Genomic DNA, 144,179 nt, shown 5'->3' with positions numbered 1-144,179 from the left:
TTTTTAGCACAGAGGTTTTTGCTGTGCTGGGAGGGACAGGGCAGCTTTTCCTGAGCCTGGGGAGAGCTTTGGGGTGGGATTGGGCACCTCTGTGCAGCCCTGCTGTGCTCCTGGGCATTGGGGGGATCATCCCAGCTCCTGGGATCGTGCAGGGAGCAGGGGCAAGTCTGGATCACAAATTAATCACAGGCTTGGGGTGGCTTTTGCTGCCCTGCAAGGGGCTCCATTGGAGTAAATCACACAGACTCCATTTTCTTCATGGTGGGAAAAGCCCATTCTTTACTCACATTACTCCTTTTTATCCAGTTTTACAGCCCTGTGTGTGACTCCCATTGGTCAGCAGCTTTGTTGCCAATCACTTTATGGTTAATAACGAGTTGTTACCCTGTATTAATTGGTCACTCAAACCCCTGTGTTTGAGTGTTTTATGTGCCTGGTTGTGTTTCCAGGGCTGCTTTTCTTCTGTGTTTCCCTATTTTGACAGGCCTGGGCAAAAACTCCTGTGTTGACCCAGGTTTAGTGAATTTACAATCGATACAAACTCACCTTTTTTAAGAGAGTTTCCTTTTTCCTTGCTGTAACTCTATTAAACTCTGCACATTTACCTGCACTGAACCTCAGTGCCTGCTTCCCTTGCCGAAGGGACTTTGCATTCCTTGACAGGGCTCAAATATTTGTTCTTTAGGAATTAGGTGGACTTCATTTGGACTTGCCATTTAGTTTGTAATACCAAGAGAACTCGATTTTCAGGACTAATCAGGCAGTTGTGTATTTAGTTCTACCTTGCTGCTGCAGCTGTTAGGGGTTGATGGTGCCCTGAGGCACAGATGGGATCTTTCCTCTAAGGGAAATAGGAAAAAAAAAATCAACCCAGTTCTTCTTTCTGGGGTCTTGAATCTGTAAAAAACCCCATTTTTGGGTCTAAAAGCACAGATTTCTTTTAGGAACTGGGAATAAAGGAAAAGCTACCACAGAACAGAGAGGAATTGGAAAAGCTTGTCAAGAGGGTTGAAGGGAGGAAGACTTTCCAAGTTTTGCAAGCAGGATTTAGGGTGGCATCTGAAAGAGTGCTGCTCTCACAATGTGATTAAAAAGCAGTTTGCACCTGGTATTAAAAAAAAAAACACAAAAAAACCCCCCAAAAACGGAGCTTGGGATTAAAAAGAAGTGAGGTAAAGGAGCAAAAAATGTGTTTGAGGAGCAAGAAGCCAGGAATAACCTTGTGTTTGGGAACGAGAAACCAGGAATAACCTTGTGTTTGGGGGTGCTTTTGCAGCAAATCCCAGGATGGGTCAGGTTGGAAGGGCCCACGGTGATGCCCTGGTGGCACCTCCCTGCTCAGGCAGGGCTATGGCCCAGGATTGTGTCCAGAGGGCTGTGGGACATCCCCAGGGAGGGAGATTCCATGAGTTAGAGCCTTAAATGAGCTGCCAAAACCCCAAAGCAGAGCAACCCCAGCAGTGCTGGAGCTCTGGAATATAAAACCCCAAAGCAGAGCAAACCCAGCTGTGCTGGAGCTGTGGGATGTGAAACCCAAAGCAGAGCAAACCCAGCTGTGTTGGTGGGATGTGAAACCCCAAAGCAGAGCAAACCCAGCTGTGCTGGAGCTGTGGAATATCAAACCCCAAACAGAGCAAACCCAGCTGTGCTGGAGCTGTGGAATATCAAACCCCAAAGGAGAGCAAACCCAGCTGTGCTGGAGGGATGTGAACCCCAAAGCAGAGCAAACCCAGCTGTGCTGGAGCTGTGGAATATCAAACCCCAAACAGAGCAAACCCAGCTGTGCTGGAGCTGTGGAATATCTCAAACCCCAAACAGAGCAAACCCAGCTGTGCTGGAGCTGTGGGCCGTGTCTTTAGGGTTCCCTGCAGATCTGGGAGCTCAGGCTGTCCCACCTGTCTGCTCAGACCATGAATTTGATTTCCCCAGGAGCCACGAAGCTCCTTCAGAGAAGGGTGATGAGGACCTTCAGCCTCCTTGTGATTTCAGCTGCGTGCTCAGAGCCCTTTGTCAGGAGGGAGCAGCTTCTGGATGTCTGCTCAGGGGGAGAGGGGTGAAGTAGTTGGGTATTTTTAGCTCTTTTCCATGCCTGTGGTTTTTATATGCTAATCTGTTTGTTTCTTTCCAGCCTTTGGAATATTCATTCCACAACATCTAAAATTTGACACCTGCTGTAGCTTGTATTATCACTTTCACCCTCAGAAACCCAGAAATTATTAAGGTGGAGTAATTGCTATCCTATTATATAATAACTACTTTAATCCAGCAATCATAACGTGATTTGAAATGAACCCTTTTGTGCCATTGATTTTGGAATAATTACTGTTATATTGTACTTCTGCAAGAGTTATTCTCAGTTAACCACTTGAAAATAATACGCTCTACTTATTGAAAAAAATAAATCTGATTATCCCCCAAAGCTCGATGTTCTTTCTACATCTGTGCCTCAATTGTCTGCTGGTGACCTGAGATGCTCAAACAGGCTCCTTTCTGTAACTACTCCAGGAAATATCCATGGGCCAAAAACCTCCTTCCAAGCCTTTTTTAGTGGGGGTTTTTCCCTCTGAACCGGGGATGTGGTCACTGTTCAACCCTGCTGGGCCTGACAGTTGTTTAATCAGGAAAGAGTGACAAAGACTCAAGGAAAATGCGGGATTTTTTTCCTCTTCCTGCCTCCAAAGTCTGGTTTTCATTTGTCTCTCTATAGACATGAAAAATTCAAACAAAACCATTACATTTCGTGAAATGAGGTTTTGTCCCTTTGAAGCAAGGCTGGTCTGGAAGGAGGTGCTGTCCATATTTAAAGGTATGAAGAAAAATATCCTGTGGTTGTTGGTTATCCATGGGAGCTTTGCCATTTTCAGTGTTTTATCCCTCTGGACTTCTAAATTCTGGCTGGGAGGGGTTTCTTTTCAGTAAGGAAATAGTGGAAAAATTGTACATTTTCAGCTTTTTCTGATTTCATGGAAGCTCTGGTGTGGCCTCTTCCCTCCTGTGTTGCAGAATGGAGAGGAGGGAAGATGTTTGATTTATTTCCTTTGTTTCTTTCCTTGCTGGGAGAGCGGGGATGAGTTTGGCTCCTGTAGTTATTCACCAACCTTTGTGGAAGAGATGAGAGGTGTGTGACATTCTCTGTCTGAAAGTTAATGAAACATTGATAAATTAAAAAAAATAGAGTGGAAACAATGTCAAAACTCGAATATTTTCCTGAAACGTGCATTTATCTGGGGCTAATACCCAGAATGAGTGAACAGCTTTGTGTCTTGGAAGACCCAAAATGAAATCCCAGCTGTTCTTTGAGTCACCTTTGTGGTGGCTGCAGAAGAGATTGGTTAAAAAGAGATCTCAGCTTTCCAGATTTGATTCCACACGGACAAAATTGTCACATCTTTTCAAGGCTGCTCTTTTCAGGGAGCCCCAGAATATGGGTCAGCAGACTTGAGAGCACATGAGCAGGCTGATAAAGCAGAAGTGAAAGACTCGCTAATGTGTCAAGTATTGATGTTGCTGCAAGCTTTCCCTTGTCTCCTGCTCCCCGAGTAAATAATTCACCAAACTCCTGTTAGTCCTTGTGGTGATACTGAGATATTTTTTTCATTAATTTATAAATTTCTGGGAGGAGTTTTTGATGATTTCAGAGCTGTGGTGGTCAGGTGTGTGTTCCTTGGCTCTCAGGTCTGTATTCCTTGGCTCTGCCCAGTTTTGCATAAGTGGTTTCCCTCACTTTTCCAAGGTGTGCAGATCTGCTTTTGGCCCTTCCTGAAAGGTCAGGAAATTCCAGTGGTTGAGCAAAATGCAGCATATTTTAAAGTACAGCTCCAATTGCTAATGAAATGGGAGGTGAATCACGATTGAAAGTGCAAGGGAAATGCTGACGGGCTCCCACTTGTACTTTTCCTCCTGTGTGCAACAAAAAAAAAAAGGGCATTTTAATCTCATCCAAACCCAGAATTCTTTTCTAGACCAACACCTTCCCCGTTACTGCTGCAGCACTGGGGTGATGTGTTTAGGGCAGTTCAATTCCCCATGAATTTGGGATCCGTGGAGCATGGACGTTGCCACCCCGCCCATGGGAAGGCCGCGGTGGCCGCTCCTCCTGTGTGTGGTGGCTCTGTGTCTCTGCAGTGTGGTCAGTGGCACGGAGGGAGGCCCAGAAGCCTTCCCATGTTTGTCCTGTTTATCCCCGCGTGGCCCAGGTCGCTGCCAGAGGCAGGCAGGGTATTTATAGCTGGAATATTTGATGTCCCTGTCGCCTTCCCCAGGCCATGTCTGATTCCTTCGGCTTCAGCGGGCTCCGTGAGGCTTCTCCTGGTTTTTGTGCTCCAGGCACAGCTCCCTGAGTCAGTGCCAGCCTTCCCTTGGTGCTTGCAGTGGATTCTCCTTTAAAATATGCATTGCCCTTTGGATTTTGTGTGGGATCAGCACCTCCTGCGTCTGGCGCGCCGAGAGCCCTGAGGAAGTTCGAGGAACGGCTCCTCTTGGGTCATCATTGCCTTGCCTCTGTCCCAAAGCCCTTCCATTGAATTAACCATGGAATTATTTATAGCAGCCCTTTTTGGGCCAGGCCAGCCTCCAGCACTCAGGAATCACTGCAGAGCTGCTGGGAATCTGTGTGGTGGGAATTCTGGAACTGGGATGTCTGTCCTTCAGTGCTCCCCTGGAGCCAAACCCTGGGATGGAGATAACCCCTCACTGAGCCTTCCTGCTGGATTTTCTGCTTTTCCAAAGGAAAGAGCTGCAAGTTGCCTCATGGGAATTTCTTGGGTTTCAAGGGGTTTTTTTCCCCCTTAAAAAAAATACATCCATTAAGTGAAAGCGTCTGGGCCAAAGGGGTTCATTGGTGTTTAGAATTTCATTTAAAATCATGTTTGTTCAATCTTCCCATGAAGACAATGAATTCAAGTTTCGATGCACTCTGGAAGCCAAGGATTACATCCTGTTTCCCTTTTGTCCCTGTCATATTCCCCACTAATTTCCTTGACTTTAATCACCATTTCAGTCCTTTCCTTGGGTTTTATTTCACTTGTTAGGAAAAGGAGAAAACCAGCTTCCCGTTTTTCTGTTGATTCTTGAAAACTGTGGGAAATGGGTAGTAAATAGGCTTTAGGACAAGGAATTTCTTCTTTTTCCATGGATAAATAGGAAGAGGTTGATGTGTTTGGGTTTTTACTCTTCCTTTTTTTGCTTTACTTTTTTTGACTTTATCCTGATGCTTCCTTTCTCTGTACCTGCCAGAACTTTGGGGTTTCTTGTGTTAGTGCCTACATATTTAGGCTCAAGTTTAACAAGAGTTAAGTGTTAATTTGGTAATGGAGACAAAGACTCACTGAGGCCCAGCCTTGATGAAAGAAGCTGTTGGTGACCAGGGAGGATCAGGGCCCTCTGGGCAGTGGGAATTGATGATTTTTGGCCAAGACAGGTTCTACCAGGCCATCTCCACCTTTGAAATGCACTGGTTTCCTCATCCCAAATCCTGGAATTACATTCATCAGCCTCCTGTACCAGGCCCCTTTTTTTTTTTTTCTCCAGCAGTGCCCAGAAACATGTGTGGAATAATCACATTCAAAATTCATTGCTTTGTGTTTTTAACTTCAACCCCAAAATGCTGAGGCAGCTCAATGTGTCTGGAGCCACTCTCTGAATCCAAATCATTCCAACATCTGCCCCATGACTTGGTCAGCATTTATCCCTCCAATGTTTTTGCAAGGAAAAGTTGTCTCTAACACTATTCTAGGCGAGGTTTACAAGGTTTCGTTATTAAAAATGCATTTTTATGCTGTTTCCAAAACGCCACTTTCATTTTATTGCTAAAGTGGTATAAATTCCACGGTGAGCACTCTATGAAATGCTATTTATAGAAGAAATAAATGGAGCTGCAGCCCTGTGCTGGGGTTTGCTGGCTCAAGATGAGCTGGGTTTTATACCTGGCAATTATGCACAGAAAAGCAAGAGGGAGAAAAATGCTGTTTGAAATGATTGTGGGGTTTGTGTGGCCCTGTGGAACATCCAACAGCGGCTGGTGAGACCTGCCAGGATGATCTGAACTAAAAAATCAGGGTGGCAGTAACAAATTGTCCTTTTCTGCTGCCTCTGTAATTCAATGATCCATTATTGCTGGAATGGGGATTCCAGAGGAGGCAGCAGCTGCAGCCTTTGCTGGGAATGGGGGCTTGGAGATGTTCCTGCAATGATTTACGGGCTGGACTCGTGGTCGAGTGGAGGAGCCACAGTTTGCACCTTGATCCTGACTCCTGAGCACATGGAAGCACCTGAGGAGAGGAAGCAGCCTCAGGTTGCACCAGATGAAGTTGGATAGAAGGAAAAATTCCTCTTGTCTGTTGGAATAAATCACATGGAGTCCATTTTCTTCATACTGGAGATAAGTCCCATTCTTTATTCACGTTTTTATCCGGTTTTACAGACCTGTGTGTGACTCCCATTGGCCAGGAGCTCTCTTGCCAATCCCTTTATTGGTCAGTAACAAGTTGTTATCCTGTTTTTATTGGTCACTCAAACCCCGGTGTGTACCTGCTGAAAAGTTGTTTGTGAGAGACAGTTTTCATTTTTCTAAGGGTGCACAAACAGTTTATCCAGGTGCTGGTTGTTTTTCCCCAGGAATGGATTGTTGTGTCAATGAACTCCTCACACCAGGATTGCTTCCACATGGGAATTGCACAGGGGCCACCTTGACAAGGCCAGCCAGTGATTCCAGGAGAGCAGCCCTGATTTTCTGATTTTTTAAAATAATTTTTTTATTATAATTTTTTATCATTTTAAAATAATTTTTCTACCTTCCTGCAACACTTGTCCAGCCCTGGCACAGCTGCAGTGGTAGAATCCCCATCCCTGGAGGGATGGAAAAGCCACCAGGATGTGGCACCTGGGGACAGGGGTTGGTGTTTGGGCTTGGTGATTGTGGAGGGCTTTTCCCACCCAAAAGAATCTGTGATTACCTCAGCAAACCAGAATTTTGCTCCAAGGAATGCTTAATTCCAGCTGGATTATGCTCAGTTTTGGGCTGCAGGAGATGTGCAGAGCAGGGCATAAAGCATTTCTGTCACAGGCGGATACTTTATTTCCTTCCACCTTAGTTTCAGAATTTGGTGAGGTGGAGATGACCTGTCTTGGCCAAAAATCATCAATTCCCACTGCCCTGAGGGCTCTCATCCTCCCTGGTCACCAACAGCTTCTTTCATCAAGGTTGGGCCTCAGTGAGTCTTTGTCTCCATTACCAAATTAACACTTAACTCTTGTTAAACTTGAGCTTAAATATATTGTCACTAACACAAGAAACCCCAAAGTTCTGGCAGGTACAGAGAAAGGAAGCATCAGGATAAAGTCAAGAAGAAAGTAAAGCAAGAAAAGGAAGAGTAAAGCATTTCCAAAGCATTTGGCCCTTAGTGACAATTCCCCTTTATAATTTAAAGGATTTTCTTTATATATGGAAACAAATCATCTTTGTCATGTCTTCAGTGAAACCGCAAAACATCCAGAGCACTGGAGAGCAATTTAAATTTAAAGTCACTTTTTAAAGTGAAATCATGCAACATGCAGAGCTTTGGAGAGCAATTTGAAGTCAGTAGGTTTGGAAGTTACTGGGCAATGACTTGTATGGTTTGATACAGGTTAGGAAAGAAAAGAACTTAATTTTGGGTGATTTCTTGCAAATCTTGAAATCATAATTTGAATAAGCTCAGGAAAGCAATGTCTGAATCTTCATCTTCAGTATGTTAATATATATAGAAGTATATCTGTGTTTATATATAATATATATATAAGTATATTTAAAAACTAAGATTCAGGAATAAAATTAATAGAACAACTACAAATAAACTGCTGTAAACCACTTAATATGAGGCTATTTAGGAATAAATCCAAAATTTTGGAAGACTATCTCACTCTAGCCTCGGAAATGAATTTGTCTCAGTGAAGCTGCTGTGGATGGATGGTAAACAATCAAGTTATTTCTGATGTCATGGTAATGACACAGCTTTGAGGTGTTGAATGACAACTTTTTGGACTTCCTTGACATTTCTGAGTTGGGAGAGCTCCTCTTTGGGACCTCCATGGCCATGCTGGGGTCTGTTTTGATGCTGCTCTCCCTGTGCAGAGCTGTTGGGGAAAAGCTGATTTTCCTGGCAAGGGAAGGACTCCACATCTGCTGGGCAAAATCCAGTGGGAATGAGGCCTTTTCCTGCTGGGGAGAGTCAGTGCTGTCCCAGGGCTGTTGGTGCTGAGTGGGGACTCAGGGTCACTTTGCTGACCCAGGTGGCCTGATTTGGTCATTTAATTAAGGCTTAATTTAATGGTATTTGTTGGGTTTGTGCTGGCTTTTGAGAAATTAATGTTTATAGTGTAGATGTGTAAATAAATTACCAGCAGCTCTTTGCACCTCATTCTCAATTTAAAATAAAAATTGGAAAAACCTACTAAAAAATCAAAATCCCTCAATACACCCAAGGAAAAAGATCCCAGCTGAACACTATTTTTAATTTAAAATTCTTTTCCTATTATTCTGGCTCCATTATGTGGTTTTTATGATGAGATTGTAGGGCCTCTGCTGCACTTTGGAAATCAAAGAAAACAAGGGTTTGGGAATGTGGGGAGCCAGCCCTGTCCCAGGAACACAACCCTGGTGTCTGAGAAGTTTCACCTATTAAAACAACCAGGTTTTATTTTAACATGCTAAATGTGACATCACGTGTGGAGAAAGGTTCTAAAAGCAAATGAAATGATGGCAGCTGCTTTTATAGTCACTTAATGCTCAAGGTAACTATTTTTACGTGTCTTGTTGAAGGAAATGAATCCATTAAAATACAATTTTCTCTTTTTTTCCTAAAAATATCTTTAATCCAGTGGCAGATTTGTTGCCAAAAAAAAAAAAAAAAAGAGAACCTCTGTTCCTGGGGACTGGAGGTCAGGTGTGGAAAAATCCCTCTGGAGAGGATGGGTGAGAAATGTCCATGGAAGTCAGGTGGCAACAACTTCAGGCCAATAAATCCCCTGCTAAACTCCCCAAACTCGCCTGTCAAACCCTTGAACTTAATTTTTTGAATGCATGTTTAATGCAAAAATAAATCTCTCTTCAGAGAGTAGCAAACTTGCCAGACTGAGTTAGACACATGCAGCTGGGCCAGACTGGTTGAATATTTAATAAGCTGGTGCCAGATTTTTGGTCTTGTTTGATATTTTTTATTTTTAATTTTATTTTTTCCTGCTATAAAAAGGCCCCCAAACCCACATCCTGTTGTGTGAGGAAGGAGAAGAATTGAGGATTGAGTACTTTGCAAATCTTTATCCTTACCTCAGTGTCTCAAACATGTTTTTGGATTGCCTGTGCTGACAAGGAATTTGATGTCAGAAATTATTTGTTAAAACTTCTCTCAGCTGCTCCAAACAGGAGTGATCTTTGATAAAATTTTGAAGAACATCTGTTCTTTGTCACTGGCAAAACTGATTTTATTTTTTTTAAATTTAAACTGATGTTCTTTGGGATTCTGATGAAGCACAAATTATCCTGCCTTAGAATTGAGCCATTTTAGTGCAAAAATAGTGCAAAAAATAAAGCCCATTAGAAGGGAATGCAGCCACTGGGGCTGAGGAGTGGAAAATGGAGATAATGGACAGGCAGCCTGGGACTTTTGGGAGTGGGATAAACGCAGTTGCAGCATCTGAGGGAAGAAGCCGATGGTTATTTACTGCTGGCCTGGATTTATCTGGGGTGTTTCCCTGTGAATTGGGCTCGATAAATGTGTTATTTTTAAAGAGCCCCCAGGGCCTTTGGGATGTGGAGAAAATCAGGAGGATGATCAAATTAAAAGTGAAGCTGTGACATAAAGTGGATAAATGTTAGGATTGGGTGACATAGCCATAAATAAGCGCTGGTAATTCCTCCTGATGTGCTCCATACAGATATTTTAGCCAGCTCTCCTGAGAAGCAGTTACAAGTTCCCTGGAGTGTGGTTCAGTGCAGACTCTGAACAGGTTTCCTTTTTTTATTTGGCCATTTATATTTGCTGCATTTCTGGGGTTTTCTGCTTTTACACAGAAAAGGAAAACACACAAAACGCTTGGTTTGGAAAGACGGCTGAGGTGCCAAGCATGGCCTCAATGTGTGGCAGAGAGATGAACTTTTTTATGGGCTTTCCTCACCAAAAGTGGTGTCGAACATTGGCCCAGCTGCCCAGGGCAGAGGTGTTCTGGTGGAACCCTGGTTGCTGGGAATTTCAGATTTCTGTGCTGCCAGGCACTGACCCCCAGGAGAACACTGCACTGGCCTGAGGCCGTGGAGAAGGATCCTAAAATGGAATGATGGAACTGGGATTGTGGGGGTGGAGTTTGGATAGAAGTGTGTGATACCACAGGGTGGAGAACTCAGAGTTTAAGGGTTTGGAATGTGGTAATATGTATAAAGCCAGATGGAGGTTTTAGGGTGGATGCTGGTCTTTCTCCTCCACCTTCTCCTCCACCGGTTTGGGTGGTTTTGTGTAATTGGATACAAAGTCCCCATTGTGGGCCATGGGTGGTTGGTTATTGGGTTAAAAGTAAAAATAATTGAGGTGTCATTTCTTAATTGGACAGTTTATCCTTAAAAGGCCTTGTAGAGAGAGAGATGGGGCTCCATTTTTAGTTTGTTGGAGTGAAGTGCTGTAGAACTCACAACCTGTAAGACTGTAATAAAGATAAGAAATAATAAACACCTGACTCTGAACATGAAATACCATCTTGAGCACTTTTCATCCCTACCCTGACTTAGGCAGGAAAAGAAGATAAAGAACTGACAGTGTTCCCATTCCTGGAGGGATCTAAAAGCCACCAGGATGGGGCACTTGGGACATGGGGCTGTGGTGGCCTTGGCAGCCCTGGGAATGGTTGGATTTTATGGTCTTGGAGATTTTATCCAAGTTTTCTAAATGATGCTGTGGTTTTGCTCTGTGTCCCTTCCTCAGGGACAGCTGGCTGCACCTCAGGGGAAAAAAAAAATTATTATTTTTGTGCGGTTATGGTGGTGATGAACATTTAATTTATGAATTCCAGCCTGTGGCCAAGTTCCATGCAAGGAACAGGGTTAAAAAAAAAAGGAGTAATTATGTTCTCTAATGGCTGAAATCCTTCTCTAGGATAATTTTGAAAATGGGATTTTCTTCCTAAATTCTTGGAGGAGAAATGGGAATTGGTGAGGAATCTTGGATTGGGAGCTAAGCCTGTCCTTTGGAAATGCATTAGGTCAAGTCTCCAGTTATTCAGGAAGAGAAGGAAACACCAGAACCTCCTGAGTATTTCTGAGTTTTTTGTGGCATGAATTAATCATCATGTAAAAATTCTCCCTTTATTTATTGTTTTGGTGGAATGAAACTTGGATGTGTATTTTTGTGGGTGACAGATGTTGGAATAAATTTTTGAAGAGGTGAAAATAACAAATATCTTGGCTTAATTTCCAAAATTGGTCAGCTTGGTGTGAATTTTTCTGCTTTTTTTGGCCCTCTGTGGTAAATGTCTATTTTTGGGCTCTAATGTATTGTGGAGAGAAGGGAATAATGCACTGAGAAATTCAAACTGTATTGCAAATCTTATCTGGATGGAATTGAATTATTCACCCTGACACAGCAGAAAATGCAGGGATATCACCTCAGGATGTGTGATTAAGCTGAGGTATTTTTCATCACAATATCTTGTTTTTTGATGGAATACAAGCAATCAGAAATTGCTCTGTATTTTGTAAACAGCTGCATTTCCTATTCCACGCTTTTGTTCTGCAATATTTTTAACATCACAGACTTTTTAAGATATAGAAAACTAAGAATAGTTGGTTGTTTTTGGTTTTTTTTTTTTTGGCTGTGTTTATGAGAATTCTCCCCTCTCAAAATCACAAAGCTCAATTTTCTGTGAGAACCACTGAAGTCACAAATGAAGACTGATCCTCTCTCTGAACTCCCCTTCTGCTGAGCCACGGCGTGGGGTTGGCACAATCTGTTCCTCAAACAGGGAGAAGCTGGAGAACAAAGCTTGGTTTGATGGGAAATCCAGCAGGATGCGGCTGTGGATTGTTGGAATAATTTTAATTTAGTAATGCTAATGAATCTTCTCCCTCATCCTGGGCTTTGTTTGGTGGGAGAGTTGGAAATTAAGGGGAGCAGACATTGGAATTACCAGTGCAAGCAGGCTTCATAATCACCACCCAGCAGAGCCTTTTATTTCAGCACTGAACGGGAAATGTTCTGGACTGTGGCATTAATATTTTTGCTTTGAGACACGTTCAAATTAACCAATTCTAGGCATAGGAGAAAGTGAAAATCACAGATACCCAGAGCATTGAGCATTTGCTGCACCCCAGATGATGAATTCTAAGCTCATGGTAGGATTCGTACAGATATTTCACAGAATCACTGGGTTGGAAGAGACCTTCAAGATCATTGAGTCCAACCCAGCCCCAACACCTCAACCAAACCCTGGCACCTAGTGCCACATCCAGTCCTTTTTATTTAGGCTTCTTCCATCTGAAAACTTTTGGAATTGGGAACTTAATACAGATTGTTGTTGTTTTTGTGCTTTCTGGCTTGCAAGAAATTTTTTTAAGTACTTGAGTGAAAGAAAACTTTGTGAGTCCACATGCTCTCAGTAAAACCAAGACTTCTAGGGACAGAAAAATGGCAGTTTAAATGAGACCCCACATCTGTTGATGGAAGTGTTTTGTCACTTGTGTGGGGTTTTTTTGGGTTTTCCCTGTTTTATTTCCCCGCTCAGCTGGGAGCGGGTGCAGATGGGGAGAGGTGTGGTTTATTCCTGATAATGGCTCTGTGGGTCCTGCCCCCAACAACAGCGAGCAGAGGCTGAGGGATGAGACAGAAAGGGTTGAGGGGCAGCCTCGTGGCAGGGTTTGTTCTCCCTGGCTTTTAGGAGTCAGTTGCAATGTGTGATTATATTTTCTCTCGTAGAACTTTGAAACTACTCTGGGCGCTGCATTTTTATTTTTATTTCTCCTTTTACTCCAGTCGTGTTCTTGGAGTGCTTGACTACTTTTTTTTTTCCCCTTCATTTATTTTTCTGGAAATGGTTCAAAAGACATTTGGAGGAGTTAATGAGACAATTTGCAATTTATCTTGGTGTGTTTTTTTTTCCTTTTGGGGGCGATCCAAAGCCATTTGGAGGCAATAGAATGGTCTCACTGACTCTGAGGAGCTATGGGTGAGGCCCTTGATGAGAATTGTTGTGAGTCTATTGACAATTAGGTGATGTCTCCATATGTGAAATGATAAAATACAAGTGTAAATGTTATAGCTCAGAATGTTTTAGTGCTGCTTTGCAGCTCTGTTTTTGCAGCACGCTGCAGTGACTCTGCTGGGGCCAAAACAGTGTTTGGGTGCAGGAACCACTTTAAAACAACCAGAGACTGCTGGAATGATCAAAACAGTCCCAAAAAAAAAAGAAAAATAAGAAAGGAAGATCAAACCCAGGTTTATTATTCCAATGGGGGTGTTGGAAATAGGGGGAGCAAGGCTCCTTTTGGGTCAGTGTGGGTTGTAAGGCACCTGCAGAGCAGTGCTTAATGCACATTAATTATACATTAACACATTTCTGTCATGCCAGAGCAGAGGGTAAATATGGATATGAGGGAAGAAACGGAGATAAAAGGCGAGTGGAGAGGAGGATTGAAATTGGTCTCCCTGGTAAACAAGGCTCAAAGTCACCCCTGTATTTGCTGCCTGCTGAAGGTGAGCAGGGAGATGGGCCTTTGTAGCTGTGTCAATATTGGCACTTTAAAAATGGAAGATGATAAACCAGAGCTGAGCTGGGGGCGTTTCCCTCTGGGTCTAAAGTGCTGCTGAGCAGTTTTGGGAAGGGCTCACCTGTGGGTGTTTCCCTGGCTCACAGCAGTGATCCCAGTGCAGATCCACGAGTGTGCTCCCAACATCTCCTGGAGCAGCCTCATCATGGGCACAGGGGCAGAGGTGCAACCTGGCTGTTGGAACCCTGGGTGCTGAGAACTTCAGACTTTCTGTGCTGACCTCAAGAATTGGAAATCTTTGTCTCAGTGAAAATGATTTTTTTAATATTTGATTTTCCTGGGTCAAAAATTTCTAATTTTTGAGGTTCATAGTGTGCTTCAGGGAGAAATTTGGTCCAGACACCCATCCCTCACCTGGGATCTGTTCCAGATCCAGGTTTGAAGCAGTCAAATCCCTGTTTTCCCAGGCAGCAGCCCCAGGGAAGCTCTGCTTGGAGCTGTGCTGCTGCTTGGACAAAGCAGGTCAGCAAGGTGCTGCAGACCTGGCCATCAGCAGCATCCTCCATGAGCGGTGCCTGGATGGTGCCTGGAAACTCCTTCAGACAGGAATTTTCTCAAAGTGCAGCTGGTTTATTTTCTAGGGTGGCTTTGCTCCAATCTGAAGTGGCTGTAATTGCAATTTTTCTTTTGTCTTGTTATCAATTTCCCATTATTTTTTTAACTGACAAAGCAATCGAGGTTTGGGGATCTTGTGTCTATACCTGGCCTTCTTTAATCACAGAGTCATGGAATGGTTTGGGTTGGAAGGATCTTAAAGCCCATCCAGTGCCACCCCTGCCATGGGCAGGGACACCTTCCACCATCCCAGGTTGCTCCAAGCCCTGTCCAGCCTGGCCTTGACTCTAAATTCACTTTTGGGGTCAATCCATAGAAGTTTGGTTATCTTTCACTTAATAAGATTTCAGTGTGGGGTGGAGGCAGATGTGAGACCCCTACCCTTGTGCACATATTAAATATTTAGTCTTCCCTCTTTGTGCTAAGAAAAGTTGTGTATTTCTGTATTTCTCAAGCAGAGCTGAGTGCAGCCAGCTCATCCTCCCATCACAAACCTTAAGTTTCTCAGAAATAAAAGGAAATGACTCTCCTGATATAATTTCCCCCCCCCCCACAAAGTAGCATCCTGTTGCTGACTAATATCTGGCCGTGCTTTGGTGGGGAGTATGAATTCTTCATGGCACCTCAGGGGGCTGCTTAACAGCTTTATCAGATAATTACAGTGCTGGAAACAACGTGTGATGTGTGCTGTGGTGAGGGGCTTTGGGATGCACCCTGTCTCCCAGGGCTCTTGGCATTAATATCTCCTCTCCCCTCATCCATTTCCAGCAGCACAGCACGAGCTGGAGCAGATGGAGGAGCCTTGTCCCTTCTGTCCCAGCCCTGCTGCTGGTCCCCTGTCACTCTGTGCCACCAGCTCAGCTTGGCTCTGCTCCAGCACTCGGGAAAGGTCATCCCTGCCTCTTCCAAGGACATCTGACAGCATCAGGGGCTCTCTGCTCCTCTGAGGGAGGAACTCTGTGGTGGATGGCACACCCAGGGGAGGCTTTGCTGGAGTTCTGCACCCTCAGTGCTGGAATAAAAGCTCAGGGGTCCTTTTTGAATAGAATCCACATATTTTCTGTGAAGATTTTTGAGTTTAGGACACAAACCACGTGGCTCCTGAGCAGCCTCAGGGATGCTGCTTCATTCTGGGAAGGCTGAGTCACAGTTCCTAAATATGACAAGATAATATTAACAATAAGGGGAGTAAGGAGGGAAGGAGCTGAAAGTCTGAGAAGTTCTCTCTTAACCTTTTCAGGCTGGTAACACAACTCCTTGTCAGATGAACCAGTCTGTATTAGAGGGCCTGAAATCCAACCTTCAATTAAATGCTTGGCCAAAGTTAAACTTCTGCTGTAGAACTCCCCAGGTGCTGGAAAACTTATTTTCCAAGGAGCTGGAAGAAGTGAACAAGGACCTTTGACCACCCTCTCCAGCCACTCCTTGCTCCTGCGAGCCCTCTGTGTGACTGAGCCAGGCATGAAGGTTTTGTCAGGCAGGATCCCGGGTGCTGAACTTTGTACAAAATTCCTTATTTTTGACACATCAAAGGCCTCTGAGAACAGAAAAGTGATGCTAATCGTGTGTTTGTGCACTTAGAAATATCAACTCATCGACTTGCAGAGGCAGAAGATGGAAGAAAACCTGGAGGAGCAAAATATAAAATTCTCTTCCATCATCAAAGTAGCAGCATCAAGCCATGACCTCTCTGTGTTCAGACACGCTGCAAGCCAGAAGTAGAATTTAAATGGGCCTGGCCTCCTTGCTGCTTAAAAAGGGAGAGAAAAACAAGTAAAAAATTACTTTTACCAACTTTCCAAATCCAGCTCAAAGCTGCTCTGTGGAAAAATGTAGGCAGAGGTTGCTTTTCACTGATTTTTGCCTTTCTCCTCCACATATTCATATCAGTGTCCAGGTGTCCAATGCCTGAAAAACACCTTGGAAGCTTCCTCAGTGCCACCCTCAGCCTCCTGAAACTACCCAAATGCGCCTTCTGCAAAGGAATATTTCATTTTTTTTCCTGGAGATAATCACAACTTCTCCAGGAATTTTGTAGGAGCCATGGGGATTTTTGATGTTTAAACTAGAAACTCCTTCTAGAAGCAGCAAACTGGCGACACCTCGGCTTCCTTGTCTGACTCCTCAAGGACACGGTGTGGCCTCTCTGCTGGGAGCTCCAAGTGTCACTTGTCTCCACACCTGCACTTGGACATGTCCCCTGACATGGGAATGATGAGCCACAAACTGTCCCATCAGTCTGTCTGAACATTTAACATCACAGGCTGCTCAGCCCAGGCTCTTCAGAGAGAGCAAAATCCTTCATGGTATGGACAGTCATTTCCTGCTAGATGTATAATTTATTTTAGTCAGGGCAGGCTGTAGTCCTTATATAACAGCTCAGCCTAGAAAAAGGAAATTTATTTAATATTTTTTGCACCTTCTATAAAGTTAATGAATGAATTCTAGTAGGTGTTGTGCTACAGCACAAGATATTCAGCTGTGATTTACACATCATGACTAGGATGTTAAATAAATATGCTTAAGCTGTTTGGACATCAGGAAATTTGGAAATTCAGTGTTCCTATATATCCTTCCCATAGGCTTGGATTATTTCTGTAAGTCACATTCAAATGTATATATCTATCCATCTATATATATATATATATCTATATATAGATATAATATATATAAAATAATGGGACTCTGTTCTTTTAGTCAATCCTTGCAGCTGTATAAAGATTGAAACTTTAATAAATATATCTATCCAACTAATTTTAGGAGTTAATTTCTACTCTGAAAGTCTCCTGAAGCACTGACTGCACAATTTACAAAGCTCATCAGGAGAGAACATGGCACTGACCATTCTTCCTGTGGGAAGCATCTGAAACTGAGGGATTTTCTGTTTCTGAGGAATCTCTCTGTTCTAATCTGTGTCCCACCCCAAAATGTTTAGTAAGTTAAGGGTTTTTATAAAATCAAGGAGATAAATCAAATTTAGGATAGCAGTGTCTGCTATGACCTTTCATTTGGGGAAAATGGTTGAGCTTCCAGTCCTCATTCTTTAAAAAGCCTGGAGTTATTTTCCTTGGGGAAGGACAAATTTTCAGTTGCACATCATCAAATATTGAATGTATTTGCTGCTTATGTAAAAGAGCATTTTAGCCTGGTGAGAGAGAGGAGATTAAAACAAGCAGGCTGCATCCCTAAATTCAATTGTTTTCCTGGGAGATGCCACTCAGCCTGGCAAGAGATTGACACCGTGTCAACTCTGCTTCTCTCAAATTGCCCTCAAACGAGGTGCCCTCCAAATCCGTCCCTGAAAACCGCGGCGGCCCAGGCGCCACCTGATGAAATTAGGGAATTAAATTTCTGGGAAAGTCTTATCTGAGCACAGGGAGCCCTTTCCAATGGGATCACTTGTTTGAACATTAAATTAAGCAATCTCCCCTCCCCAGAGCTCTGAGGAGCGTTGGAAGGGGCCGGCAGCGAATCTTCTGCTCCCTCTGGAGGGAAGCGCCTTTGCCTTTGCTGTTGGTTCCCCACTCCATCATTGGCCACTTGGCCACGGGCGCATCCACAGTAAAGTGACAGATTTAGGAGGATGTTGTTCCTGCAGGTGAAGTTAGCTCTGTGTCACAGGTCTTGGGATAAACGGTGGCACTTGGTGAGGAGGTGGCGGCTCCCGCCTCGGGCGGTCACGGTTTGACGGCGCTAACGGGGAATTTGATGGGATTTGATGAAGGCTGGGGGCAAACGCAGTCAACAGCCAGGAGATCCTGCTGAAACCTCATTCTCCTATCAGTCCTTATCAGCCTGGACACTGCCAGGAGAGGGGTGGGGATCAGATCCAGATTAAACCCCAGGGTTCTCTTATCGCCTCCAACGCTGCCGCAGCAAAACGCTCCAGCTCGCCTGGCAGGGCAAGCCCAGCATTAGAATTTAATATGAAATGTGGGATCATAAAAATGATAAAATGCTTGTGCTCCTTGTAAATATCCTTTTCTTTCCCGCCCTGCCTCCCTGCATGCAGATCTAATGAAAATCTTGGGTTTAGCAAAAAAATAAAAATATGTGGACAGCAGAAGGGGGGCACAGCCTGGGAGCTGGGGATCCTTAAGGGTTTAGGAGTAGAAAGGAATTATTTGCCTTAATTATTAAAATGTGAACACCACTGTTTGCTGGTTGGTTGATTAAACTTTCCAAATGTTAGTAACATGGATGTACATTTTAAGAAGAGGTTTTTGCACATTGGGATGTGCAGGATCCAAAACAGATTATTTTCATAATAAATTTTACATAACAATGCAATGGGGCTGAGAGGGTCCTGATTTTGGGCATTGGTGTTTGTGTGTGGATGAATTTTAAGAGAAATAACAAGGAGGTCAAATATCTTGGAGGAGGAATTTGGCCATATTTCCTTAGCTCGAGGAATATTTTTATCCTTTTCCCCTCTCCCCTGAAAGTTTTAACCAGATTTTGGGTTTTCAAGGCTGGAAAACACAGGAAGAGCATGATATGATTTGATTTTTGCATGTGAGCACTGTGTGGCCTAAGCAGCCTTTTAGGGTTGCAATTTCATTTAATTTATACCCAAATCTCTGGTACTTGATGAGTATAAAGCTGGTGATAAGCTCTGAAGAACAAATATCTGAGGGGTGTTTCTGAGGAGCAGTTCTCTTCCAAAAAGTGCTGCCAATTAGCTTCAGGAGCAGGGAACGAATGGCAGCCTGGAGAATGCAGTGTCTGAGGCAGATCTGGCTGGGCTTTAAAGAAATGCAAACAGGCAGAAATTAAAATTAGCAGCAAAAAGTCAAACTCGCCTGGCGTGGTGTTGTGGGTGAAACCAAACCCCCAGGAGTTAATGATGGCTTTTGGTGCTGTTTTCATCAAGTGTAACATTTGTGGAGATTAGATTTTGTTTTTTAGTGGTCAGCAATTCAGAGAAATGAGACCTTGTGGTGTAAAATACGCAAAATTTCAGGTATTTTTGTTGCTGAAACCCAATTTTTTCTATTTTTACACCCCGAGGGGAGCTGTGATTTTTTGCCAGTGTAAATTCCCAAAGTTGACGATGCCATGCTGGAGAGCTGCATTTCCCTTCTAGGGCACACATGGGGATGAATTTGACCCGAATGCTAAAAGTCAAATTAAGTTTTCAGCCCCTTGGGGTGTTACAGGGACACTTTAGGCTCAGCTTGCAGCCTGTGGAGGTGTTGGTGGTGGCCTTGGTGCCAAAAGTCCCCTACAGGTGGCAAAGCTCCCAGGGGGCTCCTGACCTGGTGAGATGCTCCCTCCTGAATAATCCCTTTGCTCTGGTCTTTGCTGAAAACAGCAAAAATCATGGGAAAAGTGGATTTCAGGCAGCAGGAGTGAGAAGTTTGAGTGTCCTTCCCAAAAGCAGGATTCTTGAGCACTGGGAAAATCTGGTGTCCCCTCTTGGATGTGATGACTTCTCTAGATATGTTGTGGAAATTTTGCTAGTTTTGATTTATTTAAAGGGATTTTAGTTCATCCATTAAAATGAAAACTCCCCCGTAGCAGCAGCATCTACAAATTTGTTTCCATGTTGTTTTGATCATTCCTTTATATCAGCAAACCCTCAGCTTCTGAAGGGAAATATTCCCAACAGAGCAAGAAAAATCCATTTGGTTTAAAATAGGTGATAATAATTATTAATTTTATTATTATGATTTAGACTTGACAAGTTCTGTTACACAAACCTGCCCCCACTTGGATTTTAACCACTTAAATAATTGGGAAAAATAACGGTCCAAGTGGCTAAAAAAAGAGAATTTACCCTGAAGACCCAGTGATGCTTCATTCCATATTAACTGATGTTTCTTACTGTGAAAAGTGAGTTCTCTCTTAGCAAAATGTCTTTTCTGTTTTGCCAGGCAATTTAAAATTAAAGCTTGACAGGCCATGCTAATGAAATAAAGCAATAAACATTTTCTGACAGGTGCAAAATACAGCCCTTGTTCGATAAGATGATATTTGGGGGAAAAATTTGCTTGGTAAATCTAATTTGTGTCAGCTCAATATTGGCTTGAGCATCAAATTCTAATTTATTGAAAGCACCAGCAAATACTAGAACCATTTGTTTAGCACAAAGCATTCAATCTATAAGGACCAACTCCATGAAATTTAATTTTCTGAGCCAAAAAAGACAATCAAAGTAGGAAAAGCAGGGAAAAAACCCCTCATGCTGGAATAAAGGGAACTGCAACTTTAGAGAGTGAAAATATTTAATTTACCATGAAAAAAAAGGGAAAAACCTCTATGAAATGAAATAATCTGACAATTTTTTTAGCTGTTGCTAATTTTTAATTCTATTTTCCCTCTTTTCAGTGGAAACCCTGATATTCCAACCTTTTCCTGGCTACTCTTGCAGAAATTTTTGTGGATTGACAAGGAGACGTTCAGGAGTTGGGATGAGAAGAGCTTTAAGGTCCCTTCCAACCCAATCCATCCTGGAATTCCATGATCCTCCAGTGTTTGAATCTCCACCAGTTTCCCCAGTTTGCCATTCTCAAAGCTGGTTGGGATGGGGATAAATCTGGGAGGGAATTTCCCCCTTATTTATTTAACATGGGAGTTTAATATTGGACCTGCTGAAGTGGTAACTGCTGCATTCAAATGATGGAATTCCAAATTATCCCAGCTTTATTATTATAATAATTTTTCTTATAGCCCCATTTTGGTTTATTTTTGAGAGGATTATTTAATGAGCCTCAGTGAAAACCAGGAGCAATCATCTCTCCCAAGGTCTTGGACCTTGGATTGGATTCCTGTAAAATTGTTAATTGAAAATCAGATATTTTTAGCATCTTTTTAGGGGACTGGAAATCCTGCAAGAATTTTTGCCTTTACTCTTTGACTTGCAGGAATTTAACACTTTTTTTCCTAATAATTTCTAGTAATTGCAGAAATGTAACTTTTTTTTTCCTCTTTACAATGATCTAATTGGATGAAACAATTACAGATTAATCTGGCTGCTAATTGAACATGATGCTGGGTTTATGATGTGTTTCCTTATTGGATATTGCACGAGGCTGGAAGATTTTGGGAATTTCTTTATGCTGCCACTCCCAACCTCTTCAGCACCTGGCATCTCCTCTGTGGTGCTGACAGAGGATTTGGGACATTTCTCTGTGTGGAAATTCTTCACTTTCCCAGAGGGTTGATTGATGAGGATTTCCTAGGTTTAAACCTAGAATCACTCAAATCAGCAGGGTTAGATTGAATTAAAAATGATATTTCCTTGAAATTAGGATTTTTAACTGTTTAAATTAATTCAAAACAATGCAGTTATGTTTTTTCCTGGGCTGGGACATGTGTCTGTAATTTGGATTCCACAGAGCTGATGGCTCAAATTAGCAACGACTTTATTTGATAGAAATAACCTTCAATATTTTACTTTTTAAAGTATCCACGTGATTTGCCACCAAGTTTCACCACTGAGGTTGTTTTAATTTATTGAAATTCCCCTTGGGGTGCAGCAGGTGAGGAGCTGGGGCAATGCTGGCTCATGAGGAGCAGGGATTTCCTCCAGCTGTGCCTCCCCTGCACAGGCAAACTGGGCACCCAAACCTCTCCTGCCCCCAAAATTTCCTCTAAACCCCTGGCTCCACTGAGGAGATGCATCCTGAAATCTCAGCAAGGCTGGGAATTGTGCTGCCTGGCAAAGTGATGTGGAAAGATCTAAAATCCATGGAGGTTATTAAGCAATCCTTCTGCTGTTATGGCTTTTGGGGATTGCTTCTATTTACTCCTTGAACAATTTTTTGGGCTGATTTTTTTTTTTTTCCCCTCAAGTAAGTGTGAGGGGAATATTTCTCAATTTTATCTGTCGAGAGCTCATCCGAGCCCATAAAAATCCTCAAGAAAAGAGGAAAAAATCCATATGGCATATTTATAGCCAATTATTTTCCTGATTCTTCCTTTCTTCAACTCACAAGTTTTATGGGAGCTTCATCTTTATCCATTTTACACTCCAGCAAGCTTTGCAAATAAATACTGAAGGTTAAGAAGAGTTGCTGATTTATTCTTAAACCCAGCCTGAGAGGAGCTGTGGTTCTGGGGCTGTCTGGATCCCATGGACCCATTATTAAATTAGCAGCTCATTTGTGCCTTTTAACCATGGAGTTCTGAGGTGGCCTAAACTTGCACAGGTATAAAAATAAAATTTGCCTGTATTAGTATTTTTTTTTTTTTAATTTTTCTTGTCAAAATTGAGCCTCATGGTGCTGTAGCTGCACTCAGCAATCCAGACCAGGCACAAATCACAAGAGGATATTTTTGGGAATGTTTTGCTTGTTAATTTTTTTTTTCCAGGTGGGGGGAAGAGGATTCTCATCCTCTGCCAGAAACCTCTCTCGTTGTTATGTGGCTTTTGCACTGCAGAGTTTTTCCAGGCACGTGCTCCACTCTTATCAGCAAGAGCAAACTGCCACCTCTGGGTTTTTAGGGAACTTCGTTTCCAGTTGGATCTTTGGGACAATTGTTGTCTTCATTCTCAGTATTTTTTGACCATAAACTGTTTAGCTCTGAATAGCACATGGAAGTGTTTTTGATGGCTGTTGTTCTTACCAGCCACACCTGAATATCTGCATTAAAACCTGGTTTAGTCCAGGGATTAAGGAAAATTATTGTGGATGCGTGGGATGAGGAAAGGATTAATATTTTTCCATCTGTACCCTGGTTAATTATATCATGTTTGGTACTTAAATGTCCTTTTTGGGTTTCAGGATGTCTTTGTTGAATGAAAACAATATTTTTTCCAACCAAGGCCAGGCTGGATGGAGCTTGGAGCACTCTGGGATGGTGTCCCTGCCCATGGAATGGGTTGGAATTAAGTGGTCCTTTAAGATCTCTTCCAATCCCAAGCCACTCTATGATCTTGCTGTTTTCAAATATCAAAATATATCTTTATTATTGTTCTGAATCCCTGAACAAAAATGTCCACATATGGGATTCTATATTCTATTCCAAAGTATCCACGTGTCCATTCCTGAGTTGGAATTGTGCTGTGCAATGGATTTTTTAAAAATATTTTCATAAAAGCAGCTTAAACTGTTGACATAATTTAGAGAATGGTGCTGATAATGGAGCCCAAATTGATATATTTATAAATTTTATTAAAATTTATTAAAATTATTTTAAAATTGCATTATATATATTAATATATATAATTCTAATAATATATTAGAATTATATGGAATATATATTATATAATACATAGACTATATTATAATATAATATATAATATTATTATATAATATTATATATACTACATTATATAATAATATATTATTTTATTATATTATAGATAATATATTATGCATATTATATATAATATATATAATTCTAATATAATATTTATAAATATAGGATATTTATAAATATATAAATATAGAATAATTTTTTTTTTGGAACTCTAACATTTCCTTGGCTACAGAAGGCTGTGTGACTGTTTTCAATATATTTCTACTGATGTTTTCTCTCTACAGTTCTCCAAAGGAGGCTGTAGCCAGCTGGGGGCTGACCCCTTCTCCCAGGTAAAAGTGACTGGATGAGAGGAAATTGTGCCAGGGGAGATTTAGATTGGACATCAGGGAAAATTTCTTCACTTTCGGTGTAGGTTTTGTCATGCAATTCCTGCTTCTAAAATTCCTGCTTCTTCTGCTTCTAAAAGCCCTCAAAACCAGGTAAAATTCCTTTGGGGTTTGTTCATTTTGGATTTTTTTAATCTTTTAAAAATGAAGGTGCCAACGAGACCTACCCAGCCACACGTGAAATTTCATAAATATTTCCAGGGAGTAATTTTGAGAAAGTCAAGTGCAGAAGTTTCTCTCTGATGCACATCTGAGGTGAAGGTGTCTATTTAAGAAAGGATAAATCTGGATGCCATGGTGATGGGAAGCTTTATATAGTCTAAAAGGATAATTGCATTACTTTGAATTTTCCTGGGCTGGGACAGGTCTGTAATTTGGATTCCACAGAGCTGATGGATCAAATTAGCAATGACTTTATTTGATAGAAATAACCTTCAATATTTTACTTTTTAAAGCACCCACGTGATTTACCACCAAGTTTCACCACTGAGGTCGTGGTGCTCCTTGTTCTTTGGTTCTTCCTTTGGGAAAAGTTGATTTTGGATCCACTTCTGAGCCTGTTTGGATCTTTTTTCCCCAGCAGCAAGGGACAGGATGAGAGGAAAGAGCCTCAAGTTGCACCAGGGGAGGTTTAGGGTGGATATTAGGGAAAATTTCTTCATTGAAAGGTTGGTCAAGGTTTCATGACCTTAAATTAAGACTTTTCACCAAAAATATCTCTTTTTACTGAGATAAATCAAACCAAATCCTGTATTCACCAACCAGAAGGTTCAGGTGGGTTGAATGAGCAAATTTATTAAAATAATGTAACTTTTAGTAAATTTAACTTGTATTTTTAACCCATTTTTTTACTTCTCCTTTGTTGTATGGCGGCCTCTTGGTGCATTTATTATTTCATACTAACTGTTCTCCTATCACCCTAAATTTACTTTTTTATTATCTTATTATAAAAATCTTAACAGGTGAATATTTCTTGGATGGGTAAGGAAAAAATGCATTAAAAATAGGAACATAACTTTCAATAATTTTTTTTCATCACATTTTTTTACTATTTATATTAATCCTCTAGCCACATTATTATTATTTTTGTATAGATTGATCACATCCAGAGTGCAATATTTGAATGTATTTGAAATCGGGCAACAGGAATGGTTGACTTGACGTGTCTACAACAAATGGGAAATTGAGATGTGCTGAGCATATTCTCATGAAAATCTTTAGTAAAAAAAAAAAATTAATGAGAAACTCTTCAGGATCTCACAATTTAATGCATTTTGGGGATTTCATGACCTGCATGTGAAAAGGAAATAAACGAAGAAAACTTTCCAATATACGAAGAGAACTTTCCTAAATTTTTGGTAAGATCTCTCATAATCTGTGCAAGGAATATAATATTTAATTTTACATTTGACCCCATCAACATCCTCTTAATGCTCCCATTTAGAAGTGCAATATTCCTTCCCACTTGATGTTTGTGGATAATCACAGAAATTCTTTAAGGAAAGTAATTTTCTGGAAGATGTAAATTTTTTATATCTGATAATTAACAGCTATTTGATGAATGATTGGACAGTGAAGTAGGAAATTTAATTCTCATTTAGAAGTTGGATTAAATGCAGAAATCCTGAGGGCCAGAAACATTTATGGGATTTTTGTTTGATTTTTGAGCTTGTGCCACCCACTTGCGAAAATCCGTGGATTTTCAACTGATTTCCTTCAAATATTTTTTTCCCAGAGGTTGAAGATGTTTTGGGAGGGAGAGATAATTCAAATATTGTGTCCCCAGCCCCCTCCTGGACTGCAGTGTTCAATCACAAGGTGGCACTTCTGCCTCACAGATGAGTTTTTCTCCTCCCTCACTTTCGGTCCAGCTCCCAAAAATCCCACTCGGTGCCTCCTGCCTCAATCCCCCTTTCCTTTTCCCGGGGAATAAACATTCCTGACATCCCTGGAAAAGGGCTTCTAAATATGACCACAGCTTTTAACTCCACCCCAACCCCGGAATGACAAGCAGAGATAGGAGTGAGGTTGTAAATCTTCATTTTCCTTTCACATCCTGAACGTTCCCTAAAATGATTTAGGTCAGCGAGGTGCTAAAATTGCTCTTATTGCTATTTTTAAATGGACAAAATTATCCCTTATTTTATCTGAATTTTATTATTTCTTACATAATTTTGATTTAAAGCGCTTCTGGGACTGGGACTGTTCCCATGTCCCAGTAAGGTGCTGGGACACCTTTGGAATAACCCAACTTGGAATTCTTGGAATATCCCAATTTGCTGGGGTCAAGTTGGGATATTCCAATAACTTTGTCATTTTCTTTGTGAGTTCAGGTATGAAATAACTTCTGGGATGGTCTTCCAGATTATTGAAGACCCAGGTTTTGTTCCTCTCTTTGCCTTGGGGATATTTTATGGCTTGCAGAGGGTTTGTCCCAGGAAACACCTGAAGGAGAAGGAAAACTCTTGCTTTTCCCTCCTGTGGACAACGCTGGATATTCTGAGCCCTTTAGAAGATCTATTCCTGCCAATCCCTGGCTCTGTCCAGGTGTTTGCTCTGCGTGGAGCCAGATGGGGCTGGCCAGGTCCCTTGGGCTCTTCATGGGATTGGGAATTCCTTGGGCAGGTGGAAGTTGAGCTGCAGGTGCTGGAAAAGCTGTAATAAATCCCAGTTTCTTAATTGAAATAAAGAATTTCAATTCCCTTACTTAATCTTTATATTTTCCCTTACTTAATATTTATATTGCTCCAACAGGCTGTTCCTGTTGGCTGCCCAGCCCATCAGGATTAATATTTCTGTAAACTCAAGGCCTTCATTCTATCTTTTTTATTTTTCCATTATCATTTACCATTATCCTCATTGGTAGACAAAGGAAAAATTCATTCAGACCTTCCTGAAGACTTTTTAAAACCTCCTTAATTAATGATAATAATGCTTAGCTAAAAAAAGTATCATTTTTAATGGATATGGGCTTGTAGCTTTCTTTTCTGATGGAAAATTTCGAGGCCAGGTTGGCTGGAGCTTTGGATGATCTGAGATAATGGAAAATGTCCCTGCCCTTACTTATTATTTATATTATTTCCCTTACTTAATATTTCTATTGCTCCTTTTCCTCATGTCCCTCCTCTCCCTGTTCCTCACCTAAATTCCAATCCCTCATGTGGGTAAATCTCCCCTGGATCACTTGGGGCAGATACAGACCACAGAAAATTGATTGAAAAATAATTAACAATGCTTAACTGCACCATTTAGATTTCTTAGAGACATCCAACTCCATGAAGAGTTTGATGGGAAAACAGGGAACTGTAGCTCAAAAACTCTTGGATTGGATTTGTTTCCCATGTTTTTCAGGCACTTTTCCTTCATTTTCAGAATAAATCAGGTGATTTTAGAAGCAGTGTTAATCTAAATAAAGATTTATTATAATTTATATTTATACACAAAATATAATTCAGCCTCACCATGGCACAGGATGCATATTAACATTTTTTCCCATACTCATTTCCTGATCTATCTTAGGCTTTTCCTTATTTTACCTGTGAATTCATTTTCATTTTATTGTATTTGAATGCCTTTCCTGAGCCCTGGCAACCAGAAATCCCTTTGCTACAGACCTGATGCTTCAGGTAGGTCAGCAAATAATCCAAATATCCAGATGGGATCCCCAGGAAGGGCTGGACCTCCTTTGGATAGCAAGAAAGAGCTTTGTCTCAGCTCTTAACCAAAAATTAAGAACTTAATTTTCTTTTTTTTTAAATTTAATATTTTTCTTAATTTTTTTCTATTTTTTTTTCCTTAGTTTTTATTTTTTTTTCTCAACTCTCGACACAAAAATACAATTGTATTTTTAGCTTTAAACCTGGCTCTGAGGTGGAGGGGATTTGGTAATTCTGCTTTCTCATGCATCTGCTCCCTCTGCTAAATCAAAGGAATTGACATTTAAATTGGTTTAAACCTTGCTTAAGTTCAATTTTTACCAGGTGATGTCAGGATAAACATTTGATTAGATCATGAAGAATGAAGGATCCAGACAGCAAAAGGAGCACTGGAATTCTTTGTTTTTTCCTGGAGAATTTCTAGGGATTATTTTCCTTCTCTGGCTACAATCCTGGCTAAGTGCGGATCTGGGCCTGAAAAGCTCCAAATTGCTCCAGCAGATTGAGAAATTTTGTCCCAAATTAAAGGAGATTTAATTGAAGAATTTCTTTCATCTACTTTTTAATTTTGAATAATGACTTAGAGAATTTCAGTGCTTTGATAAGTTGGGTTGTTGATTTTTTTTTTTTTTTTGGGTTTTTTAAACCTGTCATTTTGGGCCCTTTTAATCCCTATCCCAGGGTTTGAGTAACTGCTGTGTGTGTTTGGTAATCCCTGTCCCAGGATTTAAATAATTCCTGTGTGTGTGCATGGTTCAGTTCTGAAGTTGATACCACAGAGAGGTGCAAATTGTGAAAATCAAAGCAGAATTCTTGGTATTTTTCTCGGGTGCCCCTGAAAACATCCCCAAGTCTGGAATGTGATTCCCCTTTCTCTGTTTTCAGCCCTTCATGTGTTTGTGAAATGCTGGGAAATATTAACTGACCTTTTTTATATTTTAAAAAAAATCAGATTTTTCAACCAGGCACCGAATTTCCATTGATTTTTGCATTATTTGGTTCTATTAGGTTTTGCTGTTTGTTTTTCCTTAATGTAGCATTTGATAAAGATTTATTCATTTCCTCAAAATCTTATTTTTGCTATGAAAAGGTTGCATCCAAACCTTTATAGTTATGTCTTTTTTTAAAAGTCCTGAATCTCCACCAATCAGAACAAATAAACAGAATAACCAAGAACATTTTGCTGACATCCTGTGGAGTTATGGAGGGGACTTTATTTTCCTAATTTGTCTTGTGTGGCAAAATTCTTGGTCTGTTTTCTTCATGGTTTTCTTGAAATGTCTATAATGTGGGATTATTATTTATTATTATTTATTCCCTATTTCTTTGTCTAACATATGCTCTGCTCCATGTTTTCCAGAGATAATTGTCAGGCATGTGGAGCAAGGAGCTGACAAGAAATCTGATTGTGCCATATGGTTCCCAACATTGTGCTGGAGACATTTGGGATTTTGGACATCCTTGATGATCCTTGCTCTCAGCAAATGGTGGTGGGGAGCACCAGAGAGAACTTCTGCCATCCAGAAAATGCAGGTTAATGCCAAATTTATTTTCCATCTGTGAGTTCCACCACACGAGGATGAGTTGGGAGGGTCACAGACATGGACAGAAATAGCAACAACTGAATTTTTCCTGTGGAAAAAATGCTCATTAAAACCTTGAGGAGGATTCATTACTTGCATGGAGTGGTTTGGGTTGGAAGGGACATTAAAAACCATCCCATTCCAGCCCCTGCCATGGGCAGGGACACCTCTCACTATCCCAGGGTGCTCCAAGCCTGGAAAAGAGAAATTTCTGTCCTTGCAGTGCCTGAGGGAGCTGAGGAGATAGAGAGAGACAATTGACAGGGGATGGAGGGACAGACACAGGGAATGGCTTCAGATGAACAGAAATTAGGGATGGATGGGATTCTGGGAGGAATTCCTGGCTGGAATGGGATTCCCAGAGCAGCTGTGGCTGCCCCTGGATCCCTGAAGCGTCCAAGGCCAGGTTGGACATTGGGGTTGGAGCTCCCGGGATGGTGGAAGTGTCCCTGCTGTAGCAAGGGTGGCCCTGGGTGGTTTTTCATGTCCCTTCCCATTCTGGGATCAGAAACACCTTTAGATGTCTGATGTAATCGCTCAGCTTTGATCACTTTGGCAAAATTTCCTGCAATTTCTGCCCCACAGTTCAGGAGCTCGTCAGAAGGGCCTGGTCTGCCGGAGCAGAGCTGGGCCCTCCTCAGGGCTGCTGTGGGAGCTCTCCCCCTTTCCAAAGCAGGGTTTGGAACATCAATCCCTGCAGCCCTGCACTTCTCCCTTGTGTACTGAGGAAATCAGGTCTTTGGCATCTGGAATTTCATAATGTGGTTTCTATTTGTGTTCAGATAAACCTTGGATGGGGCTGAGATTCTGCTTCTCCTTCGCTTTACCGAGCAAATCAGGGCGGCAGAGCCACAACTTGCTTTTGTTTTCCAGTCCCTTTGAACAAGTGATTTTATTGCTACTTGAACAGGAATTTTGGAGGATGAGTGGGTTGCTTGGCAACTAAACTGCAGTGTTTGCACTGGTAGCTGCTGGGAGAGCAGAGTTTTCTCTGGTTTTTCGTTTGTTGCTCACACAGGACGTGGTGCTGCTCCTCCAGCCTGTTCTGTCATTCCCTAGACCCTGAGGGAGACTCCTGGAAATTCCTGCCCCTTCTCAGGGCTTTGCAAACTGCTTTTGGTGGAATTCTCAACCTTTGAAGGTGCTAAAGCAAAACTGTGTCTGAGTCATGGAATCACAGGTTTGGGTTGGGAGGGATCTTAAATTCACCTCATTCCACCCCGTGCCATGGACAGGGACAATTTCCACTACCCCAGATCATCCAAAGCTCCAGCTAACCTGGCCTTAACATTTCCAATTAGAAGTGAAAGCACCAAGCCCATACCCTTTAAAAATGATCCTTTTTAAGCTAAGCATTATCATCATTATTTAAGGAATTTTTAAAAAGTCTTCAGGAAGGTCTGGATGACTTTTTTCTTTGCCTACCAATGAGGATAATGATAAATGATAATGGAAAAAAAAAAAGAAAAAAAGTCAGGTAGAATGAAGGCCTCAGGTTTACAGAAATATTAATCCTGACAGGCTGGGCAGCCAACAGGAACAGCCTTCAGCAGCCCCAGTGTTTTATTTCATTTTTAACTGAGTCTTAAGGTGACAATCTAGCTTTTATTAATGGCAACTCCGGCTAATCTGCTGATTTTTTTTCTTTTTTGGAATTGAGAGAAGGCAGAATGTATCCCCGGATTAGTCATGCTCCATGATATTATGTGCACACAAAGGGCTATGTTTTATTCATTGCTGATATGCAAAGTGCATTTCCAAATAGAAACTTTCTTCCAGGCCTCCTACAGTACTGTGTCTAACACCAGTTTGTACAAATGCTCTCTTAAGAACACCTGGGTTAAAAAAGAGAGAGAAAAAAAACCCCAACCCCCTTTCTTTTTGCTAAATGGATGTCCTTGGGATGCTTAGGAATTATTTATCTTGTCCAGATGCTGAAAAAGAGTGAAAATTGAAAGAAAAAAAAATTACTGGAAAGCACAATGGTTTTTCTAAGCTCTGTTTGCTCCTGAGATATTTTGTGCAAAGAACTTGGCAAAATTTTCTTATTATCAATGATATTAAGAACTTTTAAGGGACACAAAATACAGGAGAGCTGGAAATGTGGCATGATGGGAATTCTTTTTAGGATTGCCCAAGATAAATAGGTGAATCCTTGTCCCTTATGTTATATTTTATATAAGAGGAAAAGGAAATACATTTCCTTTCATTTTCAGGTAATGGTTTGTGATAAAATTTCTTCAAGAACTTTTCTTGGAGTTCTTGGAGAACTTTTGTCTCAGGGGGCATGGGCAGCACAACCTGGGGATGATCTCCAAGAGGAGAGAGATTTGCAACATCTGGAAACCCTTCAGAAAATGCAGGAAAATGTTCATGAATGGAAGTGTGATGCAGGCAAGGAGAGCTCAGAGCCCTTGCAGGGCCTGAAGGGGCTCCAGGAGAGGGACTGGGGACAAGGGATGGAGGGACAGGACACAGGGAATGGCTTTGAACTGGGAAAGGGGAGATTGGGGTGGGATCTTGGGAAGGAATTCCTGGCTGGGATGGGATTCCCAGGCTTGCTGTGGCTGCCCCTGGATCCCTGGCAGTGCCCAAGGGGCTCCTTTCCCTCTGTTTTCCACATGAGCCATTGTAGCCACAGGCTGCAAACTGAAAGCAGCACTTGGAGGGAACTTTTGGAATCTTAACGACTTTGATCCTTCACCTCACCAGCTTTCTCAGCTGTGAGTGAGAACATAAGCAGGGAGGAAATTTTTCCCTCTGAAAAAATCATCAAGATCTTTAATATTGAATTTGTACTCCAAATACTGCCATGGGTAGGGAAAAAAAGCAATGAAATCAAGGGAAGATGAGGAATTTTATGGCACACCCAGGCAGGCTGCAGTTTATGGGGAAGGTCTCATCCTGTGGCACCTCAGCTTTGCCCTTGAGCCTGGAAAAATCATATTTTCCTTTTCCAAGGGAAGGAAAAGCATGGAAGGGCTGAGGAATAAGGGAGGGGAGCTGATTCCCACCTCCCACTTGATCCTCAATTCCAATCTGGGGAATCCTTGATTTTCTAGTTTTGAGGGGAATTGGGCTCACCCCACTCCAAGGCTGGGGTTGTGGAAGGAATATTGGGATTGCTTTGACCTTCACCAGTGAGATTGGAAAAAAGACAAAAGGATCAGCTGGAGCTGAGCTCCCAGGATGCAAAAACCAGCAGGAAGCACAGCTCCTATAAATGAAACATGAGGAGCCTTGTATGAAAATGTGATAATCTCGTGTCACCAGGCATGAGCTGGGGGTGTAGGTGTTGTCTTAGGTGAGTAGGAACAGAGATTTTAAAAATAACATCTCCAAAGAATGGTCCTAGAGGGAGGAAAGTTGCTTTTTTTATTTTTTTCCACACCAACCAAGCCCCTAAACTGCATAAAATATTTGCCAGAGCATGTAGTTGATATGAGTACAAGATTTCAGGAAGCTGGAGTGGTTTTCCACCTGTTTGTTGGTTGTTTTTTATCTTGTAACAACAGCAAATGTGGAGAATTCTGATTTTCAGGGAGGAAATGCTCAGTGCTCTCCACTTGACACATTCCCTGTGTCCTGCCCCTCCATCCCCTTGTCCCCAATCCCTCTCCAGCTCTCCTGGGGTCCAGTTGGGCACTGGAAAGGGCTCTGAGGTCTTTTTGCCTCAATTAATGAAGATTTCCCTGCAATTTCTGCCTGGATCCAGAAGAGTTTCCAGATGTTCCAAATGCTCTCTCATCCTGGGGAGTTAATGGGAAAATAAATAGGATTTTAAGTGTCTGCACCAACTTAGGAAATATCTTAACCGTAACCAATTTTATCTCTGTGCTTTTAATTGGCCACACCCAGACAAGCCACGCCCATCACATTAAAATTGTGCCAAAATGTACAAAACACATTGAAACGCTCTTAAAATTAAAAGATCAGCCAGCTCCAGGTTTTTCAGGAAAATTCTGACTTTTTGGCCCTGCAGCTGAAGGTGATGCTTGGTCACCCTCACCTGGGGCTCCCTGCAGCCCTCCTGGGGAGCAAGGAAATAATTTCAGTAATTCACTTGATGGATGCTTCCCATCAAACCACTCCAGGCCTGGGAGCTGCTACTGGGATGCCCCATGGGAAAACAGGGAAAAATTCCATTAAATGTCATCCACATCCTGCCTTTTCCCCCTTCTTTTCTCCAGGCTTGCTCTGCAGAGGTGCAGGTTTTGGGATGAGGTTTTAGGGTTTTTGTCATGGTTTAAAATGTGCTTTGGTTTTGTCAGGATTGCTGATCCTTGATTTAAATGTTGTTTATTGAGTGGCAAGAATTATCAGAACAGAAAGTTTTCAGGTGGACGATGGGGATTTTTAGGTTCTTTCCACAAATGTGATTTATTAGCAAAGCACAGGAGTTTCTGTGGAATTTACTGTTGCTTGTGATAGAAAAATCATGTTAGAACTTTGTCTATATTGAGCTGTTTGCTTTGTCTCAGGGTGTAAAATACGATGGTCCATACAGTATCTTTCCAATTCCCAGCTTTTATTTTGTTTTTTCATTATTTTATTTTGATTTATTTTTTCATTATTTTGTTTTTTCATTATTTTGTTTTTTCATTATTTTATTTTTTAAATTTTACTTTATTTTATTTCTATGTTATTTAAATTTTTAATTTAATTTTTTAATTTTTTAATTTTAAAAGTTTTTAATTTTTAAAATTTTTATTTGTATTTTTAAATTTATTTTATTCTATTTTTTATTTTATGTATTTTACATTTAAATTTATTTTTTATTTTATTTTTTAACATTTAAAAATTTATTTTCATTTTTAGTTTTAATTGATTTTTAAAAATTTTATTTTATTCCCCTGACCCACACGGTTAATACTTTGGCAACCTACAAAACTTTTGCTGTCACTGCTGGAATTTTGTTCCTGGCAGCAAAAACCTGGGCAGATCTTCCTAATCTTGAGTTCCTTGATTTGATTTGCTCTCAGTCCTGACACAGAGGTGCTGACTGGCCCTGTAGAATATTCCCAGGGATCCAGTCAGGGCAGGGAAGACTTTGATTATCCTGGAAAAATAGAAATTCCCCCAGGATGGGCAGGAGATGCTGAGCTCACCTGTTTCCCCTGTGCTCTGTAAGAACAAAGCCTTGAAATTCAAGTCATTCTATCAAAATAAGGGCCAAAAAAAAAATCAAAAATTCTTCTGGAAAAAGCTGGACCTGGCTGGTGTTTTAATTTTAAGGGAATTTCAGTGTGTGTTGTCCATTTTACCATAATTTTTACTGGGGTGATGGGAGTGACTTGTCTGGGTGTGGTTAAAACCACAATAATAAAAATAAAAGTTATTTTGGTTAAATATTTTCTGAGTCAATGCAGGCACCTAAAATCCGATTTTTTTTTCCCCATTAAACCCAGTCTGGACTCTACTACTGTTCTGTACTGCAAGAAAAATCCCTGAAAATTCACATTAAATTTAACTGTGGCGTTTCCATAGCGATGATGTTTAGCATAAAAATAGCTGAAACATTTTGACACTGATTCCCAGCCCGTGGTTCATAACATCTCTCTTTTAAGCTGAAGTATGGAAATAAATCCCTCATTCCAACCAAAAAAACCATGGGATAAAATATGGGAAGGTAAAACAATTTGTCTCTAATTTAAGATAATTAAAGGCAACTTCTCCACAAATTGGAAACGGAACTTATCTTGTTAAATCAAAGATGAGTTGAAAGGAATGTTGTAATATGAATTTATCTCTAATTTGAAATAATTAACCCTGAATTCTCTGCAAATTGGAAGGTGAAACTTTGCTTGTTGCATCAAGGATGAGCTAAAAGGAAAATCCTAATTTAAACTTCCACCAAAGGGCTGGGTGTTTATAGGTCTGAAGGTGAATTACAGTCCATGGAGATGTTTGAATTCTGTGCTAGAAGCCAAAAATGTTGATTTTTGGATCATTTCCTTCATTGGCAAGGACTGCAGGAAGAGTTTCAGAATAATTTCAATGTTTCTGGAGGTGAAGCAAAATGATCTCCCTGTTCAGGCTGCTGAGCTGGGATTTTTTGGGTTTCATCCTGGAAGAGGAGCCAGATCTGACAAATATGGTGGGGCTGAAGGTTCGGAGATCCCAACATCGTTGCACAGGAAATTCAGTTTGGGTTGTTGGCTCTGCCTGGTGGATTTTAGCAAGGTGGAGCTGGAATAAAGAGGTGAAGGAAATCCAGAGGTTGAATATTACAGGGTAATTAATTTTTTTTGTTGTTGTTTTAGAGGGGGAAGCAGTGAAGCTGCAGGATGGGGATGTTGCTGGAAGCAGAGCTGGGCAGTGCTCAGAGCAAAGCATCCCATGCCTGGAATTGGGAGGTGTCCAGGGCATGGAAAACCCTCCCAGCTGTGGAGCAGGGCCTGCAGTGCTTGGACTCCCAGGAAATTCCAGCAGGACTGACTGGGAACTCAGGGAAAACCTTGACTTTGATGGGATCCAAGCCATGATGGAAGAGGATCTTTGAGTCCTGGAATGGTTTAGGTTGGAAGGGACCTTAAGTTCCCCAACCCTTTCCTAAACTTCTCATTGTAAATTCTGCTCTGTAGGTACTTCCTGGTACATTTGAAAGAGGATGATTCAAATTAACAATAATTAGTATGATTTAATATTATTTATTTATTTGTTATTTATTTGGGAACCCTATTTGGAGAACTTTTCTATCGGGGGCACGGGCAGCACAAGGTGGGAATGCTCTCCAGGATAAAAGAGCTTTGGAACATCTGGAAACCCTTCTGGATTCAGGCAGAAATTGCCTGGATGTTTATATATGAATATTTAATATTTATTAACTAATAAATAGTATTATAACTAATAATTCAAACCTGTAGAACTGAGATTAAAAAAATAATAGAAACCCCAGTGATGATGGGAAAGGGGACGAGTGACCACATGTGGAAGATGGACGCACTGAGGTTGGGAACAGAAACTCTGAATTAGTGAAATATTCCATGCAGATTTTACCTGGAATCCATCATTCCAATGCCCCTGGCTGAAATGTAGCATGAAATTTAAGCCACTTCTTCCAGGGGCAAATCCAGAGGGAATTCTTGGGGTGGCTGCAGTAGGGTGTCTCCAAGAAGAGCTGTTTGATTTGCTTGCGTTCAATGCCACACGCTCTGTCTTTGTGCCAAGCACTGTTCCAAACCTTGGCCCGCTGCTTCCAGGAATATTCCCTTCAGGAATAGTGCCACGTCCCTCAAAACCCCACTGCTGCTTCAAAAATTAGGGATTACTGGCAATTTTGGCCCAGGAGCAACAGGAATGTTCTTCCTTTTGGGTGCAAGAGCACTTCCATAATTCGGGACATGGGGTTTTTACATTGTTGTATTCCAAACAAAAAGTTTTTCCAGGAAAATCTGTGTTCCTCCTCTGGAACTCTATGTTCTAATTCAAGCTGATGTCCTGCTGGACACAAATAACCCCAAAACTTGAAATGAAATGATTTTGGCTTCAGGAAATGCAGATAATCAGGTGATTAGTGGGTTGTGGGGCTCATTAAGATGTTTGATTTTCATTCCAGTGAATCTCAGCACCTCTGCATCCATGAAATGAGTGGAGAGATATCCAAGGAAAGAAAAAAATGGGGTCTTTATAAGGGATCTTTGGCATCCCTCCTCAAAAACACTTCAAGGGAGCAAAGCAATGGGATTTGGGGCTGGAAATCCTGGTTTTTGAGGAATCCAACTGCTGGGAATGGCTGTGCCTCTTGGCTGGAGACTTGGGGCACCCACAGGAGGTAGGAAAAGGATTTCCAGGAGTATTTCCTGAATTTTCAGCGTGATCTCCAGAAAATCTGGCAGTGCTGGTGTTTCCTTGGAGCCACTCATCGTTCCAGACTCTGCTTTTTTGGGTGTCCCAGCTCTGCCTCAGCGAGGAACCTCACTGTGCTTTAGACCCCAACAGCTGATACGCAAAAAAAAATAGTTAAAAGGTCAAAAAAGAAGGTATTGAACAGGTAAATCCTTGGAATAACTACTGGGGAATGAAAATTGAGCCTTAACCAGCACCCTTAAATGGATATTTGCAGAGAGAACTGAATTATTTGCTAGACTGTATTTTGTCACCCTGTAAAAAGCTGTTATTTCCCACCAAAAAAGATAAAATATATTTAAAACAGCTGGTTTAGACTGTGGTGAATTCTAGTGTTTGGGTTGTTTGGTTTTTCTTGCTGCCTGTCCTGAGTTTCCTCATTTCAGTGACTCAGAAATGAGTTCTTCACTCTTTTTGTGAAGAACTCACCAGAGGTGACACCACTGCCTCCTTCTTGCTGCTTTTGAGGCTCCAGATAATCACAGGGAACTTATTTGGGGACTGATGGGGAAGTTGTTAAATGGCTGTGCCTGACTTCCACTGAAAATCAGCCTTAATTAAAAGATAATTATTCCAAATTGTCCCAATCCTTCGGCAACAATATTAGAAACACGGAAGGGGGAAGCGCAGGGATTGATTTCAAATGAGATCCAGGCAATTAAAGGAGGGTTTGAAATGGAATTCTCCTGGAACAGGGGGTGGAAAGGCAGGGTCAGGTAAATTTCCTGAGAAAATTTCGGGCATCCAGACAAATTCCTGTGATTTGGAATGATTAGAGCAGGGATATTGGTCTTTTCACCTCTGCCATAAGGAACCAATCAATAAATAATCAATTAATGCAGTCAATAATGACTGCAAACCATCTTTGCAGCCACTGAAAAATTGGGAAGTTATTCCTGTCCTTCCTGTGCTCAAGTCACAACGAAGTGATTTCTGGAACCTTGTTAAAACTTTTAAAGGTAATTTATTATTGTTAACTCTGTCACAAATAGAAATATATTTAATATATTAATATTAAAGCCATGATATTGCTTTAGTTAAAAATAATAATTTTAAAGCAATGTTAATTATAGTTAATATTAATATTAAAGCAATGATATTGCTTAGCAAAAAGAAACAATTATTAGAGGTTGATGGAAGGGTATAAAAGTGAAAATTATTGTTATGCTATTAGATAGGATAGTGCACTATCCTAAATAATATTAAAGCAATGATATTGCTGTAGTTAAAAATAATAACTTTAAAGCAATGCTAATGAATTATCCTTAATATTATTGAAGCAATAATATTGCTTTAGTTAAAAATAATATAAAAACAATGTAAATTAATTATAGTTAATAATAATATTAATGCAATGATATTGCTTAGCAAAAAGAAACAATTTTTGAGGTTGATGGAAGGGTATAAAAGCTAAAATCATTATTATAGTATAAGATAGGATAGTTCATGATATTAAACCAAAGAAACAATTATTAGGAATTGAAGGAATTCACCCAGATTAAGGGCTGGGCCTCGAGGGATACCCTTGGTGAGCATCCCCAAAACCAAAGGGAGGAATCTCCACACATTCCAAGGGGGAATATGGGAAAAGAGCCCACCCCATGGAAAGTTTTATGGTTTTATGGGGTTGGCAGCCAGGCAAACGCCTCCAGACCAGTTGAGCTAAATTCTGACCTCAGTGTCAGGATGAGGATTTGAGGCTGGGGCCCCAGACTGGTTTTAGGCTCCAAACCCCAGCCCCTCTCAATCTGCCCCTAAAACCCAATGCCAAACAGGGCATTGCTGGAGCTGCTCTGTCACAATCCAGCAGCCTGAAAAATCCAGGCTTTTATCTGTTCTCAAAGCTCTTTCAGCTCTGCCAGAGCACAGGACTTTTACAGAAGGCAAACAGGGAGAATCAGCTGTGGGGACAATAACGAGTTTCAGATTCTGCCACCATCAAAGGTGGAGAGAGAATTTAAAAAAAAATCAGATCTCTGAACATTCCAGGTATTTCCAGATGATGCAGTGCTGTGTGTTTCAGCCACAGCCCCGTCTGGTTGTGAGCAGAGCATCAATTCCTGTTTGAAAGCCCTTGTCTGCCCCAGAAATGTGTTTGCCATGCAGGGAATTTGCCAGATTTGCTGGGTTTTTGTGCTGCTCTGCACTCAGAGGCTCCTGTTCCAGCTCGGGCAAGCTCCCCTCTGCATTTCCTTCTGCCCACTGCCTCCACAAATTGCTTTCCCTGGAAATCAAAGGGGGACTGAAGCAATGAATTTTCTTTGTCTGTTTACCTCCTCGAGGTTTCTGGCCCTCTCTGTGACTTTTGCACTTGCAAAGGTTTTCCTGTGAGGAATGCAGAGCTACTGACACATGTGCGTGTATTTATATGTGCACAAAACCACCTAAACTGAACTTTTTTCCCCTGGGATCCAGTGACAGACTGGTGGGAATGGTTCAGAACTCTTCTGAAGGTTTACAATGGGCAGTAGGAAGCATTTCTTTACTGAGAAACCCTAAACTGAGACCTTTACTGAGAAATGTTAACCCAGATCAGGCTGCCCAGAAGGACAGTGGATACCCCCAGTCTGTTGGTGTTCCAAAAGGGTTTGGAAAATGCCCTTATTAGGCTTTAACTTTTGGTCAGGCAGCTGGGTTAGCTAATAAATGATTTTATATCCAGAGAATCCCTTTCCCATCCCTAAGAGTGAAGATGAGGTGAATTGCAATGACTGTAAGCTCTAAACCTTGCTATCCCTAATTTCTGTGGTTCCTTTATCATTATTTCTGTATACTCTGATCAAGGATTGGCAGTTATCAGTTAAATCTTTATATTACTTGTGCAAGATTTGAATCCTTTCAGTACCTTTAGGATGCTTGTAAAAAGGACTTCTGATACAGACAGGATTTGAAAATGAAGAGAGGCAGATTAAATGTGAGGAAGGAATCCTTTACTGAGGGTGCTCAAAGAGTGGAACAGGTTGCCCAGAGAAGCTGGGCATGTCAATTAAATGATATTTAATTAGCAGATGGAAGTGCAGGACTGAGAGAAAAACCTCCTGGAATGAAAGCTTTTCCCTTGTCCTTCCCTGGGGTGATTTCTGGGTCCCTGATTCCTTCAGTGCCTTCCCTGCAGTGCTGCATGCGAGCTCTGCTTGCTGCTCCTGCTAAACAGGAGATTTCTAGTGATTAAAAAGGGCCAGTAAAATTTTATTTTAGCTCAGTCTACAAAGCAGAGCTTTATTTTTGCAGATATTTAACCGAGGGAAAGCTCAGAGCTCTGCATTTGAGAGGGAGAGGCAAAAAATGTTTCACACAAGTTCAACAAGTACCCTGATGTTGTTTGGAGAAAAGTTCCCAGTGCAACAGGTAATTTTTTTCCTCCAAAAATAAAAATACCTTTTTAATTGCACCAATCTAACATGATTGCTTTTATTTTGGAGCATCATGATGATGAATCACGCTGAGATAATTGGCTTGAAAAAACTGAATAATCCCTACCTGTGCAAATAAAAGATGGAAAAATTGGATCTATTCTGAACATGTGGTGCTCAGGCAGGAGGGAAAGACTTCCACGGATGCTGAGGACCAAGATTAGTGCTCATCATCTGCACTTATTAGTGCTTTTAAAATTTTAATTCATTTGCAAAATGGATTGTTTTAAAAAGAATCCACAGAGTCAAGTTTGGAATAACTTCTGAATATTGTGCAGTTGTCCTGGTTTGTTTCAGCTGTTGGGAATATGCATGGGAAAGTTATTGGAGACAGCACTGCTTGGAGTTGTATCTGTGGTGATTTTCTCCTGAAAGTTTTAATTTTGTGTGTGTTTAAGACAATTTCAGGGAATTTAAGCACAATGTATTAATACAAGTTTAAAAATTTCTTTTGCCTTTTTTTTTTTTTTTTTTTTTTCAGGAGAACAAGTTGGCAGAGATTTTGGAGCCGTTTTTTCTTGTTGCTATGAAGATGGCCATAAAGATTTTGCAAAGAAGTCAAAGCAGCTTTTCCTGACTGAGGTAAAGATGATCATGTCCAGGTGCTTCTCACACCCTTCCCATGTGAGCAAACAGCTCCAGACTCATCTTTTCAAGGAAGGCTCCCACAGTTTCAGTAAAGAAGGAAAAGCTGCACAAGTTCCTGACCAGTTTTCAGTTCCAGTCCTAGTTTTAGCTGTGTTGGAATCACACCACGAGCAGGCCTTGTTTCTTATTTTTTATAATCAGAATGGTTTGGCTTGGAAGGGATTTTAAAGCCCAGCCCATTTCACTATCCCAGGTTGCTCCAAGCCTGGCCTTGGACACTCCCAGGGATGGATTATAACGTAGAATTCTATAGGTATTACCCTATGGATAAAAAACCTTAAAGCCCTGAAGTTTTGGACTGTGGAGAAGGTTTGTATTGTGCTCAACCTTCCCAAGAGGAGCAGAGCTCTCCTGGGCCTTTCCCAGCTGCACACTCCAAGGAGCTGGGAAGGGGGTGATGCCTGGAGGGCATACCTGGAACAGAGGCTGGGCAGTGTCAAGGGAATAAAGTAGAGATTTATTAAAATACCTCAAAGGATACACCTTTGGCAGCACAAGAGCCTGGCCATGGCTCTGCCCAAGATGAACCCAAGATGGACTCCTGGTCATGAGTTTTCACACTTTTGCGCGAGTTTTGGTCCATTTCCATGTTGGGTTGATTGTCCAATTCCAGCTTGTACAAATAAAAGGAGATTTTTTCCTCCTGGCACCCCCTGTGGAGGCAGAGCATTGTCACCTATTCCCACATCACATCCCTGCTGCTCTGGCCTCCTGCTCCCAGTGATGCTTTAGGATTTTATCTTTTCTATTTCCATCTCTCTGTAGCCCTGCAGTTCTTTAGTGTGTAACTCTGAGCTGCACACCCAGTGCCAGCTGCTGCTTTCCCATTTTGGGCAGACACAACAATTCCTCTCCAGGCCTGGCAATCAAGGACACCTCAGTGCCTCAGGGCCCAGAGATGGAAACCAAAGTGACTTGGGGCAGCAAACTGGGGCTCAATGACTTCATGACCTGCAGCTGGATTTGGAGGATGAACCCCCAAAATGCAAATGGCCCAAAGTTATAAAAGTGTGAAACCTGTGAGCCGTGGGGCATTTTGGGTTGGTCTGCCCTGGATGTACCTGAAGGGCCTTCCATAAACAGAACTGCTTTCTATTCCCTTAATCTTGTCTGCCCTTTGTTCTTAGGTAGCCCCAAAAGGCATCACACAGGCACATGATTCTTTCCTCCTCCCTCCCAGTCAGTTGTGGTTTAATGTCAAACTGGATTATGGAATTGAAGAAGTCTTGCAGGGTGATCATCAGAAATATGAAAGCATAATTGGAAGTGAAAGATTGGAGTTCAATCTTGGAGGTAATTAATTATAGTTGCATAAGCTCACCATATGTACAACTACTTAAATCACTTTATCTAAGCTGTATCATTAATATTAGAAATATTTGGGTAGGAGACAGCAAAATTGCTGTACTTAGCATAAAGTTAATGAGTTAAACTACTATTATACCTAGAAAAAAATTCTCAGTAGATGACAAATTATTGGTATTAAAGAGAGTGGGTATTTTTATAATTATTTTTCTTTGCACAATGCAGTGGAGTCAAGAGGTTTGTAATAGATTTTTAAAACAATAAAGAGAAAATTTAAATAGTTCCCAGAAATCAGGTAAAGCTGCCATGGGGTTATGTGATAAATGAGGGCTGAAAGCAGAGCCATCCTGAGCCAGCAGGAAAGATTAGATTAAATCAGCTGAGACAGAAAACACTGGAAAAGGCATGGATGGATGAAAAGGGATGAGTGAGAGTCATGTGGGAAATGAAAGGGCAGGAACAGGATTCAGGATGAATGGGAAAGATCCTCCTGGACTGGGCATGAGGCTCACACAGCAGCAGGGGCACTGCCCAGGAGGAGGGGAGGATGAAGAGCTTCAGCCTGGGACAGCTGAACAAGTTGTTCCAGCTCTCTGGAGAAATGTGGATGTGGCTGGGGTGTTTGGGGCTGTGAAGAGATGGGTTTGTGCACCAGAGCAGCACAAACTGTGCTCCCTGTCCCAGAGAAGGCGGACGTGGTTCAGCATTTTGGAGATGTTGGAATACCTTGACCCCAGAGCCATGGACTTGTGGGAGCGAGTCCAGAGGAGGCACCGGGATGATCAGAGGGATGGAACAGCTCTGCTGTGGGGAAACTCTCTCTGCTGGAGAACTGGGATTGTCCAGCCTGGAGAGGAGAAGGTTTCATGGTGAACTAATAGTTGTGGCCTGAAGGGAGCTACAAGAAAGATGGAGAGAGACTTTGGACAAGCAGGTAATGACAGGGAAAGAGGGAATGGCTTCAAATTGGCAGAGAGTAGGTTTGGATAAAATATGAGGAAGGAATTGTTCCCTGTGAGGGTGGGGAGGCCCTGGCACAGGTGCCCAGAGCAGCTGGGGCTGCCCCTGGATCCCTGGCAGTGCCCAAGGCCAGGTTGGACATTGGGGCTGGAGCAGCCTGGGATGGTGGAAGGTGTCCCTGCCCATAGCAGGGTGATGGATAAAAAGGATCTTTAAGGACACTTCCACCCCAAACCATTTATGATTCTAGGACAAAAACCATGAACTTTACAGCTTCAATCCCTCTCCAGAGTTTGTGGATCCCTCTGGCTCTGCCAGAGTCTCTCACTTCCAGTTTTTCCCTCACAGGCACGGAATATCCATGTGCCAGCTGAAGGCTCCACAATTCTGTGCCGTTGCGACGGAGCAGGCACTGAAAGAAATGATTTTTTAATTTGATGTGCTCATTGTTTGAAAGCTGAGAATCGTTTTCCTCTTTATTCAGCGGTGAGCTTTTTTTTTTTTTCCTTGCTTTTCAGACCAAATGAATAAAGAGCTGTAACAAATATTGAAGGCTTAGAATTCATAAAGCAGTGCATAAAAGTATCTCTCCCACTTTATAAATCATATTGTCCATTTGAAAGATTTTGCTTTAATGACTGGAAATAAATTGGAGGCTGAGGTGTTTTTCAAGGAGCTGTGAAGAGCAAAATAGCTGTGGAAAACTCTGCAGCAGTTAAATGTACCGAGAGGAGAAGAATTGATTGAGAACCCCAAATGCACGACGCCCTCCTTCAAATCAATTAAGAAATTGCTGGAAATTTCATAATTAACGACAAGTGGGAATAGTGCAGTTGCAGGAAAGGTGTTTTCTGCAGACTGAATTATTCCAGGGGTGCTCTTTCCTTCTGATTCCTTTCTCCAGGTGTTGTGTGCATGGACATCAGTCAGTGGGACCGATGGCAGTGCCCAGCAGCTCCAGCTGGGGATGGCTGTGGATGCAGGGATCAAACCCATCAAAGCTCTCAAGAACACCATGGTGGGATGGACCACAAGCATTTGAAGGTTTGTTGAACACACTTCTGATCTCAGGGATGGTTCTTCTGCCTGTGAAGCTCAAGCCAAGGATAAAAACCTGTTGGGATCAGGCTGCTCACTGCTCCATTCTTCACCACGCTGTTTTGTTTCAGCAAAGGACCTCACACTTTGATTTCTGCAAACAATGGTGTGGCCTGAGCATCTGTGGGTGCTTCAGACAAGAGCTACTCAGGAGGGTGGCATCTTCTGCCTGCTGCATGGCACTAATTCAAAACAAGCCACTTTTCTCACCTTCAGTTTCCCAACCAGGCTGCTGCTCTTGAAACCTCTCCACTGAAACAATTCCTTCTGTAATGTGTCCCCTCACCTGTTTCCATGGCAAAGAGTGAGCACCTGCTCTTGCACTGATTCACTGACGTGTAATTTCCCCTGAGAGTGCTGTCCCTGGAATGTGGCAGCCTCCTCTTTGTCCTGAAGAATTGTGTTTGGGTAGAGCATCCTCAGGGTTTAATTGCAGCTTGTTCTTAGGCCTGGCTCAACAGCTCTTCTGCTTTGGATTGAAGGAAAGGGGATACCAGGGAAAGGAGACAAATCAAGGCTGTGCCTGCAGAGACAAGAGTACCCAAAACCACTCTGAAAGTGAAAGCTCTGCTGAAGGAACTGGTTTTTGATTGTTTTTTTTTTTAAGGTTGTCTCAGTGCCGTCAATAACAACTAAATTCAGGTAGCCCTCAACTTAGCCCTCATGGTCATCAAAATGAAGACACATCAAAGTAAATCTTCAATATAGTTTGCTTAACAGTCTTTTAGGATTTATTCTACTGTTTGTATTTCCGGTTTCTGGCTGGCTGTTTAATTGCTTCATTAATTTAATGAGGAATTGGTGCTGTGGGAAGTAAGAAATGTGTTGACCGAGCAGTTCTGTGCTCGTTTTTTGTGGAAGGAAATCCCAAGGTGAGAAGCAGACCCCCAGAAACAAGAAGAGGTTATAGAGGAGGTTAAATTGATGATCATGGTTTTGCCAAGTGGTTTTGGGGCTGTCTGTGGGTTTTGCTTGGTTGTAACACAGTTAAAGGGAGGCTCACCTCAAAATATTCTAATTGAGCCTATTAATTAACAGGAAATGATGCCCTGTAGCTTAATGGGTCATGGGAGGTGGAGCAGAGGCACAACCTGGCAGTACCCAATTAGGTCAACCAGCAGGTTTTTAATTTCCTTGTTTTGGGCAGCCTTTAAAAGGGTTTGGGAATGAAGACACTTGGAATTGCTGTCGTTGGGAGCTGCGATTTGGGGCAATGCAAGGAACTGGGCGCCATCAACAAAATTGTTACTGCCAAAGAGGGGTTTGGCTGTTAGGATGGATTCTGGGGAACTGCAGAGTAGGTGAGGAGAGAATTGAGGTTATGGCAGCGATAACCATTAAACCAGGGCTGTTTGCCAAGACAGATATTCTCTCCCCCTGTAAGAGAGCAGGGAGAGAATTGTCTGGACTGGGAGATGTTCCCATGGATCTGCTGGAGGCTTAAACCCTGAAACACCCAGTCACAGCAAACCTGTCCTCACCACACCTGAGAAAGATCCTGAACAACTAAATTGGAAAAAAAGAGAAGAAAAAGGCAAGAAAAGGCTAATTTTAGCTCAGCCTCTGAGACCAGCATGGGACAGAATAAACCCAGCATATTTAGAAGTGCCTGAGGCTTTTCCAGTGCATGGAGAATGCCTGATGCAGTTTGGAAATTCAGCAGATACTGCTCTCCCATTGCTGTTATCACTCCAAAGATAACCCAGCTCCTCCCTATCTCTTTCCTGATGTTAGTTCTGATAAGTGCACGTTTCTTTTTATGGCCTAAACCACTTTCAGAAGCATTGGTCTTTGAAAAATTGATATATTTTTAACCATGTAACAGAAAAGAGACAATCCCAGTGGACTGCACACGTGGGATCTGCATCTACTCCACACAGAACCCACTCAATCAATAACCAGAAAGAATGGGGAGTTTTCAGTGTGTTTTTATGTCTTTTGCAAAGGGGGAAGAGAGAACTGTGAGTGAGGAGTAAATAACTCCTGAATTTTAAAGAGATGGACTTGTTGGATGTCAGCAAAACCTGTGCCCTGTAAGTATCTTTAAATAATACACACTTTGGATATAAAAAACATCAAAACATGCCAAACACACCAAAAAACCTGGCCTGGTAGCCATAAGTGTGTACTGCAAACAAGGATTAAGAGTTAAAACAAAGCATGAGGCAGTTGGGGCGTCCCTCAGAGCCCCATTCCCAGGAGGAATATTCGACCATCTCCTTCCCCATCCAAGGGTCAGAAGGGGAATGAAGGGTTCAACATATCTCTTCCCCAAACTATGTCCTTTTTCCTCTCCCAAGTAACAGTCAAAATTCAAAACTATCTAGAGAGTCAAGAGAGGTTTTCACCCGCTCTCAGAGTTCTTTTTTTTGGGTTTGGTATTTTTATTGATTAATTTATTACACCTCAATTCAACTCCTGCAAATGTTTAAAGTTTTGGAGACTTCTACTTTTAGCCTTTGTAGCCAGCAGGAGGAAAATCCAGAAAACCCCAATATTTGCACAGAGAGTGGAAGGAGCAGAAGTGGCTGCAGAGAGGAACAAAGGGCTCATCCTCTGCCAGCAGCCACTTCCATGGATGGCTCCATGTGGGCAAAATCTTGGAAATCCAGGAAAAATCTCTTTGTGGAAAGGGCTGTAAAACATTGGCTCAGGCTGCCCAGGGAATGGTGGAGTCACCATCCCTGGATATATTCCAAAAACACAGGGATGTGGCACTTGAGGGCATGGTTTAGTGGTGGCCACTGTGGTGGTGGGCTGGTGGTTGGGCTTAAAGATCTTAAAGATCTTGTCCAAAATTACCAATTCTGTGATTTTACAATTCTATGAAAATATTTCAGATCTAGCATTGAAAAAAAAAAAAAAATCAGTTTTTACTCAAGAAATAAGGATTGGCACCAAGCATGATTTGGTTTTGGTCACCTCCACTAATTCATGAGCCATGTTTTTGGTTAGGGCAAGGGAGAAACATTTTTTCAAGCTTATGTTGGAACTCAGCTTCTTGTTTGGCTCTTTACAACTATTAACACCGCACAGAAACCTCATTTATGTTGGGTTTTCTGTGTTGGAAAGGGATTCCCAGGTCTGAAATCAACACAAAAATGCTACTTGCCATTTTTTTCCTGTTGATTTCAGTAGATAGTGGATTTAACTCAGCCTTTCCTATCAGAAACCAACTCTCCCAGTTGTTTCAGACAAAAAAACAATGACCTGTTCTTAAATACAAAGCCAGTCTTGTCGTGATGTCATTTCAAGGGGTAGAACAGAACGTCTGCACTCATCTCCCTGCTCTGCTTTGGGTCTGGAATGTTCCTTCTGAACGACTCCTGTCAATTATCCCTGGCCTGCCTTGGCTGACTCACAAAATGCTGGGGAAAACACAAAAGCCTTGTGAGTAATGGTATTGATGGGAACCCAGAGCAAATGATGATGTCTGGGAAGTAAAACCATGCATTCAAATCTCCTTAGAAAGTTTGGGAAAGGACAACAGGAACTGGGTAACTTTTCTATTGTCAGAGAGGGGCATGCTCTGTTCTTGTATTTATTCCTGCAAAATCACATCTTCTCTTGGAGTGATATTGACTGGGTGGTTATTTAAATCTGTAGTGTTTCAACATTTTGAGTCCCTTTTCGTAATTATATTTTTCTTGCATCCATTGTCATTTGTTTGTACTTGGTCAGGCTCTTCCCTTTGTTTGGATTTTATATTATTTTATATTCTTTTCCCCAAGAGAGTTGTTATATCTGGTTTTATTTTCTTGCCTATTGTTTTCCTGAGCTAATCTCCTTGTTTTCCTTCATTTTGTTGTTCTCTTTGCCATTTAGACTCATTGTGTGTGTCTTTACTTCCAAGCCCGCATTGATCTCATTTTGCTGGGGAAGAATTGCTCCTTTTGGCTGCAGTTTGAGGCTGCATCTATTTTTTGCTGATACTTTTTATTACCATGACAAATCCTTTTATTTAAGGGCATCTTGTTAAGACAGCATCTTGTTTTTGTTGCTTCTTGTCTTCAGTGGGTTTCAAGCTTCTCTGCCAATTTTGCTCATGAATTTTGTATCGTCCGCTTCCAATATTAGAGAGTGTGCAGGCCCTTTTTCATAGCATTTCTCTCTAATTTTTCCTCTGATACATCTTTTTTTGGCCCTGAATTCCCTGCTGCTGGAATTTTGACCCTGCAGGAATTGAAGGCGTGTAAATTCAGTTGTGCAGAGTCAGTTTTCCTCTTTATATTTGATACCCATGGCTCAAGCAGCCCTCCTGCATTTTTGAGGGGGCTGTTATTTGTGAAGAGGGTCCTGTACAGGTTCTCTGCTCCTGCAGTTCAGCTGGACTTGGAATCAGTTGGACAGCTGGGATCAGACCCTTTTAGGTGGAATCAGCACATCCTTGTAATTGCAATGTTCTAAGTCCTTGGAACTCTTACACATCCCATTGGACTGGTCATGGGAATTCTGTTTCCCTGCCAGTATCTCTCACAGAGAGACAATGAATTGCTTTTTTTTAAAAAAAAAAAAAAAAAAAAAGTAATTTCTCTTAGAAGATGGAGCTTGAGGACTCCAGGAACCCAAGAAGGAGCTGAAGTCTCTGAGTGCCCTGTCGGGAGTGAAAAGGGTTTTCTTTCACAGCTGACAGGAAAAGGGTTCATTCATGACAGTCCCTTCAGAAAAAAAAAAAAAAATAATTAACACTTGTCATCTGTGCCAGTCACAGGGAATTCCCACAGTGACAGGTCTTTGCACAGATTCCCATTTTGTCCTTTGACAACTGGACCGTGAATTCTAATTTTACCAGGACAGAAAACGGTATCAGTGTCTATGCCAGGTTTTGAAAGGCATCGAAATGAGCAGGGAAGTGTCTGCAGAGCACGGGGAGCACCCAGGTGCTCCTCTCAGGACAAGGCACATTGCTCTGACAAGCAGCAACCAGTCATTAATTACAAACAGCTAATTGGCCTCTTAGGGCAGGCCTGAGGATCATAATCCAAAAAAGAAAAAGAAAACCCAAACAATTTGTTGGTGGTTGGCTGCAGTGAGGGAATTGATAACTGAATGCCTGAAAGACAATAGAAAACAATAGCTGATTTTCATTCTGTAAAATGTTTCTGATTAATGAGTTGATAATGGCTGTGAGTATCCACTGAGTAATCCTGCACATACGAGTAGCTGCTCCCTCAGCAAGAATCACAAACCACAGAATATGCTGAGTGGGAAGGGAGGATCATCCAAACCGAGTTCTAGCCTTGCACAGGACACCCCAAAAATCCCACCCTGTGCCTGAGAGTTGTGAAATGGGAATAGTCTGGGAAGTTTTACACAGCTCTGGCATTAACAGTGACATAATTTGGAACCCGATAAAAACACTTCTCGTTTCTGAGCAGATCAGAATGATTTAACCTCAAATCTATGGGATGTGCTTTCCTCTGACACCAGTGAAAATCCCAGCAATCCCTGAGACCCTTTTCCCCATGGAAATGGAGTAGATCCCATTTCTCTCCTTGGTTTCAGGGAGGTTCCAGTGTCCTCTCACAGCAGATCCTGGCTGAGCTTCAGCTCTGGGGGAAGGAGCTCCTCCAGTTGACACTCGGCTTAATTATCTGTGTAGCTTCAATGCAGTGCCTTTTTCCCCCAGACAACTTGGTCAGGCCTGGAGTTTGGAATGCCTCCAGCCCTCGTGTCAATCCACAATGTGCAGCTGAGCATAGGCTTTAGGATCTCTTAAAGAACAAGCATAGCATGAAGGCTGAAATGAGGCGTGGACAGGTCTGCTAATTAGAGCAGCAGAGCAGGGAGCTGGAAACGAGCTGGGAATCAGCTCCTCTGCACCAGTGATCTCCCCCACCTGCAGAAATTCATAGTTTGGGACTCATGATGTTGGGAATTGCACTAAAAACTATGGGAATTACACTAAAAACCATTGTGATTGATGTGATCTGCAGACAGGGGTTGTGACTGTAAGGGGAGAGGGAGCCTCAACAGAGCAACAGAGCTCTCCTGAGGGATTTTCCTGAGTGCAGGGGAAATCCTGTCCAGAGGCAATGAAGGTGGATGAGAAAGTTTTCCTTGAGTATAACTGTCACATGAATTTCTGCTGCATGGCTTCCCAGTAATTCCCAGTACCCTCCTGGTTACTCAGGGCCTGTATCCATGCTGGATCTTTCCCACTGGTGCTGATTCCACATGGTGCCTTCCACGCTCCTGATAAAACACTGAATTCCTTTACGAGGCCTCTGATGCTGAGTTTGATATCCAGATATTTTCTGCTTTATCAGCAAAGCCAGCTCAGATACCAGCACTTCCTCCAGCTCGTGGCTTCACTATTTCTTTCTGATTATTGCACAATTTCCAAGTCTCACCAGCTTTGTCATATTCCACCAGATAGCAACTTCCTGCTCGATATTTTAGCACGTTCTGGTGTTGAGATTGTGGTACCCTGCACACCTTGTGTTTGTCAGTCACCAGCTCAGCTCTGCCTGCCTCAATTGATGGACTTTTATCTTGTGGAATTTGCTTTATCTCAACAGCTCTTCCTCTCCTCCTTTTCCAAGAGCAGGAAACCCTGGCTGCTGCTCTACCATTGAAAAAATTTATACATCAGTCCAGGTGAGATGGGAATTTACCTCTAACATCTGTGCAAGTGCTGCGTGTGCTGATGTACAGGGAATGGATAAAAGTTTGGGCCTGTGGAGTCTTTGCTCCTTTTTTGCCAGGGTCGGGATGAAAAGCAATTAAATGTTCAGGCTCAGATGTAGATTAGTTTTTATTTATGTTACAGACTATGTTACAGTTGTGAGTTCTGTAGTATTTGACTTTAACAGGCTAAAAATGGAGCCCCATCTCTCTCTCTACAAGGCCTTTTAAGGATAAACTGTCCAATTAAGAAATGACACCTCAATTATTTTTACTTTTAACCCAATACCCAACCACCCATGGCCCACCATGGGGACTTTGTAGCCAATTACACAAAACCACCCAAACCCAAGGAGGAGAGCAAGAACCAGCCACCATCCTAAAACCTCCATCTTGCTTTATTTCTATTACTACATTCTAAACCCTTAAACTCTAAATTTCCCACCCTGTGATATCACACGCTTCTATTCAAACCCCACACCCACAATCCCAGCTCCATCATTCCATTTTGGAAGTTTCTCCTCAGGTCAATGCAGTGTTCTCATGGGGGTCAGTGCCTGGCAGCACAGAAATCCAAAATTCTCAGTAACCAGGGTTTCAACATGGGCCTACTCAAATAAATACTCATTCAATTAAAGCAAGATTTACAGGGCTGGATCTGTGCATGGAAGTGCTGAACTTAGCCCATAATATTCTGTGCTGAACTCACCCCATAAAATTCCTGGAAAGTTTTGCCTTGTCTGTCCAGCTTGGATTTGTGAGCATATGTGCCTGTGTTAAACTTCTTTTTGCAGCTGCTATTGCTAGTTTAGCTTTTTTTAATCTGATTTTATTGTGCTGTAAACTCCTTTCTCTTTTCTGGAAAGTAATTTCACTTCCCTCTCTGTGAGGAATGTGGTAAAAAACTTACAACTATTAAGTTAAAAAATATAGAGAGTTTTGTTTGCCTCCAGCCTGGTTTTTTATTTTACCTCTGAAGCTTTTGGCAATATCCGTGGCCTGGGAAGTGATGCTTGTTTTGCAAGCTTTCCAATTAAGCAGCTTTTCTTCATCAAATTCTGCTCTTGAGGACTTTCAGCATCTGCTGGCTCAGAGGAAAAGGTTCTCAGTGAAAATCTTAATTTCAGAAGTACTTTCTAATCACAGCATGTAAGTTTTTATAGGATATTTCAGATTTTCACCCCAAACTCTGACCTGTGCTTCGAGAGATAATTAAGCTCACTCTTAGCCTTAAAGCAACTGGGGAAGAAGGAGCAAACAGAAGGGATTTATCCAAACTTCTGGCTACCCTGAGATGGAAAAATGCCTCTTTTAAACCACTGAAAGTTGAAAAAGCCACGAGAATCCGTGGAGGAATAGCGGGAAAATTGTCTTCTCCTCCATTTCATGTTTATTTTATGGGTACTTTCCATGGCTGAATAAATGATAGGGACTCTTACGTCCTAAATGACAGTTTTTGGCTGGTTTTAAAGTGGTCCAGTTTTTCCTACAGGTTTTGAGGCTCCAACCTTGGGAAGTACCACAAGAGACCAGGAAAAATGGGATTAATTTGGTGAGTGGCACAAATCAAGCTCTGTGAAAAAAATGCTGCTGGATTTTATTTGGACCCAATGCTGTTGTCTTTTAAATTATTTTTTTTATTGTTACCACTACTAAATTTAATTTTATTAATAATTTTTCCTATTTTTCATTATTATTCTATTATTATTCTACTGTCATAGTTCTAATTATTCTCATTATTATTAATTCTGAGCAGACAATCTGCTCTATTCACCAGATCAGGATTACATTCTTTGTACAATAATTTTCCCTGCATTTTTTCATTTTCAGCTCCAAGTTTTCAAGCCAGGTCCAGGTAAAACAGGGAATGAGGAATGTGGTGTCAGCCACAGACAACTGAGGTAAAGCCACATTTAAGTCAATTAAACCTTGACCTGGACAGGTAATTGATGTCTTTTTCATTGACAATAATGAAGGAAAGGTTAAAAAAGATAAATGTTGGAATACATAAAAAACGCCAAACCCCAAAACAGAAAAAGGAATTAAAGATGAAAATCACCACCACAACCAAGCAAATGTAAGCAATATTTCATATTTTTCATATTAAAAGCTATTTATTTCAAATTACTCACAGAAAATATTATTATGTGATTCAACTCTCCTTAAATATCCATTTGGGTTGATTATAAAAAACAAAATCCATGTTTTTCCAATGGTTTTTCTTTTCTCCAAGCAAAAGCATGCTTGGAGCACTCGAAAATCTGTTTTTCTTTTTGTTCTGCCTCATTTATTTGTTGTTTTCAGCCAAGGTTTCAGTTGAGCACTGCAAAGTGTCAGAGGTGGTTAAGGAACATTATTGATTCCAAAACTGCTGAAAGACAGAACAAGTTTGGGATAAAGAGATCATTTTTCTGCATGGTGAAGGTTTCTCAGCCACCAGTTTTGTTCCAGGGTGGCTGGGTTGAAATGGATTTTTAATGAGTCAAGGGAAGGGCTAAACAATAGCACGAAAAAGAGCAGATTTTATGAGATTTAAGAGCAAAAAGAGGGAGATTTTGTAAAATTTTGGGGTAAAAAGAGGCAGATTTTATAAAATTATTCAGGGGCAAAAATAATAAGAGGCAGATTTTATAAATTAATTCTGGTTTCTTGGCTGAACAGGAAAATTTGTTGGCTTGATCTACAGGAATTACATGAAATGGTAGGATAAGAAGTTAAAACAGGCAGGATTATTGAGGTTAGCAAAGAGTTAATGGATTTGGAAAGGAAAAAATTATTTTATAGTGCTGGGTACAAAACCAAACAAGGATTTTTTTGCCTATTTTAGTGCTGCTTGGAAAAAACAAACAAAGGATTAAGTGGCTTTAAATTAGAGGATGGAAGTAATACCTCAATTATTATTTGGGAATTTGGGAATCCATGAGAGGAGCTGTTGAAATCCAGAATAACTGAAAAATTGATTTTAGTGGTGTCTGTGGTACAAAGAAGGGAAGTTTCTTGTATTTGTTGTGTTCCATATTTTAGGAATCAGCAAAAGTAGAATTGATTCAAGGATATCCTTGTGGCAGATTTCCCAGATTTAGGTTGGAAACAGATTTGGAATTCCAGTGTCTAAAACCCACCCTTGAATCTCGAAGCCGCAAATATTCTTGGGATCACAAAGAGTCAGGAAAGAAATTTCTCTTCATTTTCTGGTCTCATCCATCTCCTCCAGGAGCTTCCTCAGCATCCTGACCCGTGATTTCCACCTGCACCAGGTGTTTTTGGAGTACAGTTCATGAAAGGTTGGAGAAGGGCCCCGAAACCAAGCCCAGCCACTGGCTGAGCTCACCACCAAACCCTGTCCCCAGGAGCCACATCCTGAACAGCTCCAGGCATGGGCATTCCACCTGCTCCAACACTTGAGCAGCCTTCCAGTGGAGAAATTTTTCCTGATATTTAATTTAAACTCCTCAGCTCAGTCTAGAGCTGATTTGGGAGAGATCCCCATTGGATCAAGCCCCTCCATGAAGTCACGTGGTTATGTCTGCTGCAGGTGTGGGTATTTTTGTACCCAATTTATCCTATCTTTCTTAAAAAAATGTTTATTTTGATGAGAAAGCAGAGAGATCACATTTCTTGAGCTGCTCCATCTATTCCTGCTCTTTGATCCAGGGATGGGGATGGCTGCTGTGGTGGGATTGCTCCTCTGGTGAGCTGGCAATACTGGAAAAGGAGACTCCATGATTTCTGAGGTCTCCCTAACAGCTCTTGTGCACAACGCTGTGTGGTTTTGCTTACCTGGCTTCCAGACTTACCAATCAATAAGTCCTGGCTCGTGTCTGGGTATTTTCTGCTCTTTCAAAGCTGTCATTTCTCAGGCTGCATTTAAAAATTGGCTTTTTCCAAAGCCACTTCTTGGAGTGGTTGGGGTTGAACGTCGCTATTTAAGATCAGCCCTTGAAAGAAATAAGGTTTGAACTCCAAGTGGAAAATGCTTTTTCTGAGATGCAGCAGGCTGAGACGTGACAGTGCCTTCAGCTGCTATTTTCAGTCTCTTCTCAAAGTTTTTATGCTTCATCCTGAACCCTCCCTAGAGACTTGGTAAAGCAAATGTGGAAAATGCCACTGTGCTCTTTATAAGTGTAGACTAGAAGTGTTTCAAACCCCAAAGTTTATCTGTCAGCATCAGGAAAAGCTACATTTCATACACTGGGTAAGATTTGTTTCTCAGTGACAGCTCTTGTTCAGATCATTTTGTTGTAATTTTGACTGGGTTGAGTGAATAGTCTTTAATTTGGGTGAAATTTTAGGTTGTTTTACACATCCCTGGTATTTTTCCTAAGGGAGCAGCTGTTATAAAAACTTGATTGTTATGTGGAGTTTTCTCTTGGTGGCTTTAATTCTTTTTTGCAGAATCATCTGATTTTAGAATAAGAGAAAGGAAATGGATAAACACTAAAACTTCTGCCACTGATTATGTTCTTCTTGGCCTCTTGTCTCCTATTTTTGGCCAACCAAATTCCAAGGATTTTCAATCAATGCATTAAAAATTTGGGTGGTATTTGGGTCCTGTATCCCAGCAGATCCCTTGGGAATATGACTCCACCTGCAGGGTTCTGACTGTGGGGGTGGATTCAGAGGGTTTATATTGTGTAGTGGAGCAAATCTAAGTCTTTTATCCCCTTGGAGGATTTAAAAACATAATATAAACAATGAAATAATGACAGGTTGAATTTCACTTGCCCATCCAACCTCTAAGATATCCACGACATAAAAAACTGAGAGTCTTTGCTCTTGAGCTGCCTTTCCGAAGGGATTAATCCGATTTATTCCACTGAATCTCTGAGTTTCCATTCAAAGACATCCCGTGTTTCGGGAGGGATGTAAAATTGTGGAGGAAATTTCATTGTGGTGTCTCCTCCCAGCTAAATCAACTCACTGAGTTATATTTAGCAGAGTGTGATGCTCCTCAACTCGGGATCGGATCTGTCTGGGCTTTCAGGGGGGCTTGGCAATGATGAAAACTGATGCCCTGAATGCAGTTTGTTGGGTTTTGTGCTCTCTGGCTCCATAAACTCTTGAAAATTGCTATAAATACAGTCAGGCACGACGCAGCAAGAAGCAGGGGAAAGCATAAACCTCTCCTCTGGATTTTCCAGCTGCGTGCACATTGTCTCTGAAAGGCTCCTTTAAAATGTGCATTACTCATTGTATTCCTGTAACCCTGAGAACATGACAGGAAACCGGGGACTCTGAGGGCTTGTCACCCACATGGGGACATCAGCAGGCTGAGGGAGAGGAGCCCAGAGGGTGAAGGCAAATATTTAGCTGTGTAAAAAGAAGCGTTTTGACCCTTTCATGTGTCAGTCATTTATCCTGTCCATGGTGAAGGAACACACCTGACAAAAAGCTGAATTTAATTGTCCCATGTTGTCATTGTCAGATGCTCCTAAATAACCTTTGTTGTTGGAGGTGCCAGGACTCAGCCGATAAAAGATGCTTGTAAAAAAGTTCCTCATCCCTTTTCTGGAGCCACAGAAGGGAGGAAACACTTCATCTTCTCTGAAGTGTGGAAAACAGAGTTTAAAGCCTCCAAGTTTAGTGCGGTTTAGTGCGGTTTAATTATTGGGAAGCTGTTCCTTGCCCCATTTGGGTAAAATCAGAAATCAGAGAATAGGGGACAAAACTTTTGGAATATTTGCTAAACTGTGCGGGGCTGGATCTCTTCCATTCTTTAAAATGTCCTGAAAAAATAGAACTAAATTCTCTAAGTGGCCTAAACAAGAGACAGAATTGTGCTGGGAAAAAAAAAAAAAAAAGAAATGAAAGGAAAATAAAAAAAAAATTATTTTGGCCAAGCACAAATCTGAGCCCCCAGGACTTGTGTACTGTCCCTGACAGTGATGCTTCCCTACTTTGCTCTGTGGGAAAGGGAGGACTTGAGGGGATTTTAATATTTTCCCTTCTAATCCCAGGGCATATTGGAAGAGATTACCCCAATCCTGTAACAGACAGTGTTTTTCCTGCCACTGAAATTTTACTTCCCTATAAAAATCCCCAATATTTTAGCAGGGCTCAGGAACACCAGAGCTCATTCCTTTGGTGGAGTGAAGTCAACTTCTTTAAACAGCTGATGCTTTGATCTGACTTGCAGATAAGAGAGGGATAAACAAGCATTTCCCAGCATTTTCCCTCCATTCTTACAGCAAGAATCAGGCATTGTCTGGGAACAGCAGATCTATTGCTCAGCCCCATGTATTTGAATAAATAACACATTAAAAATCCCTCTTTATCTGTTTGCCTTCTCCCCTCCTCGACTCCTAAAACCAAACTGAATTTTAAAGCATGCCTGAATTAAAAAAAAAAAATGGAGCAGTTAGAGGTGTTATTTTAAGTAGATGGAGAAACACTTGTGAATCTTGCATAGATATTAATAAATAATAATAATATTAAATGGGCAGTACCCTGTTTTCTTGTCTAATGTTCTGTTTTTTGTTCTGTGCCTGCTGCTATAAATCATGCAGGATGTTCCTCCAGCTCCTGAGACACCCAGAAAAGGCTTTTTCTGGGTCATGAGTTTGGGAATTTGCTTTTTTTGCCCGAAACATCTGGTTTACATGCTCACCTTCACCCCAGTGGGAAATGGCAGGAGGAAAACATCGTTATCTTTGAGGCTGTGCTTGGTTATTTGTACAGGAGCCATGCCCTGTATGAGTTATTGTATCCCTTATTGAAAAAGGTGGATATTGCAGGGAGCTGGGAGGGCTGGAGTGACACGCTCAGCAAAGGAAAAAGTGTTTGTGGCAATAAAAACGTAAAGGTTGGATTCCAACTGCTCCCCTCTGTGCAGAAGGGAGGCGAGGGATGGAGTGGGAAGGGTGAGGCTGTTGCAGTGGAATAATCTGAGGGGTTTATTTCAAGAGAGGCCATGAAGTGGAATTTGAACGGGCTCATGGAAATAAATTGGGATTTCTGCTGCAGAAACTTGTGGGAAATGGGGGTGGTTTCAGCCCAGGTGCTTGCAGAAATACCAAATGCAGCCCTTGGCTGGTAAAGGACACGGCGGACGCGGCCTTCTGGGGGTGACACTGGCAGGGAGGGGAGTGAGCTCAAGGTTATAGGAATGAATCACACAGACTCCATTTTCTTCAGGGTGGAAGAAGCCCATTCTTTATTCACAATTTTATCCAGTTTTACAGCCCTGTGTGTGACTCCCATTGGCCAGGAGCTCTCTTGCCAATCCCTTTATTGGTCAGTAACAAGTTGTTTTTCTGTATTTATTGGTCACTCCAACCCCAGTGTGTACATGCAGAAAAAGTTGTTTGTGAGAGATAGTTTTCATTTTTCTAAGGGTGCACAAACAGTTTATCCAGGTGCTGGTTGTTCTTTTCCCCAGGAATGGATTGTTGTGTCAATGAACTGCTCACACCAGGATTGCTTCCACATGGGAATTGCAGAGGGGCTACCTTGACTTAGCAGAAATGACAGACCAGCCAGAGCAGGCCTGATTTTATAATTTTATAATTTTTTTTCCTTTATAATTTTTCTACCTTGCTGCAACACAAGGTGCCATGGCCAAGGCAAGGGAGTCACTTGCAGGTCATGATTGTGATCTGACTGAGGCCAATGGTTCAGAACTCTGAGAAACTTGTGTTAAAACAAATAAATTTTTATTTTCAGGACAGTTATTTCATGTATTTTTTCTCTCTTTGGAGTCATTTTTCAGAAAGAGGCGAGAAATTGTTGTGCTGTGACAAATCAAGAGCTGCCATATATCAAACAAGGTCCTTTGGTTTCCTTTTCTGTTTGTTGGTTTATGTTTTGAGGTTGCTGTGACCTCCACATACACCTAAAAACATTCCTTGGAAGCTTTCTCTTCCCTGCGTGTGTCGTCCCAGCCACAATCCCAACCTTCCCTAAATTTTGTGTTCCTTTGTTCCCTATTCCTTTTCCTGGCACCACGAGGCCTTTGTCCCACAGGACCTGGCTCTGGGAATAACTGGATATCCATGAAGATCTCCTTCATCATTAATTGGGAAGAAAAAGCCTGGAGGGGAGAGGATCGGGGAAAGAAGAAGCTTGGATTGAAAGCAAAGGTAAGGGTTTCATTCCTACTGGCTGAAATAAGTAGTTGTGTTCATCTTTACAATCAGCTCTTCAATTTCATCTTGGATCAAGCAAAAGAAGCCAGGCTTTCTGTAGATATTATCTTTTCAATTGTAGTTCTTGATATCCTTGTATTTATTCATTTCATGTAATTTCAGGATACAATATAATAACAGAAAAAGTGCTCTTGTCGGCAGCTTCTGTTGAACTTAATGTCTCTGTACAAATTCAATTTAGGATTTGCTCCACTTTGAGCATTTTACACCCAGCACCTCATATTGTGGAAAACTCCTCATTTTGGTGGTACAGGTGTTTCCCCTGTTAGCTGCAGCCTGTGGTTTTTATGTTTTGATGGAATGAATCAGTCTAGAGGCCAAAAATTCTGCTTTCAGGTTCAATTCCAGTTCCTGCCTAAGGAGTAAATTTACAGCTGCACAAAAACTAAACCAACAACACCAGAGGAAAGGTTTTAATTCCCAGGAGCTGGAGGAAATGTGGCAGGGCAGCCTCGTGCCTGATTCTCACAGGTCTCAGCTGAAGGGCACGAGGTGATCTGGAGCAAACTCAAAGCAGGGATAACCCAGGAATGAGCACTTGGATCCTTTCTATTCCAAAATGCCCAGGGTGTAAAATTCCAACTATTTTTTTTAATGCCAAATTGTTTGTGGCAGTCCCTAATCTGATGCGGACAAGGAATGGGAGGAGAGGTGTTCACCCTGCTTGGTTCAAAGAGGAGGCTTTTGTGAAATTCCCATTTATTAAATGGGCACAAAGGATATCTTGAAATTTGCAGTGGATCCCTTGCTGGTGCCACAGAATATTTCCTTCAGTTCTGCACCTGTGCTTTTAATCCCCACTGCACCCTTCAGGAGTTTAAGAAGACAATTCATCTCCAAAATTTAGGAAAAAAATTAGAATAAAAATTAGAATAGCAAAGGTGAAAACATCAGGTGTAAAAAAACTAAATCCACATTATCCCTCCCTGCCCCCTCAAAACATCCCTTAAACTCTCCAACAGACAAAAACTAGACTTGGAAAACTTTGTTTTCCTCAGGAGTAATTTCAGTATGAATGAGAGTGTCATTGTACCTTGCAAATAATTTGTATTCCATGGTCGGAAAAGCCTTTTGGGTGTGAATTTCCTCCCAGTTGCAGCCTTTCCATCAGTGGGATCTTTTATAGGATTTCTCTCCGCCCTGGGCTGGATGAGTCAATGTGTTTGCAGTTGGATGGGAGTGGGCAGGGAGAGCTGCAGGAAATGGGATGTGAAACATCCACACGGAGAAACAGGGCTGGGAAATGACTGCAAAACCCAACAGTTGCTCCTCTCAGACCAAAACACAGACTCCACACCAAACTCCACAAATATCGCAGCTGCCACAAGCTGTGGAAACAAAGATTCCCACGTGGAGAGGTTTTTTAGATTGAAATTTCAGGAGAAAATCCTGCAGGAATTTGTTCAGGAAAAATTATCAAGCCCAGGGTGGGGATGGAGTCCCCATCCCTGGAGGGATTTAAAAGTTGTGGAAATGTGGGTTAGGGGTGGCCTTGGCAGTTCTGGTTCACTTGAGGATCCTAGAGGGCTTTTCTGACCTTAATGATTCCCATTCTGTGAGGTGAAACAGCCCTGGACAGATTCCAGGCGTGAGTAAAATCTCTTTTTGACAGTTGTGAGGATATAAAACAGCAACAGAAATTTAAACCCTTTAATAAAATGATTTCCAAAGGACTTTTTGGGAATTTCGTCCCCAGTATGGGCCCAGTGAGGCTTTGGGAGGTGGGAGCAGAAAGAGAATTATTTTGAATAATTGACTCACATGGAAATGATGAACAGCTCTGGAAATAATTTCTTCCTGAAACAAATCATTGCAGAGTGTGAATTCAGAACACAGCAATGATTGGTGGCTTTCCTTGGTTATTTGTTTAGTTTGGTTTATTTTGCCAGAAATTTCTATCCATACATTTGAGAATACAACTGTACCTCAGGGAACTTCAGGTACAATGCACAAAAAAATGAATTTTTAAATGGGAAATAATAAGAGTAATGCATCATTACTGACTACCCCGGTGCAAATTTATAGCAGCTTCATTTTTAGCCATTAATAAACAGGCTAAATATTAACATTAATTTCCCAGGAATATTGGTTATTATATTATTGAGTTATTAATGAATTATATTATTGAATTGTATTCTGAACACCCAGCATGCTAAATGTGGTATTTAATTGTAAATTACTGCCTCATTGCTCCATTTTTTTAAAACACAATCAATATTTCAGAGTTTTCGTGGTTTATGTCTTCTACTTTGGATTTTTCACTGCCTATTTTTGAAAACTTCCTTTTGTTAGAACCCTGTTGTTTCACTGCTTCGCTCTAAATCAGGATTTTGATGAAACATGTAAGAACTAAAAATGGGAGGGTAAGAGTTTAATGCTTCTTGAAATGCCATGTAATGCTTGGAAGAATCCCATCACTTGTACCAGGAGCCCTCATGCATGATCCTAGAATGTTTTTTTTATATGGGAAAGGAGAAGAATGGAATAGCTCCTTCATTCCAGGCACATTGGCTTTTTGTGGAATGACAAACTGATTACCTCTGACTGCTAAAAGCAGGATTTCAATGTGCTGAACAAATTGGCTTTTAATATTTCCCTATTTATATAAATGCATATCACCTTAAAATATAGGATTTCCATTTGGGATTATGTTAGTGGAAAAGTTCAGCTTCACAGGCAACAGGATGAGAAAAGCCATCGGGTTTCAGCCTTTGGTTCAATTTGGGCCTGTGTAAAACTCCTCAAACTGGGTCACAGAATGAGCTCCTGGAGTATGAGCTGCACATCTGATCCTTGTGGGCCTGGGAAACAGGAAATTGAGGGAGGTATTGAATTCTGGGCTTTAAATCGGTTCTGGATCTGCATAAGGGGCTCTAAAACCAAATAAATCACCTGAAGGCCACGGCTCTCTGCAGCTCTGCTGTCCTTGTGAGGTGACCCTGCCCAGGTGGGGCTGTGGGACGGGTTTGTGGCCCTGGAGCAGTTCCCAGCTCTTGGCAGGAGTCCCCAGACCACACATCAGCTCTGTGCCTTTTATCCTGTCCTTCATTCCAGCAGGGATGTGTGGGGAAAGGGAATCGAAATGGGAAAGGGTGAGTGGGATCTGATTGATCCCAGCCCCACAGACAGGGTCTTGGCATGGTTTGGGCTGGAGGGACATTGAAACCATCCAGTGCCACCCCTGCCCTGGCAGGGACACTTCCACTGCCCCAGGTGCTCCCAGCCCTGTCCAGCCTGGCCTTGGGCACTGCCAGGGTCCAGGGGCAGCCACAGCTGCTCTGGGAATCCCATCCCAGCCCTCCCCACCCTCACAGCCAGGAATTCCTTCCCAATTCCCCATCTAACCCCGCCCTCTTTTGGTTGGAAGTCTGGAAATTTGACACAATTGACCCTTAGATTCCATCCAAAGAATATTCTGAGGAGTGGAGATCCCAGTGTCAGGAATATTGGGGGAGTGGGAGAAGGAAGAGCAGTTTGTGCAGCTCAGACCTCAATAATCTTCATTTTTTTTTTTCCTTCTTCCTTAAGTAATTACAGAGCTGAGGTGGCTGGAGGAGCAGGAAGGAATAAAGAAGAAGGGGGAAAGGAGATGGTTGTAGTCATGAAAGTTGCAGGAGAGGCATGACTTGTTTTATTGATGTGAAACTCCCTGGATGCCCAAGCGACTTCACTTCTTAGGAGAAACCTCGGCGATGTTTCAGGAGGGGATATTCTAAATGAAATGATCCATCTGCAAAGTGCTAAAAATACATTTCCTCTCTGGTGGGTTCTTTCACTTTGAGGTTTCTGGCTTTGGGAAATTACCTTTGAAGCTCCTGTTGTCTGCACCACCTCTCTGGGAGCTCTGTTCCTTAAAACTGGGGGATTATGAGGGAAAGCAGTATTTTTCTTGGTTTTCCATTTTGCAGGAAAGGTTGTTCCTGCTGTTCTGCCACTTCAGGATCTGTTTCCCCAGGAACACAGACATGGAAAATTGTGCTGACACAGTGAGGAGACCTGGCTGTTGTTGCAGAGGCGTTGGTGTTGTGAGACTTTATTGGAAATCTGGGAAAATTCATGTCATCCCTGACTAAGACCTGTCCCCAGGGAGTACAAACTAATTCTGAGAAAGAGAAGGAAAGCAGAACACCCCAAAGATGTTCAGAACATCTCCTCAGCAATTTCCTGCATTTCCCCAAACACCAGCATATTTTAGGATGCACTTTAACACTGCTTTTCCCCTCCAGAAAAACTGAGCTCCTTTTTTTTTCCCCCAGTTAAGCTCTTAGAAGCCTCATTTTGATTTTCTGTATAAAATAAATATCCCTATATCCTAATGACAACCCTTCAACAGAAGTGGATAAATACAGTGGCATTTGGGGAGGATCATTCTCTTTTAAGAAGCCTCAAATCCCTTTCTGAAGGCACTGGGACATCATGAGGGTAAAGTTACCTTCAAAAAATCTCTTTTTTTTTCAGGCTCCCCACTGTTGGGAGCCTGTGCTGCTGAAAGGTGCCAATTAATCCTTAAACAAAGATTTCTTGCTTGTCCCAGGCTCCTGCTGGCCCTGACACAGCAGAGCCATTTCCAGCTGGGACAATCTGACTTTCCTCTGTCTTTGTCTCCTCCTCTCTCACAAACATTATCTCCCAAACAGGAATTTCTCTTTCATTTTGCCATCATGGCAGCTCGAGGAGATGTTTTTCATTTCATAACCACATCCCTGAGGACAGAGAGCCAATAGTGAGCCTGAATTCCCAAAAGCTATTTCCTTTGGTGTCCATACCCTCTTCTCCTTCTATTGGTGCAATCTAAAGTTGGAGATGGATAAAAGCTACTCTTGTCCAGGAGATGAACTCGCTAAAAAGCTCATATCTTACCAGGGCAGGAGCTGTTCTCTGTAGTTTATTTCTGGTGGTTTGACCAATTTGTTATTTTGAAGTTTATTGTATCTGTCTGTTAGGAAATAGAAATTTCTCCTGTTATCCATCCTAAATTTTTGTTCTCCTTAGCTCATTTTTTTCCTCCCTCCTCCTATTTCCAGTTTCTTGCAGCTCAAAAGTAGAGAATGACACACCTTTAACACTCACAGAGAAGAATCGTTCTGTGAAAATAACAAACTGAGGAAACTTTGTGTAAATTTTTACTTCTAGATCTTTAGACAGGATAAATCTGGGTAGGAAACAAGATTGCTGGAGAAAAGAGCAGGCTGATGCTCCTGGTGGCCCTTGAATTGCTCTGAGGCAGTCTCTGGCTGAGGAATGGGAGGGAAATCCATCTGACAACTGTTGGCTTCTCTGTGGGTTTTGTAGGGTTGGGATTTTTTTTTTTTGGTTGTGTGTGACAAACATTTGCTGTCGCTGCAGTTTCAGCAAGTTCCATGATGTGATAAGGCAGAAGTGCAGAAGTGTTTTGGGCAGTTCTGCTCGATCCTCTCAGTGTCACTCCTGGGGCTGGCAGCTGTCAAACCCACAGAGACAAACCAAACCTGTCAAACCAAAGGTCCTGACCGGGCTGGGAGGGACCAGCACTGATCCTCTGCCAAAGGGAGCTGCAGGAAAGGCCCTCAGCTTCCAGCTGAGCCCCTCTGGGAAGGAGCAGAGATGATGGGGATGGGAAGCCACCAGAGCCATGGAGATGTGGCTGCTCTGGGGCAGGAACAGGTTAACGAGCACTGGGAGAGGGAGGGGGAAGAAATCAAAGCACAAAAGGAATTTCTCAGTCTCTCTTGCAGTCCTTTGGCTCCAGCCTTAGCTCTGCTTGGCCTCGCCTCTCCCCAGCCTATTCATAGCTCTGTATTTAACACTTGTGCTTGCTTTAAAAACCCAAAGTACATCAAGGCTAAACAGAAGCGTCTCTGCGGCTCTTTGTTGTCTCTGACAAAGGCTGCAGCTGAGAGTCCTCACTCCCTGGCACCTGCAGACACTAATTACAGATGTCAAACGAGGTGTGGGCTGCCACCACCACCATCATTGGAGAGTTTGCTTTGATGTCTCACACCTTCCCTGCCTGACTGAAGTGGCTGCCAGAGGTGCAAGACGTCCTAATCCCTCCCTCTCTTCCTGCCTGTTTATCTCTGGGAAGCTTTCCAGGTAAAACATGGGAGTGAAGCAGTGCTGGGGGTACTGATGCCAGGTTTGAGCTTTTATATTTTCCAAATTCTGTGCTGCTTCAGTGTGCAGTGCTGAGCTTCACGTGAGAGGATGGTGAGCTCTGTGCACAGAGCAGGGAGACAAAACAATTCCTGCTCCAGCTGGGCACCAAGGACAAATGACCCAAATCTCAGCCCAGGAGCACAAACCCCGTGGGCTGGAGAGAGAAAAACAAGCAGGGTGGGACTGCAGGGGCTAAAGCTGGGATGGGACAATGAACTGCAAGATGCAAATGGAGCAGAACTGATCCAAGGCAGAGACCCCGGGAGCGCTGGTGCATTTTGGGGCCATTTTGGTTCATCTTGGGTGCAGCCCTGGCTGGGCTCTGGTGCTGCCCAAGGTGGATCCATGGAGGAGATGCTTGGAATGAATCCCTGCTTTATTCTGGAGCTCTGCTCCAGGGCAGCCTACACAAGGCATCAATACCCTCCTTGCTTTGAGGTGCTGCTTTTATAAGGTTTGTACATTTTGTCCTGTTCCAAGTCACCTCTGACCTGAGGTCAGATGCACGCACAGCTTTTCCTTAAAGGCGTTTTGCAATTTTAGTTCAATAACAGCTCTGATCGATCTTTTTATTCTCATGGAAGAGAAAACCTTGATGCTTAAGGTAAACGTCATAATTTTTTCACTAATTAAAAAAGAAAATATTATGTTCTATAAAAATTCTGCAGTGATCACCCTGAAAGGAGGTGGTGGTGAGGAGGGGCTCAGCCTCTTCTCCCAGTAAACCAGTGACTGGATAATGGCCTCACGTTGTGTCAGGGGAAGTTCAGGCTGGATATTAGGAAGATTTTTTTTGCACTGGAAGAGTGGTTAAGCTTTGGAAGATCCCATCCCTGGAAAAGTTCAAGAGGTTGCAATGTTTCAGTCTGGTTTAGGGCAGGGTGGTGATCAGTCCAAGGTTGGACTTGATCTTGGAGGTCTTTTCCAACTTTAATTTCATTTAATGTTATGATTCCATGATCTGTTTCTTTTGAGAACTCACAATCCTGGTGTTGCTGGCACAGTGGTCACTGAAATTCCCTCTCCCTCTGCTCCATTCGCACCTTGCAGTTCATTGTCCCATCCCAGCTTTAGCCCCTGCAGTCCCACCCTGCTTGTTTTTCTCTCTCCAGCCCACGGGGTTTGTGCTCCTGGGCTGAGATTTGGATCATTTGTCCTTGGTGCCCAGCTGGATTAAAGGTCCAGGAACCTTGGGATTCCAGCTCATCCATTCCTCCAGGAGGGGCCTTTCATTGAACCACTCTGGTCTTCTGTGAAATCACAAATAATAACTCATCTACAAAATATTTCTGGCTTGGAATTGAACCAGAAGCAGGGATGTAAAACATGCCCCTGTATCTGGGGAAAACTCTGTGTCCTGAGGAAGCCTTGGGGCCATCCATGTGGAATTTGTTTATGGGAGACTGAGTTTTCCTGAAACCTTCAGAAAATGTGCCTGGTAGTAAACAGGTTTCAAAGAGACAGAGCTGCCACAATTTCAGCTTTGAGCAGTGAACACTGTAAATATAGATTGCCATTATAAAATGCAGTAATTGTGATTTCCAGGAGTTTAACTTTCCTATTTTATCCTGCTGTTTATACCCAACCAAGAGCTGGAGTGATATAAAAATACATAGATTCACTCAAATGCTCACTAATACACTGTTTAATTCAAATTGTCCTTAAATAGCTTCCTAAATTCTATTTCATTTTGTTATTTTTCGATTTATTGCCGCTTTAGTTCATAAAGCTGCTGGATTCCAAAATCTGAATTACAGTCCCTCTCTTTTTTTTTTACTACAATAAGTTGTATACAAGTATTCTTGATTACTTTCCTTTAGTTCCTCGTGAAATAATAAAGTAACAGCTTTTTATGCTCTATTTAAATTTTGAGTGCCAGCCAAGCTCCGTCTCTCCCTGTTTTATCATCCATTTAAAGTGAGTTTTGTAATCAGCTCTGCCCTGCACATCATAAAGCCTCCCCTCGCTATCCGTGCTGATAACTCCAGAGATTTCCAGGCTGGGATGTTGTTGGCCATGCTTCCCTGGCTCTGCTTCCCTCAAGACTCCAACCCTTAGGAAATTCAGATTCCCTGATCCTGAGGTGATCCAGATTCCAGGAGCAGATGGTTCTGTGGAAGTTCCAAGGTCAGCGTTCGAGGAGCTTGGAAAACTTTCACTGAACATTCCTCTCCCTCTGATGAGTTTATTTGGTTGGTCTTGGGCTCTTTTTCTCCCTGAACGGTCTCGTACTTTTCAATAAAAGCTCTAAAAGGAGAAGATGTAGTTTTAAGTCCTAATATTAGCTCAAAACAAGGCTCCTGTTGGTTTAAAAAGACCTTTCACCCTTCTCAGGGCTCCTCACGATGCCAATGTTTGTTCTTCTGGCACCATCCAACCCAAACCTGGTGCTACCGCCAATTCAAGTCATAGGAGATAAAAAATAAACCAGAGTGACTCTGGACATCAAATTATGGCTGTGAGGATTCAAAGGATGGGGTGAAAATTGCAGAACTCAAAGTAACTCCATTCAAAACTCTTACACGACAGGAAAAACCTGTTCCCCCTCAGCAATCTTCTCTCCTGACAAATGTCTGAGAAATTAAAAGCAAACAAATTGATGTGAAACTAAAATTCCCCCTCACAAATGCTATTTTTTGGTTATATTCCCCCATCAGCAATAGGCTGATGTTGCAAATGAAAAATGTGGATTATTGCTGTGAAAAGAATCTCTGCAGAGGAGGCACTGAGCTCCATTCAGCTCCAAGAGATGGTGCTTAACTGGGGCTGTAAAATGAAAAGGCAGCAGCAGGGAGAACACAGCACTGGGAGCTGGTTATTATGCTCAGATTTGAACATTAGCAAGGCGTAAGACACAAAATGTGATTTCTGAACATCTCCAGAAGCCTGTGCTCTTAAAATGGATTCATTTTAGGAGACACTGCAATGTCTGTATCCCCACAACGACTAACTAACCCTCTTATTATGCTTAAATATTATTACTAAGAGTTTTATTCACAGCACTTTTATTTTTCCTGTATTTTCTGAGATGCTTCCATGTCAAAAATTACCTCACCTTTAATATAACAGTTGATACTTAAATTTTGCCCTTTTTCCCAAGCTTTGTCTTTTAAAGAGCAGCTCAGAAATGTGTCATCTGGCTGCTGCAATAATGCTGAATAGATATGAAAATTCTCCTCCTGATTTTTTTTTCCCAGCAGCACTTGTTGCAAATCTGTCTCTTCAAGGTGGTTTCCCTCCTTATTTAGACACCCAAACCTTGTTAGCAGACCCTGATGTGGGGTTTTGTTTGCTTTTCTCTCTGCCCCAGCATGGTTTGGCCTGGGTTTTACCCACCTGAGGATCCAAAATCCATTCTAAGGCACAGCAAGGACTCAGTGCACTGGAGGCTGAACGGCCCCAAGGCTTCCTCAGGACACAGAGTTTCCCCCAGATACAGGGGGATATTTTACATCCCTGCTTTCTGGTTCAATTCCAAGCAGAAATATTTTGTAGATGGAGTTAAATAATAAAAATTTTTATTTTATATATATATGTGCAAGCAAGGACTGAACCTCCTCTGCAGAGCCAGGCTTAAAACGCTTCAAACCAGGGAGTTCTGCTGGAGCTCCGACACGTTCCCTGCCCGCTCCCAGAGTTTCTCTTGCTCCAGTTGGTTTCATCCTTTCCCTTTTGTGTGTTTTTGTTTGAAGGGAAGGTCAGGGAGCCGCCGGTGTCCCAGCAGAGCGGGAGGGAGCTGCCGCGAGGGCGCCTGCAAGGGAACTTCAGAGGGGAACAAAGGCAGCTGGGAGGACCCCGAGGTCCAAGGCACAGCCCTTTGGAAACAAGAGGTCAGGTGAAGCTTTCAAATTGTGTATGGCTTTCTCCTGGCTTTGATGGAAAGTTCTTTTGGAGCTCAGCTGGAAGAAAGGGCTGGGAGTGAGGGCAGGGTTTGCAGCGGCGCTGATTTTTCCGCTTTCTCATCAGGATTGCACACTCTGCAATAGCCCCAGCCTTTTATTTGGCTGCTCAGAAGCCTGTGGAGAGGAGAGTAAATTATCCCCTTCAATGACAAATTGACTGTGTGGGTAAAGTGCACACACAGAAAATTAATTATGAAAAATCAAAATTAAAGCTTCGCCTCTGAAGATTTCCGCCACTTCCTTCCTTCCTTCCTTCCTTCCTTCCTTCCTTCCTTCCTTCCTTCCTTCCGCCACTTCCGCCACTTCCGCCACTTCCGCCACTTCCGCCACTTCCGCCACTTCCGCCACTTCCTTCCGCCACTTCCTTCCGCCCCTTCCTTCCGCCCCTTCCTTCCGCCCCTTCCTTCCTTCCTTCCTTCCTTCCACCCAGGGAAGGCTGAGGTGGAGCTGCCTGGAACACCTCAGAGCCCTCATTTTGGTTGGTTTTCACTTTGTGGAGCTCCACACGGTGCTCTGAGCACAGAAAATGTGGAGAGGTGAGGTTTTCCTTGAGCTGGGCACCTGAGGGGACTCCACGGCACACAGGGAAGCAGCAGCACTTGGAATCTTTATAAATAACATGATGGATCTGGAGAAACACACCAAACAGTCCCTCTTTTGATTTAAAAATTGAAATCATGGAATGGTTTGGGTTGGAAGGGATGTTAAAGGTCTCGTTCCAACCCCCTGCCAGGATTTGTTTCACCTGGTTTCCTGTTTCTGGTGAACTCGTTCATATTCTGGTGAACAGAGGTTCTGAAATGCATTCAGGTTTTCAGCCCTCATTTAGGTTTGCTCAAATTTTAAATACTTTTATAGATTTTGTTCCCCTTTCATGCTCTGTTTTCTCCTAGGCTTGTGTGCTCAGTTGAAGTTCATGAGGCTGTTGTGAGGATACAAGTGTAGAAGCTGTAGAAATTTTAAAAATCATTAATTATACATTTTAAGCAGAAAAGCCCCCCATAATCTGAATAAATAACCACCCCCTGCTAAGGGCAGGGACAGCTCCCACCCTCCAGGCTGCTCCAAGCCCCATCCAAGCTGGCCTTGGGCACTTCCAGGGATGGGCACCTTGTGCCAGTCCCTCCCCACCCTCACAGGGAACAATTTCATCCTAATATCCCATCCAGCCCTGCTCTCTTCTGGCTTGAAACCATTCTTACTTATCCTGTCATGTAAAAAAAAAAAAATATCTGTGGACCATTGGCAATTTCCATTTCTTTACCTTTTCTGCCTTATTTTTCTTGGCAGCACGGTTGCAGAAGGGTGATACTCTGACATTCTGCAAAGGACAGCAATTGGATTTTTTGCTGCTTCCAAATTGATTTGGGTTTCAAACATGACTCAACAGACATACAAATCTTACTTAAACCTGTCAGATCCAGAATAAAATGTATCAGTTGATACAGAGTGACATTTTTAACTGAGATGTTTGATTTGCAAAATGTTCTCAGTTCCAGCTTTTTTTCCCTCATGAACTGTAAAAGGAGTAGTTTTGGACATTCCTTACATATCTGAGTGGGCAATGATTGCCTTGATTGCTCTACCAGAGCAATAGATGACATAATTAAATAATGAGGCTTTAAATGTTTATATTTTGTAAATGCAAGGATGAGGCTTTAATTATTAAATTCAAATTAAATTTAATTGTTAAATTCAAATCAATAAAGCAGAGTATCTGCATTACAAAATTCTGAAGGCTGACAGCATGTTCCTGGAATGAGGCTGGACTTGATCAAAACGCAGAACTGAGAGAAATTGTGAAAATTTTTATAAAGAACACGTGGACCAAGAGCTGTTTGCTTTGGAACCAGGTAAACAGGGTTATCCCAAAATCCATTCAGACTTCCAAACCCATTCTGTTCACCGCCTCGGTATCCTGGAATGGCTTGGGCTGGGAGGGGATGTTAAAGCCCATCCCATCCCATTCCATTCCCTCCTTGGGCAGGGCCCAGGCTGCTCCAAGCCCCATCCAGCCTGGCCTTGAATATTTCCAGGATTGGGGCATCCCTTCCCTTTCTGCACAAACCAGGAAGGTTTTTTCCCACCCTCAAAGACTCAGGTTTTATTTTATCCAAAGCCAAGGCAATGGAGTCACCACTGGTGCTTTTAGTGATGGCTTTCTGGTCTGCACTGAAATGACAAATTTTAATTAGTGGAGTTAAGAGCAGTTGCAGCAGCCCAGATCCATGACCCTGCTGAGGCTGATCGATGTCTGGGGCTGGTGGAAGGGGTGGGTTCAGTTCCCCACCAGCTTGGGGAAAATAAAATGTAAATTCGTACGTCAACACCAGAAATCTTGAGGAGAACTTGGTGTTAATAATGTCTGAAATGCCCCAAACCATGTGAATGAGCAGCAATGACCTGGTTCTATGAAAAAAGAAAAAAAAAAATTGTACAGAAAAACCTACTCAAGCTGTTTTATTTGATTGTTCAGTCACCTGCAAATGATGCCCCTGGCCATGAAATGCAAATTGGCCTCAAAATATTCTTGTTCCTGTGAGGAGAACGAGGTCTGGTGTTCTTGGAATCTCAATAAGCTTGGCTTGAGGAGCCTTTCCTCTACAGAGTTATTTATACAATGTGAATATATAGATTATTGTATAAATTTTATATTTTAAATGGAGACATCTCATCTATTTGTATCATCCCCTTGGTGTCCATGGCGGGAAAACTGGGAAACAAGAGACAGGACTCTGCCATCATTTATTTTCTAGATTGTCCCCTCAAATCCTGGGATATTTACTGCATGTTTGAGCTTTTGGGGATTTTCTCCAACCATATCTTCAGTTATCTAAATGATAATGTTTTTCTTTCTTCCTTTGAGAGACAATCTCATATTATAATCTAATTTTACAATCTAATATGTCACTGTCAGAGAGATATTTCCCTTTAAGCTGTGCTCCCTTTCGTTACCCTACATAATTTCCCCCTTCTTCAACTCATTCATCAAACATTTATATGCAGTTTATGCACCTATTTACTCATTACTTAGCCCAATTTTACACCCTTAACTCATCCTTCAGTCTTTAAGTATTTACCCTAAAGCTTTATTGCAGCTCAGAATGAGATTTGATTGCTAGTGAAGAAGAAAGATTAATTTTTCTTGATTTATGTCACCGTAACTGTATTAGAACATTACCTGTCTTATTTATCCAGTGTCAGTGCATGGAGAATTATGAAAAAAAGTACAGAAATCGGTCTGTTGGGCTTGTGTTGCACTTTGGGCAGAAGTTGCTAATCTGAAGTGACATCCAGCTGAAAAGCAGCAAAGAGCAGCGGGCCAGAATTGCTGTGCCTTGGCAAAATCCTGTTTCCCTTCTTTGTACTCTGATTATTGGAGAGGCAGAGGAATAATTTAGGTCTGTGTTGCAGAACCCAAAAAGTTCATAAATATGAATTTCTGAGTACAGATGTGTGTGGACATGTGGATGGTAAAGAGAACTGGTGCTGAGAGAGACTCATTTGAGAGAATGAGTCAAGGCCAACCAGAAAATAACAATAATCAGTGTTTTTCACATCCTTGAATTGACATTTCTGCGTTCCTTTTGGTTCTCTTTGGAAAGCAGACCTGTTTTGCATTTTGTTACTTTAGAGCTGCTCAAAGGGCTCTGCTGGTGTGAATCCTCTGCTCTGGCTCTGTGCTCCTGCCCTGTCCCAGCCCTATTAGAGGAAATCTTTGTTATTGACCCCAGCAGCGTGTGAGCTGCCACAGGGCCGTGCTGAGCAGCCCAGTTTATTGATATTATTCATGCTGAGCAGCCCAGTTTATTGATATCATTCATGCTCTTGAAGCAGAGGGACTCCTGTGCAGCTGGCTGCTGAAGGAGGCATGTCCAGCCCTCTGCCCTGGTGGGCTGGGGTTCGCCCAGGAAAGGGAAAATGTGATTTCTTTGGAGCTCTGTGAATCTTTATTCCTGGCTGGGAGCAAGTGTTTGGGGGGAGTGGTGTGTGGGCCAGTGTTGGGTGTGCTGCTGAAACCCCAGCCTGAGTCTCTGGGGATGAAGGGAGGGAGCTTCTGTCAGTTCTTTCTGATTTTTAAATCCTATTTTTTCATGCATGAGACAGTTTTAGTATTTCCCCAAGAATATCTGGTAGAAAGAGCTGGAAAGTGCACGATGGGGCCATATAACATCTTAATTTTTCAGGCAAAGGGAGACGCTTTCTCCCACAGGTGCTGTCTCTGCTGGGTTGCCCTTCCCACGAGTATTATTCCACTTTTTTTGGGAGCCTTTTCCAGCCTCCAGTTCCTCTTGGCACCTTTCAAACCCTGCAGCAGCCCAAGACTTTTGGGTTTGTCACCATCCCCAAGGTGCCAAACCCACCCCTCCAAGCAAAGGCACTGACCTTCTCCTCAAATATAAAGATTTCCTTCCATAAACGACAGAGGGAAAAATGGCTGGAATTCACATCAAAAACAGCACAGAGGGGAAAATCAATTTACAATGACTGCCCTCATTAGAACTCTAAAACTCTGGCATTGTGCTACCTGTATTTATTTATCCCTCTTTATTCCTCCTTGCCAATGTTATACATTCCTGTTGTTTCAGTGCTTTTCCTGGCTGGCTCAGCTCAGTTTTGTGTTGCAGTTGTTCCCTGTGGTTTTGGGGTTTTTTCTTCTCTTTTCTGTGCAGCTCCTCGTGCTGAGAAAAGCATCACCTGCTGCTCTGTGCTCCCTCACCTGGGCTGGAAGGGGAGAAATCAGGTTAAAAAAAGGGAAAGGTTGTAAAACTTCACAGTTGTGGTACTAAAACATCACCCCTGACAGCTGGATTTCAAATCTGGCCAGTGCTTCGATTTATTTACTTATTTATGTGTTGATTTTCCAACCAGAAACTGCCCTGCCAAGCTCCCAGCTGACTAAAACTGTGACTTTCCCTTCCCAGAACCAGTAAATAAAAAGGAGAATGTGGTGTCAGCACTGTCAGTCTTGTCCCTTATAAATTTTACCACCATATTTAAAGGAAAAAGCAAGAGAGATGCAGGTCTTTATTTTAAAAATTGTGAGTTTAATTTCATATTTTTGTTTTCCCCCACAGAGAAAGTTGAGGACAAAGAACATTGTGGGGCTGACCTGAAGAACATTCTTCAGAGATGGGCAAGGAGATTTCAGATTAATTTATTTTATTTTATTCATTTTATTTATTTAGAAGAGGATGAATTAAACCTACCACAGAATGTTGGCCACAAACATTTTTCTGGGATATCTTCAGGAAAAAAAAGAAAAGAATTTTAAAAGTAAGTGAGAACAAATTATAGCAAAAGTTTAGTTTTTCTATCTTTTAGAGAAGACTGCACCAGAAATAAATATGTTTAAACAATTCTAAGGCAGTCACAGTTACAGTTCAAAGATTCAGAAATAACTGAGCTACTTTTACATATTTGCACTTTTAGTCCAGATTTTTCATTTGTTTGAGTTAAAATAGCCTGAAAGTTGTTCCTTTAGTACAAAGCTTTTTTTATATGTCTTTAGGTAAGATCTTTATCTTCTCAATTTGGAGGTTTTGATCCCTTGTAAAACACTGGCTATAAATGAGAAAATATGATCCTTTCAATGGTGACCTGGGAAGGGAACTTTATAATGCTCTGTTAAACTTTTGAGCCTGAAATTTCTAAAAAGAAAGATAAATAAGAGAGCTGGGGAGTGCAAATAAAAGAGTGAGAGGTTTATGCTGCTGGCTGCCAGGAATGCTGATGCATTCAGGTTGGAGGGAAGGAACAACAATAAAACACCAGGCTGCAAATCCATGCAGGGATTTCATGGCAAGTACAGGGACTAATTGTTCTTGTCAGGCTTCAAATGCAAATGAAGGTGTTGTGGGGATGGATCCCAGACTGGTTGGGGCTGGGAGGGACTTTAAAGCTCATCAAATTCCACCCTTGCCATGGCAGGGACTCCTTCCACTGCCCCAGGTTGCTCCAATCCCAATCCAAGCTGGCCTTGGGCACTGCCAGGGATCCAGGGGCAGCCCCAGCTGCTCTGGGCACCTCCCCACCCTCCCAACCAGGAATTCCTTCCCAATATCCCAGGGAATCCCACTAGACCATGAGACAGCAGAAAACGAGAGACCTTGATGCTCCCTGTTCTAGATCTGTGTCTCCACTTACCCGAGTTTGGTGTGTGGGGATGCTGGTGGTTAATGGATTTTTGGATGGAGTTTTATTGTTCATGGACAAGTGGGAATGGCTTCCCACTGCCAGAGGGATTGACTGGATATTGGGAAGAAATCCCTCCCTGTGAGGGTGGAGAGGCCTTGGAATAAAATTCCCAGAGCAGCTGGGGCTGCCCCTGGATCCCTGGCAGTGCCCAAGGCCAGGCTGGACAGGGCTTGGAGAAACCTGGGACAGGGGAGGGTGTCCCTGCCATGGCAGGGGTGACACTGGGTGTTCCTTAATGTCCCTTCCAATCCCATCTATTCCATGGCTTTAAGCTGCTCACTTTCAGTAATAAGATTAGGTTACATTTCAAGGTATAGAAATTATTTTTTAGAAGCAATGGTTGCAGAAATTAAAATATTTTGGTTTTGTGCCTTTAAATGAATTTTTAATATTCCATCTCTTAATTAAGAAGGGCAGAGAAAAAAAAAGGAATTCTTCAGGGGAAAGCCAGGAGATATGGTTTGATATTTTAAAAGTGCTCAAAAATTTAGAAAGCTTAATGAAGTAATAAAGCAGAAAAATATATTCCCTCTGTTCCCATTTATTTTCTTTATTTTCCACAATCTTGGGACCCTCCAAAGTTTCCAGGGAAGGTGTAGGAACAGTGACCAAACTTTTCCTGATTGCCTCCAGTGCCTCAGCAGTGATCCATGGCCCTGGGGATCTGTAAATCATGGGCTGGGAGCAATAAAAGCTGCAGGATAACTCATTTAAAAGTTACTTTGTGGAAATGATGATTGCTGAGTCTTGCAGCAATATTCACATGAATTGTCTCTTGACTTGGATTGAGTCAATTAAAGCTACTTAATTAGTGCAGTTAGTAATCATCTGCTAAAATCACAGACATTCTTTTGTGCTTGGGTTTGTCTGTTTTATTAACATTTTAAAACCATTTTTAAAAATGACCCTGTGCAGATGAATTTGGTTAAGCATTTTCTTTAAGTTGCTTTTGCACTAAAGGACAACTAAAAAACATTTTAATATCTGAGACTTCTTACAGAAATATAATTCCTATTTTCTACAGTATTACGGTTCCTGCTTTGATTCCTTGTTACCCCTCACGGTTAAATAATCTAAACTCTGAGACTTGCATCCATTTTCCTTGGCTTTTTTTTTTTTTTTTGTTTGGTTTGGTTTGGGTTTTTTTTTGGTTTTTTGTTTGTTTGTTTGTTTGTTTGTTTTCCCAATTATTTTATTAATCATGAAAGGCTGTCAGCTTTCCTTATGGGAAATGTCATTTAGTGCACCAGACTGAACTCTTTGATTGCACTTTGATTTTGAAGAAATCTGTTCCCTTTTGGAAGGGGTTACAGAACCAGGAAAACTGATAGACCCAAATTAAACATAAATTTTGGGGGAAAAAAAGCAGTGGAAGGAGCAGAGCCTGTAAATTCCCTCTGGAAGAGCCATGCCAAAGGGACAATATGCTCCAGACTGCCTGGAAATTGGTGGGAGGGACTTTGAGTCCTTACAGGAAATGCAGTCCTGTAACAAAGCTTTGGGATATTGATCCCTCTGAAGTTCCATAAACATCACAAGATGTTTTCACAGAATTCCCAGAGTCACTGGGTTGGAAGAGACCTTCAAGACCCTTGAGTCCAACCTGTTCCCTGACACCTCAACTGAACCCTGGCACCCAGTGCCACATCCAGGCTTTGTTAAACACACCCAGGGATGGGGACTCCACCACCTCCCTGGGCAGCCATTCCAGAACTTTATCACCTTTCTGTAAAAAACTCTTTCCTGCTCTCCAACCTGTATTTCCCTTGGTGCAGCTCGAGGCTGTGTGCTCTGGTTGTGCCAGTGCTGCTGGAGACAGAGCCCAGCCCCAGCTGAGCACAGGCCCCTTTCAGGAGCTGTGAGAGGGATGGGGGCAGCCCTGAGTCTCCTTTTCTCCAGGCTGAGCACCCCCAGCTCCCTCAGGGCTTCCTCACTCACAGGGTTTGTGTTCCCAGCCCCTCTCCAGCCTCCTTGTCCACCCTGGGCACACCTGAGCATCTCAACATCCTTCCCAAACCGAGGGGTTTTCTCACTGAGCAGGATGCTGTCATAGTTTCCAACCTGAATGTTTAAATCCAGTCTGGCACCTGGAACATCTCCACACTGGCAATTTTTCCCAGCTTAGGAGCTAATTGCCCAGCACAGAAAGCACTGGGAAGGACGTGGCTCGTGTTTAGTTCTGGAGCTGCTTCTGCCATGACAAATCCCCCCTCTCATTTTGACTTGCTCACATTTGTTGAGCAAGCGGCAATCCAAAATATTGTGAGAATTTATTTTCAAGCCGAGCGTTTGTTTTGCCAGTATTGAAAAAAGCAGGGGAAAAGCAGAGATATTATCCTGTGACAATGCACCCTTTTATACCTGAGAGGCATCGATTCACAGCAGAGCCATTTGCAGCTCCTCACACGCCTCAAGAATTGTTTACAAGAACAAGGAACCACTGCCGGGCTGCTCGGTGAAATCCTGAGGAGTTTTTCTTCCCGTGAAAATAATTCCATATTCAGGACGGGGTGGGCGGAAGGTGGCTTTGAACAATCTCTGTGTTCCTGCTTTGCAGGTGCTGTCAATAAAACCAGGCCAGATTTATGGACTGACTGCACTGCCCAGGACAGGACTGGAATGCTCAGCAGGCAATGAGATCACCAGAAATGAGCCCAGGAACATCCAGAGCTCACAGGAGAGGACACAGAAGGTGCTCCAGAGGATGATGGGACAAGGGGAAATGGCCTTAAGATAAAAGAGGGGAGGTTTTGATGGGATATTGGGAAGAAATTCCAGCTTGTGGGAGTGGGGAGGTGCCCAGAGCAGCTGTGGCTGCCCCTGGATCCCTGGCAGGGCCCAAGGCCAGGCTGGACAGGCCTTGGAGCAGCCTGGGACAGTGGAAATTGTCCCTGCAATGGTAGGAGGTAGAATTGAATGATTTTAAGGTCCCTTCCAGCCCAAACCTTCTCTGATTTTGTGATTCTCTGTCCTTCAGGGAGTAGTTTTGGTTCCCAGAGCTCCCATCAGATTTAGTGTCAATTTGTTCAAAACTGAGACCCTTCAATCTTTCCCTGGGTGTGGAACTGTCTTCAGCTGGGGAGATTCTCTCTCAGCAGTGTGGCTGCATCCAGAGCAGCCAGGCTGAAGCCAATCAGATATTTCAGATTTATTTGATCTTCAAATTCTAAATTTGAATTTAAGTCCAGATTCATTGCACAGACACATCCCAAACGAAATGCGTTTTAAGTGAATCCATTTTCTCTCTAAATCTGTATTTTTTGTGACTCAAGTATTTCTCAATTTTAAATAATATAGGACCATACAGTGCCCCTCACATTTTATTGGCTTTATCCAGGCACGTGCATGGCCTTGACCTTGGAGAAAATGCCAGTAAATGTTTAATAAACCCACAGGCCAGCCTGAACTGTAAGAATTGTTCCAATACATGGATCAATAGCACGTGTTGGAACGCTGTTATGAAATAGAGAGCTGCCTCAGTAATGAAAAAAACACATCAACTTTCTATGAAAAGCTGTTTTTTGGAGGCAGAGTGAGCCATAGATCAAGCTTTGACAAATGCTGCTGCTGTTGAATAGATTAATTTTTTGCCATCAGCCCCTGTTCCACCTGTAAGAGAGAAAAGAAAGGAATTTGTGCTACAAAAGAGATTTAAAAGGAGGTGAAGGAAGGCACAGTTCCAAACAGCAATGTTTTGATTCAGAAGCTTGAACACTGGTGCATCATAAATTGTAAAATGTGTTTATTTCTACTCAGTGATAATTCCTGTTTTAGGAGAAAAAGGCTTTCTTTTATATTTCTGACAATCTGGGGGGAAAAAAAATCAAATCCTGCTGTCTTTTGGCAGACAAAATTCCATTAATTTGCAATTCTGTGAAATTTCATTTCTTCACAAAAAGAAAATAAGTGGTAAAATATTAAAATTTTAAATTTCAGTGCCTCTCCTGCTGCTTTGTCCCAGCAGCACATGGTTATGGAGCCTTCAGCTGGCACTTGGATATTCCAGATCTTTGAGGGGAAAAAACTGGAAGTGAGCAGCTCTGGCAGAGCCCAGAGGGATCCACAAACTGGAGTGGGGCCGAAACTGCAGAGTTTGTGGTTTTCTGCATAGAGTCCCAGAATGGTTTGGGTGGGAGGGGACATTAAATGTCACCTCCTTTCACCCCTGCCAGGGCAGGGACACCTCCCACTGTCCCCAGTGTCCAGCCTGGCCTTGGGCACTGCCAGGGATCCAGGGCCAGCCACAGCTGTGCCAGGGCCTGCCCACCCTCACAGGGAACAATTCCTAATTCCCAATATCCCATCAATCCCTGCTCTGGGTCAGTGTGAAGCCATCCCCTGTGTCCTGTCCCTCCATCCCCTGTCAATTGTCTCTCTCCATCTTTCCTGGGGCTCCTGCAGGCCCTGCAAGGCCACGCTGAGCTCAGCCCAAAGCTTCTCCTGTGCAGGTGAACAATCCCAGCTGTGCCAGCCTTTCCTCCCTTCCATCCCTCTGCTCATCCTGGAGCCTCCTTTGGGCTCTCCCAGCAGCTCCAGGTCCCTCCTGTGCTGGGGAGCCCAGCTCTGCAGGTGGGGGTCTCAAAAATCAATAATCAAATGTTATCAATTGCCAAAAGCATTTTGAAGTTTGATTGTCCTGGGCAGCGCCTTCCTGCCCACTTGGCAGGAGAAAAAGAAGAGTGTTTGAGATGTAGACCTATAAAATGCTGTGTGCTCCCAGTCCTGCTGGAAATGATGTCACACAGCAGGACAACACATTCCAAACAGCACCTGATATTAAATTATCCATCCTCTCCTGCATGATCCCATTGTCTGTGACCTCAGCCTGTGCTGCCTCCCTGCTCTGTCGCCCTGGCACTTCCCAGGTGACCCTGGCAGCACCCAGTGTTCTCTGTGAGGCAATTCCCACTCAACAGGTGAAATCATCAGCATTTCCCCCATGCTTTCCTGATGTGGCCACCTCCACAATGAGATCAGTTCAAATTCCTCCTGTCCTGCTGTCCATCAGCTGTGGAAAATGGAATTATCTTTGTGCCCCTGGTTGGAAAATTTGGCCATCAATTAATGGTGTTTCCATGGCAAATCCAACCTCAGAAGTCCCCAAAGTGCACCAGCTAAGCACATGTAGCCAAAATATCTCCCAGAATGTGAAATGTGATGCTAAGATTGTGTCAACAACTCCAGGACAGAGATAACTCTTCCTATAGAGTAACTGTATTATATAAGCAGCCACGAGAACCTTGGAAACACAAGATATTTGAAATCTCATTTGATAGAGGTGATTTGTGCTAAAGCAATTTCTCCCAAAGAAATGTGGATCTCATTTGCCAACAGTGATTTGAAAGAAGAAATATATATATTGATTTTTTTCCTGGTTTTGGCCCTCACAGGATGGATTTTACTCCAGAGCAGGGAAGGGGACAGAGAATAAAATACTCAACTCTTCCTCCACAGCTCATTGAAATTCCCTGTAGGAAGAGATGTTCCATTCCATAGCTGTGACATCCCCATGCACCCCCAAATGATTTTTTTTTAAGCCCTGTATTATATTGTAGGTTATAATCTATCTTTTAATAAATTTAAGAGGAATTTAGCAAATTTTGGCAAGGTGTCCTCAAAGCTGACTCCTCCTTTCAGTACTTTGAGGGTTTATTTGAATTAATAAAGATATTAATTTACAACACAGTGAAAATATTTGACAAAAACCACTCAAAATATTGAATAAACCTTTTCCTTAATACCTTTTTCCTGTATTTTCCAACAGCTGGAGACACTTTTGGAGTGGTGATTCCCAAATTTTGCTGCATGAAGCCATGAAAAATATAAGTCCAAGTGTTTCTCATAGGTTTTGTGATTCTCTCTGGAGTCAAAAGAAGTCACCTAACTAGTGAGTACTTTATTTAAAATATCTTATTTAAAAATATAATATTTAAAAGTCAGTATTTTCCTTTGTGGGACATGGGAATACAGCTTTTAAATCAGATTTTTTTGGCATTTTTTTGGTTTTTTTAATGACACAACTTTGTAATTATGTATTATTGAGAAGGAATTCATATTAATTTTTTTTGGACTGTAATTTATGATATTGTTGTTTCTTCCTGTCCTTTTCTAATGTTCCCTGTGGAAGCCAGTGCTAAAACCAAACAAATATTTGCAGCTCTTCCTCAGAAATTCTCTTTAAAGTTTGGTTGCTTTTTCCCAGACCGTGCCTGTTAATCCAGTGACACGAACCCTTCATGTTGAAATTTTAGTTTAAGAACAATGGTTCTGTTTCAAATCAGAGTCAATTTTTTTTTTCAATCTGAATCAAAAAGTATTTTTGTGCTATTCAAAGTCTAAAGAAAAATCCTCTTTATGATGTTTTGCAGATGCCACCAAATCAGAATCACTCCCTAAATTTGCTGTTGCAAACTCTCCACCTTTCTCTGTTACAGGACAGATAAACACAGGCTCAGGGGCTGTTTCCCTGCCATTTTCTCATGGTATTTTCCCCTTTATTTGGATTCCATGATATGATATATGAAGCAAAATCAATAATTCCCACTTTTCAGGTTAAGGGCACAGCTGAATAAATAATTCATAAGTCCTTGGATCAATGTGATTTCAGAGAACGTCCACCAGCAGAGACCAGTTTTCTCAGATACCCCCATTATTTGAAATGATCTGACAATTGTCTTGGGTAAATCTTTAAGTCCTTATATTGACCAGAACTAATTTGAAATAAGCAGTTGCTGTTTGTGCTCTGCTGCTTCTTTGTGAGCTGCCAGCTCTGAGTCACCTTGTGCTGCCTGATTGGATCAGCAGCAAAACCTTGGTGAAAAACCCTTGAAAAAACAGAATTCCAGACTGGTTTGGGTTGGAAGGAAGATTAAAATCCATCCCTGCCATGGGCAGGGACACCTTCCAGAGACCAGGTTGCTCCAAGCTGGCCTTGGACACTTCCAGGGTTGGGGTAGCCACAGCTTCCCTGATCCACACACATTTCCTTGAGTGGAAGAAATATCCACACCTGTCCTAGTGCAGATGGAGACAATACAAAGCAACACACTCCATTTTCAGAAGGCTTCAAACTGTTTTTATTTTAGCATGCATGCTTTTTATTCATTCTTACAAAACTCTTCAGGTTACACTTTACTCATTGGTCACAGGAGACAAGCAAAGTGCTCATTGCAGTAGTTGCAGGTTTCTCTTATTTTTCCTTCTTTCTTTCTTGGTTTCTGTGTCAAAACCCTTGGTAGAAAAATTCTTTCAGGGGTAAACATGGATCCTCTTATCAAATGTGGATCCTCTTATCAAACATGGTTCCCCTTATCAAACTTCTCTCTGGCTCACAGAGGTCACTGTAAAGCCTCTTCCACACATGCCATTAAGAGAGTGCAGCACTTCCCCAGAGATATTTTTTTTTTTAAGGATAGATTGTCAGGAGTTGAAATCCCCTCTCCTTCCCATTTTTTATTGGCACTATGGAAACCATGGCTGTGAGGGCATTCATCTTCCTGCAGCCTCTTTTTGAGGATTGGCTCTGGAATATGTAACATGTTTATCTCCCAGTCCCACAGGGCTGATCTGGGTGCTCTCAGAACCAATGGAACAATTCCTGGAGTTTCCAGGGAAAGTGGGAATGTGCTAGAAGGATTCGTTGGGACACGCTCGAGCCGCAGAGATTTCTTGCAAGGTGAAGTTGAGCACGGTGTCAGTGCTGGCGGAAATCAAAATGTTGTAATTCAGAAATTGAATGCAAAGATGGAGGAACAGTAAAAAGAGGCATTAATAAAACTTTTCTGATATTCAGGCTTCACTTGCTGTTTCCATGGTAGGTGTCTGATATCTGCTTCCACACATAAGTCCTGTCCATATCACATCTTTTGTGATAAGGGCTATCTTGCCCGCTGAAAAACCAGCTGATAATGCCTCTCCCAGTCCATTTTACGGAGCATGGAATTTAGTCCTATGGATTTCTCAGCCAGGTTTTCTATTTTAAATTGTTTCAGCTATTGGTTGATTTGTTTCCAGTGCTGTTAACAGCTGGTACATCTCTGAAATCTTATTTTTGCCATTTATTCTTCCAGGGCTGAGTCCTGCCGGGATCACACTGGGACAACATCTCCCGTGTGCAGCTAAAAAATACTCAGTCAATAAATCAGTCATCTTTGCTCATGTGCAAATCCACTTTTTCAACTTCTCCCAAAACTCTTAAAGTCTGGTTTTGCTACAATATTTACATGTAAAATAGGAGCCAGGGTGCTGATGCTCTCTGAGCACTTCATCATCCTTCTGGTCTTTATTTTCTTGCTTTCTGTACTCCCATCACGTATTTTGTCTTCAATTTTGCAGGCAAATTCCTGGCTGGGGAACTTCCCTAGGAGGAGATGTAATTCCTCACGTCCCTACTCCATGAACAAAGCTGCAGGCACTGTATTTATACAGATTATGGCTGATTTTATATGTCCTTATATAATGCATTCTAACAGATTTAAGCTGGGGGAGCATTTTGTAACTTCTGTATGGGAGCTTCGTCATCAAATCCTATTTGTTTTTCAGATTTTGGTTCCAATTCTCATGAATCCCTTTACAAATGTTCTTTTCTTCACGGAATAATGTCAAACTACTTTTCTGATCACTGGGTATTGTTTCTCCTGGAACATGATGGATTCCTCTGAGGTAGGATTTGTCAAGTTTTTACATCTCCTTTTCTGGTCACAACTGAGAGCATTACGAGTGTTTGGAGTTTTGGATACTTTGTCCTGAAATCTTTCCTTATTAACAAACTCAGGGAGATTTTGTTAAGTAGGGATAGAAGATAACTAATTTTGAACTCTTGAGTGCATTGAAATCTTGGATATCTCAGGCTGTCCTTGCCACAAATAGTTTTGTCAGTTATTTCAGGAGAAAAAAATGGTTTTTAAAGCAAAGCCATGATGGTCAATGCAACAGCAAAAAGTTATTTTGACAGAATATTGGACTCCCTGATTGAAATAATTAATAAATCCTTGGACAACTGTTGGGATAATCAGTTTGCAGCCACTCTTGGAAGACTCTGCTGCTCTAACTGCCCAGGGAGGGATCTGCTCTGTAAATAAGATTTTACCATTCCTCCATCTCCATTTCCAGTCCATAAAATCGAGGCTTCCCATGGAGGAATGGCCCAGTTATCACCAGCTTCATTTTGCATAATTGTTTTTTCTGGTGCTGCAGTCAGAGCTCCCATTAAATCCCAGCCAGGCTGACGAAGCACAGGAGTGAGAGTGGAGAGCAGGAGTGAATCCTGGAGCACTGACATGCCCAAAAGCCCCTCTGTGCAGCTGGTCAGCACTAAGACAGCGGGAAATGTTGTTATGCAGAGATGATCCAGATGTCCTGTGATTGGAACTGCTCCCACTGCCTTGTTTTGTGGGTGGATTTTCGTCCTACGCTCATGCAAAGCCACTGAAAGTGGTGAAGTTCTCCATGTGGGATGTGGGAATTAGACCTGTGGTAGAGCAATATCCATAACCACTGAGCTAAACCAACTGCTTGGATAGTCAGCATTGAAATTTGGATTCAAAGGATGAACTGGTTTTTGGCCTGCAGTTTTTTACTAGTTTAGGACCATGTATAAACCCAGTATATATGTGTATATTAAACCAGTATAATCCAAATAATCTGTGTTAAACTGGTTTTACTCCCTCAGTTGTCTATTATGGCCATGCCCTATAATTATGGGACTCATCCCAACAATTATTTCATCCTTCCTCTCCAGAGCATGCTGTGCTTATTACAAACCTTTGGTTTCTCTGGTACTTTAAATATTTTTTCCTTTTTTTTTTTCAAGTACCTGAACAGTTTTCAGATCATTCTATCTTCTCACTCTGCAACTGCAATGATATTTCAGAGAGCAGTAATAACCTACATTTTAGAGTTTATCCTTTTCCTCTCAGAAAACACGATTAAAACTCTGTTCTCTCAGTTCTGAAGACTTAATTTATTTGTCTTTCACAGGCAGATTACTTAAAGTCTTCTAATATTCAAATGTAAATAATCAAACCTAAGGCCTATTTGCTGTAGATCTTAAAACAAAATCTCTGTTCTTTAAATCTTTGTTTCCAAGAGAGAAAAGAACCTTATGCCAAAAAAAAAACCCCAAAAAACCCAAGGAAAAAAAGAAAAATCATTTGCAGTTCATCTTTTGGATAAGACTATTACAAAGCTATTGGAAGCAAAAAGCCAACCTACAAAAAATGCACATTGTACTGCCTCAGATACAGAAGAATGAATTACAGGATTTGAGTCTTATTTATTTTCCAGAACTGCTTAAGAACATTCAATCCCGTATTAAAGAGTAGTCACTTGCTGCTTTGTTCATGGGTTTGTTGTTGAGGCACTTGGGGGTTTTGGCTGGGTGGGTTTTTTTATCTAAACTTTAGCAAAGCAGAAGAGGAAAGTAGGGCACTGCAGCAGAGAGAGGGCCTTGGAGAGGGGAAAACAATCCTCAGCCAGCAGGGATGGGGCTGGGACAGGGATGGGGCAGGGATGGGGCAGGACGGGAATGGGATGGGACAGGGATGGGGCAGGGACAGGGATGGGATGGAGCAGGGATGGGGCTGGGACAGGGATGGGGCTGGGACAGGGATGGGGCAGGGATAGGGATGGAGCAGGGACAGGGATGGGAATGGGACAGGGATGGGGCTGGGACAGGGATGGGGACAGGAATGGAGCAGGGATGGGGCTGGGACAGGGATGGAGCAGGGACAGGGATGGGGCAGGGATGGCTCAGGGGCAGGGATGGGGCAGGGGCAGGGAGGGGGCCATGACAGGAATGGAAGCCGAGTCAGAGATGGAACTGCATGAGGGATGGGACAGGGATGGGGATGGAGCAGGGATGGAACTGCATGAGGGATGGATCTGTGTTGGAGAAGGAGCCATGTCAGGCTCCAATTTTTAGGATTGGGATGTTTGAATTTCCATATGGATCTATGGGGATATGGCCACCATAATGTTTCAGAGAAGCCATTGAAGAAGGGTGCTGAATGTTCCTTTTCCATCTTGTTATTCCTTCCTTTTTTAAGTGTTATCTTCAGAGTGGATGGAATCTTTGGAGAGGATCAGCACACGAGGAGTTTGTTCTCTCTCTTTAACCCTGTGAAAACACCTCCATTCTGAACAAAGCCACCTTGCCTTTGATGTCTGTGGAATTCTGGGGGAGGCACAGGAGCAGAGCTGCTCCCTTTGGAAGTGTGAATCCTTCAAACAAAACCTTGGGACATTGTTTTAAATGCTGAAAACAAAGCAGAGCCCTGACAGGGCACATTGCTTTGAGGAGTTAATTTGGGGAGTTCTCAGATCCTTGATGGGTGAACAGAAATCCTTCCCTGGAATATTGCTGTGGAGATGCTTCACTTTTACACCCCCCACAGTGGAGGGTTCTTGTCACAGAATTCCACATCTCAGATGTTTGATAAAAGCAGGGATGCTGTGAGTGCCCAAAGATGATGCAGCTCCAAAATGCCTTTTTTTTTTTTTTTCTGGAGTCCATCATTGCAAGAAGAAGTTTGAGGTTTTTTCAAATATTTTATCTTTGAATCATGATTAAATTATAGTCTGATCATAGACTGAACACGAGGGTGTTGGTGAAATAACCTGTGGATAATGCAAGGATACTCATCCAGGAGCCTTACATGGGTCAGGCTGTGCCATCTCTGGAATTTAATTTGAAATCTTGACTTTACCTAGGATTCTTTACAGTAATGTTGATGGTTACTCTAAGCACAAACTGATTTCACTGACAGTAAGTTGGTTTCTCTATTTATTTCCTTTTATCTAATGCAAAGTATTTTTTGAAATCATCTTAGAAATTCCTTGTGTGAATTTCTAGATAAAACAAAGATAAAACAAAGGTGCAGTTCTGTTACATTTAACAAGCAGATAAATGCTTTATGAGTATGCAGAAATGATTAATGAATTTCTTATATTTTATTTTAAATGTGTCTAATCATGGGGAGAAAGAACAGATTGACATTTTTCCTTTATATTAAGTCAAAACTTATATTAAGTTTTAAAGATTCATTTTCACATGGAACTGGCTTTAAAATGATGTTTTTAATTTTTTGAGTTTAATTGTTGCTGTATGAATATTTGAATTTAATCTCTGCTGGAGAGGCCGAGGTCCAGGACAGCAGTGATGCAGCTGAAGTGACCCTGAAAGAGAGGGAAAAGCCAGCACAGAAGCTTTAACTCCTTTCACACAATGTTCAGACACATTTACAAATAACCATTTTCTGCATCTTCCTGCTACATCCAAATCTGTCAGCTCAAGCTCTTCTCAGTTTGTGTGGAATCACATCGTTCCTGCTCCGAGGTGAAGCCTCATTAGCCTTCACAAAACAATATCAACAGGAAATGTCTGGGATGATGGGACTGGAGAGGTGCAAAACTGCTGGTGGAAACACAGATACCTGACAAGCCATTAATGAGATCATTAAAAACAGGCAAAAATTCAATTTCATCTGAAAATACGAGACTTGTAATGTGCTGAAAAATACATCAAAAAGCTGTTACATTGCTAAAAATGCTCAGGGAGTTTTGCATCCTAATGTGGGGCATTGACTGACACGCAAGCAAAGGAAAAATATCAATATTAAATCAAATGGAATGGCAGGCTGTAACTTCTGCCATCCGTGGGAATTGTAATTGAATTTCTTGTGGGAACTGTAGAAGTATTTCAATGGAGGTGCACAAAAATCCCCTTAGGGAGACAGAGGTGTAGAGGCTGCAGGTTTGCTCGTGCCCAAAGCTACAGCAAGGGTGAAAATGCAGCCTTGGCAAAGGTGTTCCTCAATGGATTTTGTCAGGAATTATATTTTTGGAAATCCTGCTGAAAGTGTTTGAGGCCAGGATGGACGGGGCTTGGAGCAGCCTGGTCTGTGGAAGGTCCCATGGCAGGGGTGGAACCGGGTGGGATTTAAGTTCCTTCAAACCCAAGGATTTGCGGGTTTGTGATAAGATTTTGTCTGGGATTTGTGATAAGATTTTGTGAAGTTCTTAGGAAATTTATCAGGTTTAAATGATCTGGAGTGTGACAAAGGGATCCCTAATGAAAAAGCTTTAGAATAATGAATTTCTCCTACAGAACCATGGAAAAATTGGGGTTTGAGGGGACCTTAAAGTTCATCTCATTCCAGCCCTGCGCCGTGGGTGGCTGGTGGTGCTCTGTGCGGAATTCCAGGTGGGTGGAAGGTGGGAAGGAGCTCCTGTGCAGCTCATTCCCATCCCGAGGGACAGTGCTCAGGCTCTGGATCCATCGGCCCCCGTTCGATGCCCGCCTTGTCCCTAATCTCCTGGCAGACTCCTGCAGCTAATCTTCCCATTGATTTCGGCTTAGGAACACCTGGAGCTCTTCAAGCCCTAATAAAATCTGAGGAGCTCAGTTTTCAAGCCATTTAACTCATTTGGAGGCAGAGTTTATTTATTTTCTGAGGAGCAATCGAAGAGCTCTGCTCGTTCCTGCGTAAAGGCATCGGTCAGATGAGTGAAAATGGAGCCAAAATCCATCCAACCACACCGAGCTCCAGCCCTGAAACCGGGATCTTCTGGGCCACCATGCACCTGCCTGGGTTTTGTCCTTCTCTTCTGGTTTATTTTCCCAGTTTAACTTTGGAGCAAAAAAATCTGTTTCCCTTCCTAACCTTGTGTTTCAGGACACTGCCATAATCAATACTGCAGCGCAAATCCCGATAGATCCAGGCTGGAAGGAATGCCAAACTTTCTGATTGCCTTTCCCATTGTTTTTCTGGCTTCCCCTTCTGTTATTTTCTCCACCTGCTCCAAATCCAGATGTTTTGTTCAAGACTCCTGGCAGATTTGCTGAGGAGAAGCCAAGGTGAGACACAGCAATAGGTGCAAGTTTTGGGGGATTGGGGTCACCCTCCTGTATCCCATGCCAGGTGCCCTGGAATCCTGCTCACTTCTTCAGGAAAGGCAGAAATTACCAAACAACCAAGGCAGTTCAACAGGAAAAAAATCCAGGAACTTTTGTCTGGGTAGGAATTGTTACTGGGATAGAGAGAGAAGGCTGAGGTATGGAAATGGAAAAAACATGGGGAGAGTTCACATTTCCAGATATTTATTTACCTTTATTTATGTTATTTACCTTTAAATAATGACAGTATTTTAGTAAAAATAATGTTTTATTTAATTGTGAGTCCCCTGCAGAAAACCTCTAATATTTCATTGCATAACTGATAAGCCCAAATGTCTGTCAGATAATGTCTCACTTTTCTATTTATTTAAATGATGAAAGATGGATTTTTTGTGACTAAGATGATTTAATGACTTTTTCTTTCAGGTTTTCTTAACCAGGATGACATTTAGACAAGGGAAAGGAAAAAAAAAAATCAGACCAGCCATCAATAAATGGTTTTATTGGTTAAATTTTAATGTTATTTTTAAGCAAATAATGAATTACTTTGACTAATAACTGCAGAGCCAGACATGATTCATTCCATAATTAGCTTGACAGTCACCATCAATCCTGTCGTTTTTTTTCAGCTGATTATAAAATCGTGTCTCCTTTTCCCACACAATATCTTCCCAAGTTGCACCCCATGAAACAGGAGGTTCCTGAGGGGTCTCCAAGCAAATCTTTGGCAATTGCAGCTCTCCAGCCACTGAGGGTGAGCACGCAGCCCTGAGACTGAGCCTGGAGCCAGAATGTGGGGAATATTGAGAATATTGACAGTCTGGGAGAGCTTTCAGCCTGGGTCAGGGCTGGTTTTGTAGGAGAGTTAAACCTGGAAGCTTCAGGTGGAAATCAGTCTCTCCTGAGGAGCCCAGCCAAAGCACCTGCAGTGTTTGAGCAGCTCTGGGGGTGACATCACACTTCAGCCTTTAATCACAGGTCTGAGGAGAAGAAATCACCTTGGATGAGAAGCTTTGACATGGGAGATTCCTCACATGAAGAATCCAAACGAAGAAGCTTTCCCACCTTTCAGCAAAGCAACTCAGTATTGGCAAGATAAGAGAAGACGGCCCCAAGCTGTGCCAGGGGAGGCTTCAGGCTAGAGATCAGGAAGGATTTATTCATGGAAAGGGTGGTCAGGCATTGGAAGGGGGGGTTGCAGTCTCCATCCCTGGAGATGTCCAAGGAATGCCTGGACGTGGCGCTCAGTGCTCTGGGATCAGTCACAGGTTGGACTCCATGATCCTGGAGGCCTTTCCCAGCCTAAATAATTCCATAATTCTGTACCCAGCAATAATGCTGAAGATGTGAGAAGATGTGGGGATTTGTGCATTTGGGAAAATCATTGCAACTCTTTCATTAATTTACTTTTATTTTATGAAAATGTGTCCATATCCACGGCAACTCCTGTAGATAAAATGCATTATCTCCCTTTCCTCATACTCCCAGGGAGAAATCCTTGGAACCTTCCTGGATTTCCCACAGTAGCTTGCAAAGCATTTATCCCACAGATGTCAGAGAATAAACATCTATTTTCCAATTAAAAAAAAAAAAAAGAGTACAAACATATTGGTGTGTGTTAATAGCATTTAACACCTGAGTTTGGCAGCGGTGCTGCTGTTGGGAAGCCAACTCTCAGTGCTCCCTCTGCAAGAAGAAACTCCTCTCGTAACAAGTGGCTCGCAATCCTCACGGTGTTTTCATTCTGCACTTCACACTTGTGCTTGCTGACAGATTTAGAGCGCTTTGTGGAAGCAATAATTGGCCTGGAAACACAGCTGGCAGGCTTCCCCAGGAAAGGAGCAGGGATTGCACTGCCTGAGGTCTTTGCTGAGCTGCTAAAACCCATGGAATGAGGCTCCAGGGCTGTGGTGGTGCTCACAGGGGTCCCAGGATGAGGGAAGAGAGGAGAATGTTGACTCCATGTCTCAGAAGGCTGATTTATTATTTTATGATATATATTATATTAAAAGAAAATGATATATTAAAACTATACTAAAAGAATAGAAGAAAGGATTTCATCAGAAGGCAAGCAAGGATTAGAAAGGAAAGGAATGATAATAAAATCTTGTGACTGACCAGAGAGTCTGAGCCAGCTGGGCTGTGATTGGCCATTAATTAGAAACAACCACATGAGACCAATCCCAGATGCCCCTGTTGCATTCCACAGCAGCAGATAACCATTGCTTACATGTTGTTCCTGAGGCCTCTCAGCTTCTCAGGAGAAAAGATCCTAAGGAAAGGATTTTTCATAAAATGTGTCATTGACTCAGGACTGCCGTGTCCTTCCAGGAATGCTGGGAGCTGTGGCCCTCCCCACCCTCCCTGGAGCTCTGTGGGACCTGCTGCAGGTGATTTACAGAGTCTGCAATGCCAGGACACAGGGATGGCCTCGTGCTGACAGAGGGGAGGTTCACATGGGACACCAGGAGGGAATTCTTCCCTGTGAGGGTGGTGGGAGCCCGGCACAGGGGGTGCCCAGAGGAGCTGTGGCTGCCCCATCCCTGCCCCGATGAGATTGGAACATCTCAGTCTATGGGAGGTGATTCCATGGTGACCTGAGAAATCTGGGATGTCCTTTGGGGCAGAGGAGAGTCCAGAGGAGCTGAGCTGATCCATCTCCATGGAGGGATGCCCAGCATGGCATCCATCCCACAGCACTTCCCACTCTTTGTTGGGAAAGAAGTTGTCAGGACAGACTTGTCCAGTGGGAAAGACATTCCACTGGGTTTGGGGGTTGCTTTATTTGGATTTTGGGGCATTGTTGTTGTCATTGTTTGCTTTTTTTTTCTTTTTTTTTCTTTTTTTTTCTTTTTTTTTTTATAATTTCAAACTGTCTCTTTTCTCTCAAAACCATAAAATCTCTTTTCATGAATTCACAGAAGCATGCTTCAGGAATTGAACGCAACAGGGTCATATTCTGGCTGTTAATATTAATGCTTAAGCCTGGATTTGGAGATGCCTCCTAAAATAAAACCAGAAAACTGCACTTTTGGAAGAGTTGTTAATAATACAGAAGGAGTAAAATCTGTCCCACTTTATTTATATCGAAAGTTCCTATCCAAAGAAATATTTCTGAGGAAATTCAAAGATCCTGGAAGAAATCATAAATAGGTAATATTTAGATTTACTGTTGGTTGTGTGCAATTGATACCTAAGAAATTAAAAAGCTTCATCTTTATCTTATTGCTAAAAAGCAATCATCAAATCTTTTTGAAGTGGAGAGAGATTGGATAGAAGTCAGAGGGAGGATAAAAATAGAATTATTATGTAAAATTGTTTTGGAAGGAAAATGAAGTGCTTTTCCATCCCAGACATCCCAGTTTGTTCCGTTCACTGTGGTTCTTTCCTCTGCAAAAAAAAAAAAAAAAAATCTGATTATATTCCTTATGCCTGTTTTCACTCACGGAAGGTAATTTAAGGAAATTAATTTCCCTCATTAGGTTGTATAACTCAATACTAATTTACTGAAATGATCTTAGAAAGGAGAGGTAGGCTCATCTTTAGATATTAAAGTGTTTCAGTAAGAATCCCTGGAACTTTATTATTTCTGTCAGCTTGGGGAATTTGGTTAAGGTCTGGTTTGAAGGATGGGCTATGAAATCCCTAATAAACATCTCTGCCCTGGAACACTTAGATGCTTTAAGGCTGCTCTAATATTCCTCTCACAGAGGTGCTACTGAATGAATCAAAACTGAGCTTATACCCTTAAGTTAGGCCCTGTCTCGAGCCCAGACTAAAAGTCCCTATTCAGGAAAATAATTTATGAAATATAATTTGTCCTGAAGTGCTTCTGAAACCTCTATCCCTGTCACTAAAGCCTAATTAAATAATAAAAGCCCAGAATCAATCCAGATGGTCTTTTTGGTAATCTGATATTTTTCAGAAAGGAATAAACAAGAGAAATTACACTTGGACTCTTTGGGAGTGGATCTTACTTAGTAAACTCTGTGTATTAAATTATAATATAATTACTTGTGTGTGGAAAATATAGATATTCCAATAGCTGGTTCAGACAGTAAAACTATACTAAATGAAAACAGAAATAGGAATTTATATTTTATTTAAGCCAACAATACCAAATCCATTCCCTCCTTAAATCTCAGTAAAAAAAAGTTTTTCCATGACAACATAACAAAAAAAAACCCTATAAAACCAGACATTATCACCCCTATAAGGCAGGGGAATGACAGATTAAAACTTGAGTTCTAATAGTCAGAATCAAAGTGGAGAAGTTGATTAGTGATCTTAAAATTCAGGAAATAATGACAAAGCTTCAAGAAAAGCAGGTTTTGCTGAATATGATTTTCAGTGGAAGAAACGAAGCCACAAGTGGAGAGCAGAACATTAAATAAATATAAGTGAGGAGAGCTGGGAATAGAAAAAAGTGCAAGACAAGTTGGTGTGTTCCATAAAACATGAACAAATGCTTAGCAACATTTTACAGTTAAAAAGAGGGATTTTGTTGAGCATGTACAGGTCAGGGATGTCTGTCCCTGTGCATTTGGAAATCTGCAGCACAGATGGGCAAGAAATTTATGTATTTGTTACATCCATGCACAAGTACATTTGTATAAGGACAAAAAAACTCCCAAATTCAACTTATTAGACAGATAAAAGAGAAATAAACACTGATTTTTTGGGGTTTTAAAGCCTTTAGTTGGACCATGGTTTTAACCAAAGGGGTTTTTTTTAGTGATATTTTGAGGGATTCTGTTGCTGCTTCATTGTAATCTTCAAAACTCAAATAAAAATATTGTTTTTCATATCTGCTGCTTTAAGTAACACATCCAGCTTCCTTCTAATCTCTTGCCTTGCTTTTGGCTGCTTCATAAATACATAAAAGCTTGCCTTGAACATTTTAGCAGTTGTTAAAACAGCCAGAGAGATAAAAGAAAGTTAAAGGACATGCAAAGATTGAATTACGGCGTTTCCCAGCATTTGGATGACAAAGTTTGACCATTATGAGGAATAAATCAATTTGCAGGCACTGTGGCCAGCGAGCTGAGCCTGGAGCTGAAACTGCTCCACTGGGAAATGTGCTCAGAGATAAAAGGAGTCATATTTCTTATTTTGTGTGGAGAAACATGGAAGGGAATTTTAGAGACCTGGAGATATGCAAAAAATTTACCAGGAAAATGAGAAGGGAGAAGAGAATGTGAATTCTAATTCTAAAATTTCCCAGTTACCATTCTAGAGATTTTTCCCATTATTTAGAATTAAATAATGGGAAAAATCTTTAGAATGGTAACTGGGAAATTTTAAATATTAGAATTTAAAGTGAAATATGTACATCAATTACAAAAAAAAAAAAAGGTTATTTAGAAATTAGGGCAAGATTTCATATTTATTGGTCTACTGTATTTTAATTTTAAAGGCATTCTGGGTTCCTAATGAAGAGTCTCATGATTAATGATTGGAATTGATGATCTTAGAGTTAACGATTCTATGAAGTGAGGAGCACCATGAGAGGCCGAAGGCGCTCCTGGAACCAAGAGGCATTGACATGAACTGCTGTGGAACTTGTCCTGTTTGCTGTCCAAGGTCCCAAAAGGTCCCTGGAAGGAGTGTCCTGGAGAAGGTTTGGAAATCTGGTGAGTGCTTCATAACATGAGTGAAAACTTTCCTCTTTTTCATCCTCTCATGTTTTCTCCTCCCCTTTTTATTCGCCAAGAATCCCTGAGCAATTGCAGATATTTCTAAGCTTCCTCAGAGTAGTTTCCGGCCCTTATTAAGATTTTGTCACAGAAATGAAGAGTTTAATCCGCCATAATCACATTTCAAATGGCAGCCACTCCATCTCCTCGGCCTTTGGAGCGTTCTGTGGTGGGGTGGACTGGAGATTCTCCCCTCCTGCATCCTCAGCAGCCTGGAAGGAGGGGAATGGTGATGGGAATCCAGCATTTCAAAGTTCAGGGTGGCTAGTCAGGCTGGGGGATGCCCTGCCCACTTGCTAAATCAGGCATGAGGATTTATTTTCTGTTGCTTTATCATAATGAATCAAACCTGGAAAAGCCCAAACTCGGGGACGGCACAAATCAATTTGTGTGGTTCTGGCTGTAATGAGAGAGACAAAAAGCAAGGGGGGCTTTTTTATCCTGCTTTCCATTTCAGCTGAGTGTGTGCTGCTAATTGAAACCCATCTCTGGGCTCCAGCTGGAGCTGTTCCAGACAGGAGCAGGGGGAGCCAAGGTAATGTCTGCTCGGATTTGTAAAGCTTTAACCTGCCTCAGACAGCAGATGAGTCCTTTCATTGCACACGATCCATGGGAGCACTTACAAATGAGTTTCCACATGTTAGAACACTCTTCCAGCCTGGTGGAAGAGCCTGAATAAAGTCAGAAAGGCAGGCAGGCAGGCAGGCTGGAAAAGGAGCCACCAATCTCCTCCCTACAGCAGCTCCTTGGGGTAGATCCCTGTACTCCTCTGAGAATAACTTTTGGTGATTCCACAGGCTTTTCTTCTCTGATTTCACAGAATCCAGAATGGTTTGGGTTGGAAGAGACCTTAAACTTCATCCCATCCCACTCCTTCCATGGCAGGCACATCTTCCTCTTCCTCAGGGTGCTCCAAGCCCTGTCCAACCTGGCCTTGGGCACTTCCAGGGACCCAGGGGCAGCCACAGCTGCTCTGGGAAACCTGAAATACCAGTACAAGAATTATTGGAACCCCAATGCAGAGAGAGATTTCAGGGTAAATCATGGTGCTCAGAGTGAAGGGTTAAAGACCAACGTCCTCTGCATCTCAGCCTAAACACTATCAGCACAAAACATCAAAGTTATACCCCCAAATATCTGTCTGGCTGCTGTTTCTAAAAACCCACTGAAACATTCTGACTTCAGTTCTACAAATATTTCTCTCCTGATGTGTACATGGAGTTCATTAGTGACTGTCTGGGAGTAAAACCTTGAATATTTATGCATAGCCTAAAGCCCAGTAGTCACATTCAGTGAAATCATCTCGTAACTGTGCGCTGGTTGTGGTTGCCCACGTAATTGGGAGGGATGGTGAAATACTTAAGTGCTTCTAGTGAGCTTTGTGTCAAAGTTATTTCAGCAGGAATTTGTCTTTGGTGTTGTTACAGACCCGGCTGGAGCCCCTTTTTAGAGCACAGCTCTCATTTCAGCAGAAAGGAAGAAATCTCTCTGATCATCCCCCTCTGAGAGGAGATTTCCTGGGTTAATTGGACAAACAATGACATTTTGAAAAATTGGAGGGTTTGGCCATTCCAAAAATATTCTGAGGATATTTTACTTCCAGAGCTTGACATAAAAAGTGTTTAACTTGCTGTGCTGAAGTGTCATTTCTTTTGGAATTTTTAGTGCAGTTTGGAGTGTTCTGGATGTCTGATTCCAGCATGGCCTGTCAATGCTCCAGGAGAGGGGTATTCTTTTTGCTCCCCAAACCCATTCCAGTTTAATTAAAGAAAACCAGATTATACTTCCAGCATGAAAACCATCGACACTCAAAATCAGGAAATTCCTATTCATGCTCCACTTAAAACTTCAAGTCCTAATGGGAGCTGCACTGTCCCAGAACAAAAATTATCCCATTTATTCTAGATAATTTCAGAAATAATGCAGTCAGCATATTTAAATATATTTAAAAGAAGGTGATTTCTAAAGCAAAACTCCCTCTGAGCAAAATATTGTTCCGTGCAAGATGATCCTGCTTGGGTGGAGCCTTGTGGGTGTCTTAGAAATGTTACCGTCCCAAGATGTTTACAATTTCTTTATCAGGTGGTTCTCATGTCTGGAAGAGGCGTGTGACACTTATTTTTAGGTTCTGTCCTTTTCTTTCTCTCCTTGCAGCTCCCCCAATATCGGTGTTTCCTTAGAAACCCTGGCTGTCAGCTGGCATCATAAAAATCTGAGATGACACCGAGCTGGCTTTTGGGGGAGGTGATTCTTGTGCAAACAACGTGTTTGCTATTGCTGGCAAAACTCCTGGCTTTAATCCTCATCCCAAAAACAATAATTTCAAGTCAAGATTTAGGAGAGGGAGGGGCCCTTCTGTGCTTCCCTTTGCTTTCCTTGTTGAGAGCGAGGATTACTCCGAGGAAAAGCTCATTGCTATGCAGAGGTGGAACCTTTTTAAGCCCTAGGTTGATGCTGGATGGATGTGTTGTCATGAGAGCTGCACGCTAGGCTTGCATAACTCTTTGGAGGTGTTTATGTACGAGCTCTCCCAAGGGTGATGTTTTATCAAACCTTATTACAAAAGTGCTCTTCTCCGCGAGCCACCGAACGCTCCGGGAGCATTAAAATGCAGAGTTGTGTCTGGTCAAGGATAAGCAGAGGCTGTGTTTCATATTCATGGCAGAGATAACTCCCAGAAATTTCCAGAAGATTTTATAGGAGCTGCAGCTCTCCTGTGCTGTGGTCACCTACAGGGATTTAGAATCCCAGAATTGTTTGGGTTGGAAGGGAATTTAAAGCCCATCCAGTGCCACCCCTGCCAAGGGCAGGGACACCTTCCACTGTCCCTGTGTTCCACCTGGCCTTGGACACTGTCAGGGATCCAGAAACCCCTGCCACATCCAGGGGTTTCTGCTGTATCTTTTAGTTCTTCCTCTAACAAAGAAAAAAAAAAAATGCAGATCAGAAAGAATCAGAGGGAAATACTTGAGGAAAGGTCACTCTGCTGAGCTGCTTTGAAACTCAGATAAAAGAACACTGGTAATCCCATTACAGAGGAGCCACAGATGCTTTAATTTAATCCTACAAACCAGGGGAGTCCACAGTGGAGCCTTCCCTGCCCTCAGGAAGTTTTTGAGCCGCAGGAGAAGGGCACAAGAGAAAAGGGATGAGATGGTGATGATGGGGCAGACTGTGTGGACATGGAGAGGCTGAGAAAGGACATCCCATTCCAGGGTGATCCAAAACCTCACCTGAAGGCAATTGCAGCTTTATAGACTTGAGATTTTATTTATTTTTGGTTAATTTAAGCAGTGAAGCTCTGCCAGCCCTGGTGGGAGGGGGCACTTGGTGCCTTCTCCTGCTTGAACCCCCTGAGGCCAAGGAGGAGAGTTTTATTTTCTGTTTGCAGAGTTCAGTTCTTCTCTCTCTTGAATCGCAAACCTCGATTCTTTTATGAGCCACAGCTTCAGGGCCTGCAGCACAGAATCTCTGCCAGTGTTACTAGGTCAGATCTGCTGTCCTCTATTTATGTTTATTTTATAACTGAGCAAGAAGGGTCAGGTTTGGTCTGTGGCAAAGGTCATTTTTCTGTGAGCAGACTTTGATGGACTGAGATACAAAAGGTGATAAAGTTATCACTTTGAAAAAGTCTCTTGTTAGAATACAAGTATTATGAATTCATTCCTTTTTTTTTTTTGCCTTGAATTAAAACCCACCAAGTGCAGCTATCTTTGGTTCCCTTGTCTGACACGGCTTTGCCAGTCTGTAAATTTTCTTTCAAATTAGCAGCCCGAGTTTTCTTATCAACCCTTAGCCAGTTGCAATTACTGTCACTCTTTTCAGCACAGTTAATAGGTTTGTGCCAACCAAACAGAAACTTTTGTCAGGAATTGTGATTTTCTGAGTGCCCTGAAGTCGCTGATATTGTTTTAAACATAAGAGCTTTTTAGACATGTGGGTGACAGGCAAAGCCAAACTTTGTTCTCTGACTTCACAAATTGCACTGGACAATTCAGCAAAAGCTGAGGGCATGAAGGATTATTTTCCCCCTCATTTTTGTGAGGGATTTCATATATATATATATATTTTTTTTTTAAGAATACAATTTAAAGTAGAATAAACAGAACATGCACAAAACAGCTTTTGAAAAATGTGTGGTACAAATGTAGGGTCTTTTGGGAATCAGTGTGATGCATCTAAAATGCTGTTGAAAATGTTAATTAGTCCCACGTATCAGTACAAAGGAGAACATGTTCATAATTAAGAAATATATAGAACTAAGAAGAAAATAGATTCAGATGCCAGGCAGCTGGACTTGCCTTGCTGTGTTTTCTCACTAATATTTTTGGGAAAGGATCTTTTATGAGAAAGAATCCTATAGAGGTGCAAGTATTTCTTCTGACAAGAAAGGTGGTTTCAGCTCTTTTTTGATGGAAGTATCACTAAGGATACTTCACATCTCTTCCTGCAGTTTTCTTCCAGAGAATATTTGGACATTTACCAGTTTGGGGGCTTTTGATGTCATGGGAAAGGGATCTCTAACACCCCTGGGAACCTCAGCTGCTGTGTAACCCAGGAAAGTTTGGGGTGGGGACCCTTGTCCATAGGGCTGAGCCAGGCCTTGCCCTTTGCAGGGAAATTTCTGTAAAAAGTGAGGGTTTATGAGGGAGTTTTTTGGAAAAAGAGCAAGTTTGCCTGATCTAAGAGGAACATCCTTGATATGGGACAGTGAGGCTGAAGAAGTGAGGCTGATATGGGACAGTGAGGTTGAAGAAGTGAGGCCGAAGACGTGAGGCCTCCTCTGCCTCTTTGGTGCTTTTCTGTATTCAGCTGTGAGAGGAGGGAGTTCTCAGAGGATTTTGTTTTTTGCTGAACACATATTAATATACAACACTGGGGGGGATTTTTGTGTTTTTCCAAGCTTTATTGCTCCAAAAGGGCCAGAGCAGCAGTGAGCCCTCTCAGGCCCAGTGGCAGCACTCAGGGCAGAGTGGGGGACAGCCCTGAGACCATCTGCCATCGTGTCCCTCCCCTGGCAGTGGCCACGAGAAGATGTCCAGGGCCAGAATTTAACAACTCTGAGAGAGAATTCTTCTGGATATCCTCTCCAATAATCTGCTGGTTAAGGATTTTCTGGTGGTGGCAGCTACATCACAGCCTCTAACAGGCCTCAGTGGGCCTTATTGCTGCAAAATCTGCCTTGTTATCCCCTTGCACAGTGGGATGGCATGGTTTGAATGAGCAGAAATCCCTTCCTTTTTCATGCTGGTTGGGCCACCTCCAAAGCATTCAAATGAGATTTGTCCTGATTTGACAAAGCTGAGGCAATGTTGCAGCCAGACCTCCCAATCCTCACGTCTGGGGTGTCCCTAAATAGGTGTTTGCTACCAGGGCTCAGCCTCCAAAGGATAAAGGACATGAGTTGCTGTAAAGAAAGATGGTCCAAACTGCTAAAAATACATTGTTCTGGGGTTTGAAGTCACAATCATGCTTCCAACAGAGAAATTAATTTGGTTGTCCCTGACAGAGCCTTTGCTCCCTGTGGGTTTCTCCACAGAACTGTTTCTTCAGGGGACAATTAAAACCCACAGTGCTGGGAGTGAGGGAGAAGGGGATGGACACACTGTAATAATAGCAGGGCCCCAAATGCTCCTTTCATTACTTCCTTCTCTTCAGATCTCCTTCCTGGCCTGTCTCTTTGTTTGTTTTTGTTTTCCATCAGCAGGATCCAGTCTCTTTCTGAATATATTTCCCCAAGTAACTTGCTGGAAATAGCCCACATTTGATCCTACACAAGATGCTTTCATGGGGACCGAGATCCAGCTGAATGAAGAACATTGGATCCAAAATATATATTTATAAAAACCAAATAAACTAAAAAGCAACCTCCCCCCCAGCAAACCCAACCCTCAGGAATAAAAATTCCTGCTGATACCCAGTTTTTCCCTTTTTTCCTTCCCTTCACTCTTAGTTACATCTAAATGCAAAATAGGCAGCAATAAATCCGGAGCAGGCTCCCACTGTTCCTGTAGAACCACCAAAAATATTTGTTCCAAAATTTTTGCAGGGTAGTTAGTTGTAGGTTATTAAGAGTGAAACACAGGAGAAGTTTTTGGAAGTCTGGTTGGCCCCAGGAGAGGGGAGCCTACACCAGGAATCTGCCCAGCCTTGGAGGAGGATTTCCACCTCACTCTGCTACTCCAACTCTTTAAAAACCCCATTCTGCTGGATTTTTAATTCCAGATTTCAAGCCAGGCCTTGGGTGAACGATTATTACAGAAAAAAAAAAAAAAAAAAGAGAAATCTTTGCAACTTGAAGCAGAAGATTTTTACCCTTGTGTGTTCCTTTACACTTTTCTCACTTAAAACCTGTGTGATTGCCCTTCCTGAGCTTCCTGTGGTCCCAACCACTTTCTGTGCAAGCCTTCCTCTACCACCTCAGCCAAGTTAATTCCTGGGATATTTCCCATGCAAACATCAGCACTGGGTTATCCAGGTTGTTCTTCAGAACTCAGTGCCAGCAGTTCCTTGGGGAGGCAGTCCCTAAAATGTTCTGGTGGCAGTAGGGGCTGCTAATTTATAGTTTTTTCTGCTGTTTGCATTTATAGATAGAAATGCTTGCATTTTTTTTCCTTGTGTTTTCTTGGGTTTTTCATTGCCAAAATCCAGCATCAGTGGCTCCATCAAATGGAGCTGATTGAGGCTGGTGAAGTGTGCCTGGCTTGCATTTTAATGGGAATATTCAACCTACAGATGGGCTCGGAGAGAGGTCAGCTAAGTTCAAGTGAGAATTTCCGTGCAGATTCATAGATTTTCAAGGCCAGATGGCAGCACTATGATCATCTTGTGTGATCTCCTGCAGAACACAGGCCACGGAATTGCACACATTCATTCCCACCTCAAGCATGAAATTTTCCCTGCAGATGTTTGACTCCTCCTCTGTCAGGCCCAAATTTGAGCTGACCTCAATATATCAGTGATGTGATACTGATATCAGTGCTGTTAATAACCCAGGTTACTGGAACATTAAAGAGAAAAGCTTGCAAGGTCTCCCCTGGAATCTTGTTGGCTTGGCTGCAGTTCCTATTTTTAATTTTTTTTAAATTATTTGCTGTAAGATCGATAGAGCTGTGCGGTTGTTTTCAGGAGTGTTTAGTAAGAACTCCAGAGGGAGGATCTGACAGCCTTGCTCTGTGATGGATTGGAATGTCAGATCAGCATATGGTGAAAGGAGGGAAAAGGCAAGAGGGACAGCCAAACCAGAGGTCTTTTTTGAAACACCCTGGAAATTGGGTTGGTGACTAAATAAAGCTTTCTCGCCACCGAAAGTACAGCAACAACAGCAAAATATTTGATCTGAAATTAAATCCCTTTTTTTTCTTGCAGAAAATCATCACATTTTCCTTGTTCACTTTGGGTGATTGTTATTTTTCCCAGCAGGATTTCTCACTTTCCTGGAGAAACAATGAATCTATGAAACTTTCTCCAAAAAACCAAACCCACTTCTGATGCTTCCCAGCCAAATGCTGTGTCAGCCAGCCAGGACAAACATTGCACGAGTTACTGTGAGCCCAGTTCCCTGCTCTTTGTTCCCCCAAAAAGGCATTTTTTTCCTTGGAATGATCTGATTTGGTCTGACAGGAGCTTGGCACGTGAATAAAATATCCTGGGACATGAGTAATGATTGCAGAATCTGATCTGCACAGAACTGGTTTGAAGCAGGAATAAATAAAATAAATAAGAGGGCAAATATTGTTCATTTTGCAATTTCACGCTCATTTTGCAGCATTGGCTGAAGTGAGTTGTCTTGGAGCTGGCTCAGGGCTGGGAATTCCAAATTTCAAGTGTTCCCACTTGAGATTGGGGAGTTTCAGCAGGAGGTGAAATGGGCAATGATAGGATGGCAAATAGGGACAGGAGCTGGGCAGGGAGGATGAATGTTGGCAGGAAAAGGGGTGATACAGATCTTAAAAGGTGTTTTGGAGATTGGTGACCAACATTTCTCCTCAGTTCTTCTCCCTCCAGGGAGAGCCTTGGACTGTGGTTAAAGGTGTAGAAGGAGTTAGTAAAACCCAGCCCTGCAGCTTCAGCTTAAGAGGCATCCAACCAAATCCTGTTGTAGTCATGCATCCTATCCCAGTGTTGTCTATCCACAATCCTGGAATTGTTCAGGTTGGAAAAGCCCTGTGACTGATCCCCACCTTATCACCAGCCCAGAGCCCTGAGTGCCACATCCAGGCCTTCCATGGACACCTCCAGGGGTGAGGACTCCAAACCTCCTTGGGGAGCCCATTCCAATGCCTGACCACCTTTTTTGTTCCATGGAGAAATTCCTCCTGATGTGTGTATGAACACGTAGGTTGTGGGCTGCCTTTGTTTGCTCATAACTTTCAGGGAATAAAAGCAATAAATAAATAAATGCACAGAACTCCACAAACCAAATCCTCAAATGTGGAGGAATAATTTAGGACAGCGTGGGAAGGGACGGATTCTTGGTGGAGATCTTTAGACACGAACAACAAATCTTTCCTGACTGTGACCAGAAACACCTCGGTGTTCCTCACTTTCTTCCAGGTCAAAACGACTTTAATTAGCAATTAACTGAATCATCTGCAGGGTCTGGAAGCAGTCTGTATGCAGGAAGGACGTGCCATGGGAGGGAGAAAGAGAATGCTGGGTGCTATCAGTGTTTACAGCTCCTGACAGGATGGCTTTTAGGAATGAAGGTTTCGACGTGGCTTAGCACACGCACGCTGTAATTTGTCTGTCAGTTCTCTGAAAGTTCATTGGCATTGTCAGGTCGTGTTTAACTCAGTGGGGAAATATGGATTTCATCCCTGGTGATTTCACGGAGCACTTTGATAGCCTGAAGGTTTCCCATTAGAACCATGGCCTCCCATCTCCTCCCCACCTCCTCGGGAATTACTGAGCCTCTTCGGAGGACTTCAGCATGCACAGGACCCAAAATGAAGCAGGAATGATTCTTTCAAACTCTGGGTTCTGTTTGAAAGGATTAAATGTCTGATTGTGCAGGAACACCTGCAGGTCTGGAACCTCTCTGGGTATCTGTGTGGGTAGGGGTTCATAAAGCCAAAAGAAGGGCATGGACAAAAATCAGAGTTTTCCTTGGTAGACGAGGGCATGTGCCAAGTATAACAGAGAACTCCACTTGCTGTGCTGGGGCATGTCCAGAGAAGTATGACAGGAATACTTTGGCACTTTTCTTCCCCTTCTCATTTCTAAAGGAGAGTAGGGAACTCTGCAGCACTGTACCTGCTGGTCCAATACCAACAGAAAATCTCCACATCCATTGAGGAGCCCAGGCCAGAGGTGCCTCTGCCTTTCCCCAGCTGTTGCAGGCTTCACATGAAGACCCATAAACCTTCTTTACCTGGAGAACATTTAATTTTCCATGCTCAGCCATTTAGTTAAAGGTGTTTCCAGACAACATTAACAGAAATAGAAGCTGACAGATTAAAAGGAGCTCTTCATTTTGGAGGTGTGCTCCGAGCTAAAGTAACTCTTGGTGCTGATCCTCCACTGTTCAAACCTGAGCTGTGCAAAGCACTCTCTGTGTGGGTCTGGATGGGTAAATGTTCCATGTAAAAATAAGTGTTTATAGCAAAACACTCTTTATTATTTCTTTTCCACTCTTCTGCCATGCTGTGGTCTTTTAAATCTGATTTCATGAGCACATACGTCGTTTTTATAGTCTCACTTTACCTGGTGAGTGAAAAGGCAATTTTTATAAACAAAACTTAGTGCTAACAAAAAACCTGCATCTCTCTGTGGTACAAATGAGCATAATTACAGTAAAACACTTTTTTAAAGAGTGTTCAGCTGCTGTCAGCGTGCCTGACCCCCAGCAGAATTGGATACACGTTCTGTTCCTGGAAAAATAGACCTAGAATAGACATGGGTTCTGTTGTGTACAACTTGAAGACAACTTTTAACCATCAGAAAACAACTTTTAATTATCAGAAGCCAACTATTTAGCCATCAGAAGCCAAAGGACACCATGCTGATGTTGATTTTCAGTCTGAAGCTGGTTTAACAAATTGGAGGGCGGAAAGAACGGAGAAATATGTTCTGTTCCTGCAAAAATAGACAGGAGACAGGGGTTCTGTGTGGTACAACTTGAAGACAACTTTTAACCATCAGAAAACAACTTCTAACTATCAGAAGCCAACCTTGAACCCTCAGAAGCCAACTTTTAGCCATCAGAAGCCAAAGGGCATGATGCTGACATTGATTTTCAATCTGAAGCTGGGTTAACAAGTTGGAGGGGAAGAGTGGAGCTGGTTTTTCTGCTGACTGCACAGAGCTGGCTGTTTGTTAAACTCCAAGGGTAGATCATTGCCAGTGTTTCTGCCTTGTTGTTTGGCCTGGGCAGAGCTGGCTGTGCAATATGGGATGTGCCAGGCTGGATCCCTGTCAATGTTCAGTCTCCAGTGCCGCTCGTCTGGAACACCAAGTGCTCTCTGATAGCCCTGAGATGTCCTGGTCTGCTGCAGCTTTGAGGGCATCCCACCCTGACAAGCTGTCACAGCATCCCTGGAGAGGGACAGGAGAGGTGTGTGAGGATGTGACAGACACGAGGACTCCTCCTGAAACCCCTCAGGGCAGGACCAGGTGCTGAATTCTGGAATTGGATATTTCCTCCCAGGCTTCTCCAGCACCTCAGCAAAGCTTTGCCAGGATGTGAAGAACATTTGTTCATCTCCACTTTGTTGTTCCACTCTCACTGCAATTCCTCTCCAGAATTCAAGAGTGGAAAGAACTCCGAGCAAGTCACAATAATAATTCTGTGGCTGTCTTGGTAATGCCTCCATAATTAACATTTGTCCTTACAGATACAATAACTCCCTGTAATGCAGACATAAATATTCCATTTTAAATAGGCACCTGAATTCTGGGGATGAGTGGTGTAAACTTTAATTACATTTCACAAGTGCATTTCCCTCATAATCCCATATTTTTCATTAGACACAAAATAACATTTCTGCTCATTTTGGATAGGTTTTTTTTTTTCTTTGCTTTGGTCTGTTTAAATACAAAAAAATGTGAACAAGTAGAGGAAAGCCTGTTGACTTAGACAAATTAAATATGTACAGAGTAATTCATACAGAAAGTTTAATTTTTTTCCCTCTGTCTCAATAAAGATATGATAATTTTTTGAATCAAAGTCTTAAGCCTCATACTGCTACCATCTCTTCAGGAAAAGAAATGCTAGATTCATTTGAAAGTTATGATTTAACATGCTACAAAGATTAATCTCTCAGCTATTATTGAAAGCTCATGTTGTTGAGTTTTGGTAATTCAAAGAAATATAAATACAATTGAATTTTATGAGAGTCTGTATTGATGGAATACAGACTCTGCTTTCCGACCAGGATTTACCTGCTAATCTCATTTTTCCATGTGGGAAACCACAGCTGAGTTTGAGCAGAAATGGAACTTGAGTTATATTCTGAAGGTTCATCCCTGTGAGTACACACATCACCTTAAACTGGCTCATGGAATTCATACAAGGGCTGGAGGAACGGGACAAGGGGGAATGGCTTCCATGGGAATGCCCTGGATGGGATCTTGGGATGGAATTGTTCCCTGGAGGGTGGGCAGGGGCTGGGATGGGATCCCCAGAGCAGCTGGGGCTGCCCCTGGATCCCTGGCAGTGCCCAAGGCCAGGCTGGACACTGGGGCTGGGAGCACCGGGGACAGTGGGAGGTGTCCCTGCCATGGCAGGGCTGGGATGGGATTTAAGATCCCTTCCACCCAAACCGTTCTGGGATTCCGTGATTCCCTGAGATAAAACTTCAGCTCCTGTCTGAAGCGATAAACCAAAAGTTTAGGCTTGAAGCAGAAATTTCTGTCATTTCTGGAAATAGACTCAAGAGTTTAACGTTGCATGTTTGGTTGTTTCCAATTGACAGATCCTTTTTCTCTCCCTCTATTTATTGAATATTATCTCTCCATTCTGCCTGTCGTGGCAGTACCTGAAGTTTTGTGATACCCAGGCTTTGGCAGTGTTATTGACTTGAAAAGTTCCTGCGTCCTTCACATTCCCTTGTGTTCAACTCCCCAGATAAGTTCATGGTTATATTCTATAGATCTGATCCAATTTATTTCAACAACAAGATATTGCTTGGAAGGCAATATGTCCTGCTCTCTATCTTTAGGAATTACCTAAACCTGTTAAAATCTGAGACTATTTTTCACAATTAGCCTGATGGAGCTTGATGCCTTTCTGAGGGAAAAAACCTGAGAAATATGCCCAGAAGAACAAATCATTAGATGTGATAAGCCAGGAGGTCCAGTTTTCCTGATAATTTGTCTTAATTATCTTTTGGTTTTTTTTTTTTATTTTAACTCTGGGCTACTTGTTTATATTGGAAGTAAAAAAAATCCCTCTGTCATCCTTGGATTTTCCGAACAGCCAAGAAAGTCTTTTCCATCTATTTCCCCTCATCTCCCCAGCCCCTGCAGCCAAGCTGCCTTCCAAGGTATAATTAATTTATGGTTTGTGCCCCAAGGAGGAAAAACTGAGCACTCATCAGTGTGATGTTCAGGCACTTCAGTGCATTATTTTTGGGCATCTTATTGTGTTTATTCCAATACCCATGGCAAACAAACCTGGATTCTTTGCCCTTCATTTCCTTCTTGAACATAATAAATCTAATTCTGGCACTAATCATATTACAACCACTTTTTATGATGGTAATTCTGACTAAAAAGGGCCTGATTTTGGTGCTCCCAATGTGGCTGGTTGGGAGGGAGGTGGGTATCCACTGAAATAGTAAAATACAAAATATAATGCCCAGAAATTGACTCTGTTCTAAAAGAAAACCTCAATTTTATGTGTTTTAAAGTGCTTTGTGATGCAGAATTTCTGCACAGGGCAAGAAAATCTGCACAATTCTTGGTCCAGTTCATGCCACACTTTTTTACTTGCTTGGGAACCTGAATTTCAGCTCCTTATCTGAGAGCCTCAACCCTTGTGAGCAGTGGCAGAGCAAAAATCCCATTGCCAGCAGCTCCTGTTTTAACTGTCTGCTCTACTTTAGCAATTCCAGGTAAGTTGGTGAGTAATTTTAGTCTTACAGGGACTAAAAGGATGGGGTTTTTTTCAAAATGTTGAATATTGGTCTCATTTTCATCCAGAGATTTTTATTCATTTTATTCCTTTTGAATTTGGCATTCTATTTTCTCTTCCTGTTCTAAAGTGAGCTGTGAAAAAGCAGTGTAGTGTCTGGGAAGTGTGCAGGGAGAAGGGAAAAAAGTCACATTTCTCTGTTCTTTTATCTCCTCAATTTACCAGGAGACTCAGTCTGACCCAGGACTTCAACAGGGAGAAAATACATTTAAAGAACAACACAGGAAAAGAAAGAGTAAATAGCTATGAAATGTGATATTTTGGGGGATAAGACTAAAGTTATATATATATATATTTGATACAGTCAATCAGAAATATTTAATTGTCGAGTGCTGGTGAATTGTGGTGGCATCATGAAGGGGGTAGGGAAATTCTTAGCCCAAAATGACAGAATTTCATGTCCCTAAAACTTGGGAAATTCTCCTTAAAGAGGACATCTGAAGTCATCTGCATGGACCTGATGTTTATTTTTCACAATGAAATGTGGTATTTTCTTACTTTCTCCTCTGAATACCAGAGAACTTTGTTGTTGCTGTTTGTAATTAATAATTCTTGGCATTTTTGCTGCACATTTTACTGGCTATATTTATAGAACTGAATTTAACTCAGCCTCACTTTAGGAATACAAATATATTAAATCCCTAAGTCATGGTACTTCTTTTTTTTTTTTTTTTAACTCCTCACATGCATTTAGTAAAAGCTACATTTCCAAAATTCCCATCTGTTCTGCATGTAAATCCAGCTAATTATACACTGATTGACAGGGCTATAAAGGGACATTTTTGGGGAGATGATAGGTTTGGGAGCTGCACTAAAAATTCCCACGTGGAGGCATTCTGCAGTTTTCCCATGGAAACTCTGTGTGGGAGTCAGGGGGATACAAACACACCCAAAAAAGGGTGCTCTGGCTGTCACCTGTGTGCTGTCAGAAAGGCTTTGGGGTTGTTGTGTGAATGTGAGGCTGGGAGGGGTCAATAATCCCAAATAACGCCACAGCTCTGGCAGGAGCCCTGCCCGGCCCTCAGCTGGATCAGCAGCAATTCCTCAGGGCTCTGCTCTGGGCTTGAAGGGCAGCTGGAGGGATCCCAGAGAGCTGTGGGTGGCCCCACAGGCTCTTATGGGATCAGAGAATCCCAGAATCACTGAGGAATTCCAGTGAGGATGGAAAAGGCCTCCAAGGCCATCAAGTGCCCAATGCCCACCTTGTCCCCAGCCCAGAGCTCTGAGTGCCACCTCCAGCCCTTCCTGGGACACCTCCAGGGATGGGCACTCCAAACCTCCCTGGACAGTCTGTTCCAATGTTTATTCTCCCTTTCCATGGGGAAATTCCTGCTGCTGTCCACCCTGAGCCTGCCCTGGCCCAGCCTGAGGCCATTCCCTCTCCTCCCGTCCCTGTTCCCTGGGATAAGATCCCAAATCCCCCCGGCTGTCCCCTCCTGTCAGGAGCTGTGCAGAGCCACAGGACCCTCCCTGATCCCCCTTTTCTCCAGGCTGAGCCCCATCCCAGCTCCCCCAGCCCTTCCTGGTGCTCCAGGCCCTTCCCAGCTCCCTCAGCCCCTCCTGGTGCCCCAAACCCTTCCCAGCTCCCTCAGCCCCTCCTGGTGCTCCAGGCCCTTCCCAGCTCCCTCAGCCTCTCCTGGTGCCCCAAACCCTTCCCAGCTCCCTCAGCCCCTCCTGGTGCTCCAGGCCCTTCCCCAGCTCTAACCCCTTTATTCCTCCCCATATTTCCATGGAGAGCATCATATCCAAGGGATGATGGATTTAGCACTTGAGCTGCCACAATAAATTCTGAGCATCAGCAAACATCTTGGATTTGAACCTTAAATGCTGAACTTTTCGTCTAAAAATAGCCATGGTGCAAGATGAGCCACTCATTTTATTTTTAATAAATCACCCACTTTTAAAAATAATTTATTTTATGTTTCTTCTTTCTGTTCTTCCTTTTTTATTTTTTTTTATCTACATAAGCTACTTTTACTCTAGACAAGGAAGAGGAGAGCTTGTATTTTAAATAGATTTATGTATGAGCAGGGCTATTTATGAGAGAATCTGGGAGAAACAGGAGCAGAAAATTTTGATAGAACTAGAAGGAAAATTGAACACAGAAAAAGGTCAAACAAAAAGCAGACAATTTCTTAATTGTATTCTTAACAAGGGTAATTAAGCACTGGAACAGATTATTAATGGATGTGGTTCATGCAGCATCAGATATGAGGAGCCTTAAAATAAGATTGAATCCCTTCCTAAAATGCCTGATCTAATTTCAGCACGAGTTATTGGGTTAGATGAAGGCACCAAGAAATAAAATCCCAATCTGTGGCACAGGAGAAATGTTCACAATATTTCTGATGGCCCTGGAATGTCTGATTCTGGAAAAATCCACCAGGAGAAAATCTAATTGTTCTTCTAACGTGAAATGTGAGTATAATCGGGTTTAAAAATTAACACATTGCCGAGACCATAGAATGATATTGGCTTTGTGGGCTTCTTTTTTAAAATTTTTTATTTGTTCTTTTGAAGATGACAGATAAAAAGGACCAATCTGTACTTTATATTTTCTGATTTCACCGTGTTAATGTGGTGCTCGTTGATCACATCAGCAAGGAATTCCTGGCTGTAGATCCCAGGTGTTTGTAGGGAGTTTTAGATCATTTTTATGGGATTTTGAGGATTCACTTTTAACATAAGGGGAGGAAACAACAGAGTTCAAATGCCCCTCAGATGCTGCCACAGATCCATGTCATGGCCATCCTGCCCTTCCCTGTCCTTCAGTGAAATTTAGGGGTGCAGAGGAGCACCATTTAACCCTTGTGGGAAGAGGTAAATCTGGGAATGATGTGTTCTGGAAATGGTTTTCCATGGGTGGAATGGTTCATCCATCCCCCTGACCTTCAGGGAAACTTTGGTGCCCAGGATGCAATCCAGGAGCATCGTTTAACCCTTGTGGGAACAAGTAAATCTGGGAGTGATGTGTTCAGGGAATGAAGTGTCTTTCAATAGATAGACTGGTTCATCCCCTGTCCAGTGGAATTTGGGAGTGCACAGGATGCAGGAGCATCCTTTAGCCCTTACAGGAAAAGCTCAGTCTGGGAATGATGTGTTCTGGAAATGGTTTTCCATGGGTGGAATGGTTCATCCCCCTGTCCTTCAGGGGAGTGCACAGGATCCAATCCAGGGCCATCATTTAGCCCTTGTGGAAGAAACCAAATCTGGGAATGTTTTGTTCAGGAATGAAGTGCTTTTCCATGGATGGACTGGTTCATCCATCCCCCTGACCTTCAGGGAAACTTTGGTGCCCAGGATGCAATCCAGGGGCATTGTTTAACTCTTCTGGGAACAAGTAAATCTGGGAGTGATGTGTTCTGGGATTAAAGTGGTTTTCCATGGATGGAATGGTTCATCCCTCTGCCCTTCTGGGGACAGCATGGGATGCAATCCAGGAGCATCATTTAACTCCTGTTAAATGGAACGATGTGTTCAGGGAATGAAGTGGTTTTCCATGGGTGGAATGGTTCATCCCCCTCTCCTCCAGGGACGTGCACAGGATGCAATCCAGGGTCATCACTGAGTCCTTGCTGGAGCAGCTAAACCTGGGAATGAAGGGAATGAAGGGCCTTTCCACGGATGGAATGGATCCATCCAGAAGCTCTGCTCCAGATGGGGAATGTCAAACACCTCCCAAGATAATTAATCTCCCCCAAACTCCTGTCTAATTTAATGAGTGGTAGTTCACAGAGCGGTGTCAGCAGGGACCAAAACATTGGCTAAGGTCTGTGGGGAGCTTAAATCAGGGAAGAGCGCTGCTGATGACTGCTGGAAGTCAACCCAAAGGCTGCTCTGAATTTCAGATTAACATTCCTAGTCCTTCCTCATTGCTCTAAATAACAGCTTCACCCCTCAGCCCTGAGGATGAGTGAATGCTCGTGGTCCCTGTGCCAGGGATGGGTGGGAGCTGGACCCTTTTGCCAGCGGTATTCCAAATTCCCAGCCATCAGAAATGCAGAATCTTTCCTCTCATCCCCAGGAAATTGCACTTCACTCTTTCAGCGCTCTTGGATTTCATTGCCACCATTTCAGGGAAGTGTAAATTCTTAAATTTGGTGGATTTGATGCTATGAAATTGTGTAACTGATAATTAGACTCCAGCCTGGATGTTTACAACCCCTGGCTCCATGTTTTCAGCCAGTTCTTTCCTTCTGAATTCCATGAGGGTCTCGGTGCAATAACAGGAGCAGGTTTCCAAATAATGCAACTTCTGGCTGAATGAGGCTTTGATTTTAGCCTTTCTTAGAACCAGGGCTACAAAAATATTTGGTTTTTTTCCTTGTAGCCTTTAATTTATACAAGAACCCTTAATAACCAGTGCTTAGCCACCAGGAGGCTGCATTTATTTAAATCAATATCTAATTAGCTTCCTTTCACTCCAGAAATTTAAGGAATTTAAGCAATTAAATTTGGGCAATGATATCCTCCTGCTTGCTTTTGTTTCTGCTTGACTAAATTTTGCCTGTAATTGATAATTTCTAGAACACCAAATCACATTGATTTCTTTAGTTTGTTGGTCTACTGGTGTATTTTTAAAGATTTTTTTAAGGATTTTGGGGTGAAAGAATCTTTCCTCTTAACTTTCATTTTTTTTTCCAGCCAGTGGAAAATTAAATTAAAGGATAAGAAGAGTGATTTTTATGGATTCACAATACAATGCAAAGGTGAGATTTCATCTTACTTCCACCTTGAAATTGCTTTGATTAAAAGATAAAAAATTATTTCTGTGCAAAGAAATATTTGTAAAATGTAGAGATTCTGATTCATAGGCAAAGCAGAATATTTGAGGAACTTTTTTGGGTGGTGGGGACAGAGAAATATCTTTGAGGATCTTTTTGTGGTGTGCACAGGGAAATCCATCCTATGATACTTTATGTATTTGATGCAATTAATTTTTAAACCATTTAATAAGTTAAAACCATCTTTCTTTTTTTTTTTTATAAGCAGGACTTGAAAAGTAAAAATGAGAAAAATCAGTTTTCCCCCTTCCAACAGAAATATTAAATACATGAAAAATCAGAGCTGGGACAAAATATTTCTCCTGTGCTCTTTGTAAAGAACCTGAAAGGTCTCACAAAAAAGATCCATTAGGAAGGATGATTCCCTGCACGGGGATTTGTGGGGATCACAACTTTCCAGGAAAAATGGAAGTGCTGAGGGTTTTTTTATAAATCCATGAAAAAAATGAGCAACCATTTTGGGCGGACCAGAACAGCTGATACCCTCCTGCCAACCTCGTTTCTTTATATAAGGGGTTTATTTATATATGCAGATGTATGCAAATCCTCGACACTGAAAACACCCTGTAAGCAATGGAATTGACAGGAAATCAAAGAATTCCTGGAGCTGCCAAAGAAACTCTGCAGAGCCAGAGATCCCCACTGCGGGAGGCCCCTGGCTTGGAGTTTTGGGGTTGTTTTAAGGGGTTGTTTCAGATTCTGATATTAAAAACTGAGGTTCAGGGTTAAACTTGATGACCTCAGAAGGTTTTTCCAACCTGATTGATTCTGTGATTTTGGATGGCACAGAAGGAATATTCAGCGCAAAAATGTCTGAGCAGATTTATTTTCAGGAACTTTTCTGAGTAAACTCATCATGAAAATGATGCATTGTGGATGGATATCTCTGGATTTAATTTGCACCTTTGACAGGAAAAGTGGCTGCCTGTTGTGTTCCAGGACAGAGAATGGTTCAAAACAAACATCCCAGAAGGAATTTTACATTATTACAGCACTGTCAACCTGAAATTGGACTTTCTAGGACTTGGAAATCCCATTCACACAGAGATATCAATTCTAACAAATAATCTCTTGGCTCACTTTATTCCTATTCACCTTATTCAGCCTTATTGAATTAAGGAAATATAAAAATAACCCACTTGCTGAATTTTTCTGGATATGTATTTGTCATTCATGTCAGTACAAAAATAGCTCGATTTTTTTGGTGTGACTTTTATTTTTCTCCCCCAAAAACTTGAGAACAGATTTTTTGAGCTGCCTGGAAAAAAGGTTGCCTCAGAGATGACATTTCAAAGATCCAACCCAATAAATCAAGATATTGTGGCCGTTTCCCCGTATTTCTAAGCTCGTTGTTGGAAACAACAGCCTGATAATTGTGGCTGCTCATGCCATTAATGAAGCAAAGCCATCTGAAGCTGGGATTTTGCAATCTTTTCTGCATATGAATAGCCTGAAGTTCAATGTGATCTGATGATCAAGACCCACTCGAAGCATTTGATTGTGCAAGTTGGGGTTTTTTTTTTTTGTGCCTCCGGCTCCCTTTGACTCCCAAGTGGCTGGAACGTTGTGAATCACAAGTGGGGGAGCAGCTAAATGGGGAAAGAGAAGCAAATGGATAAAGCAGAAAAGAGCGTTGGATTCTCTCTCCCCCATCCCAGCTCTGGGCACGCAATGGCAACTCCTGACTGGAGGAACAGGCGGGGAAAGCGTTGGGGTTTCCAACAATCCGCTGATATTTTGGATGTGAGTTTGTAGGGTAACTCAGGCTTGCCAAATGCTGCTGTTGTAGGTTTTGGGTGCTCCATTCTCAGGGGTTTTGGGTTGTTTGGGGCAGAGTTTGACCCCAGCACCTGCATCCACAGATGCACCCTCTGTTTGCATCCCGAATTTTGTGGCTCATCCAAATCCAGCAATGTCCATCCATGCAGAGCAAGGTGAGGTGAGGTGACCTTGAAGAGCATGAGGAGCACACACAGGTCCTTGCTTGGTGCTGATAATAAAATAAAAAGAGAAAAATCTCCTCCTGATCAATGCCACACCCCACATATTTTATATTTTTTTTTCATCTTTTCTGTCTAGACAGGGAGGCTTGGAAGTGTGGTTTGATGGCAGCCTGAAACAGAAACTGATCATAGGAAAGTATTTTTAATAAGGGCATGCAAGAATGAGCCAAATCAAATGTAAACAACTTTTTTTTTTTTTAGCCTAATCTGCCTCAAGAGAAGTGGCAGATTCACCTCCAGAACTAATGAGTGAATCCATTCCAACCTCACTTGATTTTTTAACAACTTCCTACAGGAAAAATGCACAGAATATCCTACATACAAATATATGGAAGTGGAACTTGATGATCCCACGTGTCCATTCCAGCTTGAGGTATTCTGTGATTTATGAAACAAAGGCTGCAGGTAAAAAACGAATTTTAAAAACAATCCTGCCACTAAATTAAAACAATACTGCAGGTGTTTTCTGTCTTGTTTGGGACTAGAACAAGGTTGGTCCAGTTCAATCTGTTATCAGCTTATCATTTCTTGGTGGCTTTTAATGATTTCCTGGTTTTCAGATGTATTTATCCATGCCACACACACCTTCCATGCCACATTGAGAATTTGCTGGTGGGGACATGAAGTTGAGTCTCAGGCTGTTCTTTTTTATTATGGAAAGTGTTAAAATATCCCATTTGGTTGAAAAAAATTCATTATTTCCTAGTCAGTCTCTTTCTTGAATATGTATTTCCCCAAAACACTTGTGAAGTGTTCCTTTCATCAGGATTTTGAGGGGAAAATAAATATTAAGGGTTTGGAGCTGGCCAACAAGCTGGAAAATCAGTTTCTGAACCAGCTTTGCGTACAAGATGCTCAAAATAAGAGAGAAAGCAGGATGGAGACTTCATTCCTACCTGGAGGATAAAGCCCAGCTGTTCCAGAGCCATGAGAAATACAATTATTAAAAACCACTAATGAGGCATCTCAGGTGGCACAACAAACTCACCTGTATCTTATCTCTATGCATAGCAAAGAGATTTTTTTCTGGAAAGAATTGTTAAAAGCAATGTTAAGACAGGAAAAAAAGGAAATATTTGCTGCACAAATTCTCTGCTTTCAGCTTTATTTTCATTTACAGCCATGCAAGCTGAGTATAAACCACAGCTACTTTGACTTTGTAGTATTTCACGTCTCGTTTGAACGGTTTTAAAAATTGATTGAAGGCAGCCAAGAATTGGACCTTTTCCCTCTTCTCTTGTTCCGTGGTGCTTGGTTTTATGTGGCACCTTTTCCACTAAAAAGGCACAGAGGAGACTAAACAGCAAAATAAAAGCCTGCCATGCTCTACTAAATCTTATTACCCAAACCAGAATCATTTGAATGTTTTAAAAGTTTTATCTGTTGGGTCCCTGTGGGAGGGGGATGTTGGGTTGGTGGTGGATTTATTTTTCCCTAAATTTCTGAATTTCAATCAGGTTTGCTCTAATAGCTGTCAGCTGACCTGATTAAAGCCTACCTCTCCTCGAGTTGATTTAAATCAATTTGGCTGCCACACAGCAAGCTGAAATCCATGCTGGCCATCTGCTACGTGAAATTAATTTATTTTGGAGAACTTTAATTCAATTACCAGGCCCATATTCCGTGGCAGGTGTAGGAGACAAATCCATATTTCAGGTTCCTATGTGGGATCTGGTGTAGGCAACTGAGGAGTGAGAGGAGGGCTTGGGTAATATAAAGGGAGTAAGACAGGATTTCCCTGAAAGCTTTAATTACAGTTTCAAAGCAGAAGATTTAAACAGGCCTTGGAATCAGGAATATTTAAAAGACTCATATTGTGACCTCGCAAATTGCTGCTGGTGTTGCACACAATGCTAGAAATTATATAAATACTGTGACTCGGTTAACATTTCAAATCTCTGACTCACGAATTACCATGAAAATGGGGAATATTTCAGGATCAAATGAGGCCTTTACCCATTTCTTGGCTTGGGGTTGTAGATCTGGGAGGCCAAAGTGGCAGAGCCAGATCACGTGTGGCTTTTGTGTGGTGTTGGGAGCCCTCTTGTCACATCTGTCAGCTGCTGGAGGAGCTGCACTCCATGGATCTGCTGGCATCCAGGGTCTGAATGCCCCCATCCAACGGGAAAACGTGGAATTGGGGTTTAAAAGTTCAGACCAGCTCCTGGAAAATGTGGAGTTGGGGTTTAAAAGTTCAAATTAACTTCTAGAAAATGTGGAATTGGGGTTTAAAAGTTCAAATCAACTCCTGGAAAACGTGGAATTGGGGTTTACAAGTTCAGACCAGCTCCTGAGCTACTCCTGGAAAACATGAAATTGAGTTTGTTTAAAAGTTCAAACCAGCTCCTGGGAAACGTGGAATTGGGGTTTAAAAGTTGAAACCAACTCCTGGAAAACATGGTGTTGGGGTTTAAAAGTTCAGACCAGCTCCTTGGCCGTTCCTGGTCTCACCATAACAGTTGTGGCTCCTCCTTTAGCAATAACATGAGGGGAAAATGGTAGCCTTGGTCTTCTTAATTCCAGGGGTGCTTCAGGATGGAGATCAGCAGGAATTCCTCCATGGAAGGGGTGCTCAGGTGTTGGGAGGGGCTCCCAGAGAGGTTTGGAGTGCCCATGCCTGGAGGTGTCCCAGGAATTCCTGGATGTCTCTCAGTGCTCTGGGCTGGGGACAAGGTGGGGATTGGACTCCATGATCTTGGAGGGCTTTTCCAACCTCACTTATCCTGGGATTCTTTTCATGTGTCTCAAAGGAAAACTTTTGGTTTTCCTTCAAAGTTTAATTTCTTTCGAACTTTAGTTTTTCCTTCAGACAGCTCAACGCTGAATCAGTTTTGAAGAGAAGGAAATATTTTGCCAAAATGCTGAAAATATGTTTATTGATAATAATTTCATGAGAAATTGATAGATTTTTACTCTTAATCCTAATTTGGGAGGAAAAATATCCCTACACTACAATATCACTACAATATCCCAAATATCACTACAATAAACCCATTTCTTGCCCAGCTCTACTCAACCTGCAGATTTATTTCACTACAAATTCAGTTACCTTCTCCTGAAAGGTCAGATAAAAATGGTCTTTTATTACTGGCCTGACATTTTATTAAAATCCTGTTTTATTGTGTATAGGAAGAGAAGTGGTGGAGTGGGAATGCACAGGAGTGGCCAGGGGAGTTCTGCCAGGTTCCAGCCAGTGGATCTGCATCTCTGAGCCTCATCACCATAGTAAATACATTTTTCTTAGCTCAATAAAATTGTTCTTAAGTTTTCATATACTCTTTTGTTTTGATTTTGGGTTTTTTTGGGTGTTTTTGGGTTTTCTGGGGTTTTTTGGGGGGATTTTTTTTTGTTTTTGTTTTGTTGGGTTTTTTTTGGTTTTGTTTGGGCTTTTTTGTTTTTGGGTTAGGATTTTTTGTTGGTTGGTTGGTTGGTTTAGATTTTGTTTGTTTTTTGGGCTTTTTTTGTTTGGTTGGTTGGGGTTTTTGCTTTGTTTTGTTTTTTGGGGTCCTTTTTAAGTATTTTTTTACTCCTCCTGTTAATCTGGATTTTCAGGAATATCCATCAGTCGTGCTGCCCTGTCCCCCTCCTGCCACCAGCATGACCTGGGGAGTCCTCGAGGGGCACCCAGCTCTGGAAAGCAGCAGGAGCTGGGAATTCCTGCTCTGAAAAGCAGCAGAAATGAGGAATTCCTGCTCTGAGGAGCAGCAGAGTGAGGAGTTACTGCTCTGAGTAGCAGCAGGAGTAGGAGTTACTACAACCACCCTGAGCATGAGCAGCTTGCACTGTGGTGGCCTCAGTTTTCAGCCTCCTTTGCTTCATTAAGGCAATTCCATCAGAATTAAAGGAAGAGTTAGTGCCTGCTTTGAGGGCCTATAATCAAAATTAATGAGTTTCATCTCTCAGAACCATTAGATTGTTAATCAGGACACGGGGAGTTCAATAAAGGGGGTTGACGAAGATTTATGGTGGTACCAAAATGGAAAAGGAGAGAGAAAAATTTAAAAAGTGAATAAATAATGGTGGGTTTCCATGTTTGCCACCCCTTTAGGGAAAAAACAAACCCAAATACATCACTGCCCTACAGGCAGAGTGGGGTTTGTTTCACCTGGTTTCCTGTTTCTGATGAACTCGTTCATATTCTGCTGAACAGAGGTTGTGAAATCCATTCAGGTTTTCATCCCTCATTAAGATTTACTCAAATTTTAAATAGTTCCATAGATTATTTTTCCACTTTTCATGCCCTGTTTTCCTCCTACACTTGTGTGCTCAGTTGAAGTTCACGAGGCTGTTGTGAGGACACAAATGTAGAAGCTGTAGTAATTTTAAAAATCATTAATTATACATTTAAGCAGAAAAAAACCCCCCATAATCTGAATAAATAACCACCCCCTGTCATGGGCAGGGACTCCTTCCACTGTCCCAGGTGCTCCAAGCCCCATCCAAGCTGGCCCTGCCACTCCAGGGACAGCCACAGCTGCTCTGGAAAATCCATTCCTTGCCAAATTCCAGGATCTTCAAACTCTACTTAGGCCAGTCCATCCTTATTTCCCAGTGTTCACTTTACATGCAACACAAACACTGTGGAAGTTCTAATAAAAGGGAAATTTTCTAAGGGCTAAAAGCAATTTTGCCATTGCAAAGTATTCACCAGCTCCCATTAAATATTTTCTCTTTTTAATTGCAAATGACAGCTCGGAATGGCTCTGTTTTTACTGCACTTTGGAGCATATTAGTTTTTTCCCTTCAGGGGAAGAAATGAATTTTTCCCCTCCAATCAAATGTAATCTAGAGCATTTAAATAATTCTTTTCCCAAACACATTTTTCAGTCCTGCCTGTGAATGAAAACAGAGATTTATTCTTTGTGCTCAATTTTTAAGGGTTTTTTTTTTTTTCCTTCAATTTTCAGCTTAGATTTTTTCAGTGGAAATGAAGCATTTTTTTAATGGAATTATGAAATTCCAGTTTTCCCAGCACGTTTCTGACTAATGTCTATCCATTCACCCAGAAGGGAGGAATACAGAACCAACTGAAGGAATGCAGAACTGCATTCAACTTACTACTGGTTGATACAATCACAGCTGTCCAGGTCCTATTGTGTTTGCAGGACTGAATATCTGCTTTTATTTCAGTTTAGTGTTTCAGAGGATGAGAGGTCACAATTTCTTGTCAGCAGCAAGCTGTAATTTTAAGTATTTATATTTAAACTTTCCAGATCCCACTCATTAACATTTCCTTGGCACAGTTTATATTTTGGTGTAGTCCTTTTGTGGAAAGGTTGTAAGGGGCTCTGGTAATCTTTGACTTGCTGGTGTTTCCTCTTCTGGAAATGCTGGGGCTGCATCAAAAAAGAAACAAAGAAGAGCAGAGAACAAAACCTGAGCTCTGGGTTTTAGTTTATTCAGCTAAACAATCTCATTCCGTCATAGTAACACTGATTTAACTCAATAAAACCAACAAAAGCCATTAACGGCTCAAGCCTTGATGCTGTAACTGCTCCTTGAAGCTCAGAAAACTTCTGCTGAAGGCACCTCTGGAGAACATCTGGCCAAACCTTCTGCTCAAGCCAGGACTGAAACAAAGTCAGATTTAACTTCAGAGCCGGGCCAGGCTGCTCAGAGCCTTGGTCACACAAGTTCGGGACATTTTTCAAGCAAATAAAGACACCCAACACATCTCTCTTCCATCCTGAAGATGGGAAGGTACAGCTGGAAATACTGTCCTGGGCTGAAGTCTCCACCTTTCCCTTCTTCCCCATTGAAAATAAAGTTGTCATACACAATTTTAAGTAGCAATAAAAATAACTCTCTTGTCATCACGGTGACTGTTCTAATTAAGGCTTAATTAGAAGAAAGTCAAGGGGGATACTCTGAAAGACACTTTTTCTCAGAGAGAGGAATTTTATTTCCTTGATTTTTCCTTTGTCCCCAACTCCTCCCTGCGTTGTTTGAAGCTGCAAAGAAAATAAAAAGATTTTAGGGAAAAATATATTTAAGTTCATTATGGCATTTATTTCTGCCCACTGAAAGGTTATTTTTATCAAGAGGGATTTCTTCAATGGGATCCATTAGTGGAACTGGGTAAAATTAATGGTTCACCAAATACCCCACAGCCTGCTCTGTCCCATGGTTTTCTTGTTCAGCTTTCCTTTTGTTTGAAAAGTGAGGAATTTCCTGGTTTTAAAAATATCTGGCAAAATTCCCTTCTGTAGATCGCAGCCTTGCAGGCTGCAGAGAGAAGAACTGTCCTGCTCCATTTCTGCTCCTGGTGGACCCATCCCAAACTCAGCTTTTTGGGGCTATTTGCTTTGACAATTCCATCAGGGAATCATGGAATGGTTTGGGTTGGGAAAGAACTTAAAAGTTCCTCCAGTTCCAACCCCCTGCAAGGGCAAGGACACTTCCACCAGAGCAGGTTGCTCCATCTTGGTGATGTCAAAGCTTTTCTCCTTTCCAAAGTCCAGAACATTCCCCGAGCACGATTCGCTCCTCTCATCCGAATAAAGGCGTCCATTAGAGCATCCAGATTTCAGAGCTCCACCGAGAAGGGAAAAAATGCTGTTCCAAATTCTGCTGAGCTCTCCTTGGATGCTGCTGTCCCCAAAATCCACCTGGCTGCAGATGGCTGCTGCTCCTAATTGCTGCAGGTTTTACCACGAGCTAATTGCCTGCTCAGAGCCCGTTGTGTAAAGCAGGAGAAGTAATGGCCCATGAGACATTAGAGGTGATTAGGAAAAATAAAGTTCTGTGGAAGACTGAGATGTTTGCTGCCTGGAAGTTATTTCCTCACTTAAAATTCCAGCAGCTCAGGTGGGCAGGAGGGTACAGCAAGAAAATTAAAAGTGGAGTGGTTAAGCTGCTACTCAGCCTGAGTTAACGAATTAAGAACAAACAAAAAACTCCTCCAGATTATATTTGATCAAATAAACAGAAAAAAAAAAGCAGGTGAAGACCTGATAGAAAATGAAAAAGATGCAGAGTGAATTTTTCACTACTTCAAATAGAGATAATTACTGGAAAGCTGGAGCAGGGAATGTGGGTTTGGTGGTGGTATTGACCTGGGATTTTTCACACTGGATCTCAGCAGCTTGGAAATATCCTGGCAGTCAAGAAGTCAAATAAAAAAATGGTTCTTGAAGGGGAAAAAAAAAAAAAAGTGATCACATTAAATCAAAATTGATTTTCATTCTGGCCAGACTATGGCTACATGATGGTACATTAATGTTTCATAGAGAAATTTGCTTAAAAGCACATGAACATATGAAGGGTAAGTGGAGCATCTGAAGAGGCTGCAAAAATATTGCAGTAGAAAAATCTCTCTGAGTAAATTATTCAAAGTATATAGAAATTATGAAACAATGCAGTGTTTTAATAACCACACTGAGCCTCAAACCTTTTCAGATCTAGGCTGGAATTTGAGTTCAATGAGGATTTCAAAGGACCCCACATCTAGGGGGGGATCAGGCACCCACACTGCTTTGGGAAGCTCCTCCCCAGGGATTTATTAAACACAGATGATCTGTTCCTTTTTTGAGAGTTCTTGATCTATCCTACAATAAAATCTAATAGTACATTTTCATTTTAAATGACAGATAGTCATGATCCTGTCAGAGCTTTCCATTGGGAAACCTAATTTTTAGTTTTGAAATAGCGAAATAATGCTAGAGACAAGTCTTAGAGGAACGAATTTGCACGTCAACATCCTCATATCTGCCAGCCTCGAACTTTAGGGGAACTTTGGGTCAGGCCTTGGACTGAAAAGTGGAGTTTTTTGAGCAAAAGTATTGTGTGATATAAACCAGAAATCTTCCAGCCTAGTCTTTTAAATTCTGGAGGGTTCATGTTTAAAGAAATGCTTTGCTGTCAGCAGACAAATACTGAAATAATTGTTCTCTAGGGGATGACAAACACCCGTTAAAATGCAGACACACATCCAGTTCTTCATTTTTAGAGCACACTAAAAGTTTGATACACTGGGGACTGGCAGATTGATCAGGGAATCTGGAGGTTGGACAACAAACAATTTCTCATTTCTGTCTAGAGCAGCTGAACCCAAGCTTTGAGGTGAGAATGATTCAGTGGCACAAGAGGTTCTGATTCACCACAATTTTACAAAATATCCTGATAAGGTTCTGGTGGAGGAATAGGGGGCTGTTGGCTCAGGAGGGGCTCCTGGCGATGCCCTGTGCAGGCTGCCCTGGAGCAGAGGCTGGGCAGAGCTCCAGAATAAAGCAGGGATTCATTCCAAGCATCTCCTCCATGGATCCACCTTGGGCAGCACCAGAGCCCAGCCAGGGCTGCACCCAAGATGAACCAAAATGGCCCCAAAATGCACCAGCGCTCCCGGGCTCTCTGCCTTGGATCAGTTCTGCTCCATTTGCATCTTGCAGTTCATTGTCCCATTCCAGCTTTAGCCCCTGCAGTCCCACCCTGCTTGTTTTTCTCTCTCCAGCCCACGGGGTTTGTGCTCCTGGGCTGAGATTTGGATCATTTGTCCTTGGTGCCCAGCTGGAGCAGGAATTGTTTTGTCTCCCTGCTCTGTGCACAGAGCTCACCATCCCCTGATGTGAAACTCAGACCCACACACTAAAGCAGCACAGAATGTGAAAATATAAAAGCTCAAACCTGAGGTATCACTGGCACTGATGGGGTTCCCAACAATTTAGTGGGCATGGTGCCAATCTGCAAGACAAGAGCTGAGGTCAGTCATGGGATAACCCAGTCCTGGTGTGGCTGTGAGGGCCAGAGGCAGGGGTCCAGCCCCAGCTGGGTTTAGGGTGTGTTTAGGTTTAGGCTTAAATTTAAGAGGGAGGAGGAGCAGTTTGGGTTTTGCTTTCTCAGAACCATGTAGGTTGGAAAAGACCTCTAAAATATTCCAGTCCAACAATTCTGGTACCGCTGAGCCCTCCACTCAACCATGTCCCCAAGTGCCACATCTCCTGGAGAAGGTAGGGAAGGAGGCGTTCTTGATTGTCATATTCATGATGGTTAAAATAATGCTTTTTATGGCTTTTTGTCCTTCTTTGTATTTGTGTTAATGAGCATTTGTCCCCTTTTGTGTCACAGAGATTCTGGGTAGAAGCCTCAGCTTTGGCAATGTCCTTTAAGGTGTTAAAAACCAGCAGAATTTGTGTTTTTAACTGTGTTTTGGCCCAAATCTGTTCAGAGGAGCTGTTTATTAGGTACTCTGTCTAATGAAGTGTCCTTTGATAATTAATTTGTCAGATTCAATTTATTGTTTCATAGAAAAAAAAAAGTTGAATGTCTGGCTTTGGTGTAAAATTCAGGGTGAGTAAGTTCAAACAAAGCTGCTAAAAATAGTTAAAAATCAGTGTTGTGTGTTCAGCCAGAACCTGCTGGATTAATGAATTGTGGGACTGGATTGAGTGGTGCAGGAGGTGGTTGGGCTGTAAATGTTTGTGATACGTGAGCATGAGACTCAGCTCTCTTTGGGTGAACCTGTTTGGGGGTAATTCCACCCCAGGGCTTGACCTCCCTGCCTGCACAGTAATTAGTGGGGCTTTTTGTACAGAGAAAAGATGGGATTTGCATTCCTTGGTCTCAAATCTGTTGGAAAATGAGGGGAAATAACTTTCAGTAGACATGAGCATCCATGGGAGAGGTTTGCTCAGCACTGGGATGGTTCAAGGACTTGGTTTTCTGTGCCCAGGCACCACTAAAAGGGACAGAAAAAAAACTATATCAGGCAGCAAAGCAGAAGCTGAGGATTTCTGGAGCAATCTTGGTGCTATAATGCTGATAAGCACGGAATTCTGATATTTTTAAGGGAAATAATTCCAAAATATGGCCACTGCAATGGAGTTGTGACAGCTTTGAAGTCAACTAAAACTTGTTCCCTGTGCTCCCTGTTTCCAGGAATGTTAATTAGGAGTTAACTGGTGTGGAAGGTTGGGTTTTTCTGGGATTTTTGGTGGTTCTCTCTGGAGATGAGGGTATTAATAACCCTCTGCCTGGGTGTTGGTTACTATGACACCATTAATAAGGACAGGCTGTTTCTATGGCAGACACGCAGAATGTTTTAGGTGCAAAGTTGGCTCCAAGACAAAAAAAAAAAAATCCCTTATTTTCTCTTGATAGCAACACAAATGAAAGCTGTCATTAGGAGGTTATTAAAGCTTTATGGCTTTAATAAATTATTTTCCTTTCGCTGTTGGGGCTGGAGGTGTTTGGGTCCGTGTGGTTTCAGGAGTATTGCCTGGAAATTCAGTTTGGTTCAGAATTCCTCCTCAGACTCATCCAGGATGTTACTCCAAGCCATATGCAAGTGCTAATCCTTGTTCATAAATGAGAATAAAGCAGAGTTTAGGCTGAAGACTAACCTGGGCTGCTGGCAGGGCTTGTTTGGGATGGGTTGCAATCACATTTGTTCCCATTGCAGTTTTCTGCAAAGAAATGGAAATTGCTGGCTACTCTGCGTGATTCCAGGGAACTGTCAATCCTAAGGGAATTGAAATGCATTTGTGCATGTGTTCACATAATTTTTAAATCCTCTGGGAGCCCTGTTTTCCTGCTGACTCCATCTCCCATCCCTCCTCAGCAGTGCCACCACAGGCTGTGGCACCTTGTGAGCAAAGCCCAAAACCTGTGCTGGCCCCCGGTGCCTCTTTTGTCATTAAACTCCCAGAAAATCACTGCCACGGTTCAGTTTTGATTTGTTGCTTATTTTTCTGCATGCATTTCTGCCTTTGCCATCCATTTTTACCCATGGCTTTGCCTGGAGGAGACATCCTTGGGGAGCAGCTTTAATTCAGAGGCTCAGGATGTGAGACAGGGACCAAACGTTGCCCTGGATGCTCGGGTGGTGCCTTTGGGCTGCGTGTGAGGAGGGAGCTGAGCCAAAAGCAGGGGATGGAGTCTGCAGCTCCCATCCATCACTAGATGGCATGCTGGGAGTGGGAATGTGCCTGGGCTGGGTTAATTCCTGCAGACCTCAGGAACAGAGCAGTGACAGAGCCCCGGTGCAAGGGACAAAGGCTGAGCAGGCAATCAAGGGTGTGTGGCACAGCTCCTGGCTGGGTGGGATATTTGCTGTTAAAAGTGAAGGGAATCTCGTTGGTTTTTTTTTTATTATTGTTTTTATATCACTTATATTTAATATGGGTGTTACTGCCACCTAACAGCTCTCAAACATCAGTGAAATTCCATTTTTTTGTTCACTCTCACAGATGCCTTCCTAGTGGCACCTTATATGATTTATACTGTATAAATCTAAGCATTCCACTTAGAATGAGACACAAAAGGAGCTCTTGGAGAGTTTGGAGTGGCAGCAGCCAAGCTCCTGCTCTCCCTGTCCCCAGTGGCAACAGAGACCTGCTCTGCCTTATGCCAAGGGGGAATTCCTGCCTGTACAATCCCACCACAATTTTAGGATCTGCTGGTTTTACTGTCCCTTCTGGGGGTGCTGCTCGTTGATCCCCCTCTCCTGCATGCCCCAATTTTGCTGCTCCCATGGGAAGCTGCTCTGGCTGCTGCCTCTGCAATCAGTGCTGTCCTCAGCTGGTGTTGGCTGCCACTGGGAAGAAAAGAAAAAAAAAAGAGGAAAAAAGAAACCCAATCCAAAGAAATTGAATCCTGTGGCCAGCCCACGCTCATTCACAGAAAGTGCAGTTATGGAGTTGTTGATTTGGGGTTGGAAGAGATCTTAAAAATCATCAAATTCCCACCCCTGCCATGGCAGGGACACCTCCCACTGTCCCAGGCTGCTCCAAGCCCCAGTGTCCAACCTGGCTTTGGACAATTCCAGGGATCCAGGGGCAGCCCCAGCTGCTCTGGGCACCTGTGCCAGGGCCTGCCCACCGTCATGCCATGAAATTTTTTCCCAGTTTGGAGCCATTCCCTTCTGCCCTATCCAATATCCTGTTCCATCTCCTCTTTAATTATAAATATGAGGGTTAATACAGTTATGCAGGGATAACCCAGAGCAATGGGAATTTCAGCAAACTGGGATTTAAACCTCACTGTTTCAATCTGATCTCTCGAGGAGTGATCACAAACTCCCTCCATGGTTTCCACGATGCTCTCCCCACCTGTGTTTGATGAATTCTTGCACCCTCACTGACACCATTTTTGTGTTTTGGGTTCAAACCCCTCTGAGAGCTGCAAGTGATGGCTGCACTGACTGCCCCTGCCATTTTTTTGGATGCTGTGGTGGGGAAATGAGGAAATCTTGGCTAATTGCCCTCAGGAGGAGCAAACTGGGTGGTGAAAGGAGCACTGATCCATGTGTCAGTGGCTGCTGTTTCTCAGAGTGAGGATATTTGTGATATCTTCAGCTTAAAGGTGGGGAAGGAGTTGCTGTGTTGTTCCAACAATGTGACAGCTCCCAGTTTGGCCAAATGCCTGCAATCCCCCCGAGGTGATTCAGACAAATCTTTGGTAGAGACCCAATTTCATTGATATTTTCTATTTTCCTGCTGCTGGATATGCTTCAGGCAACTCAGTGACAATCCTAAACTCCAATATCACAGGAAGATCAAGGGACAGGAGGCAACTTTGGAGTTGGGCTGTTTCTGTGCACACTTGTCACGAGAACAGCGGGATGCCCTCCACTGCAGATGCCACTAAGAGCTCCAAAAAGGCATCAGATCTTGTCTCTGTTGTAGGCAGCTGGATCAACAAATCCTTTGAAAAATATATCCACGGTATCCGTGGGACTTCTGACAGGCTTGGGGAGTTTGATCACCAAATCTTGGAAGGAAACCCCAGCTCTGGAGTTAACAAAGGAGCAAGCAAAACCCCAGATTGCCTTGAATGCTATAAAATCCAGATTTTTGGAATAAGGAGAGAAAAAATCAAACTTATTTGTATCAACGTGACGCTCCTCTGAAGTGTTACTTCCTTTCAGGGAGTTAGTTGTTCAAAATTCCCCAGAAAATCTGGGAATACAGCTTTTGTGTGAGGGCAGAGGGACAAGAAAAAGCCAGTTCACCCTTTTAGGAGGGTGCTGCATGAATGTCTTCAAATTCCAATGTATTTTAGAGAAGCAAAGAGTTTCTGCAGGAAAAAGCTGAGATCCAACTCTCCTTTCTGCCCCTATCAGACTCCTATTAATAACATTAATACTAATAAAGCTTCAGGGGTGTTTTTAAAGGGAATAATATTAAAACAATGTTCAAACATGCTGGCTGGGTTTTATTGTGGGAGGTTTGAAATGACATCACACCACTGGATAAAATAAAGGGTGATCACGTTGGAATGATTTGGGTTGGGAGAGGCTTTAGGGACCATATCCAGCCTGTGCCAGGGCTTCACCTCCCTCACAGGGAAGTTTTCTCTTAACATCTAATCTAAATTCAGATTCTTTCAGTTGGAAGCCATTCCCTCATCCATATCCCCTAATCCATTCCATGCACATGGACCGTCCATCTGAGCTCTGCATAGCCTGGAAAAACTGAGGAGATTTTTTATTTTCCTGTTTCCCCTCCAATTTTACCATGCTTTGATCATCATAGAAGCTCTTTCAGAGCGGTTTTTGAGCTGGATTTTGAAAAGGTGTAAAAATAAGGATTGGGTTTACTTTAATTTGGGTTTTTTCTGTCACTGTGCATCTTCATGTTTATCATATACTGGAGTATTTTCTCTCTGCCAGTGATCTCCCCCCTTGGACCATGAAGGAAATCCTGCTTTTTAATTAAATGCTTAATTCTAAACAGGGATCAAGATCTATCCATATCCAGTAAGGGGTTTTTTTTTCAATATTAAAAATAATCAAGTGTGTGTTGGCACAGCAACTCCTCCTGCTGCTGCTGCTGCTGCTCCAGGAGTGCTGACCTGCAGAGTCAGGAGAATATTCCTTAAATGAGAGACTTCATTATGTCCCTGGCAATTCCAAATTCCTGCTCAACTGGGTGCACTGGAGAGCTCCAGCTGCAATCCATCACTTTATTGCTTTAACCTTCCAGAGCTGATGTTGAAATGTGAACACTGAATGTGGTTATGGAGCCACTGCTTCCCCTGCTTGTGAAGCCTCTCAGGTGAGGTCAGGTGTGTTTGTTTAATCCTGGATTTTATCACCAGGACAGTGGCAGTCTGGCTGCTGGGGGTAACTGGGGATTTTTTTTTGGTTTGGAATTCAGCTTCTGATGTGCTCAAATTGGCCCTGTAATTTCTTAATTCCGGGTTCATAACCCTTATTGTGAGGATGTGGGGAAAAGGAAATAGTGAAAAAGGATATTAATTATAAATAAATAAAAATCTTAATTTATTTAAGATTTTAGTTTGTTGGGAAACACGCAGACTTTCCCTCCCAATATATTCAGTGGGGACAGTGCATATCATCATAAATATGGTGCCGTGCTGGGGTGAGCTGTTATTGATCATTACACATAAAAACTGGAATAAAGACACTTTAATCTCATGTCTTTCATGTTCCCAACCTTTTCTCCACGAGCTGTGCATCCCAGCAGGAAGGATCCTGTGTGCATCCCTCACAGTACACAGAATACACCTTGGCTTTTCTCCTGCAGCACTGCTGAAAAAGAAGAATTTATGTTTTTTTAAATATTGATCTGTCCTAAATGAGTGAAATGTTGGGGAAAGCCCCATGTGGATTTCAGTGTGGATGCTTTACTCTGACCATAACTTATTTCATGTCTATCCCATGAGATATTTGCATATCAGTACAGCAATGTATTTTGGTTTTGGTGCTAGATGATCTTGGACAGAGCACAAAAGGTGATTCTGGTGGAAAATCACACAGAAATACAACTTTCTCTGTGCTGGCCTCTTCTGGATGGATGCATATTCCAAAGTCAGGGAGCTCATCCCTGGAGCACTCATTGCTCCTTGGTGTTAAAGGCTGAGGAATTATCTCCACAAAGTGGGATACCTGCAACTGGAAAATATTTCCTTTTGGTATGGATATCTCTAAGTGAAATAGAAGATGGTAGAGCGGGCAGTGATTTTGTTTTAGATCTGCAATTCAGACAATTGGGTTTTTTTCCTGAAAAATGATGTCTATATTGAAAAATGAAGAATAAAAGGAAGAAACGAGTGATCATTTTAACTTGGGGTTTAACACATAATTTATACCCTCATTTGAAGCTGTATCATCTCCTGTATAATTCCTGTGAGCAGCTCTTTTATTGAGAAGTATTGCTGCTATCAGTGCCACTTTTATCTCAGAATCTTTTTATACAATGCAAAGCTGGGAAGAAAAATGCATTCTTTCCTTCAGTCACTCATCCCTGCAAACCCCAAAGACAAACAGCTGAAATTCCTGGGGGTGAGGCAGAATCATTTATCACTCCATGGAGCAGTGGCCGGTGAAAAGTGAAACGCCCAGGCTAGATAAGTGTCCAGCCAACCTCCAGCCAGTCAGGCACTTCCCCAACCCGGAGTCAGGGGCTTGTGCCCAAGGCGATGTCAGGCCTTGCGGACGTGTGGCCGCAGTAAAGAGCTCCGAAGTCGCAGGATGAAATGAAGAGGCGACCCTCAGTTTCTTCGGGGGGGTGGTTTTATTGGTAGGGAAACGTGCAGGTTCGGTGGAAGAAGCTGAGAGCCCCGAGGCAGGGAAAGCCTCGGTTTTACAGAGGGTGGGAGGGGTGAAAGATAGCAAATCAGAGAGGGATACATTAAGGATTGGCATGATCGGAGAACCCATCAAACACAGTTGCGGGAGGGACCCTGGCCCCTAACCCAATCACTCGACACCCTGGCCCGAACTCTCTAGAAAAAGAGGCAGGGGTGTCGAGTGACAGGCAGGCTGCCAGGGGTGGGGAACAAGAAAGATACATTTGGTATCCAAGACAACTGGGGAGGGGTTTGGGGATTGACACAAACTGGTAACAGGACAGGACTTTCTGAGAGAACAATGGAGGGAAAACTGAACAAGCATAAAACACACCACAACAACTCCACATTCTGGAACACAGAGCCTGGGAGATCAGGCTGAATGCTGAGAGACAACTGGCATTCCACTCAAGGAAAAAAAGAGGAAGGGAAGGGTGGAATTTACTACAGAGATTTCACAGTGGGGAGGAAAAAACAACAACAAAAAAACAACCAACCAAAAAAAAAAAACCTGAAAAAACCCATCAAAACCCCCAAAAAATAAAAAATAAAAACTAACTCCCCAAAATCCCACACCACTGAAAAACCCCCCAAAAGCCCAGGGTGAAAACCTCACGTTCCAGAAGTAGAGGAGAGATGAGATTTACCTGGCACTGCTTCTTTTAAAGCCCTGGGTGAGCTGCAATGATTCTTGAGCAGTGGGTTAGGGCCTGTTGAGTTTTATTTAATAACCCTCAGTACCACGGCCAGCTCTGATCCCGCAGCTCATATGGAGGCACCTCAAGGCAATGGGAGTTTTTTTTTTCACCCCTTTGTTATAGATAAGAGAATTAAGGGAGGGAAAGGTGAAGCTGGGTGGCAGCAAGAGTCAGAACAGGAGCCCTGAGGGTTTTTCAGTGTAGCTTCCCTGATCTTGTGTAATTAGGAGAGGTCACTTTATTGTGTGAGGAATAATTTAGGTCACTCCGGAGTAATTGTTTGGAGGGCAGGGTGGTGGAAGCTGATCCTTGCATGGATGTTTTCCCAGTCCTCTGGTGCCTGTGCTGGCTGGGAGAGGGGGATAAATGGTCAGTGATCGAGTGTTGTGAACTGGGACTGCTGGCAATTAAATTATTTAGCTCCAGTTCATCTTTGAAATATGCACCTACATCTCCAGGAAAGAAACAGCTCCTTTTTCAAATGGCTTTTGACCAGGTATTTTAAAAGTATTTTTTATTGTTTTTATTTTTAAAATATTTTAATAGTTTTTCTATTTTTATTATTTTTATATATTATATATTCATATATTTTATATGTTTTAAATTTTAAAGGTTTTTCATTTTAAAATTATTATTATTTTATTAAAATATTATTATTAAAATTATTTAAATTTTAAAATATTTATATATTTTAACATTATCTATTTTTTCTATTTTTAAATTTTTATATATTTTCATATTTTAAAATAATTTTTAATATTTTTTAAGATATATTTTCAGTTCTTGAGCTGACATGGACACTCCTGGCTTTTTTTTCTCTCCACTCCTCAAAGTTCTCTCAGTCCTGCCTGGCTGCAGAGCCACGAGATCTCCCAAACTCAGCTGTATTAACCCAAAACAGTGCTGAAATCTTTTGTTCTGTCTCCTCTTGCAGTTAATTCCATGCTCTCCCGGCTGATTCTTTAACTTTCAAGCAGTTCTTTTCACTTGAGGAGAGAACAATTTGGTTTTCAGCTGAGGGAGATTTGGAGTGCTGGGTTGGGGTGGGTCCTGCTGGATTCTGGTGGGGTTGTGTTTATTTTTGCTGTGGTCCAGACCCTGTTCAGTGCTCTCATCTTGTTTGATTTTCCCTGATGGGATCAGTGCAATGCCAAAAAACTGTGAAACAACTCTGTGTTTTCATAGGGTCATCATAGAATCCCAGGATGGTTTGGATGGGATGGAAGGGACTGATTTGGTGTTATTTTTCCAACTATAATTACACTTGTAGTAAAATTATTGATATATCAAGGAAACACTCTATTAACAATAATTCTATGCCTTGAAACTTTCATCTTCCCATGTCCCAGTGTTAGACAAGGTGTCCTCAAGACCAATCCTAAAAATCCAATTTATTTTAGTGACTTAAGGAGGAGATTTTGCCCTTGAATTGTATTTCAGTAATGTCTGTTGTGACTTCTAAATATCTCAGGCCAATATCAGAATTATGGTACAAGGCATCTGCCCTTACCTTGCTCTCCGGGTTTTTTGAGCATTTTCCAGCCCATGGCTGTGGCAAAATCCCTTCTTGGAGTTCTCTGGACCAATCCAGATCCATACCCCAGGAAAGGTGTGATGCCATAAATTCCAAATAGATTCTGAATCCCTTGGCAGACACAGGGATCACCAGGAGGCCTTTGGAGAGCAAATGTGGATGTGCAGGCAGTTGTGGAGCCAGCTCCTGTTGATAAATGAAGTGCCAGATCTTTAATCATAATCTTTAATCCCATGTCCAGCTTCAGGTTAATTATTCAGAGCTCTTGGAATCAATTTTGGAATGATGCACACACGCTCAGGAAAACACTTCAATCAAATCCAGGGCTATACATGTGTGCTTGGACAATTTATTAAGTGGGGTTTTTTGCAGAAATATTCTGTATTCTTGAAGTCAGGTGCTTAATTGAAAGGGGAGGTTGTTAGGGAGAAATAAAAGGAAAATTTAGGGCATTTCTCCAGAGGAAATCTCTTTTCCTTGACCAGTGGTGGTGAGACTGAACACAACCTGGACAAAAATTCCAATGAAAAATGTTACATTTACTTATTTTAGGTATTTTTGAAAGGATTCCTTGGTGATGGGGTTGGGTGGTTTGGTTTTGGTTTATTTGTGGGGGTTTGCAGTTTTTCTCTTGGTGGTTTTGGTTGTTTTTGGGGAGTTTTTCCCCACATTTCAATAAATGGTTGGGGTTTTGGGGATGAGTGAGTTTTGAGTCTTTTGTAGCAGTCACCTGCCAGTGCATGGAGCATTTTTCCCACAGCCAGTGGTAAATGGGAGCTACTCTCCAGAAATGTGATTTCAAACTCCTGACGTTGAGTAAATCCCCCCCAGGAATGACCTGGAAAGTGAAAAACTAAACCCCCCCTCCAGGTGGACGATGGAGAGCTTGAAATGCACCTTCTATAGCCACGAAAATCCAAACCCATTTGGAAAAATAAGAACATTTAAGCCTGATTATTTGAAGTGGTGCCTCCTAGAGGAACATGAATTTGTGTGGGTTTGTTCCATGTATTTGTAATCCCCTAAACATCCATGAAGAGCACTTCATGGAGTGTTGGCATTCCATCACAGGACTGTGAATGTAGTTGTACATTTAAACAAATTAATTCTAGAAGTCCCTAACAGAGCAATGATTTTTTTTTTAAATAGATTTGAATTTGGTAATTTCTCTACAGCTTTTTATTTGCTGTCACCTTTGTGGCAAAATTCATTAAACTGAGTTAGGAGAGGAGTGTCACCCTTTGCAGGATATGTTTCGTTGTATTGTCCCAAACCCAGGGTTATTTTGACAGAGGAATAATGGAGATAGCCATGATTTAAAGAAGAGCAGGAATTCCTGACAGGAATGGGGATCTGTCCTTGTTGGGAGCCAGCCTGGGGTACTTGATCATGGCTATTGATTCAGCCCATCAAAAGTTGATGTAGGAAATGTAATTTATGCTGCGACCTTCAGACGGCTCTCAGCTGAAATGGAAAAGCATGATCCTTACAGATGGCTCTGCTTATCACTGGCTCCAAGGAAATGCAGGATGGAGGGAGGAATTCAAGCAGACTGGAAGGACTTTCCAGTGGAAAAAAACATATGGAAATATCTGTTCTGTAGGCACTGCTTCACATAAAATTTTGCCATAAAACTCCTTCGATAGAAGAATTGCATCTCTCAGAAAGTAAAAAAAACTCTTCCTTCCTCCCCTTTGCAAGTCTGTTTTATTGTTTTCATTATAGATGTGAGGTACTGTTAGTTTTGTTTTGGTTTAGGCCAGTTGTGGGTCTGGGGATGGTGGAGGTGCTTGGGGAAGGTGCAGAGGAATAGGATTTGAAGGGTTGCTCCTACTGTAAGGGTTAAAGATGAATTTAAAGGAGCAGAGTGATGGGGAATGACTGGGAATGGGATAAACTTCACTGTAAAGACAGGGAAAGGAGCAGGGACTCCTATTCCCAGTTTTGGGAAAGTAACCTGGAAGGGAACCTGTTAGCAGGATGATCCTAAGTATCTGTTTAGGATCCCAGAATGGTTTGGGATGGAGGGAGCCTTCAACACCATCCCACCATGGCAGGGACACCTTCCACAGGTGCTCCAAGCCCTGTCCAGCCTGGCCTTGGGCACTGCCAGGATTCAGGGGCAGCCACAGCTGCTCTGGGAATCTGTGCCAGGGCCTGCCCACCCTCACAGGGAACAATTCCCTCCCAAAATCCCACCCAAACCTCTCCTCTGTCTGTTCAAAGCCATTCCCCTTGTCCTGTCCATACCAGGATACTGTGTCCAGTTTTGCTCCTCTGCTGTTCAAGAGGAAAATCTGCAGGAGAGCCAGAAGAGGGACATCAGGATGATTAGAGAGCTTGGGAACTTGACATATGAACAAAGATTTATGAGTTGGCTCAAGAAGTTTATCTTTGCAGTAACTGAGGGGGGAACGAAGTTTGTTCCTCAGTAAGGATTTGAATCAGAGGCACCAGGTACAGCCTGGTTCAGAGCAAAATCTGAGTGCTTGGAAGAAGGAGGAGAAAAGGGAAAAAGGAGAAGGAAAGAGCCATTAACCACTGGAGTGAATTTTCCAGGGAGGTGTAGGGCAGTTCCTCGCTGAGGTGTTGATGGCTGAACAGGGATCTGGATGTGATGGGCAAAGGGATCTCCACAGCTCCTGCAGCCCACAGGACTCTGCCCAGGGGCCTCCCACAGCAAAGTTTTGCAGCCCAGGAGGTTTTTGCTCTCCTGCCACCCCTCCCCACAGTCAAATGTTGTCACACGCCTCGGGGTAAGAGCGGTTCGGAGTCGCTCGCGATGTGGATTTCCGTACATTAAAATGTTTAAGGAGTTTAAAAGTGCAGTTTTCTAAAAACAGATACCCTCAGGCTTCTGCTTGAGGAGCTGGAGACAGGAATGCTGTTTCAAAGCTGCTTCAGATGCTTGATGGCTGTATCAGAAACTGCTCCTGCTGATGCAGGGCTGGTGCCTGCGGTGCATTCGAGCGCCTCCAGCCTTTGTGTCTCTTGGATCTGGAACATTACAGATTTTATTTTGGGGTATTTATGTACAAGGCTGCCGTGTCTGGAAACTCAAGAATTGGTATTATTAAAGATATTTCCCTTCCTCTGCTTTTGGTAGGGATACAGATGCAGTTTTCAGTTTTGTTGGAGTTGAAACCCCCTGGGTTTGGGGCTTTTCCCCAAAAATGACAAGAGTAATCAGCACTGTGCATTTCAATTGCTCTGGAATTAAATTTCAAGTGGAACAGCATGGTAGCTATTTCATTATCTCGGAGTTTATTCCAGAATTAGGAACCAATGTTTTCAAATTTCATTTCCTTGTGCAGCTTCTTGAGCCAGCCCCTGTCTGTGACAGGCTGAGCTCCAGCAGGAATGGGTTTAATTTATTAATTGGAGGCAGCAGGCATTGAAAGGTTCTGCATTTGGACATGAACACATCTATATTTGCATACCTTAACTAGAACAAATGGATGTCACTGCTCAGCCCTGGATTTTCAAAGGAGCTCAGGAAGATACTTTTCTCTTTGAAAGCCCTAAACTTCAGAGGAAATATTTTTTAAAATTATTTTTGCAGTGACTCTGTGGTGTCATAACCATCAAGAAGAAACACTGATTAACTCAAGTTTAGAGACTCTGTCCTTCCTTAGCCCAGCTCCTTGGACTGATCTTGGAGATTTTGTTCTGTTGTTGTGTCCTAAGTTTCTCAATTCTTCTCCAGCAGTATTTCTGAAATCCTGTCCTTTCTAAACAAATGCCCAGCATCTTATCTGCTATCAAGGCTGTTGGGGCTTCATCTCCCATCCTTTATCTCTTATCCCTTCCAGTCCTCTTGGAAGCTGCTGGATCGTTGCTGCTGTCTCTGGCACTGACAGCCCCATCAATTCTCCATCCCTTCACTGGTCCCTTTTCTTCCTCCTGCATCAAGATAAACTTTTATTTTCATTTCTGAAGACATTCTCTTTGTTTTCTCTTTGGTGTCAGCTCCTGCCACGTTGTCCCCTTGCTGCCGTCTCTGTTCGTGTGGATGGTTCCAGACCCTTGGCACGGGCTCCTGAGTCCACCCTTCCTTGTTTCAGGCACAGTTTCCTGTCCTCTGCCCTTCCCTGCTCTGCAGGGGCTGGAGCTTGGTTAAGATTATAAAAATGCAGTGGTTAAGGTTGACCAGCTTGGTTTAGCCCTCACCAAAGTGATCACAGGCAGCCACTCGCCTTTCCAGCCCGAGGGCATGTACTGGGGGACTCAGAGTCCCATCAAGACTCTCCCCTGGCACATTTAGGGAGTGTCATCCTCTGCAAGAGCATGGGAAATGCCAAGGAAAGCTTGGTGGTGTAGGGAATGCTGCCTTTCCCAGGCAGGTGCTGGGAGGATGGAGATTCCTGCTGCCCAGGAATGCAGCCAGTCTGCTCTGTGAGCCTTGGTTTGTGAGCTGAAGTTGGATTTTGTCACTATCTCATTGCTGGTTTTGTTGCACAGGCCTCTCAGTCCTTTATTTCTGGTGAATTTGCTGTTGTGAGTGTGGTTAAAAGTTTCTTCACTTCTCATCTCACTTAAACCCCAAAACAGCTGTTTATTCCAATGGAAAGACTGACTTCATCTCTGCTGTCTGAGAGCAATCCCAGACTGATGCAGAATTTGAAATCTGAAGCCTGGCAAAGTGCTGAACCCTTTTGGTTCCTGACCCTTTTGATGTCTTTGTGCCTCACTCCCTGTGGGCTCAGCATAAACCTCTCCTTGGGGAAGAATCCTCTTATTTTCACTGCTCACACTCAAGACACTTTTTGCTTTCTCCAGCACACCCTGGGGAAGATATTTAGGGGACAATTTCCCTCTAAACATTCCCAATTTCTTAACCCCGTTCCAAGGGCAAACAGCTGTTTGCAATAGCTGAGGGTAACACCTAAATGAGCAATCTGGTTTGTCCAAAAAACCCCACACAGCTTCCCAAAACCATCATGGCCTAAAAGGCATTGGATAATTCCCACCCCCTGGATATCTGAGTGTGCAAAGGTGCATTTGATGCCATTCCTGTAAAGGCCTGATTACATGATGGTAATGAGAGTTTTGGGAGCTGCATTGTTGTTACAGGAAAGCTCCTTTTGAATTCAGCACAGCAATAATTCGGTTCCTTTGATCAGGAGAAATGTCAATTACATTCATATTTGAGCTGGAGTTCGTATAAACAAGCCTGGTCCTTTCACTAGTGCATGGTTAACACAAAAAAAGTAATTAAAGCACATCAATAGCATTTCTCAGAAAGCATGGGTGGGGGCTAACAACAAAGGACGGACTCTTACCCTGCTTCTCATTATTCTCCAGGTTAATAAAAGGTGTTTTTACATCAGCTTGGTGCTTGTCCACATATTCAAAACATTTTCCTCCCTGGCAATGTCAGATATTCTTCCTTTTCCACCTTGTCCAAGAGGAGAAAGGCACCTCTGGGAACTGAACTGCTACTAAACCAAGCACCCAGGGATTTTCAGAGCTCAAAATCACCTGTGAACTCTCTTGTTATTGAATAGAGAACTGGGCAGGGTTTTATAATTCAATTATAACATTGAGTAAAATAGCAAATATATTTCATATCGTGGCTTCCTGAGAGAAGAGCCTGGAGGGCCATGGTCAAGATTTTGGTCTGTGTGCAGCAGGTGGGAAACTTTGAAATAAGCTGCTGGGGAACTGAATTGTCCTTGTTTCTTAAGGTGCTTTTTTTTGTTTTCAGCTAAAAATAAATGGGCTAAATCAGGGTCAAGAGTTTCTATGTGTCCAGGCTGGTGTGGAAACAGCTCTCAAGAACTCACTGCAACCATCTAGTGTGGGATGAAAAGATTTTATAGATCTTTATTCTGCCCCACAGTGCTGCTCGTGTGTGGGTTGAGAATTGTGGGTGCTGTGTGGGAAGAGGGAGGACCTGCTTTTCCTCTGCTCCTCAGTCCCACCACACAGAAAGGGCTCAGGAATGATGGATTTGGCGTTTTTTGGCTGTGATCTGGGTGCACAAAAGTCCCTAGATTCATTTCTACAACACTCTCAGGCATGGGGTGTGGTTTTCAAGGTGCCCTGAGCAGGATCGGGAGTCGGAGTTTGAACCTTGTGGGTCCCAGCTCAGGATATTCCATGATTGCCTAGATCAGTGTCTGTGTGGTGGTAAGGAAAGGGGTTAAAATGAGCTGGAGAAGAAATGATGCTGAATTGGGAGCTACCAAATGTGTGCAAGTTGATGTGTGGTGCAGTAACCACACTGTGCAAATTCCTAAGGAAAATATTCTTAAAAAGAAGCAGTTTTCAAGGACAACAGTTAACCACTTCTAGGACAGGTTTATAATCCAACATGGAACACACTGACTTAAGTCTTGACTCTGAGCAGTTGTATGGCAAGAAAATAGGGGAAATATTCCCTCCTCTCCCTTGCAAAGCATCAGATGCATTCCATGCACTCTGCTAGACAACTTTGAGGCACAGCAATAGCTAGGATTTTTTTATAAAAAAATGATCTCCAAATCAATGGCCAGAACTGGTTAACTGGACTCTGGTGGGAGGGATCCACAAGCAAAAAGCAGGAGTGTGTTATTCCAGGACAATTCTTTCAGTGCTCAGTGCGTCTATCTCAGCGAGCAGACGCTGCTTTGTGTCACTGGCCAAAACTGTCATGGTCTGCTTCAGCAGGCAGACTTGCAGAATAACAAACAAGATTTCTGTATGTGTGACTGCAGCAAATACTTGTTGATGGTGACTGCTGTATTTCTTTCAGAGGTCCTGCCAGCTTTAATTAACTCAGGTTTATTCTGAACCGTGCCGAGATTGGGAAGTTGTTTGCCATCTATTTGCGTTGTAATACACAGCCCAGAACATCTCTCCCCGTGCCTCCCTGCCTGCAAACCTGTCCTCTGCCTTTCCACGAGTGAATTTGAGCCCTGGCCTCTCTGCTCCGTTTAGCTCCTGCTTTTCCAGCCCAGGTTTGGGGACACTCACTGGGTCTGAGCACTTGTGGGGGGAGAGGCCTGCCAGGCCTGTCAGAGCCAGCAGCCATCAAAATCTCTGCATTTCTTTTCAGATGTGCTTGTGTCACATTTCAGAGTTTTTCCACATCACCTGCTCCTCTTGCCTTTTGTCTGTGAGCACCTGGGGTCTCAGATTGAAGGGCTGGGGTCTCCTCGAGGCTGGAGTTGCCTCCAGCTGTTGCTGTGCAGTGCTTGGAGCAGGGGTTGGATCCTGGGTGTGGTTTGGGTGTGTGAGCTCGGCTGTAATTACACAAGAGCTGTCCAAACACACATTTGTGTCTCTTCCATAAGGCTCCAGCACAAATTCTTCCAGTGTTTCATCATTCACCTGCTAGGACAGGCTCTGCCAGGGATGCTGCTGTGCCTCCTGCTGCTGCTCCCGGCCCTGATCGCTCTGCTCTCAGCAATCTCCTTAGAATTTAAGTTCTGGGTTAATGAAACAGAGCAAAGCCTGTTCTCCCTGGCAGCACAACTGGCCAAAATGACAGCTCCCACTCTGGCTGGGACAGAGATTGATGTTTGTGTGCTGTAGAGGAAAAAAACTCCAGTAGTGCTGGGAGAGAAGGGAAAACAGGGACAATGGAAATGGAGGGTAAGTAAGTGCTGCTGCCAAGTTTATTAGATGGTTGTGTTGGATTGGCTGGGACATGATTTGTTTTCTTTTTCAGGGGAGGGGAAAAGTTCTTCCCACCACTGATCATGTAGTTTGTAGTGTAGGGAAATTGGTTTCTAATGCTTGAATGTATTTTAACTCACCCCTTCAGCTTTCAGTACTGAAACCCACAATTATCTGTATGGAAATGTTTTCATGACAACAGGCCAGGCTGTGATTTACCCAGGAGGTGGTGTCAGCACCTCTCCAGGGCCACTGGGAGTTGTGGTTACTTGTTCTCTGTGGAAAAAGAGGAGTTTTACCTCGTGTCCCTGTCACGAGGTGACCTCTCCATCCCTCTGCTGCCCACCCTGCCACCCTCCCACCCCTGGAAGAGAAACCTGCCCCATCCAACTGGGAAAAGCTGAGCTGTGGCCAAAATAGTGCTGGAAAGGGGATTTTTAGTGCAGAGCTCTCCTTCACTGCTGCTGCTGCTCCAAGCTGGCCTGGGTCAAGTGTTGCACTTAGCAGTGAGAGCCTCGGTGCTGGGAGCAGCCCCAGGAATGGTCCTGCTGGGGGGATAAAAGCCCTCAGCACACAGGCACTCAGCGTGGGTGGAAATGGAGAGCTCCAGGCTTTTCAAAACAAATATTTCTGGCCCTGCAAGCCAGAGACAGCCCAGCCAAGGAGCCACCTGCTCCTGCTCTCGTTTGAAGTGGAACTTGGGTCTCCTCTCGTTCACAAATGCTTTGCCTCACTGCCAGCTATCAAATACTAATATTATTTTATAGAATGGAGCCCTTTGTGCTCCTCTGAAGGACCAGCAGGGCTATAATCATTGCCTGGAGGGCTTTAAAATTCCAAGTAATTTTGCTGGATGGTTCTGGGAGGTTTTCCTTTGAAAGATGCCCTGTGCCAGGGGAGCTGCTCTGCTCTCCACAAGCAGCAGCACAGGAACCCCTTGTGACACAAATGGCAGCTGTGCCTGCATGAGGTCCCACTGAGAGATTCCACAGAACAAAACTCAGCCTCCACAACACAAAATGCAATGGGGAAAAAGGTGAAATTGTAAAGGGCCTCCTCCTGATCTTGCCCAGCATCAATTTGAAGGCGATGGGGAGCGGGAAATTGCCGTAGATTCACACTCTGTGGTAAAAGCAGTTTGTTTCTTGGATTTCTTTCCGTTTCCTGCAGCCAGCCTCCCTGCCTGCCTCTGCTCAGAGGCTGCTGGGGTCCTTGTGGTTCATCCCCCAGCCGTGCCCTGAGGCCAGGCTGCTGTCACCTCCAGAGCTCCCCTGGCCGCTGCTGCCAGGCCCCATCCATCAAGGGCACAGGTTGGAGGCAAACAGGAGCTGCCAGCCTGAAATAAATCACAGCTCTGAGCAGCACCAGCTCCTCACTCCTGCCTCACCCCTGCCTGAGAGCTTCCCAGCTCCTGGCATGGCTCTGGAAGGAGCTTGGCTTCAGTGCTGAGCCTTCTTTTTGGCTTTTCCCTGCCAAACAGGCTGGGAATGGTGGGGCTGTGGGATCTGGGTCTGCTCAGACCATGGAGGCAGTATTGATTTTGTTATTTATTTTTATTAACTGCTTCCAAGTGGGAAAACAGGTTCCATGTCGTTGTATGACATGGAATGATCCACAACCAGTGAATGGCATGAATGTTTCCCTTTCCCTGATTAAGGAATACCAGGGTTTCTGTGCTGTGTTCATATTAAATTTGGAGGTCCTAATTTAGTTTGCTGATGACCGGGATGCCTAATGAAGCTTCCAGCTCTTGGTATGGCTCTAGAAGGAGCTTGGCTTTAGTGCTGAGACTTCTTTTTGGCTTTTCCCTGCCAAACAGGCTGGGAATGGTGGGGCTGTGGGATCTGGGTCTGCTCAGACCATGGAGGTGCAATGCCTTGTGTTGTTGGGTCATCCCTGTGCCAGCTGGGAATTCAGGGCTGGAAGGTGCCCACCCCCGGGCATCTGGAAAAAAGTGGCAGTATTGATTTTATTATTTATTTTTATTAACTGCTTCCAAGAAAACCATTGAAAACTCATTGAAAACTGAGATTCCATGTCATTGCATGTGATCCACATCCAGAGAATTACATTAATGTTGTCCACAGGCATCCACAGGCATTTGGAAAAAAAGTGGAAATATTGATTTCATTATTTTATTTATTTTTATTGACTGCTTCCAAGAAAACCATTGAAAACTCATTGAAAACTGAGATTCCATGTCATTGTGTGTGATCCACATCCAGAGAATTACATTAATATTTCCCTTTCCCTGATTAAGGAATACCAAGGTTTCTGTGCCATGGTGGGATTTCTGGGATTAAATTTGGAGGTGGTAATTTAGTTTGCTGATGACTGGGATGCCTAATGAAGGGAACACTGCTTAATGTGGTTATGAAAGGTAGTAAACAAAACCATGGAAAATAATTCAAATTTGTTGGTAGCGCTTTTGCAGTTGTTGGACATCAGAAAGTCAATGGTACAAGACTTACAAAATGTAAATTAAGGGAGGAAGAGGAGCCCTTCCCTTCCTCCTAAAAAATAAAAAAAAATAGAAGAAAACAGACATGGAGTTTTGAAAACATGCTGTGTTTGATGAATCACAACCCCTCTCTTGAGTGACTTTACTTAAAGGTACCAGTGCATTGCAAGTTTAAAACTCCTCTGGTTCGAAATCTTTCTTGAAGCTGTTTTGCTTCAAGGAGCACTCAGTGAGTCTGGACAGGATGGAATGAAATGATGAATGGTTCTGCAAACATCCCTGATGGTGGTGCACAAACATGGGAACACTCATGGATTGCCTCGATGGAGGAGAACCAGGAGCAATGCAAGGTGTGTATGTGTGAGCCAAGCTCCTGTCAACAAAAAGGCAGTTTAAGTCATTTTTAAATTTCAAAACATTTTTTAGTTTCTAACATTGAATTCTAGACATCTAACTTAAACCCACGCCTGCTTTGATCCTTTTTTTTTCATGTTTTTATTTGTTTTATAAGATTCATTTCAGTCATTTTTACCCCACCAAAAGGTAAACTCGTGGTTAGCACGACACCTTTAATTTTCTCCTTTTCATTTCTCCTTTTTATAGCACACCTTGGGACGCCTCTTTGCTCCACACCTTAATTTTAATCATGCACTGAGAGCAGCCTTTCTATTATTCAGGCAATCTTGGTGGAATAAAAAATGGAAATTGTTATTTGTCCTTGATGGCTCCATTTCCCGGGGAGATGTAAACACGCCAGGCTTCACTTCCCAGGTTCTAAAGCCAGACTTCCAGGTGTGTCAGGATTACACATGGAGCATTAGGAGGTTTAAAATGTTTTTCCTGCCAGGATGGGAGTCACAGCAATTTTAGGCATTTGATGCAAGGCCCCATCCCATGCTCGCTCTAATAGGGGTCGTTATAATGCCTGTTTTGGAAGTGGGGTTATTGATGAGCTGCAGCTCTGCAGAGCCCAGATTGCCTTTCCAGTCTGCTTTCTGCTCACAAGTTGTTTTCTCGGTGGGAAATAAATTGTTTTCACTGTGGGAAATGTTGGTTGTTTACTAATAAGTTGTTTTCTCGCTGGGAATAGATTTTGAATGTTAAGATGGAAGATGGGGTTTTGCTTTGTGCTGGTGAAGGAAACACAATAAGCTTCAAGTCCCTGAGCTATGGGGACTTTTTAAACAGAAGATTTATGATGTCATGTGTCAGTCTTGCACCTTTTGGGGTTTTATGAGGACACAGGGAATGGTTTCGGGGCAGTCACTCAGGACTGAAGGAGCTGCGGTCAAGCAGGCTCCTGTTGATGGAAGAGGAGCGTGGATTTCACTGGAACTTGTGCTCATCTGCAGCTCTTCCAGGGGAAGCTCTGTGTCTTTGATCTGTGTCT

The 144,179-nt window shown here is 42.5% G+C and overlaps 3 long non-coding RNA genes across 3 annotated transcripts; all 3 read left to right on the top strand.

Moving 5' to 3' along the window:
* Positions 1-23,890: 23,890 nt before the first annotated feature.
* Positions 23,891-37,161, top strand: LOC139594708 (uncharacterized). The gene is made up of 3 exons (XR_011680740.1): positions 23,891-24,030; positions 28,954-29,126; positions 36,735-37,161. It is a non-coding gene; the product is annotated as an uncharacterized lncRNA (long non-coding RNA).
* Positions 37,162-50,969: 13,808 nt separating this feature from the next.
* On the top strand, positions 50,970-102,586 carry LOC139595144 (uncharacterized). The gene is made up of 13 exons (XR_011680872.1): positions 50,970-51,048; positions 52,568-52,627; positions 52,906-59,153; positions 69,047-69,184; positions 74,446-74,533; positions 78,012-78,146; positions 81,219-81,341; positions 83,996-84,115; positions 86,500-89,309; positions 89,978-90,102; positions 92,270-92,501; positions 94,765-94,981; positions 102,467-102,586. It is a non-coding gene; the product is annotated as an uncharacterized lncRNA (long non-coding RNA).
* Positions 102,587-106,450: 3,864 nt separating this feature from the next.
* On the top strand, positions 106,451-118,241 carry LOC139595143 (uncharacterized). Its single transcript, XR_011680871.1, has 6 exons — positions 106,451-106,512; positions 106,960-108,099; positions 110,447-110,597; positions 112,824-112,888; positions 115,262-115,371; positions 118,096-118,241. It is a non-coding gene; the product is annotated as an uncharacterized lncRNA (long non-coding RNA).
* Positions 118,242-144,179: the final 25,938 nt, after the last annotated feature.

The sequence above is a fragment of the Agelaius tricolor genome, unplaced genomic scaffold, assembly GCF_023055355.1.
Source record: "Agelaius tricolor isolate 1412-34295 unplaced genomic scaffold, bAgeTri1.0.p SCAF_12, whole genome shotgun sequence".
NCBI classification, from domain to species: Eukaryota; Metazoa; Chordata; class Aves; order Passeriformes; family Icteridae; genus Agelaius; species Agelaius tricolor.
Note: the sequence above shows the minus strand (reverse complement) of the source record. Positions and strands in the feature narration are given on the sequence as shown.